Consider the following 144,179-nt stretch of genomic DNA (forward strand, 5'->3'; position numbering starts at 1 on the left):
TAGTGTTCACAAACCAGGGCAGAGTACAGTAGTGACAGTAAGTTTACCAAAACAGCTGATGTTTAAATAATCACTGCTGCAGTAGCCTCAGCTATACGGGGTATATTCTGCCAAGGATATAACAGATGGCCAGCTTCCAAAGCTTCAGGCCACCTTCCACACACCCAAACTATCAAGCAGCTCAAGCTGAGCTGATTAAAAGACAAGTTTAGACTCTAAGCCCTTCACAGCTTTTCTGCCAGCAGAGAGAGGGAAGCTGAGCTCTGAAAGGACAAGGCTAGGAATAACAAAAAGTAAATGTCCACACCTTGGCATAAAAATGATACCAAAAATAAGAGGGGAGGGAGGGAGTGGCTACTGCAGCAGGGATCATTCAAACATCTACTGTTATGGTAAGCTCATCTTTCACAGCGGTATTATGTTCTTCATATTGATCACTGTGCAGTAGCCTTAGCTATATGGGCAGATTACCATAGCTAACTATATCTGGGAGGTGGAAAGAGAAGGGTCCAGGAGCCCCTGGTGAATGGTGTTAGCAAAGCATGAGTTAGCCCTAGAGAAGGAATCAGGCTTATAGTACTTTGTAAAAGTATGTACAGAGGACCAATTTGCAGCTTCAGATTACTTCAAGAATCCAACCCTTTCCAAAAAGCCATAGAAGAAGCAAGGTCCTTGTAGAGTGGGCTTTCATCCTGCCTGGAATAGATTTGCCACGGCAAGTATAACAAAAGGTAATAGTCTTAGACAATCATTTGGAAACAGTCTGCTTTGATACAAGTTGTCTTCTTAATTTCACAAGCAATGAACAACTGACCTGAAATATTTAGTTCTGTCAAGATAGTACCTGAGATGTCTGTGAACATCCAGGGTATGGAGTATCCTTTCTCCCTTATTTTTAGGTTCAGGAAAGAAAATGGACAGATGGATAGTTTGGCTTAAAGTAAACTTGGCTACCACTTTAGGCATAAAAGAAGGATTAGTTCTTAAAGAAAGCTCCTCCTTGTGGAAAATGAGGTGGGACTGACACACCATAACAGCTTGTAACTCAGATACCCTTCTTGCAGAGGTCAGAGCAATCATTAAAATGGTTTTTCATGTTAAAAACCTCAAGCCAGCCAGATTAACTGGTTCAAATAAAGGAAGCGTTAGCTTCTCTAACACAAAATTAAGATGCCAAGGAGAGGCCACCTGTTTTCTTGGCAGCCTCTTTTGCAAAACCCATTTCAAGAACATTTTGACATCCAATTGCCTTGAAAGAGGAGGAGCCATGAGCAGACATACTGAAATGGCTGATAAAGCTTGATAGAGGAATGAGAAAGGCCATTAGATAGTAATTCATACAAATATTGTAAAAGCAGAGAACAACTACCACTGAATGGGTGCTAGTTATGTTGTTGGCACCAACTAGAAAACCATTTCCATTTGCTAATATATGATTTTCTAGTAGCAGGCTTTCTTGCCTTCATTTGTACCTGCTGCATGTCCTCAGAAAACAGGGTCAAGTAAGAGCCTATCATGCAGGCATTCAATAGAAGGTGACTGATGACAGCTTCTAGAATTACCCTGGCCATTTCCCAAAAGAAGAGAGAACCATGGATGCCTGAGCTGGAAGAGAATCAACACAGTGACCCCGGGTGCTTCCTTCTGAATCTTCAGAAGGAGCCTGCATATCAGCAAAAGGGTGCAAAGGCGTACAGGAACATTCCAGGCCAAAGAACAGGCATCTGTCTTCCAGGCCTTCTGGCATGCAATGCTGCAACAAAACTTTGCCAGTTGATTCTTCAGTGAGGAGTAAAGTGGTCTACTTGAGGACCTCCCCACAGATGGATCAAATCTTGGAAGACACCCTAATCTAATTTAAATTCATGAGAGTCTGCTCTGTTCCTGCTCAGCTTGTCTGCCATACAGTTGTGCTCTGATAGAACGTAGGATACCTGTAGAGTGATATTGTGCTTTGAAACTATATCCCAAGCTCACATAGCTCATCTTGTACTTGCATCTGTCCTTGGTGTTCCATGCCCCTGCACTTTTATCTCTCCTGAAATGGTTCCCCAAACAAAGTCCGAAGCATTTGTGGTGACCAACTGCTTTGGAGCATGGAGACAGAAGGAGAGAATTTATTTTAAGGATATCTGTTGTTTCCACCAAACCCCAGTGCTGGGATCTGAAAAGATAAAGGATGTAGATGCTAGGAACACAGATATTTCAGATACCACTGTATCTTTCTCATGTGGAATCTTGCCAGGTATATCATGAGAATCATAAATGCCATGAGACCCAAAATCCTGAGGTATTCCCTGGCAGTAACCAAAGTCTGACTGAAAAACGTTAGAAAAAGATCTAAATGAAGATGTATTTTTTCCTGTGGAAGAAAAGCTCTTTGAACTGAGGTGTCTAATTGGCATCCCAGGAATAAAATCCTGTGTGAGGGAGTCAAGAAAGACTTTTGAATAGTCTCTTGGAATCGCAGCTTGTGGGAGAGATCTCTCACCCGAGAGAGAATCATGACATTTTGAAAAAGACTCAAGATAAGCAAGTCATCTAAATATGGAAACTATGGATACCCTATAGCCTGCAATGAGCTCTAACTGGAGCTAGACACTTTGTGAACACTCTTGGTGCAGTAAATAGTCCATAGGGTAAGGCAGAGAACTGATAATGTTATCCAAACACACAAAACCTTAAGCCTGAATAAATAGGCATGTCCAAAGGTCAGTTGTTAATCTTCTCTTCGGTCCAGCTGGTGAATCTGGGAATCTTGAGGCAATGTTACAACTGCCTCATGTACACAGACAACCCTCTCCTCCTCCCAACAAATTCCAACACATGTGAGAGATGCATCCATATAGCCAAATTGGAGGCTAAGCTCTCTCAACTCAGTACTGGCGTAACCAGTCAGGAGGAGAAGGAAACCACACCCAGTACAATTCCAGTCTCACATAGACCTACCACGACAGCAAACCAAACACATAAACACACAAAAACATACTCGGAGGCTCTAAATAAAAATCTGCCTAAGCAGCAGAGACCTCCAAAGCAGACACCCAAGCAACTGCTACCCCAAAACAAAACACATGCAACACATAGCTCACAAAGCCAGTGTGCCGAACAGTCACAGCCCTTAAGGCTAAACAACACACCTGATACACTTGTAATAGGTGACTCTATCGTCAGGCACACTGACGTCCCACTCACCAGGCTGAACAAGGAGAAAGTCATGGTGAGCTGCCTGTCGGGCGCTAGGATCTGCCACATAACACAAGCACTCAGGTCACTCCAAGGCAAGTACAAATATGACTCAGTCATTGTCCATGCTGGTGTGAATGACCTGAGACATACCTCCCTGGACTACATGAAAAGATACATAGAGGAGCTCTCTGAGCATGTGGCCCAGGCCGGTATGACCCTGACCTTGAGTAGCATCTTACCTTCACCAAGAATGATGCCACAATATGAAGACAAGATGATCAATTTCAACAATTGGCTTAAGTATTGGTGTCATTCAAAGGGGATCCAATGCCTGTCAGCCTGGGATGACATGCTCGACAAGCCACGATGCTTCGCTAGGGACGGCTTGCACCTGTCACCCCTGGGCTTTCGGATATTGGCAAAGGCTCTTGCTACCCCTATAGTGCCTTTTTTAGGCAAGGTTCAAAAGACAAACCCACCTCCATAGGTATCACAAGGGATAAGAAACTAAGAGTAATGCTACTCAACGCCAGAAGTCTAAACCTCAAGATGCATGCACTCGAAACTCTCCTTCGCATGGAGAACATCGATATCTGTGCAGTAACAGAAACCTGGTTCAAGGCTCCCGAGAGTACCCCAGCACTACCAGGTTATACCTCATACCATGCTTTTCGGCCCCAAAACTTGGACCGATCCACAAAAGGAGGGGGAGTATCAATATTCGTCAAAGATACCCACACCTCCAGGTTGGTGGCACAGCACAAAGCATCAGAGACTATCCATGTGCAACTAACAGTGGGTAAAACTGCCTTCCAGTTTATAGCCTGCTTCGGCCTTCCTGAGAACACTGGAAAATATGAAGGTCTCTCCAAACACCATTATATTGGGTGACTTCAACTACCCAAACATAGACTGGGAGCATTACTCTAGCTCCAACACCCTAGCCCAAAGGTTCCTAGAATTTATAAACTCAAATACTATGGAACAACTTGTTACCACTCCCACAAGAGGGGAAAACATACTGGACCTGATCATCACCAACATGGGGACTCTATGCTCCAGACCAGAAGTGTATCCCTCACTGGTAAGATCAGACCATAAACTAATCTCACTGGATATTCACATCCCGACACCAACCCCTGCCCAGAAAACCACAGTGAAAAACTTCTCTAAAGCAAATTTCACACTCCTCAAAACCGAGGTGGAATCCTTCAAAGCCCCCAGGCCTGTGGAAAATACGGCCCAGACCACAGAATCCTTTATAAATGCATTCTATGAACACCTTCAGGAATGCATGGATCATGCGATCCCAAATAAAACCAAGACCCAATCCTCCAAAGGCAGACGTCCTGTCTGGTGGACCCCAGCCATAAACAAACTATACAATAGAAGGAGGAAGCTACTAAATGATAGAGCAAAATTCCAAAAAGGGAAGGCATCTCTGATCAGTATTAGCAAAAAACTACGGGCACTCATAAAATCGTCTAAGGCCAGCTTCGAGAGAAAAATTGCACAGGACACTAAGGATAATCACAAGGCTTTCTTTAGTTACATTAGGAACCTGGGTGGTAATTCCCAGATATGCTCAGAATTAGTCCAAAATGACAAAAAATACACCGAACCCACAGACATTGCCAACATCCTAGCTGACAGGTTCAGTGCAAACTTCTCCCCCCCTCCCCACCAAAAGGGCAAATATCTATCCCAGCAGAGTGCTGTCCCCCTGACATCTCAGATGCTTAGGTAAGAGACGTCCTCTCCAAAGCAAAAAACACAGCATCAATGGGACCAGACGGTGTCCCGGGCTGCGTCCTACATGAACTCCAAGAAGAGCTAAACCCAAACATAAAACTACTGTTCAATCTCAGCCTTACTACAGGATATTTACCCAAAGAGTGGCGCACAGCAACTGTGGTCCCTCTCCACAAAGGTGGTGCCTCAACGGATACTGGAAACTATCGCCCCATAAGCCTGACTAGCTTGGTCTGCAAAGCTATGGAAAGGATCATCATGGACCTCATAAATAAAGATATTGGGGACCTACAGACACTGGATCCTACCCAGTTCGGCTTTGTTAAGGGCAGATCCTGCCTCTTAAACCTGGTTGATTTCTTTGAAACAGTCACAAAGGCCATTGACGAGAGGAAGGTGGTCCACACAGCCTACCTGGACCTCGCAAAAGCCTTCGATACAATACCCCACTCAGGCATTATAGATAAGCTCACCAGCTTAAATATAAACCCCTATGTCACTAGATGGGTTGCAAACTGGCTCAAGGACAGATCCCACATGCTTAGAATTGCTGGAGCCATGTCAGACTCCAAACCAGTTACAAGTGGCGTCCCACAAGGCTCAGTCCTGGGACCTCTCTTGTTCGGTATATATTTCTCGGAGGTACAGGCCAACACGGAAGGACTGTGGCTGACCAAGTTCGCAGATGACTGCAAACTGGGTGCCATAATCAACTCTCCAGCCAACACAAGCATCCTCCAAAAGGGCCTCATAGAAACAGACAACTGGTGCCAGAGCCATGGCCTCAAGCTAAACGCCAAAAAGTGTATAGTCATCCCCTTTGGCAAAAACAAAGTGCCCACAAATTACCACATAGGTGGTAATCCATTAAGTACAGAAGAAGTAATTAGGGACCTGAGGACCCAAGTTGATAGCAATCTCTCATTTGTCAACCACGTGGCCAAAGTGGTTAGAAAAACATTTTATATAGCCCACCTAATCATGAAGGGATTCACATCTAGATCAGGGGAGGTCATTGTGCCTCTTTACTCATCCCTCATCAGGCCCATAATTGAGCACAATGCCCCTTTTGGGATGTAGCTTACCAGACACCTGCAGCAACTGGAAAGACCCCAAAAGTACCTCACCAAGAGGATCAAAGGGCTCAAACAGATGCCATATGCTGCCCGGTTAAAGAAACTCCAGCTCTACTCAGTGGCATACTGCCTGTTCAGAGGCGATCTGTCCCTGACGTATAAAGCCATGTCCAACCCGGAATTAATGGACATGGTGCACCTCAGAAAATCCAAATTCCATCGAGCTACATGCTCAAGAGACTCAAACCTCAGCACTGAAATAAATAGGACATGCTGGAGGGACAGATTCATAACCCAGAGGCTCCCTTCACTCTGGAATAAAATCCCAGTCCAGGTTAGGCAGAGTCCCTCATTGACTCTCTTCAAGAGGAATCTTGATGAGTGGATGGGAGATCATAGGTTTACCCCGGGTATCACTTCTGTGTCACTGTTAGACAGAGGTACAGTATACTAACCTCAAAAAAGGCATAGAAAAATTAATTTAAAATGGGTGGCGAAAGCCAAACACATTCTGGCTAGGCTTATAAATGCCCTAGGGCAGATAGCCCAGTATGAACCTATGAACCTATGAACCTATGTGATGAGCATCTTTTAAGTCTAGTGTTACCAGGAAACTTGAAAGAGGAAGAAGAGGCAACAGGTTGTGAAGTGACATCATTCTGAATTTGGGCACTACCACAAACATGTTTAGGAAAGAAAGATCCAGAACTGATCTCCAAGCATTTTCTTGTTTTTTTTCTTTGGCACTATGTATATCCTTGAATAAATCCTTTCCCTACCTAGGAAGGAGGAACTGGTTGTATCACTCCTTGGGACAACACGTGATGAAGAACAAGTGGAAACAAAAGAGTCTGGTCTGCAGGATGAGTACTGACCCTTTGGAAAGGAGGAATTTCCTCCCACTTTTTTAGACCCCATTTGTCTGAAACAATCTGTTAAAGAGAAAAATGGAAGTTCAGACTTTCTGGAAGAGAAAAAGGGCCAGGGTGGGAGGGGTTCACAAGGTCTCTTGAACATTCATTTAGAGTTGTTAGAGTATCCTTGGTTTTGGGGAGGTTTGAGACTTTTTTTTTTGGAACCTCCTTGCTACTCGTTAAACATCTGTTTACCTGAACTCTGTTGAAATAGTTTATTCTGCTTTTTGCTGAAATTGGATGAAGAGAAAAAAAATCCCTTGCACATTTTAAAAGTAGCACTGAGATTCCCTGGATCACTTGCCCCTTTCATCACACTTTTTGATCCCCTCTGCAGCAGAGCAGCCAAACACTAAATCTGTATCCAAGGGAGACTTTAAAATCTCATTTTTTACATCATGTGGGAGATTCTGAGAATCCAGCTAAGCAAACCTCCTTAAAACATTACCAGTGGCCATAGCCCTGGAAGAAGTATCAACTGAGTCATAGACACACTACAAACAATGAATCATGACCAGTGTAATAGAATACACTAAGTTATTTAAAACAGTTTTGTTTCACAAGAAGAAAATATAGACAAAATATTGTTCATATTTTTACAATATGTCTGAATAAACTTTAACGAATGAGCCTGACAATTTAAAATTCTGAAATTCAAAGTTGCCGAAGTATATTACCCATATAGCTAAGACTACTGCAGCCATGATCAATATGCAGAGCATCATTTGCCTGTCTTAACACATTGTGAACATTGTGCATCAAATGCAAAAAACAGTCATCAGAAGATTGCAAATGGGCATTTTCTTGAAACAACTGTTTTATTTATTTTTTTTTTGGGGGGGGGGCAGGGTTAAACTTACATAAATACTCCAAAAGCAGTACACCACATACTGCCTTCCTTAAAATAGCAGTGTCAAATATAGCAAAACTACTTTCCAACATTTGTCACCCTTCAATTTCAACCACACTACTACCCAATCAATTAAATATCCCCTACCCAAATTTCATAATTGCAGTGGATTCCATGAATACAAGTCAGTCACAAACCTCTGCCAAAAGTAGTTGATCATGTTAAAACATATGGTCAGCATGATTTTAGAGGTGGTTTTATTACTATAGCAGCACTGGACATCAGTAGGAGTAATGTCCTCTTTACAAGGGGTCTGTTCATTGATATCACCAGTGCCTTTGATCCTGTTAACCACAATGTCCTAGAAGCATAAAACGTTAGCCTTATTGTACTGCATTTGTTTTCTAAAAATATAAATAACTGAACCTTTCAGTTAAGCAGTAACTCAAACATATCAGGTAGAGGAACTCTCACACCAGATGCTCCCCAGGATTCTGTGGTTGTTCCTGTTCCCTACTCTCTCTCTTCCTAAATGACTTAACCCAGTACCTCTCTTCCCTTGCTCCTTCGAAACTCAAACATCCAATATTTCCACTTCCTTGTAAACTAAACTAATCTGCAAGAATATTTTATAAACAACGGTACTTGATTTAAAAAAAAAAAAAAAAAAAGATTTTTATCAGTTGTAAAGACTGCATGCAAGAATTTTGTTACAAATAAAAAAACTTCAACAGGCTTGCAAATCAGGATAAGGGATTTTATCTCATCTGTGACAGTATAGCCAAATCACTATAAGGGATCCTAACTCGTGTGACAGTATAGATGTATTGGCTTAAACCTTGACCCAGATTTCATAAGCATTCTGAACTTACAACTAATAAAGCTCTCACACTATTGAAATCCTGCTGTATAGCAACAAATATTTTATCCCCAGATACCTATTATCAGTAATGTATTAACCCAAAACTAAGTCTGCTCTGCCTGTTATTTACACTAAACTCATCCTTTAACATAATTACAAACCTCAGTCAACAGCATCTGCCACTCTACAACTCATCACTGCCTTCTTCTTCTTGGAAAAGCTAATTGGCATTGTGTAACAGCATGGCACACCCTCTGCTTGTCCACCTTTCTATTCAAACTAGTCAGTCAACATAAATAACATATTATGTCTTCCAAACCTAGCCCCTAAGAGATACAGTCAAGGGATAATGTCATTTAAAAGACCACTCTTCAGATCTGCAACAGGAGGAAAAGGTATTTTCTAATTCTGAACTCAGAGGAGAAAGGTGCAAACTTCTAACCTTACAAAAATAGAAATAAGTGCAAATGCTTCAGAGATTTTAGCTGATAGTATTTCAAATTAAAACCATCACGACAACATTCCACTATAATGCTCAACGTCTTTGTTCAAGAACCAGGGACAAATCTAAAAATAATGAAAAAGGACTGAAATCAGAGATGATTTTTAATTATGACCTTTATGCACTTAGAAGGTTAATAAAACAACAGATTTTATTTCAACAAGCATTTTCTTTAGAAAAAGAAGTATAACACTCTGTCTGGTATTGCTGACTGAGTGTGATCTTCCATAATTTACCAAAATATCAAAAATCTTATGTGAAACATGACAAAAATATGAGGCAAAATAAAGGCCATTCTGCAAAATCAGGAACACTTGAAAGTTATGACAAGCATATATAACTAACTATTCAAGTTTCCCTTGCTGTCAGTATCTTGCATTTGTATAACTAAATTATTAACTGCTGTAGTTGTATTATTTGAGTGGTATGGTTTGTATCAGTAATATGTATCTCTGTATCTGTTTGTGATATTCTTTGATATTGCCCCCCTGAGTTCAGTGGGGCTTTTTCAGTGGAGGCCCGAGCGGCAAGCCTCCATAAGACATAATACAAATTGTATACATAATATCATGGAAACATACAAACAGTAAAAGGAGATTACAGTAAATTATACAAATTACATCAACAGCAGAAAAGAAAGCATGATTACACCAGACCAGGCAAAAAACATATATATGTATGGATCTACTTGAGTAGACCAAAATTCCATTAAATTGAATTTTACTTAACTGAGACAACAATACCGAAACCTTAGTTTAACGAAGGTTCACATCACTGGAATTTAAATGAGGAAATTTGCCCTCTTCCCCACTATAGTGTGATCTCAGAGTTGGCATATTTAGTTGGGGGTGGGGAGCACAGCCCCCACATTCGTGGGTGTGGTGGACGAAGCCCCCCACTTGGGTGGGTTTGACATGCTTTGGTGTGTTTACAGACATAATAAGACATAATACAAATTGTATACATAATATCATGGAAACATACAAACAGTAAAAGGAGATTACAGTAAATCATACAAATTACATCAACAGCAGAAAAGAAAGCATGATTACACCAGACCAGGCAAAAAACATATATATGTATGGATCTACTTGAGTAGACCAAAATTCCATTAAATTGAATTTTACTTAACTGAGACAACAATACCGAAACCTTAGTTTAACGAAGGTTCACATCACTGGAATTTAAATGAGGAAATTTGCCCTCTTCCCCACTATAGTGTGATCTCAGAGTTGGCATATTTAGTTGGGGGTGGGGAGCACAGCCCCCACATTCGTGGGTGTGGTGGACGAAGCCCCCCACTTGGGTGGGTTTGACATGCTTTGGTGTGTTTATTTTTTTATGTTGGCCACCTGCCTCTTTTCCTAGATTAAAATTCCGGTGTTGTGATAGTTCATCAGTAGTGTCGTCTCGGTTAAGTAAAATTGGATTTAATGGAATTTGATCTACTCAAGTAGTCATATATACACATACATAATTGCTAAAGTATATCTGAATATTATAGAAAAAGAAGTACTAAGGTGCAGGAAGTGCAGAAACAGAAAACTTAACAGTAAGAAGAAAGATTTTTTTAAACACCTTTATTGAATTATCACTTGTGACAGGCAAATTTACATTTATATAAAAGTAATCAAACATGTTCATGTTTTCAGACATTATACTTCACATATATTGCTATATATCATATAACCTAAGCAACATTACATAAATTATTCAGTTACTGCCCTTTTTTTAAACAAGAAACATCTTTATTAAATGATCACTTACAACATAGGCAATCATACATTTATATAAATGAAAACAAACCACGCCAACACAATCCATTTGCAAGCATTTCACATCACAAGCCACACTGACATACTCACAGATGCAAACATTATACATCACTTATAATCTACCCAATCATTTTCAGCCTTTTTAAACCTCATTCCTCCTCTGTATGTATTGTGCCCTGTCTAGCAGGGCAACTGACATGATCCCTGGGGTGAATTTCCTATCTCCCATCCAATCATCAAGGTTCCTTTTGAAGAGGGCCATTGAGGTGCTCTGCTTTACATGTATGGGCAGTCTTTTCCAGAGTATGGGGAGTCTCTGGGTCAGGAACCTATCCCTCCAGCATGTTTTGTTTATTGTGATGATAAGGTTTAGATCCCTGGAGCATGTGGCTCTGAGGAATTGGGATTTCTTTAAGTGGTGCATGTCCAGCAGCTTAGGGTTTGACATGGCCTTGTATGTTAAGCAGAGATTGCCTCTGAGTAGACGATATGCCACAAAGTATAGCTGGAGTTTTTTTTAGATGGTCAGCATAGAGCATCTGCTTTAGGCCTGTGATTCTTTTAGTGAGGTATTTCTGTGGCCTTTCCAGCTGTTGCAGATGTCTTGTGAGGTACATATCAAACAGGGCATTGTACTCTATAATGGGTATATTGAGGGATGAGTACAGTGGGACAATGACCTCCTTTTTTCTGGATGAAAAGCCCTTAGTGATGAGGTGTGCCACATAGAAGGATTTCCTGATTGTTGTGGCAAAGTGGTTATCGAAGGTGAGACCACTGTCTACTTGTGTCCCTAAGTTTCTCATCACACATTCGGTGTTTAGTGTACTGCCACCTATGTGGTAATTCATGGGTACATGTTTTTTTCCCAAAGGAGATAACTATACATTTCTTGGCATTAAGCTTGAGCCCATGGCTCTGGCACCAAGCATCTGTTTCTGTAAGGCCCTTTTGTAGAATATCCACATCATTTGGGGATTCAATAATGGCTTCCAGTTTTCAGTCATCTGCAAACTTTGTTAGCCAGATTCCCTTAGTGTTGGCCTGTACTTCATGCCAAACAAGCGCGGTCCCAGGACTGAACCCTGAGGTACTCCACTTGTCACTTGTCTGGAGCTGGATTTGGAGTCGGCTACTTTTACAGTCTGGGTTCTTTCAGTAAGCTAGTTGGCAACCCATTGAGTGACATAGGTATTCATGCCCAACTTAGCAAGTTTATCTATAATTCCAGTGTGGGGGATGGTGTTAAAGGCCTTGGTGAGGTCCAGATAGGCTGTGTGGACCACCTTACCCTCATCCACAGCTCTGGAGACTGATTCGAAGAAGTCAATCAGGTTCAGGAGACTGGATCAGCCCTTCACGAACCCAAACTGGGTGGGGTCCAGTGTTTGAAGGTTGCCAGTGTCTTTGTTTATAAGTTCCATGATAATGCATTCCATGCCCTTGCAGATCAGGCTCGTCAGACTGATGGGACGGTAATTCCTGGGATCCAAGGTGGATCCCCCCTAGTGGAGTGGGATAACTGTAGCTGTGCGCCACTCAGTGGGCACGAAGCCTGAGGTGAGGTTATGATTAAACATGACACTTAGGTGAGGTGCCAGTCCATTTTGTAGTTCATGTAGTTCACAGCCTGGGATGTCATCTGGTTCCATGGAAGCTGTATTCTTAGCTTTGGAGAGTGCAGTTTCTACCTGTGTGGCTGTGATTACCAGAATTTGGCAATCTCTTGGTATTGAGATGGGCCCTTTAGGGGGTGAGAGGGGGGTGAAGTTGGCACTAAATTGATCTGCCAGGATATTAGCAATATCCTTGGGATCAGTATATTTAATGCCATTCTGTTGTAGCTCAAAGCAGATATGAGCATTGCCATTTAGATTCTTGACATAACTATAGAATGCCTTGTGGTTGTCTTTGGAATCTTTGGCAATTTTATTTTCTTAACTAGCTTTTGAAAATTTTATGAGGGATCTCAGCTTCTTACTGAGGCTGGTAAGGGAGATTTTTGCATCCTGGGATTTTCCTATTTTCTGCAACAGTTTCTTCCTTCTGTTGTATAGTTTGTTTATGGTAGGGGACCACCAGGTTGGCTTCCTTTTTTTGGCGGAGACCATCTTGGTTCTATTTGGGATGGCACAATTCATGCACGAGTGGATGTGCTTGTACAGTGCCTTAGTGTAAGATTCAGCAGTCAAACTTTCAGCTCCCGTCTGCATGGGTGTCATGAAGTTTTGTCACTTCTGACTTGAGTAGCATGAAGTTGGCTTTAGAGAAGTTTTTTACAGAGGTTTCCTTACTGGGGGTTGGTGTGGGATGTGGATGTCAAGGGTGATTTGCTTATGGTCAGGCCTGACCAATGAGGGAGTGACCACTGGTGTGGTGCATCTATCTCCCATGGTGGTAATGACCAGGCCTAGGATACTGGAGCCCCTAGTGGGACAATGGATTAGTTGATCTAGGGCACTGGAATTTATGAATTCCAAGAACCGTTGGGGAAAGGTGTTGGTGCCCGAGTAGTTTTCCCAGTTCATAGCAGGGTAGTTGAAGTCACCCAGTATTAGGGTGTTTGGTTGTATCTTAATATTTTTCAGTATGTTTAGAAAGGTGCTGGGAGAATCTTGGGGAATGGTGGGGGATCTGTAGCAAGCTACAATTTGGATTGCAGTCTTACCTAGTGTTTGTTGCACCTGGAGAATTTCAGATGCATTGTGTTGGGCAACTAGCCTGGAGGTGTGAATATCCTTAGTGAATATGGACACTCCTCCACCTTTAGTGTTTTGGTCTTGGTTTGGTGGCCAAAAAATGTGGTAAGAGTTGTAGCCTGGTATTGCAGGGGTGCTCTCTGGAGCCTTGAACCAGGTCTCAGTTACTGAACAGATATCGATGTTCTCCATTTTTAGGAGTGCCTCGAGAGAGTGCATTTTGAGGTTTAGACTTCTAGCATTGAGTAGCATTACCTTCAGATTTTACATGCTTGTATCTGTTTCGGTGGTGGTTTTGTCCTTTGAACCTTGCCTAAAAAGGCACTCTAGGGGTGTCAAGAGCTTTAGCCAGTAACCTGAATCCCAGGGGTGACAGGTGCAGACCATCTCTGGTAAAGCATCATGGTTTGTCGATCATGTCATCCCAGGCAGACAGATATTGGATCCCCTTTGAATGACACCAGAAGCTTAGCCAATGGTTGAAGTCAATCATTTTGTCCTTATACTGTGGTATCACTGTGGGCGAAGGCAGGATTCTACTCAGAGCTAGGGTCATACTTGTCTGGGCCACATGATCCGAGAGCTCTTCTATGTCTCTTTTCATGTAGTCCAGAGAGGTATGTCTCAAGTCATTCACTCCAACATGGACAATGACAGAGTCATATTTGTATTTATTGTGGAGTGACTTGAGTGCATGTGTTATGTGGCAGATACTGGCACCCGACAGGCAGCTGACTGTAATTTTCTCCTTGTTTAGCCTGGTGAGTGGGACATCAGTGTGCCTGACTATAGAGTCACCTATGTGACTGTAAGTGTTGGGTATGTTGTCTTGCCTTAGGGGCTATTGTTGGGTGGCACACTGGTGTTGTGAGCTATGTGTCACTTTGGTTGTGACTGGTGTTTGTTTGTGTTTCAGCTTCAGAGGTCCTTGTTGCTTGGGCAGGTTAATGTTAAGGGCCTCCACATATGTGTGTTTAGTGTTGCTATGTGTGGGTGTTGATGGTGTGGGTTTTGAAGGGCTATGTGCTGCTTGAGGTGTAGTGCAGGTGTTAACCTTCTCCTCTTGACTGTCTAGCACAATCTTGGGTGGAGAGAGCTTTGCTTCCAGTTTGACTATGCAAGTGCATCTCTCACAGGTTGTAGTGTTGGGTGGTAGGAGGAGAGGGTTGTCTGTGTACAGGAGGCAGTTGCTGCATTGCCCCAGTATGCCCAGATTCACCAGGTGGACAGGAGAAATCACCGGAAGCTGACCCTTGGACATGCCTGTTTAGGTGCTGTTTTTGTAAAGTACAAGAGCTGTTTTCCCTTACCTTTGCAAGGTACTTTGCAATTATAGGTTGTTTAGTGCCTACAATTAATTTCTCCTTATTAACAAGGAGAGTTGAATGCTTGTATCAGTTTAAGGTTTCCTAGTGCTTTCTAGCAGGTTCTAGAGCAAGTGCTAGTGACAGGGGTTCAGATTTTAGTGCTACTACTGAGAAACCAGCTAGTTCTATGGGCAAATTTGAAGAGCAGACTTTCTGGCACTTGGAATAGTTTAACCGTAACCCCGCGGTGCTGCACAATGTGAAAAATGTGCAAACACATGCGTTTTTAAGCCAGAAAGTTGAAAGGGATAGAAATCAGCCCAAAATGGCTAATAAAATTACAATTTCAGAGCTGGAAACCACTCCTCTAGTGTTAGATAGGCAGTACAATGCTCACCACTCCCACTGGTAAGCAGTAGAACTTCCCTCTACCACAGCAAGGTCTGGATAGCTCTGAGCACAGAAAATAAAGTCCTGAAACCAGCAAAGCCTGGGATCTGGACTATACTAGCTAGGAAAGGCAGGAAACGAGCAAACAAGATAGTATTTTTTTTTTGTTGGGGTTAAGAAAGGCTAAACAATACAATAATACAGTAAATAAACACATAAAAGGCTAACACACTTGAGTGTGTAGCCCTAAACAGTAAATGCAATTAAAACTCTACAAAATTAGCAATTTAAAAAGAATTTAAATGAAGCAAGGCAAGTGCATAACTGAAAAACAATTTAAGAGTCAGTAATACAGTAGAATAAGTAGCTAGTCTATATATATACAGAAAAGTATATATATATATATATATATATATATATATATATATATATATATATATATATACAGAAAAGCAGCTAAAACAATTCAGATGCAGTGCAACATAGAGCACTTGAGTTGTAGCAATATTAAGGCAAATACAGTTTTAATAAATGCACTAAAATATACTCTATATTTCCAAAATGTTTGGAAAGCACAGTCAGAACACAAGGAGATTCAGGCATTTTTTTAGGAAAGGGAGAAAGGAGGAACAGAAGGAAAGAAACTAAATGGGTTGGACTTCTCAGATGTTCTCTCTGTATTAGGTAGAATGAGCTAATGACACTAGACTGGGAGGAGTGTCCCAGATCAAATTTACAGTAGGGGCAGGCAACTGCAAAGCCACCAAGTATAAGAACAAGACACCAACAGGGAGAGAGGATGGGGTACAATACTAAAGCTACTAGCCTACACTCTTTTAGACAGTAAACACTACAGAAATGTTTATCACAACAGAAGAACAGCAGTGAGCCAAAAAATTAAAGTTTTTAAACAGATAAAGGAGCAAGGAGACTCTACAGAATGCTTTTAACTGCAAACAAATCAGTTATATGATACACTCCTTAGCAGGAAATCAGAACAAACAAATAGGTGCTTAACAAGTACAGAAAATTTCCCGTTAATACCTTTCACACAGTGAAACTAGCTATAAAGCTTTACAAACAGTGTGCCAGTAAAAAAATTATTTCTCAGGCCATGTAAGGCAGACAATTTTAGTTTAACCATGCAGATTATTTAATGGCAATAAAATCACTTGGGATTCCGGATACTGCCTAAGGCTCTTGCCACCCCATAGTGTCTTTTTCAGGCAAGGTTCAAATGACAAATTCACCACCATAACAGGTACAAGCAAGCAAAATCTGAGGGTAATCCTACTCAATGCTTGAAGTCTAAACCTCAAAGTGCACTCATTTGAGGCACTCCTTAAAATGGAGAACATCGACATTTGTGCAGTGACAGAGACCTGGTTCAAGGCTCCAGAGAGCACCCCTGCATTACCAGGCTATAATTCATACCACACCTTTCGACCACCTAACCTGGACTGAAACACTATAGGCAGAGGCCTGTCCATATTCATTAAGGATATCCACATCTCCAAGCTAGTTGCTCAGCATAATGCATCCGAGGTTATCCAAGTGCAACTAACTCTGGGCAAGACCACAATCCAGATTGTAGCTTGCTACAGATCCCCCACCATGCCCCAGGATTCCCACTCCTCATTTCTTGATACACTGGAAAATATTAGGGTACAATCCAGCACCCTAATATTGGGCGATTTCAACTACCCCACCATTAACTGGGAAACTACTCATGTACCAACTCTTTTGCTCAACATTTTCTGGAATTCATAAATTCCAATGCCTTGGATCAACTTATCCACACCCCTGTCAGGGGCAGCAATATCCTAGACAAGGTCATTACCAACATGGGTGACCGGTGTTCCATACCAGAGGTCAATTCCTTCTTGGTCAGATCTGACCACAAGCTAATCACCCTAGACATCCACATCACACCCCCATTAGTGAAACCACAGTAAAAAAATTTTCCAAAGCCAACTTCGCACTTAAGACAGAAGTGGCAAACTTCACGACACCCATGCAGATGGACAATAGAGGTACAACTGTTGCATCCTACACAAATGCACTTTATAAGCACTTACACGAGTGCATGGATCGTGCTATCCCTAACAGAACCAAGATGCTATCCTCCAAAAAAAGGAAGCCAATCTGGTGGTCCCCTGCCATAAACAAACTCTACAACAGAAGAAAGAAACTGTTGCAAAAAAGAGTAAAATCCCATGATTGGAGGAACCCTCTGGTCAGCCTCAGTAAGAAGCTGAGATCCCTCATAAAATCCTCCAAAGCTAGTTACGAAAACAAAATCACCACTGATTCTAAAGACAATCACAAAGCATTCTATAGCTATGTCAAGAATCTCAATGGCAACACTCATATCTGCTCTGAGTTACAGCATAATGGCACTAAATATACAGAACCAACTGATATTGCTAACATCCTGGCAGATAGGTTTAGTGTTAACATTACCCCCTCTCACCCCCTAAAAGGCCCATCTCTATACCGGAAGAATGCAAAGCTTCTGTAATCACAGCAGCACAGGTAAAAACCACACTCTCCAAAGGCAAGAACACAGCATCCATGGGACCTGACAACATCCAAGGCTGCATTCTGCACGAACTACAGAATGAACTGGCACCCCACCTAAGTACCATGTTCAATCATAGCCTTACCTCAGGCTTTGTACCCACTGAATGGTGCACAGCGATGATTACCCCCACTTCACAAAGGTGGAGCCACCATGGACCCCGGGAGCTACCGTCCCATTAGCCTGATGAGCCTGGTCTGCAAGGCCATGGAACATATCATCATGGAACTTATAAATAAACAAAGACATTGGTAATCTCCAAACTCTGGACCCCACCCAGTTCGGGTTTTTAAAAGGCAGATCATGTCTCCTAAACCTGATAGACTTTTTTGACCCAGTCACCAAAGCCGTAGATGAGGGTAAGGTAGCTCACACAGCCTATCTAGAGCTCGCCAAGGCTTTCGACACCATCCCCCACTTTGGAATTATAGATAAACTCACTAAACTAGGTATAAATCCCTATGTCACAAGATGGGTTTGCCAACTGGCTCACTGACAGAACCCACACTGTGAATGTAGCAGACTCCAAATCCGACTTCAGACCAGTGACAAGTGGAGTACCATAGGGTTCAGTCCTGGGTCCTCTCCTGTTTGGTATCTACTTCTCTGAAGTACCAGCTAACACAGAAGGTCTTTGGCTAACAAAGTTAGCAGATGACTGCAAACTAGGAGCCATAATTGAAACTCCTAACAATGTGGACATCCTTCAAAAGGGCCTCACTGAGACAGAAGCCTGGTGTCAAAGCCATGGCCTAAAGCTCAATGAAAAAAAGTGCATTGTCATCCCCTTTGGTAAAAACTCTGTGCCCATGAACTACCACATAGGCGGTAGTCTTCTGAACACCGAAAGTATAAGAGACCTTGTGGCACAGGTGGACAGTAGTCTTTCCTTTGATAATCACATCACCACAGTAGTCAAGAAATCCTTCTACATACCACACCTCATCACAAAAGTTTTCTCATCCAGGAAAAAAGAGGTTATTGTTCCCCTCTACTCATCACTCATTAGACCCATTATAGAGTGCAACACCCCTTTTGGTATGTACCTCACAAAACATCTACAACTGGAAAGGCTACAGAAATACCTCACAAAAAGGATTACCAGTCTCAAACAGATGCCGTACGCAGACCGTCTAAAAAAACTCCAGCTTTACTCCGTAGCATATTGCCTACTCAGAGGCGATCTCTGCCTAACATACAAAGCTATGTCAAACCCAGAGCTGTTGGACATGCTCCACTTAAAGAAATCCCAATCCCTCTGAGCTACACACTCTGGGGACCTAAACTTTGTCACCACAATAAACAGAACATGCTGGAGGGATAGATTCCTGTCCCGGAGACTTCCCATACTCTGGAACAAACTGCCCATCTATGTCAAGCAAAGTTCCTCATTAGCACTCTTCAAGAAAAATCTTGATGATTGGATGGGAAATAGGAAATTCACCCGGGGATCACTTCTATCGGTCTGCTCGACAGGGGCACGAGAATAATTTTCTTGGGTGGCGAAAGCCAAGGTACCTTTTTGGCTAGGTTTATATAGGCCCCAGGGCCTACCTAGGAACCTATGAACTTATAAAGAAGGAAAATAGTGCACACACCGACAGGTTTGAATGGTATTTATGGTAACTGTGGAGAAATGGCCAAGTAATGGGACACTGTTATGGGTGGGGGGGTGCCACTTTGCATAGGAAAGCCCTGACCCATTACCCTGCCTAGGACCTCATTTAACCAAAAAACAGCTCTGCCATTAGGAAAACATTAGGTGCAGAATCAGATCAGAATAGTAGGCAATTTGCATATCACTTCTGCAGTATTAATAAAATCATTAGTTCAACTATGAAAAACAAATAATGATTTAACTTAGGCATATAGGGTTTCAGTCCAGAGATAATTTCTACAACAATAGCTCACTGCAAAGGGATAAACAAATACCCCTCCTTTTTTTCAACATTGTAAATTTCTCAACTGACAAAATCTCAAAAGATGAATTAGAGATCCTAAAGTTATGGTATATTGCACCAATATGCCAAGTAGAAAGCTGTGAGGATAACAATCTTACCTGTGCTCTTGTGTGACAAACATTTCCACTATCTTGTATGTCACTGCCTGTTATGCCGAAAATAAAATTATCAGAACTGTTACTTATTAATAATGTCCATGTTTTGAGTAGTTCTGACTATGTTTCTAAGCGTCTAGTAGAGTAATTTGTTTTTGTTGACACTAGAAGTTCATTTTAAAGATTTATTTGATGATTCAGCTAATAGGTCTTCTGTAGGTGAAAGAAAACAGGGGACCTATGAATGTCTGTCTTGTAATTCTTGTTGCTACATTGCATATCATCCTTATTTTTACAGCAATAGTTTTGATATAGCTTATTAGCTACCCAGCTTTTCATTTTTCATTGTTCTAATATTTGTTTTTCTGGTTGCTCAGGAGGTGGTACTTTTCACATTGGCCATACAACTCAGATACATAAAGCAAGACTTGCTCATGGTTAGCTCAGAATTATTGGATTAAAAACAAAAATGGTTGGGGAAGGATGTAATTAAAGCAAGGTGCCAACATGAAATCGTAGCTCTGAACATGGATACATCTGAAAGCTGCAAAAAAACCAAACAAATTACCTACCCAATAAATCGAGTGTGGATGTTAACATTTTCATTAGGATTTAATATCACCATGCAAATTATAATGACATTTTTAGATTTTAAGGAAAAACAGGTAATATTAGAGAGATCAAAGGTGGTCAGGGAGTTTGTACTGGAAAATCATAAAGTGAAAACCCTGTTTCTCCATTTGGCATCTACTTTTCAGAAGTAAACGTCAATACCAAAGGGCGCAGATGACTGCAAGCTAGGAGAAAAAAGTTTATTTATTGCTTACTGTGAAAGTCCAAATGGATACAAGTCCCATTTTTAGCAGAGGTCTGAGGAAAAGTGTTCCATTTTACAAAATAAGTTATACAAGACATATGATAAATATACATACATATACATAGACTAATAATAATATGATAGCTACTCAAAAAATAATAAATGTACATACATAGAATAATAAATGAACATACATAGAATAGTAATGATATGACAGTTAATGAAAACATGACAGTTAAAACAAAGAATGTAGTGAAATGTTAGCTAATCCACCAGTGTACTCCAGGGATGCATAATCATCCCCTACCTTTCACCATTTTTACCAATAATCTAAATTCAGCAACCCAACATGCATCTATCATACAGTACGCAGACGACATATCCTTTATTTGCTCTGTCCCTTCCCCACCTGAACTAAAAACTAAGATGCAAAAATCATTCCAAGGAATCAAAACTTACCTATCAAAGCACCAGCTCATCCTTAACCCAAACAAAATCAAGCTAGTAATCTTGTCCTATAAACCTACCAAACACAACTGCCCACCCCTATCCATTACATCAGCTAATGGTACGATAATTGAGCCCAGTAATCAGGCTAAACTCCTAGGTAGGACAATTAATAAGCTAAAATTTGATATTCACATCTCCCAAACTATTAAAAAAGTCCATGCAAAACTCTGTTCGCTATATAGGGGCAAATCTCAAGCCAGATTAGCCACTGCTAGATCACAACTTCTGTCCACCCTTCTCTACAGCTCACACACATTCACCAAGCTACACCACTCTGACCTCCACAATCTTGAACCCTGCTATAGTCACCAGTCTCCCCCACAAGACCCATCATTGTACTGCTCTTCAACAACTCAAATGGCTAGAACTCCCCAGCCTATTAACCCTTAACCCTCAATCAACTTACCTTCACTCGTAATATCATCCACAACCCCAAAAACTGCCCAGCCATATCAACACTAGTCCAAATACAGGTTAACAGCAGGTCCCTTAGGTCTTCAGATAAGCCATTGCCCAACATCACTCAATCTCACAACTACCACGGTGACTCTAACAAAATAGCTAAGCTCTGGAATGCTCTCCCCCTAAACATTCAAAACACTCCCTGCCATCCTTCTTTCAAAAAAACAGGCTAAAGCCAGATCTAATTCTATTTCCCCCTCTCCTCATGCATGTTTCATGTGTTTTACTGCTCAACTATCTTCTAAAACCATTACTACAATGTCCATTTTTCTTTCTTCTCCTTTATATGACTATTTTTACTGTGCAATTCAAGCCACACACTTCATGTACAATATGCACCGCTCTATATTCAGGTTCCAAGAACCCATGAGCCTAATGTTTTCTACATTTGATACTGCTCCCAATGTAACAATACTGCTTCCAGTTTAACAATACTGCTTCCTCTGTAACAATATTGCTTCCAATGTAACAATAATGCTTCCTTTGTAACATTACTGCTTCCTCTGTAACAATACTGCTTCCAATGTAACAATACTGCTTCCAATGTAACAATACTGCTTCCTCTGTAACAATACTGCTTCCAATGTAACAACACTGCTTCCTTTGTAACAATACTGCTTCCTCTGTAACAATACTGCTTCCAATGTAACAATACTGCTTCCTCTGTAACAATACTGCTTCCAATGTAACAATACTGCTTCCAATCTAACAATACTGCTTCCTCTGTAACAATACTGCTTCCAATGTAACAATACTGCTTCCTCTGTAACAATTCTGCAATGTCCATTTTTCTTTCTTCTCCTCTATATGACTATTTTTACTGTGCAATTCAAGCCACACACTTCATGTACAATATGCACCGCTCTGTATTCATGTTCCCAGAACCCATGAGCCTAATGTTTTCTATATTAAGTTGGGAGGGTGGCCTAATGGTTAAGGTGTTTGCCTTATAAACATAAGGTGCAGGGTTCGAGTCTCACAAGGGATAATTGGCTAGGCTTACAATGGCTTGCAAGGGCAGTTAGCTTAGTACTAATCTATAAACCTATACTGCTTCCAATGTAACAATACTGCTTCCAATGTAATAATATTCTCTCCTGTATTATATGTAATAAGTTATCAATATGGTTTCATGTATTATTTTGTAATAGGTTATATCAGTTCTTGTATGCTGACAATTATTGTATGACTTGGTGATTTTGTTCAATATTACAAACCTTAATATTATGTATCTATGTAACTTAATGCTGGAGATTTTCTCACCGAGTCTCCTCTGAAAACAGGCTACGTATCCAGTCAGACACTACCCGGTAATCAAATGTAATAAATAAATAAAAAATAAATAATATCAAGCTTATAGTAGTCTGGTCATTTTCAAATGGAATTAGATGTTGAGTAGGTGACAGTGAAGTAATTAGAGGATGAAGATGGTTACAAATTATGAAGGAGTATTGAGGGGGTCAGAGTAAAAGGGAGGAAGAGATAGTAGTGGAGAGGGATAGATGATCATCAGATAGTTAGAGATTTAGAAGTAGCAGCTGTATTATGGCCAGCTACAGAAAAGAGTGATGACACTTAGTAAGGGTTTGGAGATTATCCAGGAACATCACATGTAAAGAGCTGATAACAGAGTAGGTAGGACTTTAGTTGAATTTTAAATGATATTAAACAGAGAGTAACTCTTTTGGAAGCTAACCCAGTATCTTTGCTTATTAATATTTTATTTATTTATTTATTTATTTATCATTTGTTGACCGGGAAAGTCCGACTAGGTTCCACAGAGCCTGTTTTCAGCGGAGGCCCAGGGAGAAATGCTCCAGATGCATGTCTTTGGAATGTGGGAGGAAACCGGAGTACCCGGAGGAAACCCACGCGAACACAGGGAGAACATGCAAACTCCACACAGAAGGCACCCCAGCCGAGAATCGAACCGGAGAACCTCTTGCTGTGAGGTGACAGTGTTAACCACTGCACCACTGTGCCGCCCTTGGGTCTTGCCAGTACAAACCAGTATTAGGCTTCCCAAGATAATAATGTGTGGGCTTATTAGGTTTACCTGGCCAATCATTATGAACTAGAAGTTAGCTAGCAGTGTTCAGGGTACTTACTAGTACAGACAGCTGATTGCATTAGTTGTAGTATCAGATATACAGCTTGAACATTGAAAGTCTTGTTATCTTTACCCAAGGACAAATCAGTTTAAGTACGCAGGTTTTATTCCTACTCGTTATGAAATGCTTTTTGTACCTTAGGGAGAATAGGTGATTTCTGCTTAACATACAAGGCCATGTCAAACCCTGAGCTGTTGGACATGCTTCACTTAAAGAAATCCCAATCCCTCAGAGCCACACACTCCAGGGATCTAAACCTTGTCATCACAATGAACAAAACATGCTGGAGGGATAGGTTCCTGACCGAGACTCCCCGTACTCTGGGATAGACTGCCCATACATGTCAAGCAGAGAGCATCCTTGGCCCTCTTTAAAAAGAACCTTGATGATTGGATGGGAGATAGTAAATTCATCCCGGGATCATGTCACTCGCCCTGCTAGACAATGGTCCAAGGAAGTAAATATTGTGGGAAAAAATATTCAGGAAATTGTTATGGCTAGGCTTGTATAGGCCCTTGGGGTGATAGCCTAGTACCAACCTATGAACCTATTTGTATTTGTAAGCAGAGGCATGTTAAAACAGTATAAAGCATCCAGTAATTCAGGAATAACTCTGACTTTAGTGGAACATACTTTGACTGACCCTAGTTTGGTAGCCAATATATTTAATGAAACTTTATTATTATGAGTCATCATCATTTTTTCAACATGAAGTCGAAGTATCATGTTAACTGTTCCCAACTCTCTTGATTCGGTTCCACAGTCCTGCCTTCTTCAATACTCATGCCTGACTGCTGCAGGTCTTCTTTCACACAATCTGTCCACCTCTCTGCTGGATGTCCTCACTTCTTCATACCTTCTTCCTGTCTGTCCTAAATCTTCCTCACCATATTGTCCTCTGCTTTTCTACAAGTGTCCAAACAACCGTAATCTGTTCTTTTTGATCTTTTCTGCAATCAGGAGCTACTTTGGCTTCTGCTATTATGTCTTCATTTCTTTATCTGTTCCAAAGTTTGCATCCTGCCACCCTTCTCAAGCACTTCATTTCCATCACCTCTAGCTTCTTTAACTGCCTTTACTGCCCGGGTTTCTGTACCATGCAGAAGTCCTGGTCGCACCACTGTCTTGTACACATTACTTTTCAGCTTCTTTGGCATTCTTCTGTCATAGACTACACCTTACACTCTATACCAGTTGGCTGCAGCCCCTCTGATTGTAGCTTTGACCTCATCAAACTTCCCTTCTCCTCAGTCACTCCTCCCAGATACTTGAAGCTGTTTACCTGTTCCACTATCTCCCCTTCTTTCTCTGTTCTCAGTTTCTTCTGATTTCCCAAATTTGCTGCCATTACCACCATCTTATCTGTGATTAGTTTCATCCCATGCGCCTTCAGTTTTGCATTCCATTCTCCAATCCTTTGCTGAAGTTCTAGCTCAGAGTCTGCCTGTAATGCCACATCGTCTGCATACAGCAACTTTTTTGATCTGCCTCTTTTGACCAGTTTCCCATCACAAGTATGAACAGCAGTGGGCTCAGAGCTGAACCCTGGTGTACACCCACTTCAACTGGGAACCCCTCTATGAGACAGAACACTGTTTGTACTTGAGTCATTGGGTTCTTGCACATAGCCCACATTACTTCTACCAATGTTTCTGGGACTTCAAACCGCCGCAGTACTGCCCAGATCAGCTTTCTTGGGACCTTGTCATATGCTTTCTCCAAGTCTAGGAATGCCCAGTTGGACTCCCTCCTCATCCCTCAATTCTTCTCAAGTATCTATCTCACTACAAACATCAGGTCTGTTGTGCTGCATCCTGATCTGAATCCGAACTGCTCATCTCCCATCTTGCATTCTACTACTCTGTGTATCCATTTATCAGTCACCCTCTCCAGAACTTTCATGCAATGTGATAGGAGTTTGCTGTCTCTATACTGCTCACAGTTCTGGATGTCCCCTTTGTTCTTGTACACTGGCAAGAGTATGCTTATGCTCTAGTCATCTGGGATAGACTTTTCTCTCCACACTGTTATGAGTACCCTCAGGAGCCATTTCTCCCTTATCTCACCCAGCATCTTTATCATATCTGCTGTGACCTCATCTGAGCCTGCTGCTTTCCCTGACTTCATTTTCCTTAGTGCTTTTCTTACTTCCTCTAGGTTGGGCTGCTCTTCATCTCTCATCATAGTCTGTTTCTGGGACAGTACAGCTTCTGTAGGGTTTTCTTCATTCAGAAGCTGCTGGAAGTACTCCGTCCATCTGCCTTTGATGTCCTGTGGACTGGTGAGCAGGTTGTTGCTGGCATTACTTATGAATGGTGTGTGATCTTGTTTGTCTTTCTGTTTTTGCCTTGCAGTCTGATATAGTTTCTTTGTGCCACTTATTGAGTCACTTTCCAGAGGTTGGTAGAGTGCCTCCGATGCCCTATTCTTTGCTATTGCAACTTCTTTCTTAGCTTCTTTGTTAGCCAACCAGTAGTCTTTCCTAGCATGGTCAGTCTTTTCTATCTCCCACTTCTTCCTGCACTCCTCCTTTCTTTTAATGACTTCCTGGGCTTCTGCATTCCACCACCAGCCTTCTTTACGTACCTTATTTCCATACCTGGCTCGGCACATATATTTTCTGTAGTTCTAAGACATGCTGTTTTTAGGCACTGCCATTCTTGTTCAACTCCACCTATTTCTGCCTCTTCTTGGGGTGCTAAAGCCCTGAGTAATTCCTTGAACTGTTGTACTTTCTCTCCAATCAACTTCCAGGTCTTCAGCTTGGTCTCCGTTGACCTTAGAGCCTTCTCTGACCACTGCTTGTGGCAACTAATGGTTTATGCTATGGGCTGACTGTTTCACTTGGGATGATTTTTCAATCATGGATTCTACCCCAGTAACAAACCAAACAAAAAAGCACCAGTGGAGTAAACAGTCACGGCTCCTTTCCTTTTCACAAATTTAATGACAAAAACCACACAGATACACGAACAGCACGAAAATCCAAAGTACAGCTCCAGTAACATAAAAACATAAACGCTATGTCTCCACACCTGCGTTTTCATTTTAACTCACTTCCTCAGATGTAAATGAATAATTCTACCCCAGTACCTTTGCCTAGTCTACCTGAGTTGCATGTTGGCTACTCCTATATGTGATCTTGTGACTGTTTCTCTTTCTGAACCATGTGTTGGCTGCTATCAAGCCATTTGCTTTGAACTTGTTGAGGTTTGGTTTTTACAGCATTGCCTCCTCCTTAACCCCAAAAAGACTAAACTACTACTGTTTACTCCCACACTCAAGCCCCCCCCACACTTTACTTCACTATTACATCTAAAATTAGTACAGTTATATCCCCTGACACTACCATTAAACTTTTAGGAGTGACAATTGACCACAACCTTAACTATGATACTCATATCAACACCACAATAAAATCAGTTAACCGAAAACTAGGCTCCCTCTATAGAATTAAACCTTTCCTTACTCCCATAGCCAGAACTTCTATTGCCCACACCCACCTAATCTCAACACTCTTTTATGCCTCTCCAATATACACAAATCTATCAAAAAGCAACCTCAACAAGCTGGCAATTTCCTACAACAACCTTGCCAGATTTGCTACTGGCTTCCCCGTTAGATCCCACCACTGCCAAAATCTGAAACAACTGGGTTGGCTGGAACTGCAGAACCAAATTCTTCTTCAACAACTAACTATTACCCATAAAACCCTTTATCAGGCAAGTAACACACCAATTCTGACAAGTCTAATCTACCCATATAAAAATCTTACAAACCTATGCTCTGCAAACAAACTACTCGTTACAACTCAAAAACCTAACAATAAAGCAGGACAATCCCTTTTCGCTAACACTGTAGGCAAAAGCTGGAACCTACTTCCTGGTGAGCTTACATCTCTTATTTCAAATTCACTATTTAAAAAAGAAACTGAAATCATACCTCACAACCCACCGGCTATGTCCCTGTACTAACCCTGACTAGAGTATCTCTCACTGTTAGTGTTGCCCAACATCTTTTTTTACATCTCTCTTTCTTCAACTTTAAGGCCATAACCATTTTAAGCTGGCTAATTGTAACTAGGAACAGAATTGGCCATCTTATCTTATTGTCTTTTCAACAAGTTCCTACCCTTCAGCTAACTCTTCCAATGCCACTTTTAATGTAGCTTGTTCTCTTGTTCCTGCTCATTACTTTGCTTTGGGCGTGTACCACATACTTCTAAATCCTTTTCTCTCTTCTCATAGTGGAAAAAATAAATAAATAAATATTTTTTTTTGTTACTGTGGAATACATGTTATTGTCTAACAAGATTCTTGTAATTAATGTTTAATTTTCTGTTTGTGTATGTCTTCTATGTGGAGCCTTTCTCCCTGGGCCTCTACTGAAAATGGGCATATATCCAGCTAGACTAGCCCGCTCAACAAATGTAAAATAAAATAAAAATAAAATAGTCACCCATTATCAACACCAATTCATGTTGTCCTGCTTTATCTAGTAGGTCCTGCAACGTCTGTATGAATACACTGTTTTTCTCACTATCATAACCCTACTGTGGAACAGGGGCAGAGATTATGAATACTGCCCTAACATCACACTGGACTCTGATTGCCATAAGTCTGTCATTAATTCTGATTATATCCCTCACTGCCTTCTGAGGGCTCTCTCACCACAATTCTTACACAGTTTGTAGCCTGTCCCCCTCCTGAATAGGAGAGTCTGGATCCCAAGCCAAGTGGCTTTGCTGCACTGCCCTTCCATCTATTCTCTTGGATACGTAGGACATGCAGCCTCCTCCAGATCATAATCCACTTCCATGCTGCATCCTGTCAGTGAACCTCCATTGAGCATAGCAACTTGCAGTTCATGTTTGGCAGGTTGGTTGGTTTTATGTCCTGCTTTCACTCAACAGAGCTATCCCAGGTAACGCAGGCTGGGCAACTAGACATCGGCCGGCCAGTAGCTCATTGACTCAGGGCTGGGGCCATCTTGATCAATCGGTACCAAGGCAATTTTGTTCATGTTATCCTAACAAGTTTGCTACCGCAGTGTGACAATGGCTTTTAAAGGTTATTTGTAGCAGCTAGAAATCCATCATCTGTATGTTTTGGAATGTTGTCACCTATGTTAGATGTGTCACATATTTTCCTAACAATATCAGGAGGTGTGGAGGCTTTTAATACTGCTCTCAAGTCATTGATGGTAGGGTTTTGCAATTGTACATGTTCTACGATTTTTGCATATTTGCTGAATGTGCTCAAATGGTAGAGAGAGAGAGAATTTACAGTGGTTTGAATATCCACTGCAGTCCATGGTCATACTACTTTCTAGCTGCTGTGGGGTTTGGTACTTCTCATAAGTGGTGCATTTGTGTGGAACATATATAAGAATCAGTAGAGGAGTCAGAATCTGTCTCTTCTTCTGCCAACTGATATTCCTCCCTATCTATAACAATTGGAGTTGAGTAATAATGTCCTTAATCTTACCCAAAGTGCTAGTTTTGTGACAAACTGTTAGGAATCTTATCAGTTTTCCCTCATGTTCAGCATTTGTTCCATATTTATGTCTGTGTTACAGTTGTTTCTGTTTATTAGCTATACATCTTAACATTTGGGCTGAAGATATTACAGTGGGGAATGACTTATGTCACTGACGGAGTCTAGTATTAACCCTACCCAGAGGGAAGACTAAAAAGTGCAGGAAGTAACCTGAGGCTGTATCCAGAGAAGTGATAGTTGTTTCTGCAAAATTCTCCTCCACCTGTCCTCTCAGAGAAGGAGAACTGTTAGCTTCTTCAGATGCAGGTGTGTCATAAGGTGGAAGGTGTGCAGAAGGTAACAAAGGGCAATCATTTGATGATTCTGGTTATGACTGATAATTTCTCTATTTTTAATTTCTCCAGATCTTTTGGGTTTCTAATACTTGACAGGAATGGACTGCATTCCTAAGTCAAAGTATGATTAAAGTTCATGAAATTAGCATTGTTTCAGTCTTTGATGTCAGCCAGAAGTGCTCTTCGCAGCACCCGCAATGTGCCCAGTAATGACTCCTTCTGCAATTCATACAGAGTTACATGTATTAGTAACTTATCTAAATACAATTGTAGAGTCTTTTTTGCTCCTACTACTATTGGATCTCTCATTCCTGCCTGCAAATCCTGATATTTTATGACTTTGTGTCTCTCTGTATGCAAAACACTGTAGTCACTGGATGTGGCGATTTCAATGATCAATGCTACTTTTGTCTTCTTTTCTTGGACCACTGTATCTGGTTTTCTGACATCTGTCTTTTGAACTGTTGGCAATGGATGATCCCATGTGATGTAGACGTCATCATTTTCTGTGATGCTTTGTGGCTCATGTTTCCAATGTTTTTTAGCTACGTCAATGCCGTAATGTTTGCACAATCCCCAGTGCAACAGTCTTGCCACATTATTATACCTTTCGGTATACAGTCCTTCTGCTATTAGTATGTTGCAAACAGAAACAAGGTGTGCAACTGTTTCCAATTCAGTTTTACAAAACCTATTTTTGTCTGTTTTTCCCACATGTTCAATGGACTTTATAAACCAATGTGTATGTAGCCCACTGTCTTCTGCCACCAATATTAAGCTTTCATCTCTTGGTTTGAATTTGTCTCTCCTTAACCATTCATGTATTTGTTCCTGATCAACACGAGGTTCTTCCAGAAGTTTTCTATAATTGCAACTATATTTATACATTTTCCACATTTCTTGCCTTCTCATCTGGTCCTTCACCTTGTATTCTTTCTTTTGTTTTTGACACATTCACTTGCTGCCTGATTTTTATCTACTTGTGGTTTGATTTCCATTCCTGCTTGACGCCAATATGCTTCTGCTAGGTTAAGCAGGGAAGACATCTTAGATTTATTCTCCTCATGTTTCAAAACCTTCACTACAGTTGGGTCTTGTGAAGTCAGCAAATATGTGTGGAGTCCCATGATTGCAGATCTGTACATGTAATCAATTTCAAGGAGGCCCAACCCTTCTCCAGAATGGGGAATATATAATCTCGGTATGCACTGAATTTTATAAATCTTTTGATGAGTATGAAGCATCCTTCTTGTTTTCCTATCTAATCTATCTGACATGTTTTGGGGGCAGTCAAACACTCCAAAACTGTAAGTTAAGGATGGGAAGAGGAAGTTGGTTTATAGTTTGGATTTTGTTCCTAGATGTCAGTGCTGTTTTCAGGATTAATTAAATCTTCTAAAGTACTCCTTACTAAGTTTTATTTACATTTGTTTATGTTTTATTGCTGATACTTCATCAATTCCCAAATATGTATACACTCCCTCTTGATCAAGTTCTCTTATATCAAATTATTGTCCCAAACCGATGTTTTCTTGGTGCTACAGTTTTCCTGCTTTGAAGGTTGCTTTTGTACATTTATCAAGACCAAATGACATCCTTATATCATCTGAAAAAGTTTTGACAACTTGCAGTTGTGCTTTCAGTTCCTCATTTTATGAGCTATACAGTTTTAAATCATCGACAAAGAAAAGATGAGATGTCTTTACACTTGGTTGTTTTCTAGGAACCAAATTATAGCCATGGCCTAAGCTGTTAAGTAGATGGGTTAATGGGTTATGGGCAAAGCAGAATAGCATCAGTGTCAGAGAGTCACCCTGAAATATCCCCCTTTGAATTTTTATCCCTGGAATAATAATTTGTCCTTTGTCATGGCTTAATTGCAAAGTGGTCTGCCACTGTTTCAGTCACTGTAATGTAGTGTTCGGTGTATCTTATACATTTTTAAGCACTCTTTTATCCATGAATGTGGGATACTATCAAATGCTTTTTTGTAGTCAATCCATGCCATTCTTCCCATTTTTACAGTTGTCCACTATGACTTTATTTAACAACAACTGATCCTTTATTCCATATGACTTTCTTTTATTGTCCTTTTGTTCCATTGCCATAATTGAGTTTTCTTCTAAATGACTATAAACTCTGTCGGCATCAATTCCAGTGTATAGTTTATATGTCATCAGAAGGCAAGTTATAAGTCTGTAGTTTTTTTAGGATAGCTTGAAGGTTCACTCTTAAGTAGGAGTATTGTTTTTTCTGTTGTTAACCAGACTGGTATCTGTTCAGGGTGCTGATATAAATAGTTCTTATTCATGACTAAATCTTCATACAGAGATGTTAATAATTTTAACCAGATGTTAGGTACTGCATCTGGGCCTGGGGTTTTCAATTAGACCCTTTTCTTAACTTTATTTCACTCCCTCTGGCTGTTACTTCATCCCATTTCATATTCTGTACCTTTAAACTTTTTATTCTTTCTTTTACGTCTTCTATCCATTTATCATCTTTGTTATGTTCCACAGTATCTTCAGAGCTACTTCTCCAAAATATGTCTATTTCTTCTTTTTTTGGTGGTCTTTCATTTCCTTTTGCATTATTTCCCATTGCTCTATAAAACTTTTTGGGGTCATCAATAAATTGTTTTGCACTTTTCCTTTATATTTATCTGTGTATCTTCTAAGTTTTTCTGCCTGTGCTGAGATTTTTAGTTTATTTGCGAGAGTGCATGATAAATCCTGATCTGTTCTAATACTGCACTTTGCCTTTATCACATCTATCTTTCTAAGTATTTTTCTTGATCTGTTGCCTCTTCTATACTCTTCCAACAGTGACACTTTTTGTCTTAGTTGCTTTATAGTTTTCTCTAGTCGATACTTCCATGATGGTATTCGAGTTCTCCCCTTTCTCTCCATCACTACCCTGTGATCTTGTGGTAGAACATTATCAGTTATTAATTTAGCTTCACAGTGGTATATCCTGTTTACTTCTGTTATATCGCATGGATCTCTATGGACAGTCTTAATTACTATGTTCATTTGTTTTATCAAACTTCTGACTTTTTGGATTTTATTGACCTTCTGCAGTCTGTTTCTCTCATTGATCTTAATATGTCTACCTATCTCTATTAAGTCAAGCAACTCTTCTCTTAGCTCGTTTTCATTTTTTTTGTTTTCCATTTTTTGCAGGCATTCTGTCGAAAGTTCTATTGCATCTTCCTGTGGCACCTCCTCTTCAATTTCATCCTGTGCCATCTGTTGCTCTGGCATATGGAAACTCACTGGTCTATCACTCCTCAACATTAAATGCATCAGAGTTTCCACAGATTCCTGTTCCTTCCCTTGCTGTCCAGCTTTAAGTGAACGTTTGTACTGGTTTCCTGTGGAAAGCTCCAAAATATCTTAATGTGGCACCTGACCATTTGCTTCCCTTTCCACTGTACCCCCCTTAATTTGGAGGTCCATTGCTCTATCCTGTTGTGGTGCTTTCTGAATTAGATTTTCTACACTGAATCTTTCACTTTGCAGGTACTCCATAACCTTAGTTCCTGTTTCTTTGACCTCTGCATTACTAATCTCTTTTTCTAGTTGTCCTCTTTGTCTTCTTTTTTTTTTTTTTTTTTTTTTTTTGTATTGTAAAGTTTTCCATGTCCGGATTCCTTTGCCTGTGTTTCTCTTCAAATATCTTTGTTGCTGTGCTTTTTGTATTGATTAGTTTTGCTTTCTCCTTTGCATAGATATTACACCATATTAAATTTCTTTTTCTTTACCATGTCCATATTTCATCTTCAGCTGTCTCCTGATCTTCCTGTTTCTCCTTACTTTGGAGACTTATTCCATCATGCTGTGATGTAACCTGCATTAGACCTTCTACATTAAATCCTTCACTTCGCAGGCACTCCATAACTTCAACTTCTATTTTTTTAACTTTATTTTATTAATCTTCTTTTCCACATTCCCTCTTTCTGATATTATTTTTATTGTGAAATTTTACATGTCTGGATGCCTTTGACTGTATTTCTCTTTAAATGTCTTTGGGACTGTCTTCTTTATGTTGATTAATTTGGCTTTCCCATTTGCATAAATATTGCACCATATCAAGTCTGTCTTTCTTTCCCTTGTCCATATTTCTTTTTTATACTTTTAAAATATCTAGGTTTTGTTGTTTATATTTTCCCACTACCTCAGATGTTTCCTTTTCTAAACAAATCAAAGTTTCTTGGTCTATATACTGTTTTTCACAAATCTGTTTTATTGATGACCAGAATTTCTTATTTGAAGCTTCTGACAGTTTTTTTGTGCAAGTTTTTTTCTTTCCTCTCATTTCTGTCTTAATATTTTTGTTTATCTTGTGTCTTACATAATTTCTTTCTTGTTCTCAGCAGTCCACTCTGTTGTCTTTATGGCTCTTCTTTGACGATTCAGTTTTTGTGATTTTTGTGGACTGCTACGTCAACAAGGGGCCATTCCGCCCCTGGGCCTGACCCCATCGTACAAGTGTTTCCATATTTTGAGGATTGTATGTGTCATTTTTTCCAGCCCTGGCACCAGTGCACCTACCAGGATTGGGCACTCTTTTATCCTGGGTCTTGTGCACCCAGCTGTCTTTTTTGATTTTTGACCTACTTCTGTGCATGATATATGCTATGTAAATACAATCTGTGTATCAGTGTCGCCTTGGTGAGATTTTGTGAAAAACAGGGTCTTTCTCATGAAGGTACTCACCTAGATTTGAGGATGAATTCACTTTCAATACTACTACTCTCCTGTGCTTGCTGAATTTTAATCTCTCCATTTGGACCCCTCTTTATCTCTCCATTCAGACCCCTCTATCTCTATATATCTCTTTCTCTGTCTGCATTCATGTTTACATGAACCAGGAATGGGACTTCTCATCTGCACATTTTTCATGGTGTATACTGTTTTATTAGCTGCCTGCAGCTGTGACTTTAACTTATGTTTTAAGCTTCCTTTTCCTTATTTCCAGATTCTTCTTCTAAAAGCTGATGGAGGCCAGTACCTTAAAATTTTCTTATCAAAAGTACCTTTTTCCAGAAAGTGTAATGTGTTATCTTTCTTGTGAGCTCAGACCATTTTACGAAATATAGCTGTCTCTTCCATAGTTATTAGTCCCATACTAGCTCTTTTATAACACTTGTACTGGTGCAGATTATAAAAACCCAGTCTGAAACCAAAGGGATAGACCTGCGACTATAATTAGGATCACTTACATTCTAAAATGAAGGAATCCTTTCTGATCCTTTACTTTATATTTGATTAGAAACTGATCTTACTCCATCTTTCTTATAAGGAAACTCAGTATTTGTGACAAGAATACTCCAACTTTATTAGCACACACTTATACCTAAAGTTACTATAGGTGATTGTACATGCAATCAATTTACCAGATGCATGCAATTTACCCACTCACATTCAATCAAAACTAGTAAAGAAAGTTTTAGTAAAGCATGCCTGTAGAGAGTTTAGACTGTGCTGAGATTTTAAAATTGTGTATTGATACACCAGAAACTTGCTTGACTGAAAATCTGTCTCTCTTTTGGGCTCAATGGCAGTTTCTAATGCGGCAGCAGTAGCACACAAACAGCTCGGAACTCCACCAAACGATTAAGGGATCAAGTAACTTTCATACAAGATAGTTCAGCAGAGAATAACAGTCTCCTTTATTGCACAGAGAAGCAAATGCACGGGAGACTAGAAAATACTTACTTTCATTAAAAGCAACATTACTGTAGTAATCATAGAACAACTGCTGATTAATTAAAAATGTACACTACAGCACGAATTTTGCTAAGTTCTCTTGGCTGCTTATTTATGACATTCCATATCTGGCATGAGTTCTGAATTTCATGATAGAACTTTCTGCTCAGAATAAATCTTATATTTTTTAACCATGTCAGCACTTGCTAATATTAGGGAGGAAGAAATCAACAGATACATCCTGAAGAACATTCAAGATTTCATTCTGCTTATGAAAGTGCAATAAAAGTGAAATGTACATACTAACATTTTCCCTATTCTGTATTTCTTACCCTTCACACAAGTAATGGACTTAATCGTATTATAAATTATTTCTCTTTTTCGAACAGTGTAGCGAACAAACATAGTGAACTTACATTTTTATTAAAACAGAATTAATATAAATTTGCATTTATTGAAGCCTGGAACACATGTAGCAGCTGTTTTCTGGGAAATTTTAAATATGAATGTATTTGACAGGGGAAGGGAGTTGACTTTATATTTATTCTTTTTTTATTTTATTGAATTACCACTTAAGACAGGCAAACATACATTTATATAAATGAAAATAAACCGTGTTAACATGTTTACAGTTACAAACATTATACGTCATATATATTCTTTTATACAATTATCATCAGTCCAGCCATACATAAATTGATCACTTCCTGCCTTCCCTTAAACCTCACTCCTCCTCCAAAATGTTATTCTGCATGTATTGTTCCCACAAATTCTAATTTTTCTGTGTAATTTGCTCACACACTTTTCTAAAAATCCGACTTCCAGTTATTTTATCTCTGTTACAATAGTCAGTACTTCAAGTACACTTGGCTTAAACTTTGATTTTTATTTTCTAGTAGCTGCTTTTTGGCAGCCAGCAGAATTAAACTTAACAAAACCTTACAATGTCTACGCAATTGAGATCCTATATTGCAGCTGAAAAACTAATTTCCTTGTTTATACCTATTTGCTCACTCAATATTTCTGACAGAGTACTCTGTAGGGAATTTTTAAAGTCTGCCAACTTATTACACTCCCAAAACATATGTTCATGGTTACCTCTTTCTTCCTTGTCACACTTCCACTGTTTGCCATCTACCTGAGGAAAAATTCTTTGGAATCATCTTGGGGTATAAAAATACCTCTGCAACACTTCCAAGCAAAAATCCTAAATCTTCTAGATGTTGCACATTTGTGAGCCATACGTATGTCCTGCCATTGCTTCCTTGTGAATTGCTTATCCATTCTCTCTTCCCTGTCTTTTTTAAGCTCTTGCGATTGATTGCCATAGTTATCTTGCAATATTTTATATGGTCTACTACTATCCCTTGCTAACAGCAGTTTCTGTTCTAAATTCAACTACCTGCTCTACCAGAGCAGGTTTTTACTTAGGATTTGCTGATCCCTTTCTCTTTACCTCTACTCTGTCACCTTGTTTCCTTTGCCATTTTTTTGCAGTAAATTCCAACCCCCTGACCCATTCTCTGTATCACTAATTGTAGGCATCCTATCTGCAGAATCTCCTTTATCCATTCTTGCGATAGTTTAGTTCTTAGCATACCTTCTGTTACTGTGTAAATGTAATATTCTGTATGGATATTATTATTGTCCTTAAGAATCTGCATCCTAAATCCCACTGCCTCTTTATTTCTTGAATTTCTTCCCTGTATCTTCCCTTTCCACTTTGAATTATAGCTTTCCGTTTGTGTGCTTGCCTCCCCTCAATAAAACCACATTGGTCCATATATATCAGTTTTGGCAACACCTTTGCCATTCCTTTAGTTGTTGTAGACATAAACACTTTATAATTATGGTTTAATGGCTGTTCATGCAGGGGCTTGTTTGGTTTCATTGGTTCTTTTTTGTATCCTGCTGATGGCTTCTACTGGATGGCGTGGTCTAGTTTTGTTCATACTAGCTTGGAGCGCCCTTGAACATTGTGGGATGTGAATCATTTTCGTATATGGGATGTCGTTTGTTTTCTAGGATTTTGGTGACCGGTGTGGATTTTTTCAGCTTCATTTGGATGACATCTTTAGTTTGTGATCGTTTGGATCCAGGAGTTGAACGGACTTTTTCTTTTTCCTATGGCGGGACATTTTGAGGACTATGTATTTGCAAGTATAAATTAATGGTTGATTGTGTTATGTTGGGATAACCATTTTTCAAAAAAACGACTTATATATTGAATGCCAACATGATGCATTTTTGAAGATGTTTTATACATGACAATTTCAGATATTTCATTACTCTATTTTGTCTGTTGTTGTTAAGTCGTCTTTATGTTCCTATATAATGCTCTGCCATGGTTGATATTTTTTAGTGTTACTTTTTATAGGGTCAGGGCCTCAATTAGATCATAATACTTAAAACTTGTATTTGTTGGGTCCACATTTAGGTGCAAGCATTATTTCACACTTGAGCTTTATTTATGCTAACGCTTACGTTGGCTCTTTTTGAGTCTGACCTATTTATGTCGGTTCTCATATGAGTGGCTTATAGGTTGAATAACAACATGAATGTGGGAACGTTGGATTGTATTTGAGCTCATTTTTTTCCTTACATGTACTATATGTACCATATTTCTACTCTCTTCATGTGTTGGTTTGTAGTTGGCAGGGGATAGGTGTGTTAGTTTTATTCCCCCCTCTACCTCTGGGCTTTTTTCTTCTATGGGTTTGAGTTATTTATTTAACCATCATGTATTTTTAGGTGGAATTTTTTGATGACCTGGGCACATATTTGTAAGGGATAACCTTGGTTATATTGAACTTAAAATTGTTTTGCTTATAGTTAGCATATGGGTTATCCCTTTATACTTTTTTATATCTCAATTAAAGTGATTCTTAGGACATCTGGTTAAGCTCTTTTGAACAAATATTTTATTGATTTATTTTTTGACACCACTGGCCAAAATAAAAATGTTTTTATCATCATTTGTTGTAGGCTGGATATTGATTTTTTGCTCATTTTGGTTACATAGCACAGAGCTTTGGTAGCTCAATACAAGATTTTTTGAGCTTGTTGGCTATAATTGTACCCAATTGGGCTTAGGTCTGTTGACTTTTGTGAGTGGGAAATATATTGTTCCTAAAGTTCATGATGTGGAAAATTAAAGTTGTTTGGTCAATATGACCTACTAACAATGATGGTAATTAGGATTATTTAAAGTTTATGGTTGGTTTCATGAATTATATCTGTGTGTATATTGATTGTCCAACCATTTGATTAGGGAATTTATATTACTTATATGTGGAATAGATTTTTTTGTGCATTTTCTTGACCCTATGGTCGTTTTTGGTCAGTGATGGAATTAGCAACTCTTATTAAGGGTCTCTCTTCAGACTCAGAGGATTTGGGCATTTTTGGTCTAGCCTCAGGTTCAAATGATGCTGTTACTGGTGTCCAAGATCCCACCCATGATTGCAATCTGGCCTTTGCGAAGCTTACCAAGGATCTTATTTCCCTTCCTAAAAATGTTTGGCATTTAAAACTGTTTAGGGCCTATCAACGTAGGAAAATAGTTCCTAGAGGACTTACGGTCAGATTGCAGCCCATGGTGGCAGAACCGGATGTCTTTTAACGCAATGGGCAGATGCCCAACAACATGTTTCTATGACCTTTGTAGATCTTTTGAGCAGTTTTTATGAGAGGAAGGTTGAGGAACAAATTGCTAATGCATCAATGGTTAGCAAAACTGTGGAGGTTTTCTCCACAATCTCTTGTTATAAAGATAACATTGAGAAACTTTGCAAAGAATTATCTACATTGGATTTCAGTTTGAAGGACAAAAAGGTCAAAAAATTCACCAGGGATGTGTGTGATTACGATAGGGGAAAACCATTTGATATGCGACCCAGGGTCAAATTTGGTATGCCCATGGATGCATCTAAAAGAATGAGAGCCACTCGGCCCAAATGCATTTTGAAGAAAAGGAGTAGGGAGTCCACCCCATCGGGTGAGGACTCGTTCTCCAATACGGATTGGAAGGAAGCGCCTGATTCACTAAATTCACTTCCAGATTAAGGCCCCTAGGGAATAATGTTCTATAGTTCAAGATGAACTTACTTTCTAATTTCAACAGTTTTCTAACTATACCCACCCCCCCCCATATAAAACAGGCTGGGCGAGAACACTAAAGAAAAATATGACAAACTTCCTTCATGTTTGTTGACAACATGCTCAACAGCTGGGCTCCTCGTTCCTATTCCGAATGTCTTTCAAATGTTTCAGAATATAATTTTTATGGCGCTTTTAGTTTACCGCATGTACCATTTAATATCAGAACACCCACAACCCACTTCATAAACTACACCACATGAATTACAATTAAATCTACCTTTACACACAGTTTTTGTTTACCATTAATAAACTCACCATAAATATTGCTTATATATGCACAAACCTTACAGTGACCACAAGCAAAAACACCATAAGGCTCTTTATGGAGCTTACATCCTCTACCACGCAGTAATAATCATCTTGCCAAACCAACTTAACAACTTCTTTGCACAATTCTTCAGTATTTACCACAGGCACAGGAATCTTTTTAAAATATTTTTCAATAAGGAATTTAAAAACGTTCCTACATTTTGTAAATATGAACCTACTTGTGAGATGATAGGTCTTCCTGGTGGGTTAACCAAGTACTTATGCAATTTCGGTAGTGCATAAAAGGTGGGATCACATGGTTTTTCAATAAATAATTTTTTAACATTTTCCTTAGTTAGAAAGCCCAACCTTTTACCCCTTTCTAAAATCTCAAGAAGCTGTTCATTAAAATTATTCACTGGGTTATAGGCTCTTTCACTATCAGAAGTTTATACGCCATCTCATTGTATTTTAACCTTGACATTATCACCCAGTCACCCCCCCCCCTTGTCTGCTTGCTTGAAAACAAGGTCTGAACTTTTCATCTTAACATATTCAACATTTCTCATTACATTTTTAACAAGTTTTAAATACTCATGTTCAACTTTCTTGAACATCATTTGCTCAAACAAAATGACAGCAGGAGATAGCTTAAGTGGCATGAGTAAAGCATGAATTTACTCGGGGTAGACAAATTCGGAACCAAGAGTTTCCCATAACCAGTTTCAAACCCTTCTTCACATGTTTCAACCACATGTAAATTTGTTTCAATCATCATAAATAGAAACATTCAAAAGTGGATCATCTTCAGCAATATTACTGTGACCTGTCCAAAGGAAATTTATTAAGAGAATTCAGTCTGTAACAGTTTTAACACATGAAGAAAGATGCAAACAATTTAATCTTTGTCCTTTACATTACCATTCATTTAAGGGTAAATGAATGTTAGCTTATAAAATCTACAAAAATGAATAATTAAGGGGAGCATTAAACCTAAAATTCAGTGATTGTATGAAGACCTGTCGACATCCTAATATGACACTTCATGTTGGTAGGAATAAGACAGAACTAAGAAGTCAGTTTGTCAGAAAATCATATACCCCGTATTTGGACTAGATCCCTATTACGTATTTGGGATTTGGATACTGTCTCCTGCTTAAAAAATAGTTACATGTGTAAATGATGAGGTTTATTATCAAAAGTTTTTGGATCCAGAGTTTATTGGTGACCTTTGGGCTAGGAGCAGGTAATTAAAATAATGAAGCCTGAATATAGACAAGATTTATTGCAGCAGGATGACAAAAGAATAAAACAAAAATTGGTAATGTACAAATTAGAAAATAAAACAAATCCATGAAATAAGAATAGTGTCCCTTATTTAAATATGCATTACACTGTGATATAGTTGTTTCTTAATTGAAATCTGAGCTTTGCCACCATGAGCAAAACAGTGTGAATGACAACATTTCATATAGATTAGACAGATTTATTTGTTTGTTTATTTATTTATTTATTTCTTGCTTTGGTTTTCTGGGAAAATCTGACTGGGCACACATCCCATTTTCAGAGGAGGTCCTGGGAAGAAATGCTCCATTTTACTGAATAAGTTATACAAAGTTTATATAATAAATGTACATACATGGATAATAATGATATAACAGTTGATCAAAAAATAATAAACATACATACATAGATTAGTAATGATGTGACAGTTAATGAAAACATGACAGTTAAAACGATAATTTATTAAAATTTTAGCTAACATCAAGCTTATAGTAGTCTAGTTACTTTCAAATGGAATCAGCTGTAAATAGATGTTGAGTAGGTGACAGTGAAGTAATTAGAGGATGACGATGGTTACAAATTATGAAGGAGTATTGAGGAGGTCAGGGTAAAAGGGAGGTAGAGATAGTAGTGGAGAGGGATAGATGATCATCAGATAGTTAGAGATTTAGAAGTAGCAGCTGTATTATGGCCAGCTACAGAAAAGAGTGATGACACTTAGTAAGGGTTTGGAGATTATCCAGGAACTTCACATGTAAAGAGCTGATAACTGAGTAGGTAGGACTTTAGATGAGTTTTAAATGATTTTAAAGAGTGTTCTTGTCATACTGCTAGTGTGAAGGAGTTCGGGAGAGGAGTGATTTGCCAGCAGAATTGTTGGGTTTGGATACATGCAATACTTTTGTCCAATGTATGTAGTTGCCTGGAAGGGTTATATATTTGCATGAGATTGAAAATGGATGGACATTTGTTAGTTTTATACACAATGTTATGGATTTGTGGAAGTTGTGAGCAGGTTAGATAATGTAGGAAACTGTGAATTCCTGCCCCTGTAAATTCCCTTAGGTCAGCACAGGGGCAGGTTTTATTTGGAAGGTTGGCAACAAATAGTGCTATTTTGTAGTAGCATTGCTCAAGTTTGTTTAGCAAGGTCACTGGGATGTTTTTAAGGATGGGTGCAGAATACATTAGAATAGGCAAGAGGAGAGAAGAAGCAGTACTTTTCCTATAGTGCATATCAGGTAGGGTTTAGTTCTGTAGAGAAAATATAGTTTTTGGTATATCTTTTCATTATATTTTGTGTGTGTGTGTGTGTGTGTGTGTGTGTGTGTGTGTGTGTGTGTGTGTGTGTGTGTGTGTGTGTGTGTGTGTGTGTGTATCAAATTTTAGGTTCTCATCTACACAGATGCCTAGCAGTTTAGTATGTGTGATAAGATCTATTTTTGTTTCGTTGGATGAGGTAACTAAGGAGGTTTTTGATTGCAAGTTGTTTGGGAGTAAATACAGTTAGTTATGATTTAATTGAGTTTAGGAATAGCTGGGCAGATTTCATCCCAGTTTCCATAGAGAAGGATTGCTGGTTAGGTTTTCTAGTTTGTTGATGTTTTTTTGCAATACAGATAGCTGTGGCATCACCTGCATACTATACTAAGGATGCAGTTTTGCAGGTCATTGATGAAGATGTTAAAGAGAGTGGGTCACATGATTGATACTTGTGCTACACTATCTGGGATGGTGGGGAAGGATGAGATGTTATTTTGCCTCTTGACAGCTTGAGCTCTATTTTGGATAACCATAATATAGCAGTGGTGTCTAGTCCTAGGTTATGAAGTTTGTGTAGGAGAACAGAGTGAGAGACTGTGTCAAAGGCCTTGGATAAATCAAGAAGAGGGCAGGCACGAAGTTTCTGTCATTCCTGTTTGTGTTTACTGGCTTGGTGAAACTCAGTAAAGCTGTAGGGTACTGTGGTGGGGATGGAAGCCATGCTGAGATGAAGAGAAGGGGTTATTTCATGTGAAGTAATGTAAGAGTTGTGACTAGATGCATTTTTGAGCATTTTTGAGGGGGAGAGAGGGGATGGCAATGGGCTTGCTGTTTGAGATTTCCGTTGAATGCCCTTCTTTGTGGAGGGGATGAATGTGACTATTTTCAAGTGGGTAGTAACATATGCTTCAATGATGGGGCAGTTTATTACAACTGAGATGGGGTAGTCTATTGCTTCTGCAGCCATATTAAGATTTTTCCCTAGTGCGTTGTTGGGAGGCTAAGGCGATGGGTTTCATTTTAAATAATAGTTGTTTTATGTAAGTAATAGGGACTGGTTGGAAGGAGAGGTTCTGAAGAGGAATGGTTGGTGGTGCTGTTGCCTGGTTATTGGTATTAGGAAAATGATGAACTAGTGATGAGACTGAATAAAATAAAAGTTGAAAGCATCAGCACAGCTGGTTGGGATGTTGCTAGTGTTACGGGTAGGAGGCGGCTTAGTGGTGTAGCTAGGACTGAGCAGCTGGTTTGTACACAACCACAATGTTTTGGGATTCTTGTAGTTTTATGTTGCAAGTCAGTGTGGTATGTTTTTTTCTTTGTCTAACTTAATTTGAGTTTTAGTTTGGTTTCTGTGTGTCTGGAGATTTGTTAGTGTTTTACTGGATAATCATGTATTCCAGGCTCTGTCTCTAAGTCTCATAAGGTGTTTTGCATTACAAGACAATCAGGGACAGTTTTGCCTCAACTCTCTTTTTCTGAGTGAACCAACTTCATTTAGAATGTTCAAGAAAGTAAAATTATAAAGAGCTACCACATCATCTACAGGAAAGTACTGAATCATCAAATGACTTAGCCATCGTGCAGCAAGGTTTGTCTCAGATACATAACTGGTGTGAAAAGTGACCTAACTTTTGACAAACATACCTGTGTTATTGTAAGTAAGTCCTTCTATATTGTACAGCTTATTAACAAAGGGACTGACTTTTGACCAACATACCTGCGTTATTGTAAGTCCTTCTATATTGTACAGCTTATTAACAAAGGGACTAACTTTTGATCAAAATACCTGTGTTATTGTAAGGAAGTCCTTCTATATGGTACAGCTTATTAACAAAGGGACTGACTTTTGACCAACATACCTGTGTTATTGTAAGTAAGTCCTTCTATATGGCACAGCTTATGTATATTATACCCAGGGATTAGTATTTCATTGTCAGTAGTTGTGGGTTTTAACCATGTTTCAGTTAGACACAAGATCTCTGGGGAAAGGTCAGCCATGACTGCATGAAGTTCATGTACCTTGTTGTTGATGCTTCTGATGTTCAGATGACAGGTAAGAAGAGAATTAGTAGGGCGGGCAGTAATAGGATTCGAACTAAGGTCCATGAAAAGGGAGGAATGCTGGTCAGTGTTGGCAGGGCCAGGGTTGGGGTGTATGTCCCCATGTGGTAGCAGATTAAGTCTAAATTTGGAGATAAGTTTCAGGAATTTATCTACAAATATATTATTGATTTGTTTTTGACACCACTGGCCAAAATAAATCTTTTTATCACCATTTGGTGTAGGCTGAATATTGATTTTTTGCTCATTTTGGTTATGTAGCGTAGAGCTTTGGCAGCTCAATACAAGCCTTTTTTGAGCTTGTTGGCTATAATTGTACCCAACTGGGCTTAGGTTTGTTGACATTTGTGAGTGGGAAATATATTGTTCCTAAAGTTCATGATGTGGAAAATAAAAGTTGTTTTGTCAATATGACCTACTAACAGTGATGGTAATTAGGATTACTTAAAGTGTATATTGATTGTCCAACCATTTGATTAGGGAATTTATATTACTTACATGTAGTAGAGATTTTTTTTGTGCATTTCCTTGACCTTATGGTCATTTTTGGTCAGTAATGGAATTAGCAATTATTATTAAGGGTCTGTCTTCAGACTCAGAGGATTTGGGCATTTTTGGTCTAGCCTCAGGTTCAAATGATGCTGTTACTGGTGTCCAAGATCCCACCCATGATTGCAATCTGGCCTTTGCGAAGCTTACCAAGGATCTTATTTCCCTTCGTAAAAATGTTTGGCATTTAAATTTGTTTAGGGCCTATCAACGTAGGAAAATAGTTCCTAGAGGACTTAGGGTTAGATTGCAGCCCATGGTGGCAGAACTGGATGAATGCCTTTTAACGCAATGGGCAGATGCCCAATAACATGTTTCTATGACCTTTGTAGATCTTTTAAGCAGTTTTTATGAGAGGAAGGTTGAGAACAAATTGCTAAAGTATCAATGGTTAGTAAAACTGTGGAGGTGTTCTCCACACTCTCTTGTTATAAAGATAACATTGAGAAACTTGGCAAGGAATTATCTACATTGGATTCAGGTCTGAAGGACAAAAAGGTAAAAAAATTCACCAGGGATGTGGGTGATTACAATAGGGGAAAACCATTTGATATGCGACCCAGGGTCAAATTTGGTATGCCCATGGATGCATCTAAAAGAATGAGAGCCACTCGGCCCAAATGCATTTTGAAGAAAAGGAGTAGGGAGTCCACCCCATCGGGTGAGGACTCGTTCTCCAATACGGATTGGAAGGAAGCGCCTGATTCACTAAATTCACTTCCAGATTAAGGCCCCTAGGGAATAATGTTCTATAGTTCAAGATGAACTTACTTTCTAATTTCAACAGTTTTCTAACTATACCCACCCCCCCCCCCCCATACAAAACAGGCTGGGCGAGAACACTAAAGAAAAATATGACAAACTTCCTTCATGTTTGTTGACAACATGCTCAACAGCTGGGCTCCTCGTTCCTATTCCGAATGTCTTTCAAATGTTTCAGAATATAATTTTTATGGCGCTTTTAGTTTACGCATGTACCATTTAATATCAGAACACCCACAACCCACTTCATAAACTACACCACATGAATTACAATTAAATCTACCTTTACACACAGTTTTTGTTTACCATTAATAAACTCACCATAAATATTGCTTATATATGCACAAACCTTACAGTGACCACAAGCAAAAACACCATAAGGCTCTTTATGGAGCTTACATCCTCTACCACGCAGTAATAATCATCTTGCCAAACCAACTTAACAACTTCTTTGCACAATTCTTCAGTATTTACCACAGGCACAGGAATCTTTTTAAAATATTTTTCAATAAGGAATTTAAAAACGTTCCTACATTTTGTAAATATGAACCTACTTGTGAGATGATAGGTCTTCCTGGTGGGTTAACCAAGTACTTATGCAATTTCGGTAGTGCATAAAAGGTGGGATCACATGGTTTTTCAATAAATAATTTTTTAACATTTTCCTTAGTTAGAAAGCCCAACCTTTTACCCCTTTCTAAAATCTCAAGAAGCTGTTCATTAAAATTATTCACTGGGTTATAGGCTCTTTCACTATCAGAAGTTTATACGCCATCTCATTGTATTTTAACCTTGACATTATCACCCAGTCACCCCCCCCCCCCTTGTCTGCTTGCTTGAAAACAAGGTCTGAACTTTTCATCTTAACATATTCAACATTTCTCATTACATTTTTAACAAGTTTTAAATACTCATGTTCAACTTTCTTGAACATCATTTGCTCAAACAAAATGACAGCAGGAGATAGCTTATGGCATGAGTAAAGCATGAATTTACTCGGGGTAGACAAATTCGGAACCAAGAGTTTCCCATAACCAGTTTCAAACCCTTCTTCACATGTTTCAACCACATGTAAATTTGTTTCAATCATCATAAATAGAAACATTCAAAAGTGGATCATCTTCAGCAATATTACTGTGACCTGTCCAAAGGAAATTTATTAAGAGAATTCAGTCTGTAACAGTTTTAACACATGAAGAAAGATGCAAACAATTTAATCTTTGTCCTTTACATTACCATTCATTTAAGGGTAAATGAATGTTAGCTTATAAAATCTACAAAAATGAATAATTAAGGGGAGCATTAAACCTAAAATTCAGTGATTGTATGAAGACCTGTCGACATCCTAATATGACACTTCATGTTGGTAGGAATAAGACAGAACTAAGAAGTCAGTTTGTCAGAAAATCATATACCCGTATTTGGACTAGATCCCTATTACGTATTTGGGATTTGGATACTGTCTCCTGCTTAAAAAATAGTTACATGTGTAAATGATGAGGTTTATTATCAAAAGTTTTTGGATCCAGAGTTTATTGGTGACCTTTGGGCTAGGAGCAGGTAATTAAAATAATGAAGCCTGAATATAGACAAGATTTATTGCAGCAGGATGACAAAAGAATAAAACAAAAATTGGTAATGTACAAATTAGAAAATAAAACAAATCCATGAAATAAGAATAGTGTCCCTTATTTAAATATGCATTACACTGTGATATAGTTGTTTCTTAATTGAAATCTGAGCTTTGCCACCATGAGCAAAACAGTGTGAATGACAACATTTCATATAGATTAGACAGATTTATTTGTTTGTTTATTTATTTATTTATTTCTTGCTTTGGTTTTCTGGGAAAATCTGACTGGGCACACATCCCATTTTCAGAGGAGGTCCTGGGAAGAAATGCTCCATTTTACTGAATAAGTTATACAAAGTTTATATAATAAATGTACATACATGGATAATAATGATATAACAGTTGATCAAAAAATAATAAACATACATACATAGATTAGTAATGATGTGACAGTTAATGAAAACATGACAGTTAAAACGATAATTTATTAAAATTTTAGCTAACATCAAGCTTATAGTAGTCTAGTTACTTTCAAATGGAATCAGCTGTAAATAGATGTTGAGTAGGTGACAGTGAAGTAATTAGAGGATGACGATGGTTACAAATTATGAAGGAGTATTGAGGAGGTCAGGGTAAAAGGGAGGTAGAGATAGTAGTGGAGAGGGATAGATGATCATCAGATAGTTAGAGATTTAGAAGTAGCAGCTGTATTATGGCCAGCTACAGAAAAGAGTGATGACACTTAGTAAGGGTTTGGAGATTATCCAGGAACTTCACATGTAAAGAGCTGATAACTGAGTAGGTAGGACTTTAGATGAGTTTTAAATGATTTTAAAGAGTGTTCTTGTCATACTGCTAGTGTGAAGGAGTTCGGGAGAGGAGTGATTTGCCAGCAGAATTGTTGGGTTTGGATACATGCAATACTTTTGTCCAATGTATGTAGTTGCCTGGAAGGGTTATATATTTGCATGAGATTGAAAATGGATGGACATTTGTTAGTTTTATACACAATGTTATGGATTTGTGGAAGTTGTGAGCAGGTTAGATAATGTAGGAAACTGTGAATTCCTGCCCCTGTAAATTCCCTTAGGTCAGCACAGGGGCAGGTTTTATTTGGAAGGTTGGCAACAAATAGTGCTATTTTGTAGTAGCATTGCTCAAGTTTGTTTAGCAAGGTCACTGGGATGTTTTTAAGGATGGGTGCAGAATACATTAGAATAGGCAAGAGGAGAGAAGAAGCAGTACTTTTCCTATAGTGCATATCAGGTAGGGTTTAGTTCTGTAGAGAAAATATAGTTTTTGGTATATCTTTTCATTATATTTTGTGTGTGTGTGTGTGTGTGTGTGTGTGTGTGTGTGTGTGTGTGTGTGTGTGTGTGTGTGTGTGTGTGTGTGTGTGTGTGTGTATCAAATTTTAGGTTCTCATCTACACAGATGCCTAGCAGTTTAGTATGTGTGATAAGATCTATTTTTGTTTCGTTGGATGAGGTAACTAAGGAGGTTTTTTGATTGCAAGTTGTTTGGGAGTAAATACAGTTAGTTATGATTTAATTGAGTTTAGGAATAGCTGGGCAGATTTCATCCCAGTTTCCATAGAGAAGGATTGCTGGTTAGGTTTTCTAGTTTGTTGATGTTTTTTTGCAATACAGATAGCTGTGGCATCACCTGCATACTATACTAAGGATGCAGTTTTGCAGGTCATTGATGAAGATGTTAAAGAGAGTGGGTCACATGATTGATACTTGTGCTACACTATCTGGGATGGTGGGGAAGGATGAGATGTTATTTTGCCTCTTGACAGCTTGAGCTCTATTTTGGATAACCATAATATAGCAGTGGTGTCTAGTCCTAGGTTATGAAGTTTGTGTAGGAGAACAGAGTGAGAGACTGTGTCAAAGACCTTGGATAAATCAAGAAGAGGGCAGGCACGAAGTTTCTGTCATTCCTGTTTGTGTTTACTGGCTTGGTGAAACTCAGTAAAGCTGTAGGGGTACTGTGGTGGGGATGGAAGCCATGCTGAGATGAAGAGAAGGGGTTATTTCATGTGAAGTAATGTAAGAGTTGTGACTAGATGCATTTTTGAGCATTTTGAGGGGAGAGAGGGGATGGCAATGGGCTTGCTGTTTGAGATTTCCGTTGAATGCCCTTCTTTGTGGAGGGGATGAATGTGACTATTTTCAAGTGGGTAGTAACATATGCTTCAATGATCGGGCAGTTTATTACAACTGAGATGGGGTAGTCTATTGCTTCTGCAGCCATATTAAGATTTTTCCCTAGTGCGTTGTTGGGAGGCTAAGGCGATGGGTTTCATTTTAAATAATAGTTGTTTTATGTAAGTAATAGGGACTGGTTGGAAGGAGAGGTTCTGAAGAGGAATGGTTGGTGGTGCTGTTGCCTGGTTATTGGTATTAGGAAAATGATGAACTAGTGATGAGACTGAATAAAATAAAAGTTGAAAGCATCAGCACAGCTGGTTGGGATGTTGCTAGTGTTACGGGTAGGAGACGGCTTAGTGGTGTAGCTAGGACTGAGCAGCTGGTTTGTACACAACCACAATGTTTTGGGATTCTTGTAGTTTTTATGTTGCAAGTCAGTGTGGTATGTTTTTTTCTTTGTCTAACTTAATTTGAGTTTTAGTTTGGTTTCTGTGTGTCTGGAGATTTGTTAGTGTTTTACTGGATAATCATGTATTCCAGGCTCTGTCTCTAAGTCTCATAAGGTGTTTTGCATTACAAGACAATCAGGGACAGTTTTGCCTCAACTCTCTTTTTTCTGAGTGAACCAACTTCATTTAGAATGTTCAAGAAAGTAAAATTATAAAGAGCTACCACATCATCTACAGGAAAGTACTGAATCATCAAATGACTTAGCCATCGTGCAGCAAGGTTTGTCTCAGATACATAACTGGTGTGAAAAGTGACCTAACTTTTGACAAACATACCTGTGTTATTGTAAGTAAGTCCTTCTATATTGTACAGCTTATTAACAAAGGGACTGACTTTTGACCAACATACCTGCGTTATTGTAAGTCCTTCTATATTGTACAGCTTATTAACAAAGGGACTAACTTTTGATCAAAATACCTGTGTTATTGTAAGGAAGTCCTTCTATATGGTACAGCTTATTAACAAAGGGACTGACTTTTGACCAACATACCTGTGTTATTGTAAGTAAGTCCTTCTATATGGCACAGCTTATGTATATTATACCCAGGGATTAGTATTTCATTGTCAGTAGTTGTGGGTTTTAACCATGTTTCAGTTAGACACAAGATCTCTGGGGAAAGGTCAGCCATGACTGCATGAAGTTCATGTACCTTGTTGTTGATGCTTCTGATGTTCAGATGACAGGTAAGAAGAGAATTAGTAGGGCGGGCAGTAATAGGATTCGAACTAAGGTCCATGAAAAGGGAGGAATGCTGGTCAGTGTTGGCAGGGCCAGGGTTGGGGTGTATGTCCCCATGTGGTAGCAGATTAAGTCTAAATTTGGAGATAAGTTTCAGGAATTTATCTACAATTTTGTAAGTATACTTCAGTTTGGGGCTAATATTTTTTGAGGTAACTGGGTGTGGTAGCAGCGAGCAAGAAGTTGCATCCACCCAAGTACCATTAACATGATAAAAGTTAGTAAGTTTAATTCCAATAGTATTGGTCTCAGCCGTAGAAGTTGAGAGCCCTAAAAGATTTTGGGTTTCATACAAGGTTGTATAATAAGAGGTTAATAGAAACGGTACTAGAATAAAGTGCCACATCTCTATGTACTTATGGAAATGGGCCCTAAAAAATACACTTACAGGTGATAGAGAGAGAAATGGGAGGCTATAGAATGAGAGAGTGGAGGAGAAGGTGGGGGTGGGTGGGTGCAAGATTGGAGGAGTTGCCAGAGATTGGGTGAGGGATTACTTAGTAAGCAGAGGTGATTGGACCTAGTGCTAGTGGGAGTGGTTTTATGGCTATAAATGTAGAAGTAGTGGGGGGCGGGTGGGATATGGGGGCATGGAGGGGAGCAAAGTGAGCCCAAGCGTAGCGGGGCTAAAGCAGTCCCCTACTGTTACCATAACATGTATTCTCGGCTGGATATATAGCCTTATTCTGTTATTTTTGAAGGTTCCAATTTTTAAGTAAGTTTCCAATTTCCAATTTCAATTTATATGTAAAGCACTTAAGGCTACTATTAAGGCTATATTTTTGGGTTAACTTTAGGAATTTTTAAACTCAGTAAAGAGAACCAGAGATGGTTTCAGACCCAGGGCATACAGCAATTGTAATAGGATTTAACATTAAATTTGCTGGTATTAACCTTGTAATAGGAGTTCAATCTTGGTGGATAGCACTTTGATAGGAATACTCCCTTCAGGGAGACGTTCAGTTTGATTTAAAACCAGAGGAGTCACTTGTAAGAAACTTTTGCCAGTATACTCCCTGCTGGTGTGGATCAGTTTAACTTTGTGTTGGGGGAAGCTCCTGTAATTAAGATGAAAGAGGTGAAAGATATATAGGTTAAAAGGGAAACAGCCTCAAAACAAACAAGCCTAACAAGCACTTTTAGTTCAGTAGGTACCATAAGCAAGTTAGAATAGGGTGCTAGGAACCTTCAGTACTATCATTAGTTACATGTAAAAATCAGCATACAAAACCAACAAACAAGGTCAGCGTTAGACATTAGTTTATGACTTTAGAAACCAGTATAGTCACAATAATCAAGTTCCTTCAAAAAACTACAATAGTCTGTAAAATGGGATTATCCACTAAATACATCAAGTGCACAATCAACAAGAAATGAAATACCACTGAGCTACAAGCAAGCCCAGCGATTTAATTCAGCAAGCAGCTACAGCGAAAGATCTATTCCTACATTAAATTAACCACGCCAGAGTAAAAATAGTTGTCTCGTAATAACAGATAACTATTTAAGGTCTAGTACACAGTTATAATAATAAGCTTTGTATTTTACAAGCAGATACATGCACACTGATGTTGTGGAACTAGCGTGGTAGCCATTTACAAGCTCCACTTGAGCAGATGCACGTGTTGGAAAACACGGAGACGTTCGTTAGGTAATATAACTAACAGCACAGGTATTTAAGCAATATAATGCAATCAGATAGTGAAAGACATCACAGTAAGCATACTGAGTTCCTTCAGTAAAAAAAATAAGCTGTGTTATTGTAAGTAAGTCCTTCTATATAGCACAGCTTATTAACAAAGGGACTGACTTTTGACCAACATACCTGTGTTATTGTAAGTCCTTCTATATTGAACATCTTATTAATAAAGGAACTGACTTATGACCAACATACCTGTGCTATTGTGAGTAACTCCTTCTACATGGCACAGCTTATTAACAAACTGACTGACTTTTGACCAACATACCTGTGTTATTGTAAGTAAGTCCTTCTATATTGCACAGCTTATTAACAAAGGGACTGACTTTTGACTAACATACCTGTGTTATTGTAAGTAAGTCCTTCTGTATTGCACAGCTTATTAACAAAGGGACTGACTTTTGACCAACATACCTGTGTTATTGTAAGGAAGTCCTTCTATATTGCACAGCTTATTAACAAAGGGGCTGACTTTTGACCAACATACCTGTGTTATTGTAAGGAAGTCCTTCTATATTGCACAGCTTATTAACAAAGGGACTGACTTTTGACCAACATACCTGTGTTATTGTAAGTAAGTCCTTCTATGTGGCACAGCTTATTAACAAAGGGACTGACTTTTGACCAACATACCTGTGTTATTGAAAGTAAGTCCTGCTATATTGCACAGCTTATTAACAAAGGGACTGACTTATGACCAACATACCTGTGTTATTGTAAGTAGGTCCTTCTATATTGCACAGCTTATTAATAAAGGGACTGACTTTTGACCAAAATACCTGTGTTATTGTAAGGAAGTCCTTCTATATTGCAAGGCTTATTAACAAAGGGACTGACTTTTGACCACCATACCCGTGTTATTGTAAGTAAGTCCTTCTATGTGGCACAGCTTATTAACAAAGGGACTTACTTTTGACCAACATACCTGTGTTATTGTAAGTAAGTCCTTCTATATTGCAGAGCTTATTAACAAAGGGACTGACTTTTGACAAACATACCTGTGTTATTGTAAATAAATCCTTCTATATTGCACAGCTTATTAAAAAAGGGACTGACATTTGACCAACATACCTGTGTTATTGTAAGTAAGTCCTTCTATATGGCACAGCTTATTAACAAAGGGACTGACTTTTGACCAACATACCTGTGTTATTGTAAGTAAGTCCTTCTATATGGCACAGCTTATTAACAAAGGGACTGACTTTTGACCAACATACCTGTGTTATTCAAAGTAATTCCTTCTAAATGGCACAGCTTATTAACAAAAGGACTGACTTTTGACCAACATACCTGTGTTATTGTAAGTAAGTCCTCCTATATGGCACAGCTTATTAACAAAGGGACTGACTTTTGACCTACATACCTGTGTTATTGTAAGTAAGTCCTTCTATATTGCACAGTTTATTAACAAAGGGACTGACTTTTGACCAACATACCTGTGTTATTGTAAGTAAGTCCTTCTATGTTGCACAGCTTATTAGCAAAGGACTGACTTTTGCCCAACATACCTATGTTATTGTAAGTAAGTCCTTCTATATTGCACAGCTTATTAACAAAGGGACTGACTTTTGACTAACATACCTGTGTTATTGTAAGTAAGTCCTTCTATATTGTACAGCTTATTAACAAAGGGACTGACTTTTTACCAACATACCTGTGTTATTGTAAATAAGTCCTTCTATATTCCACAGCTTATTAACAAAGGGACTGACTTTTGACCTACATACCTGTGTTATTGTAAGTAAGTCCTTCTATATTGCACAGCTTATTAACAAAGGACTGCCTTTTGACCAACATACCTGTGTTATTGTAAATAAGTCCTTCTATATTGCACAGCTTATTAACAAAGGGACTGACTTTTGACCAACATACCTGTGTTATTGTAAGTAAGTCCTTCTATATTGCACAGTTTATTTACGAAGGGACTGACTTTTGACCAACATACCTGTGTTATTGTAAGTAAGTCCTTCTATATTGCACAGCTTATTAACAAAGGGACTGACTTTTGACCAACATACCTGTGTTATTGTAAGTAAGTCCTTCTATATTGCACAGCTTATTAACAAAGGGACTGACTTTTGACCAACATACCTGTGTTATTGTAAGTAAGTCCTTCTATATTGCACAGCTTATTAACAAAGGGACTGACTTTTGACCTACATACCTGTGTTATTGTAAGTAAGTCCTTCTATATTGCACAGCTTATTAACAAAGGGACTGACTTTTGACTAACATACCTGTGTTATTGTAAGTAAGTCCTCTTATATTGCACAGCTTATTAACAAAGGGACTGACTTATGACCAACATACCTGTGTTGTTGTAAGTAAGTCCTTCTATATTGCACAGCTTATTAACAAAGGGACTGACTTTTGACCAACATACCTGTGTTATTGTAAGTAAGTCCTCCTATATTGCACAGCTTATTAACAAAGGGACTGACTTTTGACCAACATACCTGTGTTATTGTAAGTAAGTCCTTCTATATTGCACAGCTTATTAACAAAGGGACTGACTTTTGACCAACATACCTGTGTTATTGTAAGTAAGTCCTTCTATATTGCACAGCTTATTAACAAAGGGACTGACTTTTGACCAACATACCTGTGTTATTGTAAGTAAGTCCTCCTATATTGCACAGCTTATTAACAAAGGGACTGACTTTTGACCTACATACCTGTGTTATTGTAAGTAAGTCCTTCTATATTGCACAGCTTATTAACAAAGGGACTGACTTTTGACTAACATACCTGTGTTATTGTAAGTAAGTCCTTCTATATTACACAGCTTATTAACAAAGGGACTGACTTTTGACTAACATACCTGTGTTATTGTAAGTAAGTCCTGCTATATTGCACAGCTTGTTAACAAAGTGACTGACTTTTGACCAACATACCTGTGTTATTGTAAGTAAGACCTCCTATATTGCACTGCTTATTAACATAGGGACTGACTTTTTACAAACATACCTGTGTTATTGTAAGTAAGTCCTCCTATATTGCACAGTTTATTAACAAAGGGACTGACTTTTGACTAACATACCTGTGTTATTGTAAGTAAGTCCTTCTATATTGCACAGCTTATTAACAAAGGGACTGACTTTTGACCTACATACCTGTGTTATTGTAACTAAGTCCTTCTATATTGCACAGCGTATTAACAAAGGGACTGACTTTTGACCAACATACCTGTGGTATTGTAAGTAAGTCCTTCTATATTGCACAGCTTATTAACAAAGGGACTGACTTTTGACCAACATACCTGTGTTATTGTAAGTAAGTCCTTCTATATTGCACAGCTTATTAACAAAGGGGCTGACTTTTGACCAACATACCTGTGTTATTGTAAGTAAGTCCTTCTATATTGCACAGCTTATTAACAAAGGGACTGACTTTTGACCAACATACCTGTGTTATTGTAAGTAAGTCCTCCTATATTGCACAGCTTATTAACAAAGGGACTGACTTTTGACCAACATACCTGTGTTATTGTAAGTAAGTCCTCCTATGTTGCACAGCTTATTAACAAAGGGACTGACTTTTGACCAACATACCTGTGTTATTGTAAGTAAGTCCTTCTATATTCCACCCCTTATTAACAAAGGGAGTGACTTTCGACCTACATACCCTTGTTATTGTAAGTAAGTCCTTCTATATTGCACAGCTTATTAACAAAGGGACTGACTTTTGACTAACATACCTGTGTTATTGTAAGTAAGTCCTCCTATTTTGCACATCTTATTAACAAAGGGACTGACTTTTGACCAACATACCTGTGTTATTGTAACTAAGTCCTCCTATATTGCACAGCTTATTAACAAAGGGACTGACTTTTGACCAACATACCTGTGTTATTGTAAGTAAGTCTTTCTATATTGCACAGCTTATTAACAAAGGGACTGACTTTTGACCAACATACCTGTGTTATTGTAAGTAAGTCCTCCTATATTGCACAGCTTATTAACAAAGGGACTGACTTTTGACCAACATACCTGTGCTATTGTAAGTAAGTACTTCTATATTGTACAGCTTATTAACAAAGGGACTGACTTTTGACCAACATACCTGTGTTATTGTAAGTAAGTCCTTCTATATTGCACAGCTTATTAACAAAGGGACTGACTTTTGACCAACATACCTGTGTTATTGTAAGTAAGTCCTTCTATATTGCACAGCTTATTAACAAAGGGACTGATTTTTGAGCAACATACCTGTGTTATTGTAAGTGAGTCCTTCTATATTGCACAGCTTATTAACAAAGGTACTGACTTTTCACCAACATACCTGTGTTACTGTAAGTAAGTCCTTCTATATTGCACAGCTTATTAATAAATGGACTGACTTTTGACCAACATACCTGTGCTATTGTAAGTAAGATCTTCTATATTGCACAGCTTATTAACAAAGGGACTGACTTTTGACCATCGTACCTGTGTTATTGTAAGTAAGCCCTTCTATATTGTACAGCTTATTAACAAATGGACTGATTTTTGAGCAACATACCTGTGTTATTGTAAGTGAGTCCTTCTATATTGCACAGCTTATTAACAAAGGTACTGACTTTTCACCAACATACCTGTGTTACTGTAAGTAAGTCCTTCTATATTGCACAGCTTATTAACAAAGGGACTGACTTTTGACCAACATACCTGTGTTATTGTAAGTAAGTCCTTCTATATTGCACAGCTTATTAACAAAGGGACTGACTTTTGACCAACATACCTGTGTTATTGTAAGTAAGTCCTTCTATATTGCACAGCTTATTAACAAAGGGACTGACTTTTGACCAACATACCTGTGTTATTGTAAGTAAGTCCTCCTATATTGCACAGCTTATTAACAAAGGGACTGACTTTTGACCAACATACCTGTGTTATTGTAAGTAAGTCCTCCTATATTGCACAGCTTATTAACAAAGGGACTGACTTTTGACCAACATACCTGTGTTATTGTAAGTAAGTCCTCCTATATTGCACAGCTTATTAACAAAGGGACTGACTTTTGACCAACATACCTGTGTTATTGTAAGTAAGTCCTTCTATATTGCACAGCTTATTAACAAAGGGACTGACTTTTGACCAACATACCTGTGTTATTGTAAGTAAGTCCTTCTATATTGCACAGCTTATTAACAAAGGGACTGACTTTTGACCAACATACCTGTGTTATTGTAAGTAAGTCCTCCTATATTGCACAGCTTATTAACAAAGGGACTGACTTTTGACCAACATACCTGTGTTATTGTAAGTAAGTCCTTCTATATTGCACAGCTTATTAACAAAGGGACTGACTTTTGACCAACATACCTGTGTTATTGTAAGTAAGTCCTCCTATATGGCACAGCTTATTAACAAAGGGACTGACTTTTGACCTACATACCTGTGTTATTGTAAGTAAGTCCTTCTATATTGCACAGCTTATTAACAAAGGGACTGACTTTTGACCAACATACCTGTGTTATTGTAAGTAAGTCCTTCTATATTGCACAGCTTATTAACAAAGGGACTGACTTTTGACTAACATACCTGTGTTATTGTAAGTAAGTCCTTCTATATTGCACAGCTTATTAACAAAGGGACTGACTTTTGACCAACATACCTGTGTTATTGTAAGTAAGTCCTTCTATATTCCACAGCTTATTAACAAAGGGATTGACTTTTGACCTACATACCTGTGTTATTGTAAGTAAGTCCTTCTATATTGCACAGCTTATTAACAAAGGGGCTGACTTTTGACCAACATACCTGTGTTATTGTAAGTAAGTCCTCGTATATTGCACAGATTATTAACAAAGGGACTGACTTTTGACCAACATACCTGTGTTATTGTAAGTAAGTCCTCCTATATTGCACAGCTTATTAACAAAGGGACTGACTTTTGACCAACATACCTGTGTTATTGTAAGTAAGTCCTTCTATATTGCACAGCTTATTAACAAAGGGACTGACTTTTGACCAACATACCTGTGTTATTGTAAGTAAGTCCTTCTATATTGCACAGCTTATTAACAAAGGGACTGACTTTTGACCAACATACCTGTGTTATTGTAAGTCCTTCTATATTGCACAGCTTATTAACAAAGGGACTGACTTTTGACCAACATACCTGTGTTATTGTAAGTAAGTCCTTCTATATTGCACAGCTTATTAACAAAGGGACTGACTTTTGACCAACATACCTGTGTTATTGTAAGTAAGTCCTTCTATATTGCACAGCTTATTAACAAAGGGACTGACTTTTGACTAACATACCTGTGTTATTGTAAGTCCTTCTATATTGCACAGCTTATTAACAAAGGGACTGACTTTTGACCAACATACCTGTGTTATTGTAAGTAAGTCCTCCTATATGGCACAGCTTATTAACAAAGGGATTGACTTTTGACCAACATACCTGTGTTGTTGTAATTAAGTCCTTCTATATTGCACAGCTTATTAACAAAGGGACTGACTTTTGACCAACTTACCTGTGTTATTGTAAGTAAGTCCTTTTATATAGAAAAGCTTATTAACAAAGGGACTGACTTTTGACCAACATACCTGTGTTATTGTAAGTAAGTCCTTCTATATTGCACATCTTATTAGCAAAGGGACTGACTTTTGACCAACATACCTGTGTTATTGTAAGTAAGATCTTCTATATTGCACAGTTTATTAACAAAGGGACTCACTTTTGACCATCGTACCTGTGTTATTGTAAGTAAGCCCTTCTATATTGCACAGCTTATTAACAAAGGGACTGACTTTTGACCAACATACCTGTGTTACTGTAAGTCCTTCTATATTGCACAACTTAATAACAAAAGGATTGACTTTTGACCAAAATACCTGTGTTATTGTAAGTGAGTCCTTCTATATTGCACAGCTTATTAACAAAGGTACTGACTTTTCACCAACATACCTGTGTTACTGTAAGTAAGTCCTTCTATATTGCACAACTTATTAACAAAGGGATTGACTTTTGACCAAAATACCTGTGTTATTGTAAGTAAGTCCTTCTATATTCCACAGTTTATTAACCAAGGGACTGACTTTTGACCAACATACCTGTGTTATTGTAAGTAAGTCCTTCTATATTGCACAGCTTATTAACAAAGGGACTGACTTTTGACCTACATACCTGTGTTATTGTATGTAAGTCCTTCTATATTCCACAGTTTATTAACAAAGGGATTGACTTTTGACCTACATACCTGTGTTATTGTAAGTAAGTCCTTCTATATTGCACAGTTTATTAACAAAGGGACTGACTTTTGACCAACATACCTGTGTTATTGTAAGTAAGTCCTTCTATATTGCACAGCTTATTAACAAAGGGACTGACTTTTGACCTACATACCTGTGTTATTGTAAGTAAGTCCTTCTATATTGCACAGTTTATTAACAAAGGGACTGACTTTTGACCAACGTACCTGTGTTATTGTAAGTAAGTCCTTCTATGTTGCACAGCTAATTAGCAAAGGACTGACTTTTGACCAACATACCTATGTTATTGTAAGTAAGTCCTTCTATATTGCACAGCTTATTAACAAAGGGACTGACTTTTGACCAACATACCTGTGTTATTGTATGTAAGTTCTTCTATATTGCACAGCTTATTAACAAAGGGACTGACTTTTGACCAACATACCTATGTTATTGTGAGTAAGTCCTTCTATACTGCAGAGCTTATTAACAAAGGGACTGACTTTTGCCCAACATACCTGTGTTATTGCCAATAAATCCTTCTATATTGCACAGCTTATTAACATAGGAACTGACTTTTGACCAACATACCTGTGTTATTGTAAGTAAGTCCTTCTATATTCCACAGCTTATTAACAAAGGGACTGACTTTTGACCAACATACCTGTGTTATTGTAAGTAAGTCCTTCTATATTGCACAGCTTATTAACAAAGGGACTGACTTTTGACCAACATACCTGTGTTATTGTAAGTAAGTCCTTTTATATTGCACAGCTTATTAACAAAGGGACTGACTTTTGACCTACATACCTGTGTTGTTGTAAGTAAGTCTTTCTATATTGCACAGTTTATTAACAAAGGGACTGACTTTTTACAAACATACCTGTGTTATTGTAAGTAAGTCCTTCTATGTTGCACAGCTTATTAACAAAGGGACTGACTTTTGACCAACATACCTGTGTTATTGTAAGTAAGTCCTTCTATATTGCACAGCTTATTAACAAAGGGACTGACTTTTGACCAACATACCTGTGTTATTGTAAGTAAGTCCTCCTATATTGCACAGCTTATTAACAAAGGGACTGACTTTTGACCAACATACCTGTGTTATTGTAAGGAAGTCCTTCTATATTGCACAGCTTATTAACAAAGGGGCTGACTTTTGACCAACATACCTGTGTTATTGTAAGTAAGTCCTTCTATATTGCACAGCTTATTAACAAAGGGACTGACTTTTTACCAACATACCTGTGCTATTGTAAGTAAGTCCTTCTATATTGTACAGCTTATTAACAAAGGGACTGACTTTTTACCAACATACCTGTGTTATTGTAAATAAGTCCTTCTATATTCCACAGCTTATTAACAAAGGGACTGACTTTTGACCTACATACCTGTGTTATTGTAAGTAAGTCCTTCTATATTGCACAGCTTATTAACAAAGGGACTGACTTTTGACCTACATACCTGTGTTATTGTAAGTAAGTCCTTCTATATTGCACAGCTTATTAACAAAGGGACTGACTTTTGACTAACATACCTGTGTTATTGTAAGTAAGTCCTCCTATATTGCACAGCTTATTAACAAAGGGACTGACTTTTGACCAACATACCTGTGTTATTGTAAGTAAGTCCTTCTATATTGCACAGCTTATTAACAAAGGGACTGACTTTTGACCAACATACCTGTGTTATTGTAAGTAAGTCCTTCTATATTGCACAGCTTATTAACAAAGGGACTGACTTTTGACCTACATACCTGTGTTATTGTAAGTCCTTCTATATTGCACAGCTTATTAACAAAGGGACTGACTTTTGACTAACATACCTGTGTTATTGTAAGTAAGTCCTCCTATATTGCAAAGCTTGTTAACAAAGGGACTGACTTTTGACCAACATACCTGCGTAATTGTAAGTAAGTCGTTCTATAATGCACAGCTTATTAATAAAGGGACTCAATTTGACCACAATACCTGAGTTATTGTAAGTAAGTCCTTCTATATTGCAGAGCTTATTAACAAAGGGACTGACTTTTGACAAACATACCTGTGTTAATGTAAGTAAGTCCTTCTATATTGCACAGCTTATTAACAAAGGGACTGACTTTTGACAAACATACCTGTGTTATTGTAAGTAAGTCCTTCTATATAGCACAGCTTATTAACAAAGGGACTGACTTTTGACCAACGTAACTGTGTTGTAAGTAAGTCCTTCTATATTGCACAGCTTATTAACAAAGGGACTGACTTTTGACCAACATACCTGTGTTATTGTAAGTCCTCCTATATTGCACAGCTTATTAACAAAGGGACTGACTTTTGACCAACATACCTGTGTTATTGTAAGTAAGTCCTTCTATATTCCACAGCTTATTAACAAAGGGACTGACTTTTGACCAACATACCTGTGTTATTGTAAGTAAGTCCTACTATATTGCACAGCTTATTAACAAAGGGACTGACTTATGACCAACATACCTGTGTTATTGTAAGTAGGTCCTTCTATATTGCACAGCTTATTAATAAAGGGACTGACTTTTGACCAAAATACCTGTGTTATTGTAAGGAAGTCCTTCTATATTGCAAGGCTTATTAACATAGGGACTGACTTTTTACCAACATACCTGTGTTATTGTAAGTAAGTCCTTCTATATGGCATAGCTTATTAACAAAATGACTGACTTTTGACCAACATACCTGTGTTATTGTAAGTAAGTCCTTCTGTATTGCACAGCTTATTAACAAAGGGACTGACTTTTGACCAACATACCTGTGTTATTGTAAGGAAGTCCTTCTATATTGCACAGCTTATTAACAAAGGGGCTGACTTTTGACCAACATACCTGTGTTATTGTAAGTAAGTCCTCGTATATTGCACAGATTATTAACAAAGGGACTGACTTTTGACCAACATACCTGTGTTATTGTAAGTAAGTCCTTCTATGTGGCACAGCTTATTAACAAAGGGACTGACTTTTGACCAACATACCTGTGTTATTGTAAGTAAGTCCTTCTATATTGCACAGCTTATTAACAAAGGGACTGACTTTTGGCTAACATACCTGTGTTATTGTAAGTAAGTCCTTCTATATTGCACAGCTTATTAACAAAGGGACTGACTTTTGACCAACATACCTGTGTTATTGTAAGTAAGTCCTTCTATATTCCACAGCTTATTAACAAAGGGATTAACTTTTGACCTACATACCTGTGTTATTGTAAGTAAGTCCTTCTATATTGCACAACTTATTAACAAAGGGATTGACTTTTGACCAAAATACCTGTGTTATTGTAAGTAAGTCCTTCTATATTCCACAGTTTATTAACCAAGGGACTGACTTTTGACCAACATACCTGTGTTATTGTAAGTAAGTCCTCTTATATTGCACAGCTTATTAACAAAGGGACTTACTTATGACCAACATACCTGTGTTGTTGTAAGTAAGTCCTTCTATATTGCACAGCTTATTAACAAAGGGACTTACTTATGACCAACATACCTGTGTTGTTGTAAGTAAGTCCTTCTATATTGCACAGCTTATTAACAAAGGGACTGACGTTTGACCAACATACCTGTGTTATTGTAAGTAAGTCCTCCTATATGGCACAGCTTATTAACAAAGGGACTGACTTTTGACCAACATACCTGTGTTATTGTAAGTAAGTCCTTCTATATGGAACAGCTTATTAACAAAGGGACTGACTTTTGACCAACATACCTGTGTTATTGTAAGTAAGTCCTTCTATATTGCACAGCTTATTAACAAAGGTACTGACTTTTGACCAACATACCTGTGTTATTGTAAGTAAGTCCTTCTATATGGCACAGCTTATTAATAAATGGACTGACTTTTGACCAAAATACCTGTGTTATTGTAAGTAAGTCCTTCTATATTGCACAGCTTATTAACAAAGGGACTGACTTTTGACCATCGTACCTGTGTTATTGTAAGTAAGCCCTTCTGTATTGCACAGTTTATTAAAAAAGGGAATGACTTTTGACCAACATACCTGTGTTATTGTACGTCCTTTTATATTGCACAGATTATTAATAAAGGGACTGACTTTTGACCAACATACCTGTGTTATTGTAAGTCCTTCTATATTGCACATCTTATTATCAAAGGGACTGACTTTTGACCAACATACCTGTGTTATTGTAAGTAAGATCTTCTATATTGCACAGTTTATTAACATAGGGACTGACTTTTTACCAACATACCTGTGTTATTGTAAGTAAGTCCTTCTATATGGCACAGCTTATTAACAAAGGGACTGACTTTTGACCAACATACCTGTGTTATTGTAAGTCCTTCTATATTGCACAGCTTATTAACAAAGGGACTGACTTTTGACTAACATACCTGTGTTATTGTAAGTAAGTCCTTCAATATGGCATAACAAAGGGACTGACTTTTGACCAACATATCTGTGTTACTGTAAGTAAGTCCTTCTATATGGTACAGCTTATTAACAAAGGGACTGACTTTTGACCAACATACCTGTGTTATTGTAAGTAAGTCCTTCTATATTGCACAGCTTATTAACAAAGGGACTGACTTTTGACCAACATACCTGTGTTATTGTAAGTAAGTCCTCCTATATTGCACAGCTTATTAACAAAGGGACTGACTTTTGACCAACATACCTGTGTTATTGTAAGTAAGTCCTTCTATATTGCACAGCTTATTAACAAAGGGACTGACTTTTGACCTACATACCTGTATTATTGTAAGTAAGTCCTTCTATATTGCACATCTTATTATCAAAGGGACTGACTTTCAACCAATATACATGTGTTATTGTAAGTCCTTCTATATTGAACATCTTATTTACAAAGGGACTGACTTTTGGCCAACATACCTGTGTAATTGTAAGTAAGTCGTTCTATAATGCACACCTTATTAACAAAGGGACTCAATTTGACCAAAATACCTGAGTTATTGTAAGTAAGTCCTTCTATACTGCAAAGCTTGTTAACAAAGAGAATGACTTCTGGCCAACATACCTGTGTTATTGTAAGTCCTTCTATATTGCAAAGCTTGTTAACAAAGGGACTGACTTTTGGCCAACATACCTGTGTAATTGTAAGTAAGTCGTTCTATAATGCACACCTTATTAACAAAGGGATTAACTTTTGACCTACATACCTGTGTTATTGTAAGTAAGTCCTTCTATATTGCACAACTTATTAACAAAGGGATTGACTTTTGACCAAAATACCTGTGTTATTGTAAGTAAGTCCTTCTATATTGCAGAGCTTATTAACAAAGGGACTGACTTTTGACAAACATACCTGTGTTATTGTAAATAAATCCTTCTATATTGCACAGCTTATTAACAAAGGGACTGACTTTTGACCAACATACCTGTGTTATTGTAAGTAAGTCCTTCTATATTGCACAGCTTATTAACAAAGGGACTTACTTATGACCAACATACCTGTGTTGTTGTAAGTAAGTCCTTCTATATTGCACAGCTTATTAACAAAGGGACTGACGTTTGACCAACATACCTGTGTTATTGTAAGTAAGTCGTTCTATATTGCACAGCTTATTAACAAAGGGACTTACTTTTGACCAACATACCTGTGTTATTGTAAGTAAGTCCTTCTATATTGCACATCTTATTAACAAAGGGACTGACTTTTGACCTACATACCTGTGTTATTGTAAGTAAGTCCTTCTATATTGCACAGCTTATTAACAAAGGGACTGACTTTTGACCAACATACCTGTGTTATTGTAAGTAAGTCCTTCTATATGGCACAGCTTATTAACAAAGGGACTGACTTTTGACCAACATAACTCTGTTAATGTAAGTAAGTCCTTCTATATTGCACAACTTATTATCAAAGGGACTGACTTTTGACCAACACACCTGTGTTATTGTAAGTAAGTCCTTCTATATTGTACAGCTTATTAACAAAGGGACTGACTTTTTGCCAACATACCTGTGTTGTTGTAAGTAAGTCCTTCTATATTGCACAGCTTATTAACAAAGGGACTGACGTTTGACCAACATACCTGTGTTATTGTAAGTAAGTCCTTCTATATTGCATAGCTTATTAACAAACTGACTGACTTTTGACCAACATACCTGTGTTATTGTAAGTAAGTCCTTCTGTATTGCACAGCTTATTAACAAAGGGACTGACTTTTGACCAACATACCTGTGTTATTGTAAGGAAGTCCTTCTATATTGCACAGCTTATTAACAAAGGGACTGACTTTTGACCAACATACCTGTGTTATTGTAAGTAAGTCCTCCTATATTGCACAGCTTATTAACAAAGGGACTGACTTTTGACCAACATACCTGTGTTATTGTAAGTAAGTCCTTCTATATTGCACAACTTATTATCAAAGGGACTGACTTTTGACCAACACACCTGTGTTATTGTACGTAAGTCCTTCTATATTGCACAGCTTATTAACAAAGGGACTGACTTTTGACCAACATACCTGTGTTATTGTAAGTAAGTCCTTCTATATTGCACAGCTTATTAACAAAGGGACTGACTTTTGACCAACATACCTGTGTTATTGTAAGTAAGTCCTTCTATATTGCACAGCTTATTAACAAAGGGACTGACTTTTGACCAACATACCTGTGTTATTGTAAGTAAGTCCTCCTATATTGCACAGCTTATTAACAAAGGGACTGACTTTTGACCAACATACCTGTGTTATTGTAAGTAAGTCCTCCTATATTGCACAGCTTATTAACAAAGGGACTGACTTTTGACCAACATACCTGTGTTATTGTAAGTAAGTCCTCCTATATTGCACAGCTTATTAACAAAGGGACTGACTTTTGACCAACATACCTGTGTTATTGTAAGTAAGTCCTTCTATATTGCACAGCTTATTAACAAAGGGACTGACTTTTGACCAAAATACCTGTGTTATTGTAAGTAAGTCCTTCTATATTGCACAGCTTATTAACAAAGGGACTGACTTTTGACCAACATACCTGTGTTATTGTAAGTCCTTCTATATTGCACATCTTATTATCAAAGGGACTGACTTTCAACCAATATACATGTGTTATTGTAAGTAAGTCCTTCTATATTGCACAGCTTATTAACAAAGGGACTGACTTTTGACCATCGTACCTGTGTTATTGTAAGTAAGTCCTTCTATATGGCACAGCTTATTAACAAAGAGAATGACTTCTGGCCAACATACCTGTGTTATTGTAAGTCTTTCTATTTTGCAAAGCTTGTTAACAAAGGGACTGACTTTTGACCAACATACCTGCGTAATTGTAAGTAAGTCGTTCTATAATGCACAGCTTATTAACAAAGGGACTGACTTTTGACCATCGTACCTGTGTTATTGTAAGTAAGCCCTTCTGTATTGCACAGTTTATTAAAAAAGGGAATGACTTTTGACCAACATACCTGTGTTATTGTAAGTAAGTCCTTCTATATTGCAGAGCTTATTAACAAAGGGACTGACTTTTGACAAACATACCTGTGTTATTGTAAGTAAGTCCTTCTATATTGCACAGCTTATTAACAAAGGGACTGACTTTTGACTAACATATCTGTGTTATTGTAAATAAGTCCTTCTATATTCCACAGCTTATTAACAAAGCGACTGACTTATCACCAACATACCTGTGTTATTGTAAGTAAGTCCTCCTATATTGCACAGCTTATTAACAAAGGGACTGACTTTTGACCAACATACCTGTGTTATTGTAAGTAAGTCCTTCTATATTGCACAGCTTATTAACAAAGGGACTGACTTTTGACCAACATACCTGTGTTATTGTAAGTAAGTCCTTCTATATTGCACAGCTTATTAACAAAGGGACTGACTTTTGACCAACATACCTGTGTTATTGTAAGTAAGTCCTTCTATATTGCACAGCTTATTAACAAAGGGACTGACTTTTGACCAACATACCTGTGTTGTTGTAAGTAAGTCCTTCTATATTGCAGAGCTTATTAACAAAGGGACTGACTTTTGACTAACATACCTGTGTTATTGTAAGTAAGTCCTTCTATATTGTACAGCTTATTAACAAAGGGACTGACTTTTGACCAACATACCTGTGTTATTGTAAGTAAGTCCTTCTATATTGCACAACTTATTATCAAAGGGACTGACTTTTGACCAACACACCTGTGTTATTGAAATTCCTATATTACACAGCTTATTAACAAAGGGACTGACTTTTGACCAACATACCTGTGTTATTGTAAGTAAGTCCTCCTATATTGCACAGCTTATTAACAAAGGGACTGACTTTTGACCAACATACCTGTGTTATTGTAAGTAAGTCCTCCTATATTGCACAGCTTATTAACAAAGGGACTGACTTTTGACCAACATACCTGTGTTATTGTAAGTAAGTCCTTCTATATTGCACAGCTTATTAACAAAGGGACTGACTTTTGACCAACATACCTGTGTTATTGTAAGTAAGTCCTCCTATATTGCACAGCTTATTAACAAAGGGACTGACTTTTGACCAACATACCTGTGTTATTGTAAGTAAGTCCTTCTATATTGCACAGCTTATTAACAAAGGGACTGACTTTTGACCAACATACCTGTGTTATTGTAAGTAAGTCCTTCTATATTGCACAGCTTATTAACAAAGGGACTGACTTTTGACCAACATACCTGTGTTATTGTAAGTAAGTCCTTCTATATTGCACAGCTTATTAACAAAGGGACTGACTTTTGACCAACATACCTGTGTTGTTGTAAGTAAGTCCTTCTATATTGCACAGCTTATTAACAAAGGGACTGACTTTTGACCAACATACCTGTGTTATTGTAAGGAAGTCCTTCTATATTGCATAGCTTATTAACAAAGGGGCTGACTTTTGACCAACATACCTGTGTTATTGTAAGTAAGTCCTTCTATATTGCACAGCTTATTAACAAAGGGACTGACTTTTGACCAACATACCTGTGTTATTGTAAGTAAGTCCTCCTATATTGCACAGCTTATTAACAAAGGGACTGACTTTTGACCAACATACCTGTGTTATTGTAAGTAAGTCCTTCTATGTGGCACAGCTTATTAACAAAGGGACTGACTTTTGACCAACATACCTGTGTTATTGTAAGTAAGTCCTTCTATATTGCACAGCTTATTAACAAAGGGACTGACTTTTGACCAACATACCTGTGTTATTGTAAGTAAGTCCTTCTATATTGCACAGCTTATTAACAAAGGGACTGACTTTTGACCAACATACCTGTGTTATTGTAAGTAAGTCCTTCTATATTCCACAGCTTATTAACAAAGGGACTGACTTTTGACCAACATACCTGTGTTATTGTAAGTAAGTCCTCCTATATTGCATAGCTTATTAACAAAGGGACTGACTTTTGACCAACATACCTGTGTTATTGTAAGTAAGTCCTTCTATATTGCACAGCTTATTAACAAAGGGACTGACTTTTGACCAACATACCTGTGTTATTGTAAGTAAGTCCTTCTATATTGCACAGCTTATTAACAAAGGGACTGACTTTTGACCAACATACCTGTGTTATTGTAAGTAAGTCCTTCTATATTGCACAGCTTATTAACAAAGGGACTGACTTTTGACCAACATACCTGTGTTATTGTAAGTAAGTTCTTCTATATTGCACAGCTTATTAACAAAGGAACTGACTTTTGACCAACATACCTGTGTTATTGTAAGTAAGTCCTTCTATATTGCAGAGCTTAATAAAAAAGGGACTGACTTTTGACTAACATACCTGAGTTATTGTACGTAAGTCCTTCTATATGGCACAGCTTATTAATAAATGGACTGACTTTTGACCAACATACCTGTGTTATTGTAAGTAAGTCCTTCTATATTGCACAGCTTATTAACAAAGGGACTGACTTTTGACCAACATACCTGTGTTATTGTAAGTAAGTCCTTCTATATTGCACAGCTTATTAACAAAGGGACTGACTTTTGACCAACATACCTGTGTTATTGTAAGTAAGTCCTTCTATATTGCACAGCTTATTAACAAAGGGACTGACTTTTGACCAACATACCTGTGTTATTGTAAGTAAGTCCTCCTATATTGCACAGCTTATTAACAAAGGGACTGACTTTTGACCAACATACCTGTGTTATTGTAAGTAAGTCCTTCTATATTGCACAGCTTATTAACAAAGGGACTGACTTTTGACCTACATACCTGTATTATTGTAAGTAAGTCCTTCTATATTGCACAGCTTATTAATAAATGGACTGGCTTTTGACCAACATACATGTGTTATTGTAAGTAAGTTCTTCTATATTCCACAGCTTATTAACAAAGGGATTAACTTTTGACCTACATACCTGTGTTATTGTAAGTAAGTCCTTCTATATTGCACAACTTATTAACAAAGGGATTGACTTTTGACCAAAATACCTGTGTTATTGTAAGTAAGTCCTTCTATATTCCACAGTTTATTAACCAAGGGACTGACTTTTGACCAACATACCTGTGTTATTGTAAGTAAGTCCTTCTATATTGCACAGCTTATTAACAAAGGGACTGACTTTTGACCAACATACCTGTGTTATTGTAAGTAAGTCCTTCTATATTGCACAGCTTATTAACAAAGGGACTGACTTTTGACCAACATACCTGTGTTATTGTAAGTAAGTCCTCCTATATTGCACAGCTTATTAACAAAGGGACTGACTTTTGACCAACATACCTGTGTTATTGTAAGTAAGTCCTTCTATATTGCAAAGCTTGTTAACAAAGGGACTGACTTTTGGCCAACATACCTGTGTAATTGTAAGTAAGTCGTTCTATAATGCACACCTTATTAACAAAGGGACTCAATTTGACCAAAATACCTGAGTTATTGTAAGTAAGTCCTTCTATATTGCACAGCTTATTAACAAAGGGACTGACTTTTGACCTACATACCTGTGTTATTGTAAGTAAGTCCTTCTATATTGCACAGCTTATTAACAAAGGGACTGACTTTTGACTAACATACCTGTGTTATTGTAAGTAAGTCCTCCTATATTGCACAGCTTATTAACAAAGGGACTGACTTTTGACCAACATACCTGTGTTATTGTAAGTAAGTCCTTCTATATTGCACAGCTTATTAACAAAGGGACTGACGTTTGACCAACATACCTGTGTTATTGTAAGTAAGTCCTCCTATATGGCACAGCTTATTAACAAAGGGACTGACTTATGACCAACATACCTGTGTTATTGTAAGTAAGTCCTTCTATATTGCACAGCTTATTAACAAAGGGACTGACTTTTGACCAACATACCTGTGTTATTGTAAGTAAGTCCTCCTATATTGCACAGCTTATTAACAAAGGGACTGACTTTTGACCAACATACCTGTGTTATTGTAAGTAAGTCCTCCTATATTGCACAGCTTATTAACAAAGGGACTGACTTTTGACCTACATACCTGTGTTATTGTAAGTAAGTCCTTCTATATTGCACAGCTTATTAACAAAGGGACTGACTTTTGACCAACATACCTGTGTTATTGTAAGTGAGTCCTTCTATATTGCACAGCTTATTAATAAATGGACTGACTTTTGACCAACATACCTGTGTTATTGTAAGTAAGTCCTTCTATATTGCACAGCTTATTAACAAAGGGACTGACTTTTGACCATCGTACCTGTGTTATTGTAAGTAAGCCCTTCTATATTGCACAGTTTATTAAAAAAGGGACTGACTTTTGACCAACATACCTGTGTTATTGTAAGTCCTTCTATATTGCACATCTTATTATCAAAGGGGCTGACTTTCAACCAATATACATGTGTTATTGTAAGTCCTTCTATATTGAACATCTTATTTACAAAGGAACTGACTTTTGACCAACATACCTGTGTTATTGTAAGTAAGTCCTTCTATATTGCAAAGCTTGTTAACAAAGGGACTGACTTTTGGCCAACATACCTGTGTAATTGTAAGTAAGTCGTTCTATAATGCACACCTTATTAACAAAGGGACTCAATTTTTACAAACAAACCTGTGTTATTGTAAGTAAGTCCTTCTATATTGCAGAGCTTATTAACAAAGGGACTGACTTTTGACAACATACCTGTGTTAATGTAAGTAAGTCCTTCTATATTGCACAACTTATTATCAAAGGGACTGACTTTTGACCAACAAACCTGTGTTATTGTAAGTAAGTCCTTCTATATTGCAGAGCTTATTAACAAAGGGACTGACTTTTGACAAACATACCTGTGTTAATGTAAGTAAATCCTTCTATATTGCACAGCTTATTAAGAAAGGGACTGACTTTTGACCAACATACCTGTGTTATTGTAAGTAAGTCCTTCTATATGGCACAGCTTATTAACAAAGGGACTGACTTTTGACCAACATACCTGTGTTATTGTAAGTAAGTCCTTCTATATTGCACAGCTTATTAACAAAGGGACTGACTTTTGACCAACATACCTGTGTTATTGTAAGTAAGTCCTTCTATATTCCACAGCTTATTAACAAAGGGATTGACTTTTGACCAAAATACCTGTGTTATTGTAAGTAAGTCCTTCTATATTCCACAGTTTATTAACCAAGGGACTGACTTTTGACCAACATACCTGTGTTATTGTAAGTAAGTCCTTCTATATTGCACAGCTTGTTAACAAAGGGTCTGACTTTTGACCAACAAACCTGTGTTATTGTAAGTAAGTCCTTCTATATTGCAGAGCTTATTAACAAAGGGACTGACTTTTGACAAACATACCTGTGTTATTGTAAGTAAGTCCTTCTATATTGCACAGTTTATTAACAAAGGGACTGACTTTTGACCAACGTACCTGTGTTATTGTAAGTAAGTCCTTCTATATTGCACAGCTTATTAACAAAGGGACTGACTTTTGACCAACATACCTGTGTTATTGTAAGTAAGTCCTTCTATATGGCACAGCTTATTAACAAAGGGACTGACTTTTGACCAACATACCTGTGTTATTGTAACTAAGTCCTTCTATATTGCACAGCTTATTAACAAAGGGACTGACTTTTGACCAACATACCTGTGTTGTTGTATGTAAGTTCTTCTATATTGCACAGCTTATTAACAAAGGGACTGACTTATGACCAACATGCCTGTGTTATTGTAAGTAAGTCCTTCTATATTGCACAGCTTATTAACAAAGGGACTGACTTTTGACCTACATACCTGTGTTATTGTAAGTAAGTCCTTCTATATGGCACAGCTTATTAATAAATGGACTGACTTTTGACCAACATACCTGTGTTATTGTAAGTAAGTCCTTCTATATTGCACAGCTTATTAACAAAGGGACTGACTTTTGACCAACATACCTGTGTTATTGTAAGTAAGTCCTTCTATATTGCACAGCTTATTAACAAAGGGACTGACTTTTGACCTACATACCTGTGTTATTGTAAGTAAGTCCTTCTATATTGCACAGTTTATTAACAAAGGGACTGACTTTTGACCAACATACCTGTGTTATTGTAAGTAAGTCCTTCTATATTGCACAGCTTATTAACAAAGGGACTGACTTTTGACTAACATACCTGTGTTATTGTAAGTCCTTCTATATTGCACAGCTTATTAACAAAGGGACTGACTTTTGACCAACATACCTGTGTTATTGTAAGTAAGTCCTTCTATATTGCACAGCTTATTAACAAAGGACTGCCTTTTGACCAACATACCTGTGTTATTGTAAGTAAGTCCTTCTATATTGCACAGCTTATTAACAAAGGGACTGACTTTTGACCAACATACCTGTGTTATTGTAAGTAAGTCCTTCTATATTGCACAGCTTATTAACAAAGGGACTGACTTTTGACCAACATACCTGTGTTATTGTAAGTAAGTCCTTCTATATTGCACAGCTTATTAACAAAGGGACTGACTTTTGACCAACATACCTGTGTTATTGTAAGTAAGTCCTCCTATATTGCACAGCTTATTAACAAAGGGACTGACTTTTGACCAACATACCTGTGTTATTGTAAGTAAGTCCTCCTATATTGCACAGCTTATTAACAAAGGGACTGACTTTTGACTAACATACCTGTGTTATTGTAAGTAAGTCCTTCTATATTCCACAGCTTATTAACAAAGGGACTGACTTTTGACCAACATACCTGTGTTATTGTAAGTAAGTCCTTCTATATTCCACAGCTTATTAACAAAGGGACTGACTTTTGACCTACATACCTGTGTTATTGTAAGTAAGTCCTTCTATATTGCACAGCTTATTAACAAAGGGACTGACTTTTGACTAACATACCTGTGTTATTGTAAGTAAGTCCTTCTATATTGCACAGCTTATTAACAAAGGGACTGACTTATGACCAACATACCTGTGTTGTTGTAAGTAAGTCCTCCTATATTGCACAGCTTATTAACAAAGGGACTGACTTTTGACCTACATACCTGTGTTATTGTAAGTAAGTCCTCCTATATTGCACAGCTTATTAACAAAGGGACTGACTTTTGACCAACATACCTGTGTTATTGTAAGTAAGTCCTTCTATATTGCACAGCTTATTAACAAAGGGACTGACTTTTGACCAACATACCTGTGTTATTGTAAGTAAGTCCTTCTATATTGCACAGCTTGTTAACAAAGGGACTGACTTTTGACCAACATACCTGTGTTATTGTAAGTAAGTCCTTCTATATTGCACAGCTTATTAACAAAGGGACTGACTTTTGACCAACATACCTGTGTTATTGTAAGTAAGTCCTTATATATTGCACAGCTTATTAACAAAGGGACTGACTTTTGACCAACATACCTGTGTTATTGTAAGTAAGTCCTCCTATATTGCACAGCTTATTAACAAAGGGACTGACTTTTGACCAACATACCTGTGTTATTGTAAGTAAGTCCTTCTATATTGCACAGCTTATTAACAAAGGGACTGACTTTTGACCAACATACCTGTGTTATTGTAAGTAAGTCCTTCTATATTGCACAGCTTATTAACAAAGGGACTGACTTTTGACTAACATACCTGTGTTATTGTAAGTAAGTCCTCCTATATTGCACAGCTTATTAACAAAGGGACTGACTTTTGACCAACATACCTGTGTTATTGTAAGTAAGTCCTTCTATATTGCACAGCTTATTAACAAAGGGACTGACTTATGACCAACATACCTGTGTTGTTGTAAGTAAGTCCTTCTATATTGCACAGCTTATTAACAAAGGGACTGACTTTTGACCAACATACCTGTGTTATTGTAAGTAAGTCCTCCTATATGGCACAGCTTATTAACAAAGGGACTGACTTTTGACCAACATACCTGTGTTATTGTAAGTAAGTCCTCCTATATGGCACAGCTTATTAACAAAGGGACTGACTTATGACCAACATACCTGTGTTATTGTAAGTAAGTCCTCCTATATGGCACAGCTTATTAATAAATGGACTGACTTTTGACCAACATACCTGTGTTATTGTAAGTAAGTCCTTCTATATTGCACAGCTTATTAACAAAGGGACTGACTTTTGACCAACATACCTGTGTTGTTGTAAGTAAGTCCTTCTATATTGCACAGCTTATTAACAAAGGGACTGACTTATGACCAACATACCTGTGTTATTGTAAGTAAGTCCTTCTATATTGCACAGCTTATTAACAAAGGGACTGACTTTTTATAAACATACCTGTGCTATTGTAAGTAAGTCATTCTATATTGTACAGCTTATTAACAAAGGGACTGACTTTTGACCAACATACCTGTGTTATTGTAAGTAAGTCCTTCTATATTGCACAGCTTATTAACAAAGGGACTGACTTATGACCAACATACCTGTGTTATTGTAAGTAAGCCCTTCTATATTGCACAGCTTATTAACAAAGGGACTGACTTTTTGCAAACATACCTGTGCTATTGTAAGTAATTCCTTCTATATTGTACAGCTTATTAACAAAGGGACTGACTTTTGACAAACATACCTGTGTTATTGTAAGTCCTTCTATATCGCACAGCTTATTAACAAAGGGACTGACTTATGACCAACATACCTGTGTTATTGTAAGTAAGTCCTTCTATATTGCACAGCTTATTAACAAAGGGACTGACTTTTGACCAACATACCTGTGTTGTTGTAAGTAAGTCCTCCTATATGGCACATCTTATTAACATAGGGACTGATTTTTGACCTACATACCTGTGTTATTGTAAGTAAGTCCTCCTATATGGCACAGATTATTAACATAGGGACTGTGTCTAGATGTAGGGATGTCATTTTCCTTCTTTACCCAGCCCTCATTAGGACAGTCACTGAACACAATGCACTCTTTGACATGAATCTGTACAGGCACGTCCAACAACTGGAACGTCCACAGAGATACCTTACTAAAGGGATACAGGGCCTAAACAGCATGTCCTGCATGACACACTCAAAGCCCTGTCACTATACTTGGTATCCTACAGACTGCTAAGAGGTAACCTGTGTCTGGCATACAAGGCATACTCTGACCCATTGCTGATGGATTTACTGCACATCAGCAAGCAAAATGACATCAGAAATACTCCGTCTAGGGATATAAATCTCTTCTGCGCCATCAACAGAATGGTTTGGAGTGTCTGCTGTGAAACATCCACATAAAAGAGTTCACCCCTGTCCATATTCAGGTAAAACTTGGATCTGTGGATGAGAAACAGAAAATTTACCCCAGAACTGTCTCCTGTACTACTAATGGACAGAGGCAGCTCTAAATGCCTTATCCCAGGCATGGGTCCCCTCAAATTATTTATGGCATGATTGCAGTTATTCTGTTTATAATATATAATTGTTTATCATGGAATTTTACATAATAATAAGATATAATTGTCAACCATGAGATGGGTAAAGCCAATCTATAACCAAATGGGATAGGCTATTTTGAGCACAAAAATGGAAACTGGCTAGGCTTAAAATGGCCTGCAAAGGCAGTTAGCCTAGTACTTACCTATGAACCTCACTAAAAAGGCAGCACAGCAAAAGAAAACAATATGGAATAAACCAGTACTGGAAAATGCAGCTCAGTCAAACAAGTTGAATCAAGATAAAACCATTTATTGTAAGCGCTTTTGTTTAGAACAATGTCCAAACTTCCTCAGACAAAATTATTTAAAAAAACACACCCAATGTGTACATGACATCAGCAAATTCAAAACTTTTACACCAATGAAACACTAGAATAATGCCCTAAGCATCTTAACCATTTTTATGCTGGAAAAAATATATGTATATACATGCATATGTATCTCTCTACTGTTATAACCTTTACCTAAACTGACAGGAATATTACCTGTCATAAACTTTTAAGAAATTGCATAATTTAAACCAGGGGGAAAGCTTGCATTTAAAAACACTTGCCACCAGATTTCCTTTTGCTGTAAAAATACTTTCCAGGGACCCCCCCAGAATCCCTTTTAACCTGATGCACCACTACAAATTTAAAAACATGATCTGAAAATATGCAGAAAAAAGCTGTCCAAATACCAGTAAAATGACCAATAGTCCATCAATAATTCACTTTATTGAAAAACGAACACAGGAACAACTACCATAAGTGCTTTCGTCTTAGGCACAAGACTTCATCAGATACTCCTTCATTATTTTACTAGTCTTTTATACAAACACCAATTAATTAACATTCACAATTAAACATTTAAAGCAACATCATCAGAAATAATAAAATGTCATCCTAAACCAATATTTAATACTATATTGAAATTTAAAACCTCAAAAATTGTATGTTATGTATATAGCCACCTACTAAAAATATTCCTAAATATTCTATCTAAAAAACATTAAATCAAAATTAATAAAAACATTTTTATGTATATATATATATATATATATATATATATATATATATATATATATATATGTTATATATATGTGTATTTATATTATTGTTATAAATACTTAATCAAATGTGCAACTATGCAAACTTATGAAACAGGTAGTTTAATTACACTGTGGAAGCTTTTTGTACCAAAACTGGTTTAACAGAAATATATTCATTTAATCCAGATGGTGCATTAGACCTTAACCTGAGTTGCCATACCAGTTCTTTGTTTAGTAACATATTTTTGTAGTCACCACCCCCTATGTAATTTCTAATAACATCAATAATGCCAAATTTATATCCACTGAAAGTACTGCAGTAAATAGAATGTTTATATAACACACTAAAATCTTTCTTATTTTTAACATCGTAACAGTGTTCATAAATTCTGTCCTTGAATGCCCTTTCAGTTTTACCCACATAGTATGCAGGGCATTCATTACATACAGCCAAATATACTAACATCTTTGTACAGCAGTTACCTCTGCAAAATCTAACGACACTCCCCATGCCATTTTCTAATTTAATACTACCTTCTTTCAAAATATTGGAACACTGTTTGCAACCACCACATGGAACTGTGCCCTTACCATCATATTTATTCCGGGGCATATTTACCTCAAAAGTTTTTTTAAGACTAAAACCTGTCCTAAAAGAAAATGAAGGTGTTGGCCCAACAGATTCAAACAATTCCCTGTGTGTTTTTAGCAAACTCCAATTGTCCCTCAATATTTTCATAAAAGTTTCAGAGAAATCATTCTGTTCTATTACACAGGCCCTGTGATATTTATTAGTGTTTTCCATCACCATGTTGTTGTTACTATTGATCATATTAAACTTATCATTCAAGGGCTTACCTAAAAGTGGTATATATTTGTGACCCCAACCTCTATAAACCTCCCCCAATACTGTATCAATAAATACTTCATGGTATCCCCTCTCTATAAACATCAATTTTAATTTTCTAAACTCCTGCTCTAAATCTACAAACTCCGATGTCATACGAGCAATACGGACTCCTTGCCCTTTAATTAAACTTTTTTCATAAACATAGGATGGCTACTGGAAAAATGTAAATAACTATTACACCAAGTAGGCTTTCTATAAATTTTAGACTTAAAACCAGTATCTGTTTGGGAAATTGTTATATCCAAATAGTTGATAACCTTTTTGTCCCATGTGTATGTAAATCTAAAGAAGGGGGTGCTGTGATTAATGTACTCAACAAAATCTTTAACACTATCTTCTTCACCTTTCCATAAAATAAAAATATCATCCAAGAATCTGACATAAAGGCGGATGTTCCCCGTATACATACTAGGAAAAACAAATCTGTTTTCCCACTCTAACATAACTAAATTTGCGTAAACGGGGGCACAGTTTGCCCCCATTGCCACGCCACTTATCTGTTGATAAAATTCTCCTTGAAAGTGTATATAATTATTATCCAACACTACTTCCATTAGTTCTAAGACAAGTTGGATGTTGTCCTGTGACAAAGTGGAAAATTTATATACACTCTCACTAAAATATTTTTGCCCCTCAGTTCTAGGTATGGTGGTAAACAAATCAGTAACATCAATAGTCAGAAAACTAAGCCCTTCCTCCCATACCTCATGGGTAAGTTTACTCAAAAATTCCCAGGAATCCTTGATCAAATGCTCTATTTTAATAACTATTTCCTTCAACAAATGATCAATGTAAACTGCAATTGGATGTGTCTTGGAGCCCTTTGCTGACACAATAGGTCTAAATGGGGGCTCTTTTATGTTTTTATGAACTTTGGGAATACCAAAAATAATGGGAATTTTAGGATTTTGCTGTTTCAAAAAATAATAAGTCTTCCCACTAATCCGATTTTCAAGCATGTATTCCTCAAGCAGGGAATCAATCCGCCCATATGCTATATGAATCTCATTCCTAGAAACTGACGAATAAACATTAGTGTCCATCAAGATATTTGTAATCATGTTGTTATATTCTTTAGTACCATAAAAAATAGCACCCCCTCCCTTATCTGGCTTCATAATACGTAATGAAGTATTATTTTTTAATTCTTCAAGTAACACTCTTTCTTTCCTAGTTGTGCTCTGCAGGGTTTTAGTCTCCAGGTGCATTAGCCTAGTACACACCTATGAACCTATGAACCTATGAACCCTCCTAGATATGGGCAGTCATTGCTAACTAAGATCTTCCCCTCTATATTTTTTGTTATTTCCACTATGTGCTACATAAATTTCATCAGTAACTTGTCTTTCAAAAATCAAAAGAGCAGGATGAAGGGGTGGATTTGTAATACTACCCCTAAAAGGGCCTACAAGACTTCCTTCCTCTACTATTTCATTATTCTTATATATCAAGGCAAAATTAAGTTTCCTCAGGTATAATTTTAAATCAATTAAAACCTGAGCTATATCTAAACCATGATTGGTCACAAATTTAAATCCTTTAGATAATAAAGAAAAGTGTTCCTTTTTTAGTGTAAGCCCAGTATAGTTGTATATTTTAAACCCTTTATATTCTGCCACTATACCATTTAAATCTACCTCATAAAAAACTTCACCCCCTTCTAAAGTTACTTCCAACCCTTGTTGTTTTGGTATAATGTGGGTGGGTGGGGGATGTTGGCCTGAATCCAATTTGCATCTGTTCATGTTGGCCAACCTCTCTGACCTCCTCGGAATTTGGAAGTTTTTTTGCTGCTGGTAATCCGAAAAAGAATCTAACTCATCCAAACCTCCCTGAAAGTCATGTTTTATTCTATTTCCTCTAAACTGTTGTAAGTCAATCCCTTCTCTCTCTTTGTAACCTATACCCACTTTGTTATCTATATTTTTTCTAGGTCCTGGGTAAGCCTTTTTTGAATCATATTGCTGCTTGTCCCTATTTAACTTGTTTTGTTTTCTCAAAAAGATATTCTCAACCCTTCTATTTATTCTACACAGTACTTTATTGTACAAATTCTCATATTCATTAAAAAGAAGATCTTTTAAAATGTTGTGATTCAGTTGTTCAACTTCTTTCTTATATAACGCTATTATACTTTCATTATGCTTAATAAGCTTTTAAGTAAATTAATACCACAGTCATCGAAAAAATCATGAAATTCTTCAATAACATCTGAAGTATAATCAACACCAAAAGGGTATTTAAAAAATCTTAAACCCTATGGAACTATTTTAGAACCACAACAACATTGCAAATATTCATTGTCCATTTGTACACATTTTAACTTAAAAAGTCTCTTCTCAAAGTTCAAAATCATTTCTTTTAATGTAGGTGACTGTCCATTGCTATCTGACACTTCCACAATAGCGTTTAAGTCTTTTTCAAAACCAAAATTAAAATTTTTAGAAATAATGTCACCCATAGACAAAGTGACACCATTAGCGTTGATGTCCATGTTATCCCCATTCAAAAAAACATTGTTAACATTATTGACAGTACCTTTTGTAAGTCGAGATGCTGCTAAGCCTTTAGTTTTGTCGACCACCCCAGTAACTGCCTTCGAATGGGTCCTTTCCTTCGTTTTGTGCTTACAGCCATCACTGTTCATCTCCGCTGAAGGCCCAAACAATTCCGCTCTACAACCCACCAACGCCTTCTTTGGTGATGATGTCATCGGCACCAAGTTAGAACTACAAGCTCCAGGGGAAACCAAGCTTGTAAGCACCACACTGCCATTCGGCTCCTTTTAACTGAATAGGTTCATAGGTTCATAGGTTTATACTAGGCTATCTGCCCTAAGGCATTTATAAGCCTAGCCCAAAGTTTTGTGGCTTACGCCACCCCTTATATGAAAAAATACTGTGCCCATTAGTTTGTTGTGCCTCTGTCCAGCAGTGACACAGAGATGATTCCCGGGGTAAACCTACGATCTCCCATCCACAGGTCAAAATTTCTCTTGAACAGAGCCAGCGAGGTACTCTGCCTCACATGGACCGGGATTTTATTCCACAGCATAGGGAGTCTCTGAGTGATAAATCTATCCCTCCAGCACGTCCTATTTATATCCGTGCTAAGGTTTAAGTTGCTTGCTCTAGTGGTTTTGGTGGATTTGGATTTTTTGAGGTGGAGCATGTCCATTAATTCCGGGTTGGACATGGCCTTGTATGTCAGGCACATGTCACCTCTGAGCAGACGGTATGCGACTGGATAGAGCTGGAGTTTCTTCAATCTGGCAGCATATGACAGATTTTGGAGTCCCTTTATCCTTTTGGTGAGGAACTTTTGGGGTCTCTCCAATTGCTGCAGATGTCGGGTGAGATACATCCTGAATGGGGCATTGTACTCGATCATTGGTCTGATAAGTGAAGAGTACAGGGGAATAATGACCTCACTAGATCTGGATGTGAATCCCTTCATGATCAGGTGGGCAATGTAGAAGGTCTTTCTAACCACTTTAGCAATGTGAGTGTCAAAAGAAAGGCCACTGTCAACCTGGGTCCCCATGTCCCTGATAACGTCTTCTGTGCTTAGTGTATTGCCACCTATATGGTAGCTTGGGGTTACCTTGTTTTTCCCGAAGGGTATGACTATACATTTTTTGGCGTTTAACTTCAGGCCATGGCTCTGGCACCAGCTATCTGTTTCCGTGAGTCCCTTCTGAAGGATATCCGTGTCTGATGCACTTTCCACTATGGCGCCCAGTTTGCAGTCGTCTGCAAACTTTGTCAGCCAAAGTCCTCCCATGTTGGCCTGTACTTCTGAGAAGTAGATGCCGAACAATAGGGGGCCAAGGACCGAGCCCTGTGGGACACCACTTGTGACCGGCTTGGAGTCTGACATAGCGCCAGCAACTCTAACCCTGTGGGTTCTGTCCTTAAGCCAGTTTGCAACCCATCTTGTGACATATGGGTTTAAATTTAAGCTGGTAAGTTTTTCTACAATACCCAAGTGGGGTAATGTGTCGAAAGCCATTGCATGGTCGAGGTAGGCTGTATGGACTGCCTTTCCCTCATCAATGGCCTTGGTGACTGTTTCGAAGAAGTCGACCAAGTTCAAAAGGCATGATCTGCCCTTGACGAAGCCAAACTGGGTCGGGTCCAATGTCTGCAAGTCCCCTATATCTTTGTTTATGAGCTCCATTATGATCCTCTCCATAGCTTTGCAGACTAGACTTGTTAAGCTTATGGGGCGGTAATTACCAGGGTCCATAGAGGCACCGCCTTTGTGGAGTGGGACCACAGTTGCCGTACGCCACTCCTTGGGCACGTATCCTGTGGTAAGGCTGAGATTAAACAGCTGCCTTATGTGCGGGTTTAATTCCTCATTTAGCTCGTGTAGCACACAGCCGGGGACACCATCCGGTCCCATTGATGCTGTGTTTTTAGCTTTAGCAAGAGCAGCTTTCACCTGCGCATTTGAGATGTCTGGGAGGCTACACTCCGCTGGGATAGTTATCTCTCCTTTAGGGGGGGGGGGTGAAGTTTGCACTGAACCTGTCTGCCAGTATGTTGGCAATGTCTGTGGGTTCAGTGATTTTTGTATCATTTTGGACTAATTCTGAGCATATCTGGGAGTTTCCACCCAGGTTCCTAACATAGCTGAAAAAGGCCTTATGATTGTCCTTTGAATCCATGGCAATTTTTCTCTCAAAATTGGCCTTAGTTGATTTTATGAGTGCTCGTATTTTTTACTAATAATGATCAGGGTGACTTCCCTTTTATGGATTTTGTTCTATCATGTAATAGCTTTCTCCTCTTATTGTAAAGTTTGTTAATGGCTGGGGTCCACCAGACTGGACGTTGCCCTTTGTGGAAAGAGTCTTGGTTTTATTTGGGATTGCCTGATCCATGCAGTCCTGGAGGTGTTCATAGAAGCCGTTTGTAAGGGGCTCCGGAGCTTGGGTTGTGGTTTCCACTGGCTCAGGGGCCTTGAAGGATACCACACCAGTCTTGAGTAGTGTGAAGTTTGCTTTAGAGAAGTTCTTCACTGTGGTCTTTTTTGTTTGGGGTGGGGGCGGGATGTGGATTTCCAGTGAGATTAGTTTATGATCAGATCTCACCAATGAGGGATATACTACCAGTGTGGAGCATTTTGTCCCCATGTTTGTGATAATGAGATCTAGTATATTTTCTCCTCTCGTGGGAACAGTGACTAGCTGTTCCATGGCATTTGAATTTATGAACTCCAGGAACCATTGGGCTAGAAAGTTAGGGCTTGAGTAATGTTCCCAGTCTATATTCGGGTAGTTGAAGTCACCCAATATGATGGTGTTTGGAGATACATTTATACCCTCCAGTGTCTTCAGGAAGGCTGTGTGGGGTTCCTGAGTTTGAGAGGGTGGCCTGTAGCATGCTACAATATGTAGAGCAGTTTTGCCTATGGTTAGTTGCACCTGGATGGTTTCCGAAGCTTATGCGTTGCCACCAACCTGGAGGTGTGGGTATCCTTTATGAATATGGATACACCCCCTCCTTTTGTGGTGTAGTCCGGGTTTTGGGGCCGGAACGCATGATATGAGGTAAAACCTAATAGTGCCGGGGTGCTCTCAGGAGCCTTGAACCAGGTTTCAGTTACAGCACAGACATCGATGTTCTCCATACTGAGAAGGGCCTCGAGTGCGTGCATTTTGAGATTTAGACTTCTGGCATTGAGCTACATTACCCTCAGTTTCTTCCCATTTTTGTTTTCTAGGGTGGTAGGTTTAGAATTTGAGCCTTGCCTAAAAAAGGCACTATGAGGGTGGCAAGAGCCTTCGCCAATATCCGGAATCCTAGGGGTGACAGGTGCAAGCCCTCCCTTGCGAAGCAGCGTGGCTTGTCAAGCATTCATCCCAGGCAGACAGACACTGGATCCCCTTTGAATGACACCATATATTAATAGTTCAATTAATCTTGTTAAATCACCCTTTAGTGCTTTAATCTCCTCTCTCACTGCCAGTAACTCGGATTGAGTCATTTTTATGTCGTCCAGCACACCGAGGGATCCCTCAATAACTGTAGAATTGCTGGACCTGATTTCAAATGCCATAATCAGGAAGCGGAGTATAATAAATCCAACTTAAAATGATAGTAGATATCTTTAAGCACCAATTCCTTTTGAAAAAAGTATAAACAGTATTTGGACAGCCACAGAAACAACTACAAAATACTGTTAAGGTTTTATTCCTTAACAGTATTTTGTAGTTATGATCTGAAAATATCTTAAGATGTCTAAATACTCCATTGGAGTCTTTCTTGGTTGAAACCTCATAAAAATGCTCATAAATTCTTTGAGCTAGTTTGTGCTGGGTTTTAACCACATAGAAAGCAGAACAGTGTAAGCAAAATGCAATGTAAACCACAACCTGTTTGTAGCAGCTGTACCTTCCTCTTATAGAAATTGTCTTGTTAGCTACTTTAATTTGTGAACCAGAGAATACATGACAACACTGATTACACATACCACATGGAGCCATTTTACCACTTTCACTAAGCTATTTCTCTCTTTCCAAATTTTTTTTTTATATTGGGACCCCTCCTATATACAATAGTAGGTCATTGCCCCAATAAGTCCACCATATCAACATCATTTTTAATGATGTTCCAATTTTTATTTAGTAAGTCAGAAATTATATAGCTGTTACTACCATAGGTGGTAACAAAAGGACAAACCACCCTCTTGGATTTTTTGACATTCAGCGGACTGTTACAAACCATTTCCCTTTCTTCATTCCCATCTGCAGATTCACTGACATTTGCAATATAATACTGGTTGTAATCAGAGACCATAACTGGATCAGACATAGACACAGTGATGTTGATGGACAATAATGCAACACATACACCACTCTCCCATTTATTGATGACTTCCTCCTGCACTCTGGACACAAGATGGTAAGAGTACCCCCTATTCAAAAACAGGTTGGCAATATAAGCACACATTCACAAAATCACTGTGTTCACATACCATACATGCTGCCTTCACCATCTGTCCCTTAACTACACTCCAGTTAACATATAAGGGGTGACTTCTAGAAAAATGCAGGTAGTTGTTGGAAAAGATAGTCTTTCTGTGTATGGTAGACCTTAGTCCTGTTCTGGTCTCATTCTTCGAAATTAACACATCTAGATAAGCTCTCTGGTCTGGACTAATAGTATGGGTAAATTTTAAATATTCAGTTGTCTGATTGATATACTCAATAAATTCAGCCACAACGGCCATAAGTCCCTTCCATGCTACAAAAAGATCATCCAAATATCGGGCACACAAGGAAATATGCTGAAAATAAGGGCTAGGATATAAATAGCATCTCTCCCACCAGGCCATGACAATGCTGGCAAAAAGGGGGCCACAAGTGGACACCATTGCCACACCTTTGAGTTGTTTGAACATGTGTCCATCAAAATATATATATTTATGACTTAGTACTAGCTCCATCAATTGACAATATGCATTTATTTTGTCCTGGGTAAAACTAATTCCTCAAATAAATATAAGGAAAACCATTCCATGCCTGTTCCATGTGGAATACAACTAAATAAATCTTTCACATCAATGGTCCCATGTTGGAATCATAAAATCCCGATACATAAAGTGAGGAAATGCCATGAATCCCAAGTATGAGGGATTTTTAACACATGAGGCTTCAACTATTTGTCCAAGAAACATGCAATATAACTAGTCTTGGACCATCTGGAGTCCACTATTGGCCGTAAGGGGAGGTCATTGAGGTCTTTATGACTTTTTTGTACAGCAAAAATTCCAGGGATCCTAGGACTCTCTGTGGACATATAGTTGTACTCCATAACAAAAATCTGATCCTGTGTTAACATATCAAGCAATTCCCAATCAATTCTTTGATATGCTACACACACTTCACTGAGAGAAACTTCCCTATAAGTTTAGGCATACAAAAGCTGGAACATTCTTTGTACATAATCATCCTGGTGCATTATTACCAAACCTCCCCCTTTATCTGGATGCATGTATCTCAAGTCACTGTAAGTTTTTAAATCGTTTATTAAAAATCTCTCTTCAGTGGACAAATGGTCCTGCCACTTACTGTGTTCCAGATAATATCTGAAATCAGTTTAACATGCTTTCTCAAACTTTTTTAAAACACTACTCATGTCAGGATTAAAAGTACTAGGAATGCGTATAACACAATTGTCCACTGGTACATTGTTGGCTCCCCTCCATATATGACACACAAATTTAAATTGCAAACATACATTTTAAGATCACACAACAGCTGTACCATATCCACTTGTTTACTAGAGACAAATGTATGTCCTTTACTAAAAAAAAATCAGCATGAAATGAAGTCAACTCTACAGAGCTATAATTACAGATTTTAAAGTCCCATGCAGCATTATAAATTATAGAAAAAGTTTCATTTAAAGTCACCTCCGAGCTCTGTAACCGTTCGTTGTGTTCCTCTGGTTCTGCCATTGTCTGCAATTCCCCTGTGGATATGGCTGATTCTGGTACCTCTGATTTCGAATGTGTTCTGAGCGTCATATTACTGGCACATCTATAGGGGCCTCCTCCTCCTTGGCTTGATGTCCATTTGCAATGTCTGTGTTTTCTTCAGGACCATTCCTCTCATCCCTGTACTGTTGTTGCCCACTTGGTGGCAAGGGGTAAGCCTTACCCTGACTGTAAGCTAAACGGTCCCTTTCTAATTTCTTATTTTTATGATGGACTATGGAATTACATAAGTTGCCATTTTTCAAAATCCAGTGCTCCCTGACCCATTCGGCAGCCTGCTATTACAACTTGGTATGCTACTTTTCTCTGTATAAAGTTTTAAATATGTTAAACTCCACATTTAAGGAAATCAGCTGCATTTAGTGTAAAACGTACTCGGACAATGTTTTAGCGTATATTCTGCCATGATAGATAGCATCTCGTATGAACCAAGGCACTGTGATTGAGCTCCATGTGCTTTTAAATGCAAACGTATCGGAGGTTATTTGAAAAGAATTACTCTGTGTTAAAGAAAACTGATAACAGAACTGTTTACTACATGTCTGCTCTTAGCCTGTTTAGCTGCTTGTTTAAAAATATGTTAAGACTTTGAATGTAAGAAAAGCAGCTAAGTATTTGCTGTGTTAAAGATATCTGATAACAGAGCTGCTTGCCATATGTCCGCTCTTAGCCTGTTTAGCTACTTGTTCACCTAAGGACTGCTTTTACATGTGAAACATACTTGATAGCTGCTGTCCTGTACCTAGTTTAAATGTCCAGCATCAAACAAGGAAACAGCTTTGCATAAAGACTTTAACAATTATTACCTGCATCATAGTGTGTTTGCAAGTGTAGTTTATAAAGGTAGTGATACATTCTAACTGTTTGTAGACCATTTATGTAGACAAGAAACAAATACTGTGCTTCATAGCTGTACGGAGCTCCTGAATTACCGTATAATACATAGTTTAAGTGAAAGTGTTATGCCTGCTTGACTGGTGGCTAGTTATTAGTGCTAATAAGGTCTTACTCATAATTAATGTTTTGTTTCTAGGCAGTCCCCCTCAAACTACCCCAATAAAGAATCTCCTGCCTGAAAGGATGTCACCCAGAGAAACTTTACCTTGATAACAAGTCTCTGAAGTCCAACCTGCAATTTGGATAAGGTTAATACCTTATAATGTATTAGTACCAAATCACTATACCTATGTACTGTTTAATGCTGACCTGGGTCTAAAGGCACCTCTAGACTGCCCCCCACTGTAATTTGGCTCCCTCTATATTGTGTAACTCAGCTAGTTTTACCCTAGTATCTTATTTCATACACCTATAATTATACCCTGAATACAGTAATTTCCTTCACATAGCCCAGAAAATATAGCCTGCAGCTCTTAATTAATCCTGCAAGTGTATAATCTAGAGCTTAAATTTGGTGTAAAAAGAAACAAAATACAGCCAAAAAAGTTAGCTTAAGCCCAGGAAAATACTTGGAGTTAGTGTTAGAGTTAAAATACAGCCAAAAAAAGTTAGCTTAAGCCCAGGGAAATACTTGGAGTTAGTGTTAGCCCCGCTCTGCTTGCCCTCGCTGTGCTTGGGCTCGCTCCACTCCCCTCCCTGCCCCCAATTCTCACCCGCCCCCACTACTGCTACATTTAAACTAAACTTAGCCACTCCCCTCATGCTAAGTACCAATCATTGAACTGCCCTACTCCTGTACCCTTGTCCTTCTCTTCCATTATTCCACATCCTGTTAGCACAGGCATCCATCAAAATTGGCCCGCCTCCCCCCAACAAAATGCAAACATACTAATTACCCTAATGCCTATACTGTTTCTATTTTACCATCTTATTGCCTACGAAAAAACACTTGATCATGGTATTCACTATCCAAATGGTCAAACATACATCCACAACTTTAAACATAACACCAAACACTTTGTCATCCCCAGCAGACCAAACATATCACCCTCAATAAAATATCACCCCCATAAACCCACTAAACACAATACTAAAGACAAAGACTATATAAAACTCATAAACAAACTCTGAAAGCTTAGAATATCCTGTCACTATGACCTAACAACACAAGGTGACATCCATCCCAACCCTGGCCCACCCACACCCAATAACCTCGACTCCCCCACCACAACCCCCACAGTCAGACTACCCTTCTTCACTCGCACTAGTTTCATCCTAGCATTTCACCTAAATATTAGAAGCATTAACAATAAGATTCCCAACCTACACGCCCTCCTAGCAACCCACTCCCCAGACATAATGTGTCTTACGGAAACCTGGCTAAAACCCAGTACTACTGACAATGAGATACTATCCCCAGGATATAATATTCACCAGTTAGACCATGCTACAAGGAAAGGAGGTGGGATAGCAGTCCTTTACAAAAATACTCTAACCGTTAATAGAGACACCATTCAACCTCCCCAATTCAATAATGCAGAACTCCTCATAACCAAATTACAGATTAACCAGCACAAATGTTTAAACATTGTCTGTGGATACATTCCACCAGGCAACAACATAAATACCCTAGAAGGTATCCTGTACTGGCTATCCTATACCTATCCCCAAGAAACCATAGTTCTTGGGGACTTTAACACCGACTGGCACCCCTGCTCTTCCAAACCCCCCTTCACTCCTATAAACTTATCTGGGTTTAAACTGACCATAACCTCTTTCACTAGGATAAATAAACCAACCAACAGGGAAAGTATCCTGGACTGGATCCTAGTTAATAACCAACCCCAAATGTATACAGCTGGCACTCCCCCTGATGACCTTATTGACCAATTTCTAAGCTATATCATAAAACATAAGGTAGGAAATCCTCACCAGACCAAATATAAAATAGTTAGAAACAGAAAAAACCTTGTCACTGCAATATTCCTAAATGAACTACAAGCAGTTGACTGGTCAAAATTTAAAAAATTACCATTAGAAGAAGCTATAGCTCACTTTAACACTAAATTCCTAAACATCCTTGATTCCCATGCTCCTAGGCACCATGGCTCACAAAAGATACCAAATCTAAAATCAAAACTAGAAACAGAGCCTGGGCCAGCTGGAGAACAACCAAAGCCCCACTCGACCATCTAAAATATTGTTAACTCAGGAATGACACAAAAAAATCTATTTTACTGGATAAAAAAAGCTTCTACCACAATCTTCTACGAAAACACCAAAACAACCTCAAAAAGTTCTGGGCAGGCTTAAATCAACTACTTCATCTAGGTCATTCTACTACCCCAACCCCAGCTAAGCTTGCCCATAGTTCCCTAGAGACCATAGCTAGCGCTTACAATTTTTTCACTGAAACAATCCGATCCCTAGCAAATCAACTAACATCCACAAACTTAAACCACACGCCTAATCTATCTACTAATCACCCTGAATTTAGCTTCCAACCAATATCCTCTAGTTTTATCAAAACTCTTCTAAAAAAACTAAAACTTGCCACCCTCGCTGCTGACCTCCTCCCTGCAGAGTACCTACAGATAGCTGCAGATGCTATTGCATATCCCATATCTATCCTTATCAACAGAACCTTATTCGAAAACACTATCCCCTCCCTCTGGAAAATATCCCACATCATCCCACTCCATAAAGGTGGTAGCTCCTCAGACATATCCAACTATAGACCCATTGCCATTCTTTCCCCACTAGCCAAAATAATGGAGAAATGTGTACACAAGCAACTAATGCAATACCTTTCACAGAATAAATTACTATCCAACTCCCAGCATGGCTTCAGGCCATACCACAGCACTACCTCAGCCCTCCTTTCATTTAATAATGTCATAAACCAAAACAGGAATGACAATAGGCTAACCTCTGCCCTCTTCCTTGACCTATCAAAAGCTTTTGACATGGTCAACCATGAACTTCTCATACTTTCTTTAAAATCTATTTCTCTCAATAAGCATGCTATCCAGTGGTTCCAGTCCTACCTGACTGGTAGACAACAGGCAAAACTATGGCAGGTAAACTCTCCAATCAGCTACCTCTCACACTTGGTGTCCCTCTAGGCTCCATACTTGGTCCGCTACTCTTCTCTATTTTTATCAACAACCTTCACACTGCTATCCCTAAAGCTACCTGCATTCAATATGCACATGATTCCACTCTGATCTGCTCAGCCACTTCCCCATCCGAACTGCAAATCTTAACCCAAAATACATTTAACACCATTGAGAACTGGCTCATCAACCAACGCCTACTACTGAACCCCAATAAAACTAAACTTCTACTCTTCACCCCCACTAGTAGAGCTGCCACACTGTCATTCTCTGTCACATCTAACAATGGCACCACTGTCTCCCCAGATCAACACACTAAACTTCTAGGGGTTATCATAGACAATAATCTCAAATTTGACCTACAGGTCAACAAAACCATACAGACCCTCAATAAGAAGTTTGGATCACTATATAGAAACAAGACACTTTTAACCCCCACTGGCTAGGACTACAACTGCCCGATCACACCTACTCTCTACTCTTTTATATGCCTCGCCTGTACTCTCAAACCTCAACAAAACCAAACTAAGTAAGCTATCCCATAGCTACAACCATATTGTCAGATTCACCACTGGCTCCAGCTATAGAAACCACCACTGCCAGAACTTGAAACAACTAGTGGCTAGAACTGCCCAGCTTAATACAATTCAATCTACTCGTAATAGCATACAAAGTTCTGCACCACCCTGAGGATACCCCCTCACTAATAAATATTATTAAGCCATATAGCAACCTGAGATCCCTATGGTCAGCTGATAAATTACTGGCCCAAACCCACAAAGCTATTAACTCAGCTGGTGAATCCCTGTTCGCCAACTTTGTTGACAAAACCTGGAATTCGTTGCCAGATTATATAATCCTCCAATCCTCCAAAAGTCTCTTCAAAAACAAAACTCAAACAGCATCTCAAAGTGAACTGGCTATGCCCATGTACCAACCCTGATTAAGTTATAAACTGATAGCATAATCAGTAATTATCATTACATGTAACTACGCCACCAAGCTCTGTATCCAATCTAACTTGTAATTGTGTCTGTCTATGAGAATTGTGAAGTCCCTGCTAGGGAACACTACATAACCAATGTATATAATGTAAATAACCACTTTGTTTTTATATATTCCAGTTGTTTTTTAACTTCTTGTGTAATCAATGTATCTTTGTCTATGTGGAGCTTTTCTCCCCGGGCCTCCACTTGAAAATGGATATGTATCCTGTCAGACTACCACAGTAAACAAATGTAAAATAAATAAAAATTACAGACCCATAAATCTGACCTGGCTCATCTGTAAGTCCATGGAACGTATTATTATGGACCTCATAAATAAAGACATAGGTGACCTCCGAACCCTGGATCCAACCCAGTTCAGCTTCATCAAGGGCAGATCCTGCCTGTTAAATCTGGTGGATTTCTTCAAAAATGTGACCAGGCCATTGATGAAGGCAAAGCTGTGCACACAGCATACCTCAACTTCACAAAGGCTTTCAACACAATCCCACACTCAGGCATTATTGATAAACTTAGCAAAGTGAATGTAAACCCCTTTGTTGTAAGATGGTTTGCCAACTGGTTCACAAACCAGACACACACTATCAAAGTGGGTGACTCCACATCAGCCAGTAGACCTGTCACCAGTGGGGTGCCACAGGGGTCAGTGCTGGGACCCCTACACAGAAGTTCAGGTCAAAACTAAGGGGTTGTGGCTGACCAAGTTTGCAGACAACTGCAAACTGGGTGCAATTGTTGAATCCCCAAATGATGTCTGTATACTACAGGAGGGTCTTATGCAGACTAACGACTGGTGTCTTAGTCATGGTCGTAAACTGAATCCAAAGGAATGCATCATCATTCCCTTTGGCAAAAACAATGTCCCTTCACACTATCAAATCAACAACAATACCCTAAGTATTTATGAAGTGGTAAGGGATCTGGGATTGCAAGTTGACCGTGATCTTAACTTTGACCACCATGTCTTGACTGTAGTAAGGAAGGTAGTACACTTGATTAGTAAAGGCATCACCTTGAGAGCAAAGGAAGTTATAACCCCTCTATACTTGGCACTAATCCAGCCCATAATTGAATATAATGCCCTGTTCGGCATGTACCATACAAAACACCTGGAGCAATTAGAGAGACCTCAGTTTCTAACAAAGAAAATCAGGGGACTCTAGCATGTGCATTACACAGACCAACTAAAGTCATTGTCAATATAGTCTGTATCGCATAGACTTCTTAGGGGAGACTTATGCTTGCTGCACATAAGTAAATCAAACAGGACTAGAGCTACCCATTCCAGGAACCTAAATATGGCCTGTGACTTAAATAGGACATGCTGGAGGGACAGATTTGTCTCCCAGTGCCTGCTACATCTTTGGAATAGATTACCCATTCATGTGAAACAGAGTACCTCTATGACACTGTTCAAAAGGAATCCAGACAAGTGGATGGGGCACCATACATTCTTACCAGGAATAGCACCCACAACCCTCCTGGACATGGACAGTTATTACTAAATTCAGTCCTAGGTATTGACTAGCATACCTATGGGTTTAAATTGGGATGAAACGGCTAGGCTTGAAATGACCTCTGGGTTGATAACGTAGTAAACTCCTATGATCAAATGATCCTATGACAAAATGATGTTCTTCATACTGATCACTGTTGCTGTACCCTTAGCTATACGGGTTATATCCTGCAAAGGATATAACAGCCAGCTAGATTAGCCAGTTTAAGATGAACTGACTAAAAGACAAGTTTGGGCACAAAACCCTTCAGAACTTTACTGCCTCTGAAGACTATGCTCTTCTGAGGCAATTGAGGATTGACAGTTGGTTTCTACTTTCCTTTGCTAGGCAGATAAGTTCTCTTTGGGAAAAAAATCCAATTCCTTAAATTTATTGTGATTGTATCACTTTCCTCTTCAGCAAAGTCATTTTAAATACCTCAGCTCTCTTCCTTGATCTCTCTAAGGCCTTTGATATGGTTAACCACCAGCTACTTATCCATACCCTGGAGAAACTGTCACTAAACAACTGTGCAATTAAATGGTTCCAATCTCATCTGTCTGAAAGACAACAAGCAGTTTTATGGCAAAATACACTATCCACTCGTCTACCCATCACACTAGGAGTCCCCCAAGGCTCCATACTTGGACCAATTCTCTTCTCAGTCTTTATCAATGACCTACCCACCATCACTTCCAAGGCCACCAGCATCCAATACACAGATGACTCCACTTTAATCTGTGCAGCCTCCTCCTCAACTGAGCTTATGACCCTAACCCAGAATACTTTCAATGATGTAGAAAAATGATTTGCAAACCGTCAACTTATTTTAAACCCCAACAAAGCTAAGCTGCTAATCTTTTACCCCATGTGTAAATCCTCTTCACCATTTTTTACTATAAGATCCAACAATGGCACAATTATATCCCCAGATACTCACACCACATTCCTAGGGGTCATGGTAGACAATACCTTAAAATATGATACCCATGTCAATCAAACTATCAAAACCATCAACAAAAAACTGGGCTCCCTCTATAGGATCAACCTTTCCTCACTCCATTTGCAAGAAAAACTATCGCTCTCTCCCACTTACTATCTACCCTTCTCTATGCCTCCCCCCTTTTCACTAACATGAATAAAACCACTCTTACCAAACCTGCTAGTTATTATAGCCATATTGCTAGATTTGCTACAGTTACAACCTCTAGGACCCACCATTGTATCAACTTAACTCAACTAGGATGGCTTGAATGGACTAGTCTTCTCCAATACAACCAACTTATAATAGCCCACAAAGTTCTAAACCACTCCAAAAAGACACCAGCACTAAACAAGACCATTAGCCCCTACAGCAACCTGAGGTCACTGCGCTCTGCTGACAAACTGTTGGTTCAAACAACCAAAAGCATAAATGTGGCTGGTGACTCTCTATTTGCCAACTCTGTAAGCAAAACATGGACCTCTCTACCTGCTGAACTTACTCTCCAGCCCTCTGTAACCCAGTTCAAAAAAAGCCTCAAACTACACTTTCAAATGCACTGGCAATATCCCTGTTCAAACACTAACTCCCACCCGCTGGTCCTGGATACCTTTGCCTAATCAAATCTGTCATTTGATTCTAAAAACTATCTGACTTTTCTTTGTGGCATATCGAGAGCTCATTAAGGGATTCAGCCCTTATCTCTGTGAAACTCTGTGTGAAACTTAGATGCCTTATCTAATTGTGTCAACTATGTTCTATAAATGTTTGTAACCTTACTGAAGACTGTATACTATATTAATTTGTAAATGTTTCTAATGTAATGTAATCTACTAACTTGGAGTTTTTCTCCCTGGGCCTCCACTGAAAATGGACATATATCCGGTCAGACCTTCCCGGTAAAATAAATTAATTAATAAAATCTAGGAGTGTTGTGTTTTAATGGACTGTCTTGACAGTATAACATTCTTTTACACAAAGCACTTTTTCTGGCAGTTTAAAAGAAATGTAAACTAACTGAAAACATATTTACTATGGAGAAATTGTGTTTATTTTTCCATTGTGGAGCTGCCATAGTGTTTTAAAGTGCTTTTTACTGTGTTTTTTTCTGTCAGAAAAGTAAATATTATGGAGTGGTAGTTTTACCGGCATTTGCTGCTTGTCTTCTCTGGGAAACCATTTTGGCTTGACCATGAAACAGATTGCTGGTCCCACAGTAAGTCTTTCTTCCAGCAGCAAAAATAAAAAGTTAAGCAAACAGTCTTTGCCACAACAGCAGGCTAGAAATCTGCCTCAGCCAAGCCACAACTCTGCTGTGGCCATTTGGTGTACCTCAGATCACTCACCTTTTATCCCAGATTACTCTGGTGTGGCACCTACAGCCACTGTGGAATGGAGGTTAGCCACAACCTCTGCAGCTGTTGGAGTTCCCTCACTGGGCAAGGGAGAGCCACTCTTGCTGGTCCTGTGAGAGGTTAGAGTTGTGTCAGAATGCTGTGCCCATTTCTGGGGAAGCAGCAGCTGCCATTAGTATCACTGATGGCCCCATTGTTCCTATCAGAAAGAAACCAAAAACCAAACAAGTATTTAGTCCTCCACAAAGTTCTTTGGATAGGAGTAATTTACTGGGGCTGGTTCAAGGTTTAATTTAGGATATTGATCATTTTGGTAAAATAGTTTCTGGTAAAAGAATGAGGAATTCTCTTTCCTTAAAGAGATTGAAGATTCTGAATCTGAACTGGAAGATGTAGGGACGGATTCAGGATTTGTCTGCGAATTTCTGACTCAGACTCGGAGGAGATCTCAGTTTCTAATTTTCCCTAAGCGAGTTTCTGTTTCTGTGAGACTATTGCTAGAATGTTCCAGTGTTTTCAGTGGGAGAACACTGAGGTTTCTCAGTCCCTTGGAAAATACTATGATTTGTTATAGAAGGATTTTCTAGAACCTACACCAGTTCCTCCTATCCTGTCTGCTTTACAGAATGTGTGTCTTAGTGCCTACAATTTCCTGATAGTCAGCCAGCTGTCCCTAAAACGGAATCTAGGATGCATAAGTTCCTCAGTCTTTTAAATGTTTATACACTATTCCCAAACCTGACCCAGCAGGTATGGCCTTAGCTGACTCCACTGCTGCTGAGCACTTAGTTAATTCCAAGCCTATACTTTCGTATAAGGATGGAAAAATTATTGATAGGTATGGGGAAAAAAGTGTATACCTCTGCTACTTAGATTGTCAGAATTTTAAATTGTCAGGCTCATATTTTAAAGTTTGTTCTGAGAAATTGTGAAAGTATGAGGGAAGCTTTATCTACAAGCATGTTTCATCTGCAGTTCCTTCTTGTGAAGAAAACCCTGCTTTACATAACTTAGCTCTTCCGCTGCACAGTTTACTGCTCATTGTTTTCAGCGTATGTATGATTCTGTTCATACTTCTTCCAAGGTTGTGGCCACTGGTGTTGCATTAAAGAAAATTTGCTTGGCTGCATCAGAACCTTCCAGATTATATAAAAAAGAGATTTTAAATTCTCCCTTGAGTAGAGATTTAGTGTTTGTCCCCTGCTGCACAGATGATCAAAAAGCGTGATGAAAGGGTCGAGCTGATCCAGATAATTTCTAAGATTTTTCATCCCTTCTTTCCCAAATTGTCCAAAGGATTTTCTTTCTCCTCATCCAGTTTTAACAAAAAATAGATTAAACAGTCTCAACAGAATTCAGGTAAACAAATGTTTAAGAAGAAGTTATAAAGGGGGTTCCAAAAAGAAGTTTCAACCCCCCAAAAACCAAGGACAAGCTAATAAGTCTGAATGACTTTTTAAGAGACTTTGTGACCCCCCCCCCACACCCAGACCACTCTTCTCTTCCAGAGAGTCTGAATCTCCATAAACATATTGTTTCAGACAAATGGATTCTGAAAACCATTCATTAAGGTTACACTTGGCAGGGGAAATTTTTCTCCTTTCCAGAGGGTCATTTGTCATCCTGCATATCAGACTCTTTTGCTTCCACCTGTTCTTCATCACAAGCTTTCCTAAAGAGTGATAGAACCAGTTCCTCCTTCCAAGGTGGAGAATGTATTTTATTCAAGGTTATTCCTAGTGCCAAAGAAAGAAAATGTTTGGATACCAGTTCTGGATCTTTCTTTCCTAAACTTGTTTGTGATAGTGCCCAAATTCAAAATAATAACACTTCACACCCTTTTCCCTCTTTTTCCTTATTCACGTATTCTGGCAGGTTTAATATCAATTTTGTGAATGGAGATGCTCCAAAGATGGATAATTTGAAACTTAGTTGTTCAAATTTCCATTTTGCTGAAAATCTCTTGTTCAAAAGTTTATATCAGCGAATGCACTGTGCATTCGCTGATATAAACTCGATGTACTGTACAGAGATCGTGGTACAGTGCGGTTTGGAAACTCATCCATTTCCTCACTTTAGTGCGGTCTCAGATTTGAAATATATAGTTAGCAGGGGGTATGAAGGGGTGCAGGGGAACTTGCCCCCCTGCAAAAACATGATATGAATTATAGGAGTGTTATTTACATGAGCTCCTATATGGACATCATGTGATCTTTTCAGACACAATGTAAAATCTGCTGACTTCAATTGCTGACTTCAATTCTGCTGACAATTGATGTTGATTTTCGTTGTTTTGATTCAGAGTTGCGAACTGCATTTATTTTGCCATTTGCAATTTTGATAGTAAACCATTCTGGCAATAATAGACTTAAAAGATGCTTTTATCACATCCCTATTCATCCAGGCATCAGACATTTCTTAAGGCTTTGTTTGTCTGAATTGAATTATCAGTTCCCTGCATAACCCTTTGGGCTATCCACTGCACCAGTAGTGTTCAGAAAGTGTCTAGCTCTAATTATAACTCATTGCAGGCAATGGACTTATCCACATTTTTCCATATTTAGAAGACTTGCTTATCCTTGTGTAGTCTTATTCAAAATGTCAGGAATCTCTCTCTCTCTCTCTCTCTCTTGCATGAAAGATCTCTTGCACAAGCTGGGATTCCAAGAGAACATTCAAAAGTCTTTCTAGATCCCTCACACAGGATCATGTTACTGGAATGTCAGCTAGACACCTCAGTTCAAAGAGCTTTTCATCCAGGGAAAAATAGAGCTTTATTTAGATCTATTTCTAAGGTTGTCCATTCAGACGTCAGTCATTGCGAGGGAATACATCAGGGTTTTGGGTGTCATGGCATCTATGAGTCTTATGATACCCTTGTCAAGACTCCACATGAAAAAGATAGAGCAGTATCTGAAATCTCTTTAGTCCTAGCGTTAATGCCCTTTGTCTTTTCAGATCCCAGTACAGAGGTTTGACAGAAGCAAAATCTTTCGATGGAGCCAGCAGATATCCTTAAATCCAGTTTTCCTTTTCTCCCTGCTCAAAAGCATTCCATCTTCACAGATGCTTTGGACTTTGCTTCAGGAGCAGGTTCAGGAGGGATAAAAGTGCAGGGTATGTTGGACACCAAGGACAGATGCAAACACATAAATATCAAGGATATGCTTGCCCTGATCAAGGCACTCAACTCTGAACCATCTTTGGTCCCCAGGACCTCTTCGGGTGGTTAAAAACAATACCACAGTCATGTGGGATATCAACAAGCAAGGGGGTACCAGGTCATATCTCCTCTGCAGACTAGCCATATTAGCTTGGGATATAGCCTCACAACACAATCTCACTCTACAGGCATCCCACACTCTATTCTAGAATTACAACTCTAAAATGTGTCATACAGCCACCTTAGCAAGGGTAACCACTAAATCAGTGCATTTGGTAGTTTGGCATTTTTAAGCAAGCACAGGTACTTGCATGTCGGAATGTCTGCCATAATCTTCTCTTCATGACTACTTTCCCACTGTAATAGCATACCTCAAGAAAACTAATCCTTTATGATGTTATGTCATTATATCAAGTCAGAAACAATCAAAGAGATAGAGATAAACAGCTATTTATATTACATTCCCAAACTGACAAGTAAAAATATATTAAGGTGAAAAAATTAAAGATGAAAAATGCTCAGATTATTATTATTATGTTAATATGTTTTATAAAATGGCAAAGTAGTGCACAGTTGAAGAGAAGTGAACATAATGACTGAAGAAAGACTGATATTTTTGCTATTACACAAGGTAAGGGTACATTTTATTTACCTTTTCATCCAGGAATGTGCATCTGGGAAGTCACAGTTTCAATACAGTTTGAATGAAACAACATTAAGAAAAAAACAACAAGAAAACAAGTTATACTAGACATATACAACTTAAATAACACACAAGATAGAATTCAACTAATGCATGTGACATAATCCTAAACAGAGTGATATAAGAAATTATACACTAGTTATAGTACATAAAGTACATTTCCTAAGGTAAATATTGATACAAATTAGCAAGTGAAAGGAACTCACAATAACTTATTCAATTGATAATCCCAACATCAGCACAGCAGGAGGGTAATATAACAAGGGTTATATGTGGGGGGTACATTAAGGGAATGGAGCACTCTATTGCGATGTCACAGATGAATATCTATGTATCTTTGGCAGTTCTCTCCAGAATCAGTAAATTTATTGAAGGGCAAGAGAATGTAAGCCATCTGATGGGTAGATTGTCTAAATTTCTCTAGAGATGTCCTCAGTTAATAACCTTGGATAGAGTCAGTCAGTGTGAGTAGTAGTGAAGTTTGTAAATCATGCAGAGTTGTATAGACTTTTGCCAAATATTTCTGACTAAGGAAGATCTGTAAAACAAATGTAATGATCTTAAAGAGAAATTAGACAACTTCTGTCAGCTAAATAAGAAAGTACAAGTTAAGATATACACATTCAAAAGCAGTACACAAGAAGGGAGAGAAACCTCACTCACATGCATTTCAGTACAAGTTAAGATATACACATTCAAAAGCAGTACACAAGAAGGGAGAGAAACCTCACTCACATGCATTTCAGTACAAGTTAAGATATACACATTCAAAAGCAGTACACAAGAAGGGAGAGAAACCTCACTCACATGCATTTCAGTACAAGTTAAGATATACACATTCAAAAGCAGTACACAAGAAGGGAGAGAAACCTCACTCACATGCATTTCAGTACAAGTTAAGATATACACATTCAAAAGCAGTACACAAGAAGGAGAGAAACCTCACTCACATGCATTTCAGTACAAGTTAAGATATACACATTCAAAAGCAGTACACAAGAAGGGAGAGAAACCTCACTCACATGCATTTCAGTACAAGTTAAGATATACACATTCAAAAGCAGTACACAAGAAGGGAGAGAAACCTCACTCACATGCATTTCAGTACAAGTTAAGATATACACATTCAAAAGCAGTACACAAGAAGGGAGAGAAACCTCACTCACATGCATTTCAGTACAAGTTAAGATATACACATTCAAAAGCAGTACACAAGAAGGGAGAGAAACCTCACTCACATGCATTTCAGTACAAGTTAAGATATACACATTCAAAAGCAGTACACAAGAAGGGAGAGAAACCTCACTCACATGCATTTCAGTACAAGTTAAGATATACACATTCAAAAGCAGTACACAAGAAGGGAGAGAAACCTCACTCACATGCATTTCAGTACAAGTTAAGATATACACATTCAAAAGCAGTACACAAGAAGGGAGAGAAACCTCACTCACATGCATTTCACAAGGTAAAGAGCTCTAGCAAGAAACTGAATCTATTGACCTACATACAGAATAAAAAACAGAAATAATGCAGATGTGCAATTCATTACAAGTGTGGAGGAAGACAGTGTAATTAGATAGCCGAAAAAATCTAGATTTTGCAATGCCTGTAGAGATGCAAGACTTGTCTCTCAAAAAAGCTGAGGGATGCAACATAAAAGACTTTAGCAAAGTGGTAGAAGGGCATGATAATTAAAAAAAAGTGAAAAAGAAAATTAAATGAAATATGTTTGTAAGTGAATGCATCAAATAGGGTAATATTAAAAAAACAGAACACAGATGTTGCGGAGGATAAAACCCAGAAAGAGTTCTGCGTCCAGCAAATAGTAAAATGTATGAAGAGTGCAATAATAAAATCTAGTTCTTTAGGGTGAGTATGAGTACCAATAGAAATTATGATCAGAGATAAATAGTGTAAGAAATAAACTCAGTAAATGAAAATAAGGTCATACATAAGGAATCTGTCTAGAAACCCGAAAAGTAACATAAAGAGCTTTATTTAACTTGTTATTTTGCCATCCACAGATGTATAGGATGCACCCCACATTGATCAATTACATTACAATGGCCATGAAACAGTGGCAAATCACTTCACAGAGCTGAAAATTACACAAGTAGCCCTGGTATCTTTTACCTCAGCAACATGCAGTATCAGCACAGACCAGGATTTGTCAAACACTATTGCAAATAATAAATTACACAGGCAGAAAAAAAAATTGAATATATGTAGATAAATGCAGAGAAAAATACAAAATAAGCAATTCATTGATGACCCAATAGGTTTCATAGAGAATTTGGAAATAAAGCAAAAGGAACAGATACACCACCAAAAAAGAAGAAATTGACACATTTTTGAGAAATATCTATCAAGCCTCTGTGGAACATAACAAAGATGCTGAATGGATAGAAGAAGTAAAAGAAACAGTAAGAAGTTCAGATGTATGGGATATGACATGGAATGAAATAGCCAGAAAAACTGAAACAAAATAAAAAAAAACTCCTAACTGGAAAATCCCAGGCCCAGATGCAGTACCTACCTTTTGGCTAAAAGTATTAACATCTAAACATTAAAATGTAACCCTAATAACTGCTTACATGTATATCCTAAACAGATACCAACCTGGTTAACAACAGGAAAAACAATACTCCTACTTAAGAGCAAACCTGCTACCTATCCTAAAAACTTTAGACCATTAACTTTCCTTCTAGTGATGTATAAACTATATACTGGAATTGATGCTGACAGAGTTTATAGTTATTTAGAAGAAAACTCAGTCATGACAATAGAACAAAAGGGTAACAAAAGAAAGTCATATGGAACAAAGGAGTCATTTGTTGTTAAAAAAGTCTTAATAAAGAATTGTAAAAAGGGGAAGAATCTAAGTATGGCATGGATAGATAAAAAAAAAAACATTTGACAGCATTCTACATTCATGGATGAAGGAGTGCTTACAGATATATAAAATACACCATACATTTATCAATTACATTACATTGACCATGAAGCACTGGCAAACCAGTTTGCAGCTAAGCCATGATAAAGGACAAATTATTATTCCAGCGATAAAAATTCAAAGGGGGTGTGACGCCCCACCACTGGCAACAGTAATCAAGAAGCCTCAATCCTCACCACTAGCACTAGTGGGGGATGTACATTGGGATCATGACAAGTACACACACAGTATTTCCAGATGCAGCTCTCTGTATCAAGTGCAATTTCCCTTAATAAACAGAGACCACAGTCAGTCCATGACTGGTTTCTCCCTCTTTCTCCAGATCCCCAATAAGACTCCACACTGGCACAGTGAGTTCTTAAATTAATGTCTCAAATGTCACTGCTGAGATAGCTTATAGGATGACATCATTTCTTGTCATCTGACTCTATCCCAGGTGAAAAACAACTATTGATGCAGCTAGTAGCATTTAGCATCTACCTGCGAAAATACATAAACAAGGGCTTTTCTTAGATGTTTGCAGATCCTGGAGGTCATAAAACAATAAAACACTTCCAAGACAATACAAAACGCCTCTAGTTCTAGACATTGTGTCTGTTACTGCACTGAAACTGGGAGATATCCTTTTATTACATGGCCATGGAGTAATTTAATTTCAACTATTTTTTTAAGTTAACCTCTTGTGTCCCAGTTTCCATTGTTAGAATATATACAATTACAACATTGTATTTACATTTCTGTTCTCTTCCAGTAGGGTACACTGTGGTTACATTTTTAAGCTCAGTACTTTACAAACCCTTTTCAAGACACACTTGTGTACCAGCAGTTTGATATCCACATAACATACAGTTCTATTCCATTTGTAACTAAAGCATATGAATCATGTTGATATTCACAAATGACATATAATTATTTACAAAATTCCAGATAGCTGGGCTGGCAGTATCTCTTTTCATGACAGGGGGATATTCCAGGATGACTCTTTGTCACTGCTGCTCTTTTGTCTTGCCTATAACCCATTAAGCTGTCTACTTCACAGATTAAGTCCTGGTTACAATTTGGCTCCCAGAAAGCAGTGAAGTATAAAGACTCCTCATCTTCCTTTGTAGATGATTTAAAACTGTATAGTTCATCAGATGAGGAACTGAAGGCACAACAAGTGGTTAAAACTTTCTCAGATGATATAAGAATGTCCTCTGGTCTTGATAAATGTGTAAAAGCAACATTTAAAGGAGGAAAGCTACAGCACCAAGAAAATACCAGTCTGGGACAGTAATATGATATAAAAGAACTTGAGTAGGAGGGGGTGTATAAATATTTGGGAATTGATGAAGGATCAACAATAAAACATGAACAAATGCGAACAAAACAGTAAGGAATATTTTACAATTAATACTGAAAACAGCCCCAACATCTAGGGACAATGTCTAAGCTATAAACCAATTTATTCTTCCTGTTCTAACTTACAATTCTGAGGTGACTGACTGCAAAGTTATTAGATTAGTTGAACAGGAAAACAAGAAAAATGCTTTATGCTTATCAAATGATATATAAAAATCAGTGTATACCGAGATTATATATTATTCATTCTGAAGGCAGTATGGGCCTCTTTAAAACTGATTACATGTATAGATCTGCAATTGTAAGAATGCATACATATCTGCTGACTTTACCTGATCCAAACATAGTAAAAGTTTTAAAACATGATGAGAACAAGTCTAAGATGACTTCACTGCTTAGCTTAGCAGAAGCATATCAGCATCAAGCAGGAATGGAAATCAAACCAGAAGTATACAAAAATCAAGCAGCAGCTGAATTTTTCAAAAAAACAAAAGAAAGATTATAAGGTAAAGGATCTAATGAGAAGGCAAGAAATGTGGAAAAGGCATACATATAGTTGCTAGTACAGAAAACTCCTGAAACATCCTCATATCAATTAGGATCTAACACAGGAATGGCTAAAGAGAGCTGAATTTAAACCAAAAAAATGAAGGTTAATATTGGCGGCCCAGGATAGTGGACTATATACATGTTGGTTTACAATGACCATTGAACATGTGGGAAAACAGACAAATGGAGGTTCTGTAAAACAAAACTGGAAACAGTCACATATTTTGTTGCTGGGTATAATGCACTAATGGCAGAGGGCATGTGGTAAGACTGTTGCACAGGGGATTGTGTAAACATTACAGTACCGAAATAGCTGGGAAGCATTGGAAACATGAACCACAAAATATTATAGAAAATGATGATATTATAGAAAATTATGAAGTTACCATACTATTATCAGCAGTTCAAAAAATAAATGCAATAAAACCAGATATAGTAGCCCATGAAAAGAAGACAAACGTAGCATCAATCATTGAAATAGCTATACCCAATGATTAGTGTCTTATGTACATAGAGACAAAAAGTCATAAAATACCAGGATCTTCAGGCAGAAACAAGGCCAGTGTGGAAGGATACACAGACAGTTCCAATACCAGCAGAAGCAATGGGTCTCATAAAAAAAAATTTACAGTCATGTTTAGTTATACTATCAATACACGTAACTCCATGTGAATTCCACAAGTAGTTAATTCTGGGCACATATGGGTGCTGAAAAAAGCACGTTTAGCTAACACCAAATACTGAAGCAATACTAATTTTATGAACTTTAATCATACTTTGACTTAGGGATGGGGTCCATTCTCATCATGGTACTAGAAATCCAAAATACTTGGAGAGATTAAATCCAGAGCAAAATAGTGACACAGATGAGCACATCTATGCTTATACAATAAAAGAAAAAAGCAATACATCTACAGAACAGTGATAAATATTTGGAAACTACAATTGAGATTTTTGATAGATCTAATAGCATCTGTTAACATAATGACCACTGACATTTGAAAAAAAAGCTAAAGTCACAGTCTAGGTTACAGAAAATAAATTCAGGAATATAGTAGGTTTATAACTCAGTAGTGTTTTGTGTTTTGAGGCAGAAGCTAAAGTAAATGATAGCCATGTTTAACTACATAAAAACTCTGAATCAAATGTCTTAAGCTACACTACAGATAAATAACTATGGATGGTACCAATTCTGCATAAAAGAAAATGAAGTAAGAACAGAAGCAGACCTGATAATCTAAGACATTGAGGAGCTGAATAACACTATTAACTGAATTTGCACACACTGCTGAAAGTAACACCAGTAGCCCTGGCACATACAAGAATATCTTTTCACCTCAGACAGAAAGTAGAGAAGAAACTAAAAAAAGTTTAGAAAAGATAGACATAACTTAGTAAATATCTGATCTTAAGCCATGGATCCCACCCACAGTTGGCACCTATGTCTCTAATGCAAACAGGTAACCTGTAAATGGTTCATCTCCCAGGCCCATGCTTACACTTATCAAGGGTATCAGAACTTGTCAGAGATTTGGGATGTATGGCTAGGCTTAAAAAGGCCCTTGTGTTCTGTAAACACCTATGAACCTATGAACAAAACATAAGAGGCTTGAAGAGGTCAGAATATTTGTTGAAATAAGGACAACTAATCAAGCAATATAAGGGGAGAGGAACTTAATTCCCGCTGTTGCATGCAGAATACTATGTTAAATAAAGTGAGGGTATTTAACAAACTCAGTTTAAAATCAGGTTCACATTTGTTTGAGATATAGAAGCATTACATCTTTTCTTCATTTTGGCCTGATTAAATTAAAAAAAATGTACTCACAGATTTTTATATATTTTTTTCACTTTTATTGGCAATAATTTTGCTAATATGCTGATCAGCTGCATCAGTGTTACAAAATTAAATGGAAAATTAGATCACTAAGATATAAGTTAAACAGATAGGCACCAAAGAGAGATTACTGTAGTACATCCCTTAACAGAAAATAAAGTTCATATCTTTGATGATCAATGTCCAACTCCCCAAGTGTGATTACTAAGCAAATTATAAATCTATCGTAGTAACTGATGTCATCGACCCAAGATCCTTGGTTTTATCATAAAGTAAACTAAGGTTAATCAGGTAAAAAGTCTGAGTAAAATCTATACATACCACATCCACTTAAAGATTACATTCTAAAGCAGAAATGATATTCTTGTAGAAGCTAGATTACATGTTACAGTTGCTTGATTATTCACAAACACATCTAGCCGACTTACTCATTGATTAGTCTTTCCAGTGCTAAACTCCCCTTAACTTTTTTAGGACAGGGTAGTAAGCTAATGGGTCTGTAGCTAGTTAGAAATGAAGGATCTCCCTTACTTTTATATATCATCTTAATAATCAAAAATTTCTAGTCAAGAAGGACTTTGCCATCCTTATAGCTAGTATTAAACAAACATGCTAAGGGGTCAGCTATGGTATCTTCAAACATCTTTACTTTAAATCATGGTAATAATATCATATCCAACAGCCTTATTTATTTTCAAAAGCTTACTCAATGCCTTTTGGCTGCTTCTAGTTGCAAGATTTTCTGGCAAGAGGTTCAACAAATGTGATTCTGCACATCAGACCATATTTAGATGTTTAGAGTGAACCACAGCTTGGTCTTCAATTCTATCTGTTACCCCTCCCACATTGTAAATTAATGGTACCCTGACCATTGCAAAATAAGGGTACCTGGCCAGTGAATCAAGACTCAGCAGCTTCTATAAACTTAAATGAAGTTATCCACTTATCAGCACATTAACTATCTAAATTCAATTCCGTCAGTTCTCTATACTGTCTAACAGCTCCTTTTAGAGAGTCTGTTGTAGTTAGTTTTATAGTTAGCTTTGTTTGCATCAAGTCACTTATTATATAATCTCTTCATTTTATTAAGATGTTTAATGCTAAAGGGCAGAATTTAGTTAGAACCTGGGGTGTTTTTATTTGACTGCTTTAGATTTACAAGTAATTTTGTCATAATATGCAAAATACCTTATGTGTGTACCTACTAAATAAAGCAGGGTAGCATGAGTTGGTTTTGATAATGGGGGACCTAAATGCATATATCAGGACAGACAGAAAAGGATATGAGGACTGCCTGGGTCCACAAGGGTTGGGCAACAGGAAGAAATAAAGAAAGGACCTGGACATCTGCCTGCCAATTACTTGATGATGGCCAACACATCATTCAGCAAGAGAGACAGTCAATCACAGGATCACAGCAAACATGCAACTATGGTGGGCTTCCTCCTAGTACAGAAAGGGTATTATAGTGGAATCACCAATTTTAAAGTCATCCCAAGTGAAACAGTTGGCCTACAGAATAAAGCAGTCATCACCACAATCAGCTGCAGCAGTGATCAGAAAATGCTCTGAGGTCAAAAGAGACCAAGCTGCAGTCCTGCAAGTTACCTGAAGAGAAAGCACAAGAGTTCAAGGAAATACTCAGGGTTCTAGAACCTCAAGAAGAAGAGGAAATAAATGGCGATGATGAAGAATGGCATTGCCTCAAAACAGCATTATGTGGACTATAAAACTGATATGCATGCTTTAATTCCATAATTAAGGTACTTAATAAAAGTTGATGGTGAAATGCAGAACTAGAAAGTCATCAAAATAAAGAAGGAAGGCAAGAAAAAGTGGGAAATAGGATGGATCAGGCTAAAAATGAATACTGTTGGCTAACAAAGAAGCTAAGAGAGCAGTTACAATAGCAAAAAACAAGAGCTCTGAGGCACTCTACCAGCTTCTGGAAAGTAACTCAATAGATGGCAGAAGGAAAATCAATCAGGTTGTGCGGCAAAGACAGAAAGATAAAGAAGACATTCAGGCACACTTTATAAGGAATGCCAGCAACAACTTGCTCGCCAGTTCAAAAGACATCAAAGGCAGGTGGAAGGTGTACTTCCAGCAGTTTCTGAATGAAGAAAACCCAACAGAAGCTTTATTGCCCCAAACAGAGCCTATGACAAATGAGGAAGAACCCACCCTAGAAGAATTAAGAATGACACTAAGGAAAATAAAGTCAGGAAAAGGTAGCAGGCTCATATGAGGTCACAGATGGCCTGATCAAGATGGTGGGTGAGTTAGGGGAGATATGGCTCAAGGGGGTACTCATAGTAGCATGGAGAGAAAGGTATGTCCCAGATGACTGAAGAATAAGCGTACAAGTTCCAGTGTTCAAGAACAAGTAGGACATTCACAACTGCCAGCAGTATTAACGGGATCAAACTCCTGTCACACTCCATGAAAGTTCTGGAGAAGATGATTGATAAATGAAGGAGATGAGCAGTTTGGATTCCAATCAGGATGCAGCACAACTGACCCAATGTTTGCAGTGAGACAGATAGTTGTGAAGAAGCTAGAGATGAGGAAAGAGTCCAACTGGGCATTCCTAGACCCAGGGAACACATATGACAAGGTCCCAAGAATCTGATTTGGGCAGTGCTGTGGTGGTTCAAAGTCCCAGAAACATTAGTAGAATTAGTGCAGGCTATGTACAAGGTCCCAATGACACAAGTACAAACATAGTTCAAACTCAAAGAGGGGGTTCCAGTGGTAGTGGGTGTGCATCAGAGTTCAACTGTAAGCCCACTGCTGTTCATACCTGTGATGAACTACATTAGCAAACAGGTTGGAGGGGATAAAACAAGAAAGTTGCTCTATGCAAACAATGTAGCATTACAGGCAAACTTTGATCAAGAACTTTAGCAAATGATAGGTGAATGGAATGGAAAACTGAAGGTCCATGTGACAAAACTGAGTACAGATTAAACAGCTGTAATGGCAGCAAGTGGGGGAAATCAGAAGAAGCTGAGAACTGAAAGAGAGAGAGAGAAGAGAAAATAGTATAGCAGGTTAACAGTTTCAAGTATCTAGGAGGTGTGGTTGAGAAGATGGGAAATCTGAATGAGGCGATTAAAGCTAAAATCAGAGTGGCTGCAGCCATCTGAAATAGAGAGTCAGGAGTAGTGCGTGACAGAAGAAAGTCAAAGAAGCAGAAATCTTGTCAGTGAAGGCAGAGCATTTGAGGAAGCTAGAGTTGATGGTGACGAAGTGCCTGAGATGGGTGACAGAATGCACACTGAGGGACGGAAGAAGAAAAGAGGATATCAGAGCAGAAGCCTAAGTAGCTTCAGTTTCTTGATTGAAAAGTCTGGTAATTAGCACAAAGGGTTAAGGACTGAGAATAAAATTTACTCGAAACCACCACGAGGAAGAAGTATTAAATCCTTTTATTAATAAGAACAAGCGCTTTCACGCAATAAAATGCGCTTCATCAGGTTACAATTTTACTAAAATTTCAGCCATTTATATAGTAAAAAGACATTATCAATTATTCAATCAATTTGTAATTAAACCAAAAGCAATTAAGACAATTGATCAAAATAACAGTGAAATGCTAGTGCTCACTAAAACGGAAGCCTATATATATCATGTAATAACATATTTTAAAATCTACAGCCTTCATAGTACGTATATTATATCGCATATATAAATTAAATTGAGATATATGTTATATCTGTGATTTGTACAATCAGACTCCTACGTTAATTCTCAAGGAAGTTCTGCCCATATGTGGGAAGAAGCCCTTATTAGTAGCTGGTCATCACACATCACAATTGGTAACTAGTAGCAGCACGGGAAAATGCACATTCCTGTTGTTTGTTATATCAGTCAATTCGACTAGAAAGCCGTATGACACAATAACTTCAAAGCGCAAATGTATAATAAAATTCAGAGGAATAAACTTCCACTACATTAAAACAAAAACAAAACCATGTTACAATGATTAATTGATTAAAATTCTACTACTAAAAGCCGAAGCTAAAAACTGAGGAAAAGTGCATTAAAATGCAAAAGTTATCTATCATTAATACATCATTTTATAAACATATAAACAGCCCTATTTTAACTATTTTTAACTATTTTTATATATATATGTAATTAATTTTTAAAAATAAGATATATTTTTTAACAACATTATTTGATGAACTATAAATATAAAACATGCATAAACTAGAAATTCAATGCAAACACCTAAAGTAGCATCTATAACTTTGCAGAATTAATAAAATAATTAATGTGATGATATAGATAAATAACATGAATATTATAATCCAAGGATATATATTGTATCCATAACTAGTATATTCAAACTGCGACCACTGGATTTAAAAACACTTAGATCCATATGGAAGAAACCTTATTTTGCTATCCAGCCACTATATAATGTATTTCAGATACAAAACGCAAGCACATACTTCCTGATTTAGTTTCCATATGTCAATTTCAAAATTACAGAAAACAAAATATAATATTATAACAAAATAAAATATAAGATATTATAAAAAGTAGGATAAACATTAAAGAAAAAACAGCTCAAATTCATTTTATAAAGGCCGAAGCTAGAGTTCCAAAAATGAATGTTATTTATATGTGTATAAAAACACAGAAGTTATATATCTCTGTGTCTAGCTAGAATATCGTCCTCTAATCAGTCGCCATTTTTTATATCTCTGGCATAAGTTAATTTCCAGTATTATATACTTGAGACGATCTAGTAGAAACATCTGATGATGGATGTTAATATAGACATCAATTATTAAGGTTACAAGGTGCCATGGGACATGTTCATCGGAAATCTAACAGAATCCAAGATGGAGTGTGTGACTAAACGAGAATAAAAACAAGAATGAGTAAGAAAAATATGGCCAGTTAGAGCCTAAACATAAAACTGGCATAGAGCAAGAAAAGATACCTGCTCACAAGGTGTTACAATATGGTAGTAAACTAATGAGTGATGGCTCAGGTAGGGCCCAAAAGGACAGGCCGAATGTTGATCATGGTGGGATAAAACAAGAAAGTTGCTCTATGCAAACAATGTAGCATTACAGGCAAACTTTGATCAAGAACTTTAGCAAATGATAGGTGAATGGAATGGAAAACTGAAGGTCCATGTGACAAAACTGAGTACAGATTAAACAGCTGTAATGGCAGCAAGTGGGGGAAATCAGAAGAAGCTGAGAACTGAAAGAGAGAGAGAGAAGAGAAAATAGTATAGCAGGTTAACAGTTTCAAGTATCTAGGAGGTGTGGTTGAGAAGATGGGAAATCTGAATGAGGCGATTAAAGCTAAAATCAGAGTGGCTGCAGCCATCTGAAATAGAGAGTCAGGAGTAGTGCGTGACAGAAGAAAGTCAAAGAAGCAGAAATCTTGTCAGTGAAGGCAGAGCATTTGAGGAAGCTAGAGTTGATGGTGACGAAGTGCCTGAGATGGGTGACAGAATGCACACTGAGGGACGGAAGAAGAAAAGAGGATATCAGAGCAGAAGCCTAAGTAGCTTCAGTTTCTTGATTGAAAAGTCTGGTAATTAGCACAAAGGGTTAAGGCTGTGATCTGTTGTACCTAGGGTGCAGGGTTTGATGCTTGCAACCCTCATTTGCAAGTCACTTAACCAGACAGTGCTTGGAGGCAACTGGGAATTTTGGCTAGGTTCCTCAATGGTCCAGTGGGCTGCACTATTGGGGGTTAGGTGCTGGCCTAGTGGTTAATGTGTTTACCTCACAGACAAGAAGCAAAGGGTTTGATTTTCACTAAGACAAACTGGCTATAATTAAAATGGTCCACAAGGTAAGCTAGCCTGGTGCATACCTACGAGCCTATGAGTTGTAGAGAAGATCAAAGAGAACAGATAACAGTGGCTCAGATACATGTGCTAGAAAGCTGAAGACAACCTAGTGCAGAAGCATTGGGACTGTCAGGAAGAAGATAAGAGGAAGCAACCGTATCTAGCAAAGAGGATGAATTATGTGTGAGATAAGACATGTTACAGTCATGTATGACTGTGGAAGAAGATAGGAGAGTGGCATTGAATCAAAAGAGATGGTGCAATTGACACAAAACACAAAACACATGTAGAAAATGGGGAAGAGAGGGGTAAGGATTCTCTGTATAAACCATGCCGTTATTTTTCACAGCGCAGTGTTTAAGAAAATGAATAGGCATCATTGTCAGAAGAGCAATATAATTATTTAAACAACTAGCTTGCTCTGCAGTTACCCCTCATTTCATATTAATATCACAACTTATTACACCATGATCATGTTACACTTGAGGCAGGTCACCTCTGATCTTCAAATCCAGAAGTTGTTTATTAAGATAAATTACGTCAAGAGTGTTTCTATTCCTTGTAGCTACTCCAATAATTTGAGACAAGCTCTATTCCTTTTAATAAAACTGTAACAAACCCTTCATGCCAGTATTCTACATATCAGAATCCCATTAATTGTTAGGCAGATTTAAGTCACCAATGAGAATGACGTTGTCACAGTGCAATGTATATATAAAACCAATTAATGAAGGCATACTATTGAAATCACTGTTAGGATTCATATCAACACATAGACATTGGATGATGTAAAGTTGAGTTTTATTATTGAGGTGTAAACAATAAATTTTATTATTACCATCAAATAAAGCTGTTTGACTAATCTCTTGAATGAAATTCTTAATGTAAACATGCCCCCCCCCCCGAAAAAAAAAAACTGAAACTGTGGCTATTTTTCTATCATTTCAATGGCTTTCAAGGTCTCATTCGCCATACCTGTGTTACAAATTTTCTCATGCAGTGCATTCATAAATAAATCATATTCACTGGATAAACATCTGGCGTTCATAAACAGAATCTTAGAAGGGGCTTCATTCAGGAGATTTCCTTCATACCAAGGACTCCCTGATAAACTGAACTAATTTTGAAAATAAAAAATTACTCCAATGAAAAAAAGAATTTACAAGGAGTCCACAACCAGCTAGATAGTCATTTGCCTTTTTTAGCACTTATGGGAACACCTGTAAGCCATTGTGAGGAATTAATTAAAAAAAAACTGATGGAAAATTTCCCAAATATAAATTGATTGGATTACATTAGTGTACATGTAGGTCAGTCTGGTACTTAAGAGTCCGTCAGTTTGGTACTTAAGAGTCATTCACAGTACCTGTCAGTCTGGTACTTAAGAGTCATTCACAGTACCCATCAGTCTGGTACTTAAGAGTCATTCACAGTACTCGTCAGTCTGGTACTTAAGAGTCATTCACAGTACCCATCAGTCTGGTACTTAACAGCCATTCAGAGTACTCATCACTCTGGTACATGAGTCATTCGCAGTACCTGTCAGTCTGGTACTTAAGAGCCATTCACAGTACCCACTCTTGAAGCTGGGAAGCTTATGCATACATTTCTAAGGAGGGGGGGGTCATAGGCTCCACTGTGCCATTGTACTCTGATGATGTCCTTATGTCTCTTTTAAGTTATTTTTAAAAATGTATTAATATTTTGGTGTACATATTACTGACCAGTCAGTATTTGGACAGTCAAAGCCCCCTAGTAATTTTATTTGCTTGTTCAGTTATATTTATTCTCTGCAAATTAATTAGGAATTCTTCATAATTGTTGGGAGTCATGGAATGAATGTATAAGAACCAAATAATGTTGATAAGATTGTTGTTAATATTAAATAAAATATTTCTAAATTCTACCCTATTTTTCCAGTGTATATTTGCAATTATTATTTTAAGAGTGCTTTACTAGTTTTCTTAAAGACAATGAAGAAGTATAGACGAGGACAGAGTTTCATAATGGATAACAGCAAGATAGACAACGATAGGCTTACATAATGGATAACAATAGGATGTAGAAGGAATTAGGGACTCAGTTTAGAACCTGATACAAAAGAATTCTTTTACTAAAAGAAGCACATCCTAATCTTATTTACATAACAATATCTTAATACTCACTACTTAATATCACGATACCTGCTCTTGTAACACATTTACTTGTAATTATATTTGTCACAACAAGTTTCAGTAAAAACTGTAAGCATGTTTAGGTATATAGTGCTACCAAAATGTTCAAAGTTTATGTAACAAAAGCATCCATAGCATTTTATGATAATGCAGACATTTTCTGTACATATTGACACCTGAAAACTAAATTGGACCAGCAAAAATCTCTGAGTGTACTTAGAAAAATTAGCAAAGGGTTAATTTTAATGGAATTTGTCTCTACTCCTTTGCCCTGGAATGCACTTGACTCTTTATTCTAAAGATGAACAGGGTATTTAGTGTGTCTTTTTATAAGAGTTGATTAGATTATTCCCCATTGTTGATTCTAAATTAGGTTTCCTGATATAAAACCACTTGATATTTATATAATTTAATGGTTTCTTTTAGTTACTCACTTAACTATATATAGCTAACTTGATTTCCAACTTAATCATATGTAAAGTTGTCTGTTGTTGTTTGCTGGGATCTGGATCTATAGAGGCAGGTTACAAACGGGTCACAATATTCAGCCTTAATTCTCAAGAGAACTTAAAGGAATGTCCCCAAAACTTCTGCAGAATTGTTTCTATCAAGCTATCCCTTAGATAACCAATATGTTTTCAGTCTCCTCAAGCATCTTCCTTGCAGGCAATAGAGACTAAAGGAAACACCTTGGAGACATTCTAGGGATTTTAGAAAGCTGGTCAGTAACCTTATAAGTTGTCTCGATCACATTAGTGTATCTTCAAGTTGGTTTGGATATTGCATGTGACTTTCCAGTTTTCTGTTTAGTAGTCAGCATTCAAGATAATGTCAAGGCAACTGATACTCAAGAGCCATCCACAGAACCACACTTGAAGCTGGAAAGCCTGTGAATATATTTCTACATAGGGATGGGGGGGGGGGGTCATAGGCTCCACTGCACCATCGGATCCAAATTATGCTCTGAAGCAGGATGAGTTTTCCAGGGCTGCCGCATAAATTTTAACAACCAGTTTCTTCTATTTTCACAAACAGGGAGGTTATTAGGCTGACACAATTGAACTCAATATGTACAGGAAATGAGGGAAAAGGGTCATCTTCACCAAGTCACATATAACAATGTGTAAAACTATGTGTGTATATTCATAAAGGAGTTAGAGATTCTGGGAGTGGTATACCATGTGATTCCTTTGTCTCAGTCAGTGTCCAGTAAACTACCATAGTGGCAAGACTGAAGCAGGTTTTGTCACATTTTTATTTGGGTTTACTCCAGAAGTTGTGTTTTTGTTCATTTCTGCAGTAAACTGCCTGCATTGTTCTGTCTTATGTGTCTCTTCAAGAAAATTGTCTGTGCTTTCAAATCCTGACTAGAAATGTCTAAAAATTCACATTCATGTTTTTTTTTTCATTTTTAGAGAAATATCAACTATATTTACATTTATTACATTTTTGAATCTTGCTATCATATTTATTTTATTTTTGTGCTCCAATAAACCAACAACACTTTTCATCATTTCTTCAATTTTTGGCTTAAGATAACTTTCATAATGATTTTCGAATATGGCTCTACACTGATTATCAGTTTAACTTCAGCTGTCCCAGTGTAAAAAAGAAACTGAAAGACAAGGGTAAGGAACTCTATCACATTTAGTAAATTAATTTACTGGCTAGTAAGTATACTGTCTGGATGCCAGCAAAGAAGAAAATTAGAGAGCCTAAAAGAAAATTAGCTAGAAAAAGTGAAGAGAAAACACTGGCTGGGAAGAATCATGGAGCTGTACAGCAAAAAGCTGTTGTACACAACATGGCTTTCAGAAATGTAAAGGAAAAAATGAGTCAAATATGCTCAGAGCTGATTAAAACAAATGAAACACTGAATTAGTATGTCAACTCAAAAAATGGAAGAAGCTTTAAACAGCTATTCAGATGAGCTGATAAAACTGCAAAAATCTGACATCAAAATAAAGAAAAGGATGGCTGAGTATGAGATTGTTCAAGAAGAGAGGTTTCAAAAAATGGAAGCAGTAGAGGACAGAGCATATAGGGGAAAATATGAGATTTTCTGCTGTTCCAGAGAAACTAGAAGGAACAGATTATATTAATTTTATGAAGTCACAAATAAGCCACTGGATTAGTATTCCACAGCAGGAACTGTTAATTGAAAGGACACACCATGTGTATGCTCCAAATCTTGTCATGAGAAAGCAGCCAAGACCTATATTACTAAAGATGAAGACATACCAGCAGAAAGAATTGATCCTGACAAAACTGTGGAAAAAGGCAAAGTATTAAAAGCTGGAGACTGTAGAATGCTTGTGGAAAATGATTATTCACTGTGTACCATGCAGAAGAGAAACACATTTATTCTAGCAATCAGGGGCTGTCAAGAGGCAGATGTGAGACTAAAGTTGCTGTATCCAGCTGTCTTCAGAATATTTTTTTCTGCAGGATGAAAGTCATTTTTTGATGCAGAACAGACTAAGGAGTAAATACAAAAGTTTGTCCAACAAAAACTATCAGACAGAAGAGGATTCTGCTTCTCATTCTTCTGATAATAAAGCACATGGAGAGACTTTGCTAGTGAAACCTTTTCCACTGTTCAAAAGAAAATGCTTGAGAGACAGAGAAAAGCACACGACATGAATAGATGACTCTAGAATACCTTGAAACTGAACCAGAATCTGGAGTTGGAAGATGGAGATGAACAGGAAGACCAGCAGCATGGACATTAGTGAATAAATGTGAGACTGCAAAGCATCAAATGCATTTGTGAAATATGGCTGTATAAGAAAAAGTGGAAAGAGTGCATTTTTGTATACTTTGTTAAACTTGTGGGGGACTGAAATGCATTTGCCTGACTTCATATAATTTCTAGGTTCATGGGTTCATAAGAGATTACTAGGCTAATGGATTAAGGGCCCTTATAAGCATAGCCAATATAACCAAATTTTGCCTAGTATATGGCCCTAGGAGTAAGAGAATGGCATGGATTTGTGCTGTAGCGTTGGCACCTCATAGCAAGACGTTGTCCTATTCGATTCTTAGCTAGATCGTCTTCTGGGTGGAGGCATGCTTAATGTGAATAGGAAGACTGTTCCAAAGAAGGGGCAGTCTCTGAGACACATATCTGTCTCTCCAGCATGTTTTGTTTGAGTTGCTGACTAAGTTTAGATTCCTATTAGGTCGGCCTTATGCTGTTTGACCTGTGGATGTGTAGTAGCTCCATCAGGGCTGGATTTGTGACTGCCTTGTAGGTCATTAATGTCTGAAGCACACTGAGAAGAGAGAAAGAAGAAGAAAAAAGGTAACTCTAACTAAAACAATTTCTTATTATCAGTATTTCTATGAAACTTTTCAGAATGAAAATTGCATGTTTTATAGTAAAGCATTTTTAGTTCTTGTATATGGAAAAGATACTAAAGTAAACAGATGCCTTTTTTTCCTATTTTTTTAGTATTAAAAATGTAGGGATTACAATGCAAAAAGAGAAGCAAAGGCTAAACAAAAGCATGTAAAACTTAATAGGCTGTAACCTTGGGTTGTTGAGGTGGAAGATGGGGTACTAAATTACACAGATTATAATATATGTAGAGCTGATATTTTTTTCTTTTACTTTTGCATAGGTGAATGTCTGGATTAAGACCCTTGGCTTAATCTAATAACAAGTTTTAAGTGGAAACAAGTATATAAGAGAACAATAAATGTAATTACTTTTTTTCCTTTTAGTAGTAAATGTTTCAGCTTGTCTTTAGACATCTGTAGCTGAGAACTACATTTTTCTTCTGTTACCTTTCCATGGAGACAAGATGGTAACAGGACAATAAAAAGCCATAACACTGGCTTCTTTAAGACTAAAAGTTAATGTTTTCTGAAAACATAAAAATTGTTTATCACATCTGAGAGGGGGAAAAAGATAAAACAAATTGTGTGAGTAGAAGAACAGGTTGCATCTTAGCATAGAAAACCTCAAATTTAGGTTAATTAAACCCTGTGTTTGCAGCTGTCTGTTTGGGATAATTGTTCCTTTTAGGAGTGTTAAACTTCAATATTTGAAGATGTACATAGATTTGTGTGTTTGCATTAAGTTAGCAGGTTATGCGGGTGTCCTGGGAGTGTGGTTTTTTTTGTTCATTTGTTTATTTGAAGGTTTTCATTAAAACAAAAATTCTTGTAAAATGTGACCTAGGTTCCAATGTTGATGATAAGAAAAAACTGTATAAAGAAATAACCTGACAAACATTAGTTAGTGCATATATCACAAACACTGGAAATATACACATTTAAAAAAGGCTTCTTATCATAATGGTGACACTTTACATATTATCTTGGGATGTGAATGGTCTCACAAGTAAAGACATAAAGGCAAGAATATTTAATTACATTAAGAAATGCAGTGTGCAAATAGCAATGCTACAATCGACACATTTGGAAAAACTAAGCATGTGAATTTGATAAAGGAAGGATGTCAGGATGGATATTCAGTAGAATATTAGGGATAAAGGAAAAGAGGACTACTTATATTAATTGGCAGAGGAGCTCTAATAGTGATAGAAGAGGTAAAAAAGAAAATGATAGATTTGTAGTAGCACTGGCACTTATTTACATTTCACCTAAAACTGCTATTGTGAAGCTTAACAATGTTGGGAAAAATAATCAGCTTTCACCAGGAAATATTAATTATAGGTGGAACTGAAATTTGATTTACAACAATGAGACTGTATCTGGGGAGCCTAAAAGCAAAACATAACAAAAAAAGGTAGATTCCTGAAGGAATTTATGAAAATATTTGGTATGGAAGATGTGAATTCAGTAGTAGGAACTTAGAGACAATTAATATTATTCCCCAAGGTACAATAACTGGGCTAAACTAGACAGAATTTATATTTCATAGGAAAATGTACATTTAATTGAGATTGTTGACACATACCCAATAACTATTTCAGATCATGCACCAGTAATTACTAAGATATAAATAGAACATAATGATGTAAAGCTGAGACACTGGCACTTCCCCACATATCTGTTTAAAAGACAGGAATTTAAGGAATGAGTATAGGAAACTATTGAAGAGTTATTAGGGAAGATAAAAAGTACTCCAGAAGTTATAGCTAGTGAGTGGGATAAAAAAAGTGGAATTTAAAAGTAGGGTAGAAATAAAAAAGTGATATGATTAAGAAGTAACAATAATTACTTAGAGGGGCTGACAAAGATAATGTATTACAGAAAAGAGGAATCTCACAGAACAAGAAAAGGCACAACTGTAGAGTGCTAAAGACAAAATAAGGGAGTACCTGCATAATCTGGATGAGTATAGAAAGACTGCTGTTAAGCAACTGTTTTTTTTTAATAATAATTCCAGAGCACAAAAACATTTGGCACAACAATTTAGGCAATGGAAAATAGAAAGAGTTGTTGCCAAACCTAGGGAACCTATAACAAAAAATAAATAAGCAAACAGAGCTCCTGTAAAGGTATTAAACATAGTTTGGGAATTTTATGAAAACTTCTATAAAGCAAAGAAGTGGGGAAATCAAGAAAATGTACAAATGAAAATATTTATGGAAGACTTTAAATATGCCAATGTTAGTGGTAGATGAGGCTCAGCAATTAACAGTTAAGATAGGAGGATTTGAGATAAAAAGTGATGTATAACCAACCTGCAGGAAAGTCTCAAGGAAGAGATGGCATTCCAGTAGACATTTGGAAGCTAGAAGGGAAGAAAGTGATATAGATCTGGAAGGATTTGTTTAACAGTATTTTAAAAGGAGGGGAATAACCAACATCCTATAAAAAAGCTATTGTGGCTGTAATACCTAAAGATGGTAAAGACCCATCAGATACACCTTCATATAGGCCCATTTCAATTCTAAACTATGAGTCTAAAGTGCTTGTCTATAATGGCTAAAAGAATGGCCAAGGTAATGCTGAAATTGGTAGATATGGCTCGATGTGGTTTGTGGAGGTGAAGCAAACAGTTAACAACTTTAACAGAACAATGATGATCCACGCAGAATGTAAAAAGGTACCACTGTTGTTTGTGGGTCTTGATGCAAAGAAAGCCTTCAACAGAGTAAGCTGGGATTTGATGAATAGGGCAATAGAACCATTTGCATTTTCTGATTAAATAATAAGGTTAATTAGGAGGATATATGAGGGGTTGGAGGCAGAAATCAAACTGTGAGGTTCCTCTCTGATAAGCTGTGTCTGAACAGAGGAACCAGGCAGGGGTGTCCTCTTTCCCCTTTGTTATTGCATTATGTTTAGAACCACCAGCAAAGAAAATAAGGGATTCAGAAATTCAAGGTTATAATTTGTATAGTAATCAAGAAAAGTTGGCTTTAATTGCAGATTATATTATTTTGTACTGACAGAATCAGAAATGAACATATCAGTGTTGTGGAATATTTTTAGACAGCTCTGAGTTTTTTCAGGATATAAAATTAATGAAGATGAAACAAATGCTATAGCTATAAACTATGTACCTACTCATGAATTGATTCAGCAATATCGATATTTATGGGGACATGATAAAATTATTTAGGAATATGGGTTAAAAACGATTCTGCTATGGCAGCTAAGGATATGTGGGAAGAGACTAAACAAAAGACAATGCAAAAACTGAGAAACTGGAAGCTCTTGCCTATGGATATGAATAGCAAGATACGAGCAAAAATGTTTTTAGGCCCTTTAGTTTACTACATAGGTCAGGTTTATTTTTTTCAACCAGAGGAGAAGTTGTGGATAGTAATTAATAAAGAGTTGAAGGATTTTATCTGGAAGGGAAAGAGGGCAAGAGTCAAGTGGGATAAGTTGATTCTTCCAGTATAACAAGGAGGTTTAGGATTGCTTGATTTGAAGGAATATTTTAGAGCTACACAGTTAAGGCTCTTATACATAACACAAGCAGAAAGCTACAGTTCAAAGTGGAATGGGATGATGATGATGATGATGGTGGTGGTGGTGGTGGTGGTGGTGGTGATGAAGCAGGGGGGTAATTAAAAAAAAAAGAAAGAGTGGAATTTTGGACACATATCCTTAAGGAGAATAACAATAGTCATACAGACTATTATATTCATAAAGTAGAAGAAAGTATACTAATAACTAAGCCAACGTGGAAATGGAGAAAAGAGATTCTGCCAAAAAGTTTGACTGCAGTTAGTTGTACAGAGAATATTCAAGAGCAAGCTGGAATTTACTGGGGAAAGGTGGCAAAGGAACCAAGGTACTGGGAACAAATAATTAGAGCAGAAAAGGTAATAGAAGAGAAAGAGGACAAGAAGACGTTTGGATTAAAGACTAGAGATTACCTTCCCTATGAGGGATTAATATCAGAGAAATATTACGGAAAAAAGGGATGGGGGAATTCTAAATGAAACACCTGCACCGACTGAGTTTTTAGCTGAATCTAAAACAGAAGATGCTGTTAAAAAAGGAATAATTAGTAAGGCATAAAATATTGCAAGATATATATAGGAATCATTCAGAAGTCAGAAAAAATTGGGAAGAGAGATTAGATAAGCAATTTACAAAGACACAATAGGAGGACAAATAATTTTTCCTCTGATAGATGACAAATGTTGGAGGTGCAATGGGGAAGAAAGAGTTGCCTGGGAGAACATGTTCCCAAAGTGAAATTAGTTTGCAGAATTTAAAAATTTCCCCGCAGAGTACTTTGTCAGGAATATCAGGCAAGCAAATGAGTGTAACTAAGAAAATGAGATACAGGATCTGAATTGCCTAGACATAGTAAGGCCTTGTTAAGTTTAATTCTGGTGGTTGCCAAAAAAAGCAATGACTAGAAAATGGAAATCCGTCTAAACCAACCACATTTGAAGTAGTGAATATTGTAACAGATAAAAGAACAGCAAGTGGAATTTTTAGAATAGGGTAGGAATAAATTATATAGAAAAAAATGAAAACTATGGGAATGATACATGCAGAAAATGTTTTTGAGGAGGAATAAGGTTTAAGAGAAGGCATGAACTGAACAATTTATGTAATGTTGCTTTAATTATATTGTATAGAATAATACATATGATGTATGATGTTTGTAATTGTAAACTTGTTAATATGGTTTGCTTATTTTTATATAAATGTAAGTTTGTCTATGTCACAAGTGATAATTTAGTAAAGGTGTTTAAAAAATAACTTTCATTACAACCACTAACAACTTCAAATCGTCTTAGCGGTCTCTCTGAAGCGTGATTACTGTTGAATCAGTATTTTGTTTTACATCTTACTGTCAGTGGGCATTCTGATAAATCAGAAAGCATATGATTTAATGTAGTTTCTCATGTTTCAGAGAAAAAAACAATTAATATGATAAACATTTTCAGCCTTACAGGGGAAGAATGAGGGAAGATTATTGTCTCTTCAAGGTAAATTTATGGCATACTGTAGGGAATAGAAGAATTTAGCATACAAAAGACGTTTGCTTTTACTTCAAATTCAAGGAGGTCAGAAGTCAATAGATACTAGTGTGACTGTTCTTAAACCTAAAATACAGGACTGTCAGTTTGGTAATGTACATGATTCCTTAACGAAAGAGAGAACTCTGTGTGGAAACAGAAATGACCAGGTCCAAGACACATCTAATACTAGGAAAAAAACAAATCTAATGATGTGTATTTTCTCATATTCACCTCGTGTGTGACTGAAAAGCTGGAAGTATATAAAATCAATGCTGCAAGTGAGAAGCAGAGTTAAATGAAGCATAAATTCTACCAACCACATAGCAGGCAAGATACTATCTGCAGGCAAATGAGCAGGCAGAAATCACACTCAGTGTAAACATTATGACTACAGGCATGCAAAAATGCATTGTAAAGCATTTAATAGACAATGTAGGCTAGGTAGAGGTCATAACTGTCTATAAAGTGAGAAATGTTACAGCAAAATGTAAATGCATTACAAGCAAATGAGGAGAACAAGGCTGAGATGTTTACTGCTACTGTAGAAATGCATAGAATGAATGCAATGTATATATGAAACAGTTCTGCAGCCAGTAATCATGAATGCAATTTGAGTTTATAATACTGGCAAAGATGTATGCCAGACATATATACTGATCATTAAAGGCACATTTGTGGTATTTCTTGCAAAAGAAAATGGACACCGGAACAGGGACTGAATGCAATATCCTCTCTGAATCTAAACTCAAGCACTGCAATCATCCAGATAAGTGTTTGAGTCTGGACATTTATTTTTGTCTAATTCAGGGCATATGTTAAAACATTTTGGTAACTCCAGCTACACTGTGAAGACAGAGCTAAAAACATACATACTGCTGCTACAGGTTATATCACTCAAGTTTGGTTAAAGCAATCAAATATTCTAGTGTGTAACGCTTATGAAGAAGTTAGAATAATTAAAACTCATGCTGGACTGAACAGAATAGCAATGTAGTGGATAAGGGCTTCAATAGCAGTGCAGTGACAGTTCAGAGGAGTGAATCTGACAGTACTGAAGTGGCACAAATTCACAATGCATGCACACTGGAGAAAAGTATTTGCAGAAGCACCCAGCATGTTTGAACAGTAATGCAAGAATGGATGATTTCTGTGCAAAAATTCATGCTGTTACTAAAAATAATGCTACCTGCGGTAGTTGTGCTGCGGTAGCATTGTCGCCTCACAGCAAGACATTGTCCCATTCGATTCTCAGCAAGAGCATCTTCTGTGTGGAGGCATGCATGAATGGCCGTGCCTTCGTTGAAGGTTGTGCATCAGGGCTGGTAACTTGGCACGTAAAAATCCACCACCAAACATTAGCGGACCGGAGTTCCAATGTGGCGACCCCTAACCGGGATAAGCCAAAAGACACAATAACAACAACAACAACTAAAAATAATGCTGATGAAGAAGCAACATAAAAGTGATGGGATTTAGTGCTTAAATGCAGGTGCAGAAAATCAAGTCACTGAGTACTTCCTGTGTAGTACAGGGTACTGATAGCATGTTGCAGAAATATTCTCATTGCTTTGAATGCTTGGTTTGTATACAAGCTTAGTATTATACTAAAATGTCTCCTCAAACAAGTCTTGTAATTCATGACCCAAGAAACTGACTGTTGCACTCAGAGATAGAACTACGAAAGAAAGAATTAAAATGCCAAGGAAGATAGTGCAGACACCGTGAAACAAAATGAATCAAATAGCATGGTAACAGTCATAAGCAAATACAAATAAAGGCTCACCACAGAGCCTTATGACAAATCACTGGGTCAAAAGAAAACACTATCCACTTCAAACAACTGAAGAAGTGATAGCAACAATATTGGATGCCAGGATATTCTCTGTAATTGATGGTGACTAAGGATTCTGTCCTGTTAGCCTAGAAGAAGCTGTTTACAAACTGCGTACATGTAGTACATCTCTATGCAGATATAGATTTCTGAGGATATCATTTAGAATGTCTTCATCTACAGAAGTGTTTCTGTCAGTTTAATTTCTCCAAGTCCTTTGGGTTTCTAATACCATGACAGGAATGGACCCCATTCCTAAGTCAAAGTATGATTAAAGTGCATGAAATTAGTTTAATTTCAGTGTTCTTCGCAGTGCCCATTATGTGCCCAGAAATGACTCCTGCAATTTATGCAGAGTTACATGCATTGGTAACATATCTAAGTACAACTGTAAAGTCTTTCTGTTGTATTAATGAACACAAATTTACATTTAAAGCTTTTGACAGTTTTTCTTGTCCAAGTATTTTTCTTTCCTCTAATTTCTCTCTATTAATCTTTTTTGTATATCTTCTTTCCTGAAATTCTGGGCTTCTTGCATAATAATAATAATTTCTTTCTTATTCTCAGTAGTCTACTCTATCATCTTTATGGCCCTTTTTTGGCCTATAAATATTTGTGATTTGTGTGAACTACTACTTCCTTCTACAACAGGGGGGGCCTCCTCCCCCTGAGCCTGGCCTAGCCCCATTGTAGGAATGTTTCCTTGTCTTGATTACTCTATACGCTGTCATTTTTCCGGTCCTGAGTCCAGTGTGCCTACCAGGATTGGGAACGTTTGTATCCTGGGACTTGTGCACCCAGCTGTCTTTTTTATTTTTAAACTACTTCTGTCCATGATATATGCTATATAAAATACAGTCTATATATATATATCAGTGTGGTCTTAGTGAGATTTTATACAAAACAGAGTCCACTTCCTGAAGGTACTCACAAAGACGTGAGGTTGAATTGAATTCCAGCAATACTAATCTCCTTTGCTTGTTGATTTTATCATTTCCATTTGAACTCCTGTTCCACAGAGATGTGATTATTGTAGTTGAAGAGCATCTCTCCTAGACAACAACACTGATGATGTCTTATTATGGACCACCAGAGAATAGGAAAATTACCAAGTAAAACTACTGAATAAACTAAGACTAAAAGGTTTTAAGTTGGACGAAAGCAAATACAAATTCTGAGTTATTAACTCAAGCACAGGCCATATTTTGTCATCAGAAAGACTTAGACCTGATGTTAATAAAGTTAAACCACAACCTTATGGGGAAAAAAATCACCTCATCTGTTTTCTTGATACAATGCAGCATCTTTCTAAAAGCTTACGCCTAATTATCAGATGTTACACTGTATTTGAGAAACACATTTACAAGCAAATATTTGGTCATATAAAACTGACAGGCGTCTGTGTGATACCTAATATGATTTTAGAAAGGCTTTTAGCACCACCACCAGCACATTATATAGTGCAGCTGACAGCATCTACAATAACATGAACCAATCTAAACTAACAGGAGGGCTCTTCATAAACATGATTACACACTTTAAACTGTGAACCACAACCTCCTACTCTTCAAACTTAGTAAATTTAATTTCAGAATTGCAGCAATTGGATGCATAAAAAGCTGCCTACAGGATAGATCATTCCAAGTATATTCTAATGAGCTCTTTTTTTCTCGAGGTGTCCTTACAACCTGTATTCAAACTGGAACCTTAGTTTGAGAGACAGCCTTACAGAACTATCTTCAAGTATATAGAACTGAGTATATTTTCTGTGTTATTCTGTATTATAGAGCTAAATTGTCTGCTTGATATCTGTGTCTTACTGCTCTGCAAATCTATAGAAAACAGTATATATATTTTTTTATAATTTGCACATTCCTTACATCTGTGTTGAAACTGTTTCCCCACCCCCCCTTATTTCCTGCCTTGTCTTTCAGCTGATATAATTTAGCTAGTGCTGTGTCTCCTTTTAATTAACAACCTGCATTCAAACTGGAACCTTAGTTCGAGATACAGCCTTACAGGACTATCTTCAAGTATATAGAACTGAGTATATTTTTTGTGTTATTCTGTATTATAGAGCTAAATTGTCTGCTTGATATCTGTGTCTTACTGCTCTGCAAATCTATAGAAAACAGTATATATATATATTTTATAATTTGCACATTCCTTACATCTGTGTTGAAACTGTTTCCCCACCCCCCCTTATTTCCTGCCTTGTCTTTCAGCTGATATAATTTAGCTAGTGCTGTGTCTCCTTTTAATTAACAACCTGTATTCAAACTGGAACCTTAGTTTGAGAGACAGCCTTACAGAACAATCTTCAAGTATATAGAACTGAGTATATTTTCTGTGTTATTCTGTATTATAGAGCTAAATTGTCTGCTTGATATCTGTGTCTTACTGCTCTGCAAATATATAGAAAACAGTATATATATTATTTTATAATTTGCACATTCCTTACATCTGTGTTGAAACTGTTTCCCCACCCCCCCTTATTTCCTGCCTTGTCTTTCAGCTGATATAATTTAGCTAGTGCTGTGTCTCCTTTTAATTAACAACCTGTATTCAAACTAGAACCTTAGTTTGAGAGACAGCCTTACAGAACAATCTTCAAGTATATAGAACTGAGTATATATTCTGTGTTATTCTGTATTATAGAGCTAAATTGTCTGCTTGATATCTGTGTCTTACTGCTCTGCAAATATATAGAAAACAGTATATATATTATTTTATAATTTGCACATTCCTTACATCTGTGTTGAAACTGTCCCCCACCCCCTCATTTCCTGCCTTGTCTTTCAGCTGATATAATTTAGCTAGTGCTGTGTCTCCTTTTAATTAACAACCTGTATTCAAACTGGAACCTTAGTTTGAGAGACAGCCTTACAGAACTATCTTCAAGTTTATAGAGCTGAGTATATTTTCTGTGTTATTCTGTATTATAGAGCTAAATTGTCTGCTTGATATCTGTGTCTTACTGCTCTGAAAATCTATAGAAAACAGTATATATATTTTTTTATAATTTGCACATTCCTTACATCTGTGTTGAAACTGTTCCCCCCCCTATTCTTGGTTGTAATTTAAATTTGTTGGCTTTTGCAGTGCCCGCCCCACTGTAGATTTGATCTAAGACACTCCCCCAGGACATCTCTTTACCACATTCTACCTAATAAACCCTTTCTGCACTTGCTTTTAGTCCTTTTTAATTTAATTGCATTTTTTCAAACTGTGTGTGGACTAATATTGCTACATATTCAAGTGTGCCAGCTTGCACTGCATGAGAATTGTATTTACTACTGCTTTTGCTACTTTTCTAAAAAAAAAAAAAAAAAAAAAAAATTCTTCTGCTTTTACTGTACTTGTGTTTCTTCCTACTTTATTTTGCTTTTGCGTCATCTTAAACGTTCTCAATTGTATTTATTACTGCTTGGTGTAACTCATTCTAAGCCTTTTAGTTTAAACGCTTGGGCTTCAGACCAGTTGTTTTACATTGAGAGGGTTTGTGGTCTGCACTGTAGTGGCAGAACAGGTAGCTTACATCCTTCTAAGTTGGGAACTGCTGATTGAGGGCTCAGTGTCTGTTATTCTAAAAGTATATTAATTCTGGTTTAAGCACTTGGGCTTTCAGGCCAGTTATTTTACATTAAGAGGGTTTCGTGGTCTGCACTCTTGTGGGAGGAGAGGCTGGACTCTGCCCTTCTGAGCTGGGAATTTCTGGTTGAAGGCTTATAGTGCAAGCATATCTGAATTTCTTCTTACTGAAATTGGTACACCTTGTTTGCTGTAGCATAGACTAGATCCAGGCCTGCTGAATCTAGCTTTGTTTGTATAACTTGAGCACTAATCCAGGCATTATTTAAAGTATTCAGTTGTATTTATTACTGCTTGGTAGTAACTTGGTTAAAGTGTAGCTATCATTCTAAGTCTTTTGGATTAAGCACTTGGGCTTCAGACCAGTTGTTCTACATTAGGAAGGTTTGTGGCATGCAGTGTGGTGGCAGGACAGGTAGCTTTCATCCTTCTAAGTTGGGAACTGCTGATTGAGAGCTCAGTGTCTGTTATTCTTAAAGTGTATTAGCTCTGGTTTAAGCACTCGGGCTTCAGGCCAGTTATTTTACATTAAGAAGGTTCATGGTCTGCACTCTTGTGGGAGGAGAGGCTGGACTCTGCCCTTCTGAGCTGGGAATTTCTGGTTAAAGGTTTATAGTGCCTGAATATTTGAACTGTATCTTACTGAAATTGGTACACCTTGTTTGCTGTAGCATAGACTAGATCCAGGCCTGCTGAATCTAGCTTTGTTTGTATGCTTGTTATTTCCCTGGAACGCTAATTCCACCTAATACGCGGCTTCTCAGCGCTTCTGTGGATCCCCAGTGATATCTGCATTGCTTACTGTACTTATTTCCTTGCTTCGCTTGAAAGAAAGTTACTGTTTGTCGTTTTTGCATTTAAGTTACCTGTAACACATTGCACTTGTTACCTGGCACTTGCTCACTAAAGCAATTATAAGTCAGCACTAAAAATTAAAAGCACTACACCCTCGCTCCCCATTGGCCCTTGTTTTCAATTATAAAGGAATTCCCAATATTATTCTAGCATGTCCAAAGGTCAGTTGTCAATCTCCTCTCCTGTCCAGCTGGTGAATATGGGAATCAACTGCCTCATGTACACAGGCAACCCTCTCCTCCTCCCAACAAATTCCAACACATGTGAGAGATGCAACCATATAGCCAAACTGGAGGCTAAGCTGTCTCAACTCAGTACTGGCATAACCAGTCAGGAGGAGAAGGAAACCACACTCACTACAATTCCAGTCTCACATAGACCTACCACGACAGCAAACCAAACACATAATCACACAAAAACATACTCAGAGGCTCTAAATAAAGATCTGCCTAAGCAGCAGAGACCTCCAAAGCAGACACCCAAGCAACCGCTACCCCAAAACAAAACACATGCAACACATATCTCACAAAGCCAGTGTGCCAAACAGTCACAGCCCTTAAGACTAAACAACACACCTGATACACTTGTAATAGGTGACTCTATCGTCAGGCACACTGACGTCCCGCTCACCAGGCTGAACAAGGAGAAGGTCACGGTGAGCAGCCTGTCTGGCGCTAGGATCCGCCACATAACACAAGCACTCAGGTCACTCCAAGGCAAGTACAAATATGACTCAGTCATTGTCCATGCTGGTGTGAATGACCTGCGACGTACCTCCCTGGACTACATGAAAAGAGATATAGAGGAACTCTCTGAGCATGTAGCCCAGGCTGGTATGACCCTGACCTTGAGTAGCATCTTACCCTCACCAAGAATGATGCCACAATATGAAGACAAGATGATCAATTTCAACAATTGGCTTAAGTATTGGTGTCATTCAAAGGGGATCCAATGCCTGTCTGCTTGGGATGATATGCACGACAAGCCACGATGCATTGCTAGGGACGGCTTGCACCTGTCACCCCTGGGCTTTCGGATATTGGCAAAGGCTCTTGCTACCCCCATAGTGCCTTTTTTAGGCAAGGCTCAAAAGACAAACCCACCTCCATAGGTATCACAAGGGATAAGAAACTAAGAGTAATGCTACTCAATGCTAGAAGTCTAAACCTCAAGATGCACGCACTAGAAACTCTCCTTAGCATGGAGAACATCGATATCTGTGCAGTAACATAAACCTGGTTCAGGACTCCCGAGAGCACACCAGCACTACTAGGTTATACCTCATACCATGCTTTTCAGCCCCAAAACTTGGACCGAACCACAAAAGGAGGGGGAGTATCGATATTCATCAAAGATCCCCACACCTCCAGGTTGGTGGCAAAGCACGAAGCATCAGAGACTATCCATGTGCAACTAACAGTGGGTAAAACTGCCTTCCAGTTTATAGCCTGCTAAAGACCACCCTCCCAAACCCAGGAACCCCACTCGGCCTTCCTGAGAACACTGGAAAATACGAAGGTCTCTCCAAACACCATTATATTGGGTGACTTCAACTACCCAAACATAGATTGGGAGCATTACTCTAGCTCCAACACCCTTGCCCAAAGGTTCCTAGAATTCATAAACTCAAATGCTATGGAACAACTTGTTACCACTCCCACAAGAGGGGAAAACATACTGGGCCTGATCATCACCAACATGGGGACTCTATGCTCCAGACCAGAAGTGTATCCCTCACTGGTAAGATCAGACCATAAACTGATCTCACTGGATATTCACATCCCGACCCCTCCCCCTGCCCAGAAAACCACAGTGAAAAATTTCTCTAAAGCAAATTTCACACTCCTCAAAACCGAGGTGAAATCCTTCAAAGCCCCCGGGCCTGTGGAAAATACGTCCCAGACCGCAGAATTCTTTATAAATGCATTCTATGAACACCTTCAGGAATGCATGGATCATGCAATCCCAAGTAAAACCAAGACCCAATCCTCCAAAGGCAGATGACCTGTCTGGTGGACCCCAGCCATAAACAAACTATACAATAGAAGGAGGAAGCTACTACATGATAGAGCAAAATCCCAAAAAGGGAAGGCATCTCTGATCAGTATTAGCAAAAAACTAAGGGCACTCATAAAATCGTCAAAGGCCAGCTATGAGAGAAAAATTGCACAGGACACTAAGGATAATCACAAGGCTTTCTTTAGTTATGTTAGGATCCTGGGTGGGAATTCCCAGATATGCTCAGAATTAGTCCAAAATGACAAAAAATACACTGATCCCACAGACATTGCCAACATCCTAGCTGACAGGTTCAGCGCAAACTTCTCCCCCCCCCTCCCCACCAAAAGGGCAAATATCTATCCCAGCAGAGTGCTGCCCCCCTGACATCTCAGATGCTCAGGTGGGAGCCGCCCTCTCCAAAGCAAAAAACACAGCATCAATGGGACCAGATGGTGTCCTAGGCTGCGTCCTGCATGAACTCCAAGAAGAGCTAAACCCAAACATAAAACTACTGTTCAATCTCAACCTTACTACAGGATATGTACCCAAAGAGTGGCGTACAGCAACAGTGGTCCCTCTCCACAAAGGTGGTGCCTCAATGGACCCTGGAAACTATCGCCCCATAAGCCTGACTAGCTTGGTCTGCAAAGCTATGGAAAAGAACATCATGGACCTCATAAGTAAAGATATTGGGGACCTACAGACACTGGATCCTATCCAGTTTGGCTTTGTTAAGGGCAGACCCTGCCTCTTAAACCTGGTTGACTTCTTTGAAACAGTCACCAAGGCCATTGACGAAGGGAAGGTGGTCCACACAGCCTATCTGGACCTTGCAAAAGCCTTCGATACAATACCCCACTCGGGCATTATAGATAAGCTCACCAGCTTAAATATAAACCCCTATGTCACTAGATGGGTTGCAAACTGGCTCAAGGACAGAACCCACATGGTTAGAATTGCTGGAGCCATGTCAGACTCCAAACCAGTTACAAGTGGCATTCCACAAGGCTCAGTCCTGGGACCTCTCCTGTTTGGTATATATTTCTCGGAGGTACAGGCCAACACGGAAGGACTGTGGCTTACCAAGTTCGCAGATGACTGCAAACTGGGCACCATAATCGACTCTCCAGCCGACACAAGCATCCTCCAAAAGGGCCTCATAGAAATAGACAACTGGAACCAGAGCCATGGCCTCAAGCTAAATGCCAAAAAGTGTATAGTCATCCCCTTTGGCAAAAACAAAGTGCCCACAAATTACCACATAGGTGGTAATCCATTAAGTACAGAAGAAGTAATTAGGGACCTGGGGACCCAAGTTGATAGCAATCTCTCATTTGACAACCACGTGGCCAAAGTGGTTAGAAAAACATTTTATATAGCCCACCTAATCATGAAGGGATTCACATCTAGATTAGGGGAGGTCATCGTGCCTCTTTACTCATCCCTCATCAGGCCCATAATCGAGTATAATGCCCCTTTTGGGATGTACCTTACCAGACACCTGCAGCAACTGGAAAGACCCCAAAAGTACCTCACCAAGAGGATCAAAGGGCTCAAACAGATGCCATATGCCACCCGGTTAAAGAAACTCCAGCTCTACTCAGTGGCATACCGCCTGCTCAGAGGTGACCTGTGCCAGACGTATAAGGCCATGTCCAACCCGGAATTAAGGGACATGCTGCACCTCAGAAAATCCAAATCCCATCGAGCTACATGCTCGAGAGACTTGAACCTCAGCACTGAAATAAATAGGACATGCTGGAGGGACAGATTCATAACCCAGAGGCTCCCTTCACTCTGGAATAAAATCCCAGTCCAGGTTAGGCAGAGTCCCTCATTGACTCTCTTCAAGAGGAATCTTGATGAGTGGATGGGAGATCGTAGGTTTACCCCGGGTATCACTTCTGTGTCACTGTTAGAGAGAGGCACAGTATACTAACCTCGAAAAAGGGCATAGCAAAATTAATTTAAAACGGGTGGCAAAAGCCAAACATACTCTGGCTAGGCTTATAAATGCCCTAGGGCAGATAGCCTAGTATGAACCTATGAACCTATAATACAGGGGTTCCCCAATTTTACATTTTCAGTACACTGCTATTCTCTCTCTCTCTTTCTCTCTGTAACATCACCACAGACCTCAAACATTTTATCCTTGTCATGTATGCTGGTGACATCCTTGCCATAGTACCCAGTCATAACCTACACACAAACTGCAAACTATTTTCACAAAATTATGCACTTGGTCCCTTGAGCACAGACTACTTGTTAACATCCTAAAATCCAGCAATATAATGTTTGGAACATCAAAAAAGCATCCAAAAAACCTTGTGTGAGCATAGTTGATCTAAATGGCAGTGTACTCCCACTAGTCTTGGAATGGACACCTCAATTTCCTTCGGCAAACACACAGACAACACCATTACCAATTTAAATAACTAACTAATTCAACCAATCTGCAAAGCATTAGACAAAAATGTATTAATACCAAACTGGAATATGGACTTCCTTTAATAATATTCCACTATATTACAAATACTCAAATACTACAAACAGCAATCAACAAGATATGGAGCTTCATTCTTAGAACTGACAAAATAATATACCAGTGCTCACCTGTTGTCACACTGCAAATGGCTACCAGGCAGTGAAAGAGCAGCCTTTCTTATTTCCTGTCTTGTTTGTGTCTTTCAGCTTTTCCCGGTTAGGGGTCGCCACAGCAGAACTCTGGTCCGCTAATGATTGGTAGTTGATTTTTATGTGCAGAGTTACCAGCCCTGTTGCACAACCTTCAACAAAGGTATGCCCATTCACGCATGTCTCCACACAGAAGATGCTCTAGCTGAGAATCAAACCAGACAGCGTCTTACTGTGAGGCGACAACGCTACTGCAGCACCACCACCGCGGAATTTCAGGAACTTCCTAACATTGAGGTCCAAACTATAAATCAGACAACAAAGTTTCTCCTTGAGAGATTATGCCAACAACGCTGTATCCCTAGTGAGACCCAGATTCAAACCCACTAGTTGTGAAAGAGCCTTCTTTAAACTGTCCCCTGCAGTATGGAATCATCTGCTATCTAAAACCAGATAAGGAAGTGCACTCGACAGTTTCAAAACTATACCAATAGGGAGCTTGTTAAGAGATGTATCCTGCTTGTTTTACAAAGAAAAAGAGTAGTCTAAGCATATATCATATCAAGCAGGTAGGAAACTAAGCCATGGGCTACCAGCTATCATAGTAAATAAAGTCTTTTCTAAAGCTCTGTTCATATCACGGTATTAATGTGTAAATAAAAATGACCATTCTGTCTCATCTGCTATCATGTTTTGCAAATTAGCTTCCTACATGTACATATTGCATGCAATAGTACTCTCAGGTTCTATTTGCATAGTCTGTTCTGCAATTTTTCATCTTGTAGACCAAATTTTGAGAATATGAATATCTATACATCTGTTTTGTAACTTGTTTTCATTGGTATATATTTGTAACTTATTTTAATTAGCATTTGTTTTATCAACTTAGAAGTTCTTGAATATCTTAGTATTTGTCCCACTGTTCTGCTTTGTTCTGTTACTACAATCATTCCCTTATAGGCCCAGGTTGTGGCTGATAACAGTCTCAGGACCAGTCCACCTACCCAGATATCAAAGATAATAAATAAAAATCAAAAGTGAATAATCGGACAATTACTACAGAATTACATAATGCAATTTTGGCCAACATAGCAAGAGACAAGCTTTGATATCTGGTCACTACAAGTGAACTCAAATAAGCTATACATTGATTTTCAGTATATTATGCCAGAGGTAAATGCAAGTCACCACTGTCTTGATATACAGTCTTATTGCAGGAAATTAGATGAATAGTTTATGGGTCAGAAGTCTCAATTCTCAAATGTGCCATGCTTAAATTGACAATGATGTGTTAGGCAAGATTTGTACTTATAAGAAATGTCTTTACTATACCTATGGTAGATGGATGATAGTGGAATCATATTGTAGGCCACTACAGAGCTTAACTAACTAACCTGTCAACATACAGTAAGCACTGCAAGTCTCCTACAAATATATTGTCATTTACCAATCTTATTCTGAGTGTTTGTGTCTTACGTTTTGGATTTATTTTGGTGGTGGAGCCCCAACACAAGGCTGAGGGTGTGACTACTGAGCTGGAATACTGACTACACAACACATTATGAAACATGTCAAGTGTAGCAAGTTTCAGGTAACCTCGTCAGAGGTCATTCAAAGAGCTTTATTGCTGCTTCTCCTGAAACTTCAGATATGATGGAACTTTTACAGCAGTTTTTGTTGAAAATTATAAAATATGAAACATTACAGTGGCAGCAGCTAACTTGTGATACCTAGTTAACGTTTAAAGTGGTCATAGGGAGTTATATATCTTGAAGATGCCCAACTAAAGTTATCAATACCTTGAACTTTTCAAGCAATGGCAGTAACTTGATTTGATGTTAAGTGCTGACTATATGATATTTATGAATACATTTTTTATAGATGAAGAGGCTAGGCCACTTAATGATAGCAAGGAAATATACACTAATGCTAAATCTCTAACAGATTTCCAGAGAGATGCAAGGAAATATAATGAATGCCTGGATAATGTCAGAATTTATGAATAGTGTGTAATTGTTGCCAAGAAAAATAGGCTACAAAGAGATTTTAACAATTTTAAGAATAGGCATATTTTTTCTTGGTCTCATGATAAATATAATCATATATCTTCTATCTATTGGCTAACATATTTGAACAGATAGAACAAAGTTATGAAGTATGAAACATGGTCTGAAATCTAAATCAGAAATAAGACTCAGTTCCACATAATTTTCTGACTTTACCTTGCATGTATGTGGGAGCTGGTTTATTTCAGCCCAAAGATTTATATTTCCCACTTTGTGTGTCATTAGCTGCAAGGCATGGCATTTTAGAAGAGATAGTATTAGATAGAGACCCTCAATTAGTTAGTCAAGAATTTTGTAGCTTTCAGAATCAGTAGAAATTCAGACACATTATCTCAGTCTTTGAAATATTTGAAAGCAGTGTGCACATGGAATATATTGGATAAACAAATGGGGAAATATCACAAAAAACTATGTGTGCTCCAGTTTGTCAGATTGTTTATTTAGAATTTAATATTATGGGCCTTCAAATTTCAATCTGCCACTTTTCCCCTTTTTCCAAATAAATGTAATAATTCATTCACATTTTTTAACTTCACCATTCTCTAACTTTTAAAAGAGGCTCTTTCTGCCACACTTTCATAGACTTATATTCATGATAGCTGAAAGCATCTATACCAGACACAGGCTTTCTTCCCTTATTTTACCTAAAGCCATATCTAATTCTAATAAACTAATACGTTTCTCTAATTCTATTATTCCTTTATCAAAAAAACATTTTAACTTTCCATCTTTTTCATGCATACCTCTCTTTCTACAATATTCATAATCTTTCTCTCTCTGTTTATGCTTAATAACACAATTCTTATTCTTCATTTCCCTCTATAGGCACATCAGCTAGAGATTAGCATTTGGTTATATCCTGGAGAAGAGTTACATTTTAGTCCTGGACCTGAGACCATTTGGAGTAGAGGTAGGATATTGCATACTGCTCAGCTGGTAGATTGTTGGATCTCCATCAAACTGTGAGAATGTCCACCTAAATCCTGGTGGTCCTCACAACACACTAACCTTCAGGGCTTCTAGTGCACAGTCTTGCTTCACTCAAGCCACTAAATCATCCAGCCTACATCAATTTTAATATAAAGCTAAGTCACATTAGAAATAAACTAGCAGACATCTGTGAATGGATAGCACACTACTCACTGGATATCATTATAGCTAATGAAGCTTGGTGAAAGCAAAATATAAAAGACAAGGGAATTCTACTCCAGGATACAATATTCGGAGACTAGAAAGAACAAGAAAGACAGGGGGGTGTTGTTATACTTTAATCTTCATCCCTTAAACTCCCCAGAAATAAATAATACTGAAAAAAAAATCTTATGAAAGTGGATCTAGCAGCAATGGGTAGCCATTTGCCTCTTTGAAGTGTAGTGCAATGATTCTCATTGTGATTGACCAGGGGTATAAATCTAAGTATTTATTTTCAGGGGCTTGAATCAAGGGGATATTATGAGTAGAATTGTGAGTGTGATGTTTCAAGACAGCAAACTTGATATTCTTAGCTCAGCAAGAACTTGCTGTAGGAATTAAAAATGTGGAATTTAATCTTGCTGATTTCAGCACCCTGGTCATTCACAGAGGCAAGAGCATCCATCTGCAGTGAGGAAAGTAAGTTAGCTTGGGAAGGCATCCAACCAAGTCTACCTGCAATTGAATTGTACTTTTGCCTAAACAGGAGACAGTTTAAAACTACAAGGAATTATTTCAGTTGTCTGTATTTCATAGATAGTAGACACAAGACATGGATATACTTCTATAGTGCTCTTCAAAAAATAAAGACCCTTAAAAAGATTTTGCCTAGCAAGAAGTTGTGGATATAAAATAACTTTTATGGGGACTTACAAATGTTATTTGACCTTTCTAACATTGTTGAGGGATGCTCATTAATGTAAGTGATGGCAACAGCTGACAAAACACCCCAACTTCACGTGAAAATGAAAGAAAAAGGGGTTGACGATGGTGATGATGATGATGTAACTGATTTTCCAGTTATGTTAATGTTATACCGCACCTTCCATTAATGCCTTCTAACTAAATCATAGTAATTTATTCTAGTTGTATAATAAATTCTGTTTTTATATAATCTCAGTGTGATACATTTCAGCTGTTTTCTTGATTTAATCTGATCCTAGAACTATAAATTTGGAAAGAGGAAAATATGTGCTGCGCCAACTTGTTTTTCACTTATGGACCAAATTCATAGATTATGATATAAATATTGTATCACTACCTAGTTATGTAGACAGGTGTTATAATCCCAAACAGAATACTTGAGTAGCACAGAATAAAATAAAACTCTCCAACAGTACATCTTTCAAATAAAGATACACTTTACCTGTAGGGTAACGCAGCAAAGTTTTTAAGGTTAGAACAATTTCTTATTTTAGTTTTCTTTCCCTGCAACAAGAACACAGTTACTGTAGGAATTCTCAATACAAAACACCAGACAGCACACAAGTAATAGCACAGGTTCCATCTGTCAGCAGCATTCCGGACAATGTGCATTTCAGACAGCAGCATGCTTCAGCAAACTTAGTCCTCAAGTAAAACAATAATTTTAACTTCAATAACTCTTCAATGATAGGGATTTTTTAATAGCAAACAATATATCACTTGGCAGCAAAGAGTCAGTGAAAAAATTTAATTTGGCAAGTTTCTAATAAAATGTGCCACTAATGCCACCAGATATCTTATTTTAACTATACTGGAGCTGGAAATATAAATATGTATATAAAAGAGCTCTATTTTATTGATTTAGTTAATGCAACAAAGCATTTATTAGTTAGTTAGTTAGTTAGTTAGTTAGTTAGTTAGTTAGTTAGTTAGTTAGTGGCATTTGTTTACCAGGAAAGTCCGACTGAGCAATTCTCTTTTTCAGAGGAGGCCCAAGGAGAAAAGTTTGCTAATACGGGCATCACTGACATCATTTACATTGTTTTATCACTGACATTATTTACATTGTTTCATCATTGGCAGTCAGTTTCGTTCATGAGCACAAGTAACATTGTTCAGGCATCCTTGCCATCAGTTACATCATTTACAAACAGTTTTGATAAGAAAAAAAACTGTTTTAAGGGTTGTATGTGAAATGTTTTAAATACAGGCAGGTATATGCAGTGCAGTATCATCAGTATGCATATACTGTCAAGTCTGATGTAAGATCATTAGTTACTGTGAAGACTTGTTCAGAATCTAGGACATAGAAAGATGAGATAAAAAGTCGAAGCAGCCCAAAGAAAGGAAGGTGAGAGGAGACATAAGGAAGATAAATGAAATTAGATGACAGAGGAGAGTATATTTGTGATGAGTACATTAAATTCTGTGCAGCAGAGAGTTCTGCCATAAATTCATATAGCTGTGTTAGTACCAGATTAACCAAGGGTGATACAGGTGCAGAGTGATTTATCTGTCAGGTGTTGCTTCAACTGGCATTTAAAGTCTTTCAGGTTGCAGACTGTCCACATCATGCACGCACTTAAGTCTCTCCACAACAGGTACAAGTATGACTCTGTCATTATCCATGTTGGTGTGAATGACTTGAGACGTACTTCCCTGGGCTATATGAAGAAAGACATGACTGAGATCTCAAAATATGTTCTCCAGACAGGTATGACCCTAACCCTAAGCAGCATCCTACATTCACCAAGAATGATACCACAATACCAACAAAAAAATGATTGACTTCAACAATTGGCTTAGTTTCTGATGTCTTTCCAAGGGGATCCAGTATCTGTCTGCCTGGGATGACATGTTTGACAAGCCTCAACACTTTGCCAGAGATGGCCTCCAACTGTCACCCCAAAGGTTCCAGATCTTAGCCAAGGGTCTTGCCTTCCCCATTGTGCCTTTTTAGGCTACATCCCAAAGACAAATCTTCCAACATTAAAGATCTGTCAAATAGCAAATTGAAGGGCATGCTGCTCAATGCTAGGAGCCTTAATCTGAAAATGCACTCACTGGAGGCTCTCCTTACACTGGAAGATGCCGATGTCTGTGCAGTCGCAGAAACTTGGTTCAGGGCTGCAGAGAGCACCCCTGCCTTACCAGGTTATACTTCATTTCACACTTTCCGACCCTAAAATGAGGTCAGAAAGACTAAGGGTGGTGGAGTCTCTATTTTCATTAAGATTAGGCACACCTCCAGACTGGTTTACTAGCATGACACACTGGAATTACTCCAGGTGCAACTGGCAGTTGACAAGACACCCATCCAAGTTATAGCCAGCTATAGACCCCCTCAATGTCTCAGGACACCCACTCTTCCTACCCGGACCTACTTGATTCCATCAAGCTACCCCCTAACACCCTGATCCTTGGTGACTTCAACTACCCCACCATAGGCTGGGTGAACTATTCCTGCACTAATGCACTCACCCAACAATTCCTTGACTTCATCATCTGTAATGCGCTAGACCAGCTGGTCTCATCCCCCACAAGGGAAGATAACATACTGAACTTGGTTCTCACCAACATGGGTGACTGCTGCACCACTCCCATAGTATGTTCTTCCCTGGTGAGATCAGACCATCGGTCTGTCTCATTTGAAGTTTCTATCCCCCCCAACCCTTCACCAGCCATAACCAATCTTAAAAAAACTTCTCAAAAACTGACTACAACCTCCTAAGGGAGGGTATCAGTAGCTTCACACTACCTCGAGGGTGCAGACATCTATGCTGAACAGTATGCCAGTGCAGTATACAAGCACCTGTACAACTCCATGGACTCAGCCATACCCAACAGAACTAAAACCTGCTCCTTAAATAAACACAAATCTGTCTGGTGGACATCCTTGATTAACAAGCTTTACAACAAAAGGAAGAAACTGTTGTCCAAGGGTAAAAAGGAACAAATTCCAAATTGGAAAACTCCCTCCTCCACCTCAACAAGCAAATTAGATCACTAGTGAAAAACTCCAAAGCCAATTATGAGTTGAAACTAGCCTCCAAAACAAAGGGAAACCACAAGTTCTTCTTTAGTTACTTTAGGAACCTCCACGGCAAAGCCCAAGTTTGTTCCGAACTAGTACTTAATGGTACCATTTACACTGACCCTGCTGACTTAGCCAACCTGCTGGCTGATAAGTTCAGTGCAAACCTCACCCCCTTATCATCCCCCAAAGGCCCAGTCAACATCCCCAATACTTGTCCCACACCTCACATCTCCATAGATCAAGTGTTAAAGGCCCTGCCCAAGACAAAGAACACAGCTTCCATGGGACCTAATAGTATCCCAGGCTGTATTCTGCACCATCTCTAGCAAGAACTAGCTTCGCCACTGAGCACCCTAGTCAACCACAGCCTAACTACAGGCTTCATTCCAGCAGAGTGAAGAACCGCCATTGTCATCCCCTTGAGCAAAGGTGGTGCCACTACTGAACTGGGAAACTATCACCCCATTAGCTTGACAAGTCTGATCTGTAAAGCCATGGAGCGTATTATTATGGATCCCATAAAAAAGGACATAGGCAATCTCCAAGCACTCAACCCTAGCCAATTTGGTTGACAAAAACTTAATAACCAAAAAACACACAAAGGTGGAAAAATTACTCCAAAAACACCACCAAAGACACTAGACATTCGAGAGACTGCTGGCATTTCTGGGAATCAAGTACTTGTGAGTAAGACAGTAAAATTTTTATTGAACCAGGATTTAGACCCTTTTGAGAGCCTCTATCAAGAACAAACAAGAAAAGTTGACAAAGTATTTTAGAGAACAGTTGCAGATTTTAGAGAAATGCTTAAGAAAATACAGAGCATTAGTTGTAGAAAACAAGTGCTTTAAACATTGCATTTCCTTCAATATATTCCTGAAAGGACTATGTACATTTAAATGTCCGAATGGAGTTACACCTAAGGATTCTTTTTATAAAGAACTCGTTGAGTTTTTCAATAATGTAGGTTTACAGTTAATGAAATTATTAATCAAGAACAACACATGCTTGATGAGTCAAATAAAAACTCATATTTACTCTTATGATAAAATGGTGACTGAAATGTTGACACAAGTGCCTTATCTAAATAGTGAATATGAGAAAGTGATTGAAAGTGTTGAGAAGTTCAAAAAGTTGTTAATTATTAGGAAAAACAAAAAACTACAATGTGATAAAACAGCATATGCTAGTAATACTGCATATACAGGTTTAACTGATTTGACGTCTGCTAATTACAAAGGACTTTTAAAGGGTAACACTGTTTCTTTAAGACACAAGGCCAGTTCTTCTATTTTCAGTAAAAAGAGTCGAGAGGACCACCCTTTGGTAAATGATGACATCAGCTCTGCCGAAACCATTACAGGGGAGAACTTGTCTACTATTGTTGTGAACAAAGCTTCTATTGAGTTACCATACAATCCAGAGGAGAATTCAGTACAAGAAAGTAATGCTTCAAAAAATGGACAGAGCAGGAAGAAAATAAGGGCCTGTGAGATTTAAAGATCGTGTAAAGACTTTTAAACCTGTAAAATATGTATATAAAATAGTAAATCTGTCTGATTATGTGTTAAATGCTTACCACAAAAAAGTTCTTGAATTGGGTATTAATTTTGTACCATGTCATCGAGCAGACTTGGTAGAAAGTATACTGCAGTTAAAGGTTTTTACTCGCAAATTAAATCTGAATTATGTGTTGAAAGATGCTGCTTTTAGAAATGTATTGAGGAAACGTTCCACCTTTAACCCGGCCTTGAATTGTACAATTAGATTATTTGAAGAACTTTGTGAAAAAGAGATAAGGGAAACAATTAAAAACAATAATAAAGTTAATTATTATTATTTATCTCATGAAGAAAACCAAAAACAAAAATCTAACATTTATGAAAGCTGATAAAGGGGGAGGGCTGTTAATTATGAATGAGATTGATTATAAAAAAAGCTATGTACGAATTGTTAAACGGGGAAGATGAATATTTAGTAGTAGACATAACAACAATACATAAAAGTTACAAACTGGTCTACAGTTTGTTGTATGAACTGTTGATGAATGGTTACATTTCAAATGGTACATATGATTTTATGAATATAGAGTGTCCGAAAATAGGTGTCTTATTTGGGATACTGAAATTACATGAGGCAACAAAAATCTGCCCTTTCGTCCCATTGTATCAGCTCCTAACAGTATATGTGATGGTGTTGCATTGTATTTAGACACCTTGTTTAATCCCTTGGTACAAAATTTGAAGTCTTACCTTTGGGATTATTGGGATCTTTTGTCAAAAATGAGGGAATTTGTTTCAACAAACGTATGATTATAGTGTGTCAAATGTTAACTTTTTAACTGTTGATGTCAACTCTCTGTTTACTAGTATTCCACATAACAAAGGTATCAATGCACTGAAAATTTTTCTTGCTAATAAATACTGATTTTTCTTCTGACAAAATATTTTTTGTGCTGTTCCCTTATGGAGGTTATATTAGAAAACAACTATTTTCTGTTTGACAAAAAGTATTTCAAACAAATTTGGGGAGTGGCAATGGGTTCTAGTGTTGCACCTTCTTTTGCAAACTTGGTTTTAGGTTGGTGTGAACAAGAAATTTTAATCAAATGCACTAGTTTTGATCATGTGATTTTATATAAGCATTATGTGGATGATTTGTTATTTATAGTTAATTTAAATACTGATGATATAAATAAATGTGTTACGGAACTGAATGAACTTTCTGACTTTTTTAAGTTTATCATCAGTGATTATGGAAAGTGTATAAATTTTGTGGATATTTCTTTAGAATGGGATTGAAGTAATAAAAAGTTAGATAGTAAAATTTACAGAGAAAAGATGTTTTCCAACAACTGTTTGCATTTTAAAAGTGGACATCCTGACCATATTAAGAAAAATATTCTGAGGGGACAAATCATCCGAGATTCTCGTATGGCTACAAGAGAGGATGATTTTTTTTAAGTGAAGTGGCCACAATAATTGAATTATTTAAAGAAAGGGGTTATAAGGAAGAATTTTTATATAGGACAGCCAAAGAAATTTATGAAAAAAGGCCTACCTGTTTTAAGCCTATACTAAGAGGGGGTGGACATACATGCAAACAAGAAAGAGAATAGGCTAGACAATAAGAAAATTATCCTGAATAACTGGAGAATTTTACAGGGGAATAGTGATCTAAGAGAAAGTATAGGATTGCAACCTGGCTTAGTCTACCAAAAAACAAGAAATTTTAGAGTCATATTACAGAAACAAAACAATATGATAATAGAAAGGCCACCAACAAATAAAGAAAAAGAGTATGTTTGCTTGTGGTACATGCAATATTTGTAGGTACATTAATATTGCAAAATTTGTGCTAGTCCCAAGTGTAGATTTTGTGATTTATATAAAGGAAAGATGCACTTGTAAGTCGGAAGGGTTAGTATATATTGCAGTATGTTCTGGGTGTCCTAGTCATTATATTGGTATGACTACCCGCAACATAGAGAAACATATCAAAGAACATACATATAATATTAGGGTTAAACATGAAAAAAGTTCTGTATATAAGCATTAAAAGATGTGTTCTAAATACAAAAAGTTTTTATTTTCTGTTACTGAATGTGTGCCACATGTTTTGAGAGAGGGTAGTTATAAAA

Source organism: Protopterus annectens, chromosome 2.part0, assembly GCF_019279795.1.
Source record: "Protopterus annectens isolate FY-2018-M chromosome 2.part0, PAN1.0, whole genome shotgun sequence".
Classification (NCBI taxonomy): Eukaryota; Metazoa; Chordata; order Ceratodontiformes; family Protopteridae; genus Protopterus; species Protopterus annectens.